Source organism: Rhinatrema bivittatum, chromosome 8, assembly GCF_901001135.1.
Source record: "Rhinatrema bivittatum chromosome 8, aRhiBiv1.1, whole genome shotgun sequence".
NCBI lineage: Eukaryota > Metazoa > Chordata > Amphibia > Gymnophiona > Rhinatrematidae > Rhinatrema > Rhinatrema bivittatum.
In genome coordinates, this window is record NC_042622.1 from 217,774,429 (window position 1) to 217,918,607 (window position 144,179).

Below are 144,179 nucleotides of genomic sequence, written 5' to 3' on the forward strand. Positions count from 1 at the left end.
GCATGCTGAGCATGCTCAGAGAGGCTCAAATTCTAGAAACTTTGACTTAAGTTTTCTGTGCCAGGTTCCACAGTATGATGTCACCCATGCAGGAGGACTGCCAGCCTGCTATCCTCAGAGAAAACATATAAACACTGGTGCAGTTGTACAATAGGAGCAAGAATGTCTTTACTTCCATTCCTCTTTCACATTAAAATCCCACAAATGTCAGATGAGTAGCAGTGCAACACCCTAGAATGGAAGTGTACACAGCTACTCTTAAGATAACTAAACTGGACCGGTCCCCCAGGTGACAGGTCAGCTTCGTCAGAACTGTATTGAGATTTAAAATAAATATTTACATGAATAAAATGCTAGCAGAATACTAGTGTGTGTACATCTAGACAAGAAAAAATAAACAAACTGGTAGTCCAATATCATTTAATTCAGTACTGTACATACCTAGAATACAAAAAGGTAAGAAATGAATAAAGCTTTTCATGAAAGAAAATCAACAACAGTTGGCATTATTCAACATTACTGTACAGCAGCAGATAGTACTGCACAAGTCCTTGCTTCTGCAAAACAAATCAGCTTCTGGTTGCTGCATGCCATTTCTGTATGGTTTCAGCATTAGAATATTCTGTATAATCTCAGCAGAAAATCCAGTGCAAGCTGCACATTGCCCATCCTAAAGACAGACATGCAGGAATTACACACTGAAAACCTTACTGTACATGGAAACCCCTGTTAAAATATTTATAGAAGAGAGATGGGAAGGCAGATTGGCACATTTAGCAGTATTAGTGCTTCTATACTACATATCACGCATTGTTTTCACGTCACACTTTCCTTAGTAACATCCACGACAAGTGATTAAGACATTTGATAGGTCTTTACCACAAATCTATAACGGAAAAGAACAGCAGGGCTATATTAAAGTAATACATTTGCAACAACTTATCATAGATATCTGTCACCCCAATACAGTTTTAGGAAACATCTTAACACGGTAATGTAAAAATACATAAGTACAATTTGTTTGGATGTTAAAAAAAAAAAATCTGAGTCATTTCTTAGCCTGGGACTGGACAATGGACAATATTATAGTTCAATTTCTTCTGCCCTACATAAGCACAGGCATGATGATATGTTTTAGCATTCTGGCATCCAAGCTTCATGAAAGGAAACACTATGTCACAAAATAAATTGTAACTAGATTATAGCTACAGTCTGCCAGCTTTCTAATACTGAAATAAACTGCTCTTTACTGCTAGGGTAGTGGGAGAGCAGAGTGATTTCTCAGGCTGGAGTCAGCCCCAGGCTCCTGCCCTGCAGGTATTCATACCACCTAGTAGATAACTCAGAGGCAGTAAAACACTGCTAGAGAGAGTGCAGGTTCATGTCCAGCAAGATGCAGAACACCACTGTCAGAGGCTTGCCAAAATACAATTTCAGTGCTAGGAAGAACCAAGAATGTGGAAGGAATACTCTGCATCTTATCTTCTATCCTCTTGTGTCATTGAGAAATAAGGCCACACTTACAGCTTTACATGGCACTAAGGCTTTAAAGAAGAAAATAAAAAAAAAAGGTGGGGTGAGGTAGAATAGAGTCAGAAATATGAGGCACTAGCTACATTTCTATAAAAAAAGACAGCAAAACAGAAAGTGAACCAGTATAAGAAAAGAAATATTTTTGGGTGACTATGCAATAGCCACAATGGAATGATATTCCAACACAAACCATGAACTACAGGGGAGCTGGGCTCTAACAGAACTGGAAAGGCTCTCGGAACCAGCTTCTCCAATACATTCTTATTGTCACACTTTCATTTTGTTCTTGCAGCATCAAAAGTTTGCTTTTTCCCCAGCATCATGCGTCTCGGTTTTTAAAATACATTGTTTTTCTGAAGCTGACTTTATGCCTTCCGAGGAAAAACTGCATCACCAATTACACACAGCAACTCCTGTAACTACCATAAAGTGGAAGCGTAATAGGTTGTGATACCTTTTAAAGGCCAAATAAAAAAATAAATCTTATAGTACCTGAGCTTTGGAGAATGTAGGGCTGCAGGAAGTGGTTTTGGTTTCATTTCTAAAAGGTTTGCTGTTTCACCCATATTGGGTGCATGGTTCTTACAGACCATATTCTCTCTCCCTGCAAATTTCACGCATGTAGGAGGGTTCCAGCTATTCTGATTTTGAGAGTTTCCATGGTAGTAGTGATGTGACGATGTATTTTTAATTATATTTCCCATTGATGGGGCTATTTTTTTTTTATTCTGGATGTTTGTCTTGTCTTGAAATTGTTTGATTTTGTTACATAAGTTGTATTAGTGCAGTTAAAACAATGTTCAGTTTTATTGCTTTTGTATACTTGACTGTGAGCCGCTATGAGAACATATTCTGGATTAGCAGAATGCAAATGTACAAAAATAAAATGTCCAGAAGACACGTGGAAGGAATTCCCACACCAGATTATGGAGATAGTGTCCAGCGAAGATTAGATTGGCATCAGTTGGAAACAGAAGTTTACACTCTGGAAGCATTAGAATTGTTGTGAATAAGGAGCTACCGTAACACCTCATCAGGAATGAGAGCAGGTGCCGATAAGTCTCCCAAGATTTAAAATATTGAGAATGAATTTAATAGACAAAAAACCCACAAAAGTAACCCTGTTCCAATTTCCTGTGCAATTTAAAAGCTGCTTTTAGAAAATGTAAAAGATAAATCAGAGGTAAATGATCCTGGTTTGGTGACGTGCTGTCGCATAGGGGGGTTGATGCTAGATGGGATATAGTGCAAGGATAGGCAACTTTGGTCCTCAAGTGCCATAACCAGGTAAGGTTTGCAGAATAACTGCAACAGGAATGGCCAACTCTGGTCTTCAAGAGTCACAAACAAGCATGATTTTCAGGATATCCTCAACCACTATCTATGAAGTAGATTTGTATGCACAGCCTCCATTGTATGCAAACTTATGTATATTCATTGTGGAGATCCTAATAAACTGGCCTGTTTGTGGCTCTCGAAGGCCGGAGTTAGCCATCCCTAATCTACCCTGACTATACATGATATAAGGCATTCACATGATGTAATGAATGGCTAATTTTATATAATATTTTATTTGATTGTAATATTATATATTTTATGTATGTTTATTTTGCTATGTTGAAATCCACAATGAACATACAATTATGGAAGTTGCAGAATACAATGGAGGCATTGTATGCAAATATCTCATGCATATTAATCATAGGTGTCCTGGAAAACAGACCTATTCACAGCACTAGAGGACCAGGAGTTGCCTAGCCCTACCCCAGTGGATACTGGTTTGGAGGGCCTATTCCAATCTTTGAGCCACAAACAGGCCAGGTTTTCAGGATCTCCATCCTAAATATACATGAGAGATTTGCACATGATGGAGGCAATGCATTCAACTCTCTCTCATGCATATTCATTGTGGAGATCCTGAAAACCTGGCCTACTTGTGCTTCTTAAGAACCAGAGATGGCCACCCCAGCCTGAGTTGGTCTCTTACATAAAATCTGTTCAGACATTTCTTGCACTGGATGAGGTGTACCATTTTGCTGGATTTGCAGGTGTATGATCCATGTACTTATAGGAGCTTATGCAACGTGGTGGGAAGGAGGGTGTGTGTATTGGTTTTGTATTTCTTACTGCACAGCAGAATTCCTACTCATCAGGAAAAAAATCTAATGAGGCAAAAGGACATCCCATTCTAAAAACCCATGGAAATACATAGATCATTCACCTACAACTCTAGCAGCATAGCACCCCTTATCTAGTGTAAGAAACGACCCAACAACTGATGCATAATACACCAAACTGGCCTTCCAAACCAGGTCACACTATATCAGGGATGGCCAATGCCAGTTCTTGAAAGCCACAGACCAGGTTTTCAGGATATCCATCATGAATATGCATGATAGATTTGCATGCACTGCCTCCATTGTATGCAAATCTACCTTATGCATATTCATGATGGATATCCTGAAAACCCAGTCTGTTTGTGTCTCTCAAGGACCAGAGCTAGCCACCTCTGCACTATATCCTATTTAGCACTAACACACCTGTGTGAGAGCACTTCTCTCAATCAGGGCAGTGTCATATCCGTGTTTGTAAGTCCTTTGAGGACTAACATAGGAAACTAAAGTAGGATTGTCTATTAGAAAAATAAAAATAATGGACTGAACACACTGGATTCATGTGATCTGACGTGTTTAGGATCTTGATGAAGTGTCACCTTAACCTTTTCACCACAAATTTACCACCACCAGACTAAGCTTTTGCTGGCTGTCTAATCACTGTTAATCCAGTCTCTGCTGGACACCATTGGCTTGTCAGCATTCTTGCCAACCCAAAGTCCCCTAGACCAGTGCTTCTCAGCCTTTTTGATGTCCGGGCTGACCTCCTAAACAGATGTGGACCAGAGCTGGCTGGTTGAGTTGAGGGAGTAGGAGTTCCCTGCTTTGGCATGAACAGCACGGTGTGTGGGGGGGGGGGGGGGGGGGGTGTTCCCTCTATTGTTAAAAGTGCAGTGGGGACTGCATGCATTTTCTCTCCCCTTTAGGAGTCTGCCCCAGTCACCCTTTAATTTTGTTTTTAAAACTACAAGGATTATTGACAAAGGAGCTGTGCTTCTTGCATCGAGAACAGGGGAAAAGAGAAAAAAAAACTCAGGTCCTCTCATTCCAGAGGATAGTGTAGGCAGGGGCTAAAAATATATATAGGGGCTGGGGGGTGGGGGGCAGATGCTATGCATTTAAGGGATCTGGTGATTCTTGCAGCCTTTGAGTTGCATAGTCAGTAACCTGTTCAACAAAAAAATATATAGCTAAAGAGTTAAGAGTGGGAGTAAGCTGAGCTTGATGTGCATGTTTGGTTTGCTGACTTGATCAGCTGTTCATGGCCAGGGGTAGTGAAGAGCCAGAGTGCCAGCAGTCTATCCCTGCACCTGGAAGAGGAAGAGTGCAGCACGGTGGGGCCTACAGCAAAGCCACTCTCAGGCCACTGACTGGACAGTTCAAGGCAGTAGAGAACATTCTACTTATAGCTGCAGCTGACTGGCTGGGTGCCATTCTCTAGGTGACTGCAGTGGGTGGCTGCTTGATCCTACAATAAACTGCCACTCCACAGACCAGTGCTTTAGAAATAATGCTCTAGCCAGAAAAGCTCCTTCTTGCAATCCTACAGTCACCGCTGAATCCTGGATCTGAGATCTCAAAAGCTCATGTACTACCATCTATTTTGCTGGACCTTTGCAGAAGTATCATTCACCAAGACTCATTTACACAGGATTGGCCCAGAATCACTAAATACAATCAGCTGCCCACATTCAGGAGAGCAGGCCCCTCTCCCCCCCAAGACACATTCAAGAGAGAAGGCTGCTCATTTGGAAAGTTTTTGTACAGCCCGCTCAGTGTAAATCTAGGGGTCAGTACTACAATGCATAAGGCAGGTTCAAACATACAATATTTCTTTCCTTTATCTTGGACTTACATTCAGTTGTTTTAATGCAGTGCTAAAATATGAAATAACTTATGCATAGCAGAAAGAAAACTGTACATTCACATGGAGAAAGGAAGAAACTATTAACAACAGTTCCCACTAAACAAGGTCACTTGGGGCCAGGATACATTATAGATTTCAGACTATTTCCTACTACCTGTGCAAAGCATTCAAATGGAAACAAAATAAAGGATTTGCTAGTACCTTAATATATTTCACATAGGTATGTCATGATAGTTTTCTTAAAAAAACAAAACAAAACAAAACAAAACAAAAAAAGCCAAACACCTGATTTCAGTCCCTGGAGAGAAAGGGTAGTTTATAGCTAGAGGAGGCTCAGCAGAGGGTACAGTAGTGTCAAAGTGGCAACTTGGGCCAGATTTCAGTTCAAGCTGATGAGGCAGAAGGCACAATTCCTGCTGAGGCAATCCAGCCCTCCCCATCAAGGCACAGCAGCAGAAACAGCTTGAGCACAAGGGTGATCGAATCTAGCCTATAAATACTGAAGGCACCCGCTTCTAAAAAGATCATCATACTAGAGGAAGCACATGATAGAGCTACAATTAGCATCAGATGGAAAGCAACAGGTGGCTGCTGGTTTGCTGCATTTCTGATGCTCTGGAATAATCAAAAACTTACCCAGCTCCAGCAAGGATAAAATATTAAAAGAAAACCAAGGAACAAGCGCAGAAGGAACCTTCTAAAATCTACATGAACAAATGAGGCTTGATATTACTACAGTGAAAATGAGTCACTTCTAGGTTTTTCTTTACATTCAAAGTTTGAAACCACTCAGTGCCCATCTTCAGCTTCCCCAGGATCTGCTTCCATCTCTAAGAGTTCACGGGATTTCTTTTCTTCTAAGATTTGCTTCTCAAATATTTCTCTTTCCCTGAACAAGATGAAAACATTAAAGTTGGGATGAATGACATCAATCCATAATATTCATCTCGCTACATTGATGTGGTGTGTTTACAATCTAAACTGCCTTCATTCTCAATGCATGACCTGGGACCTCCAGGAAACTACACAGATCTAAGGCACAGTTCTAAAATGGGACTACCACACCCAGCCCTAACCTTCATGCAATAAAGGTGAAACAGCTCTCAGTCTCCAACTGCATACCATGCCTATCAATCCAGTGTATTCCCAAATCCTAGCTGAAGTAGGGGAAGAACAGAGGCAGACTCTCATCAGCACTTGAAACAACCCCTTGCTTCTGTTTCCAGGAGAGGATACTTAGCAGAAAATGCCCCATGGTCTAGCTTGCAGGCCTGGGACATTGAGTACATGATCCTGAACACAGTCCAGAGTTCTCAGCAAAAATCACACTACAAGGTTGCAAGATTGCCTTTTTCATAAGCTAAAATACAGTACAGTATGAAATGAAAGATGGCTACTAAACATCTGCTGTACAAAACTAAGCGCTCCATTTGAATGAATCTTTAACCACCACTTTGAATTTGGAGGCTTAATTATGCGAGATAATCTCTTGTCAAACCTGGGCACAGTTTAAAGGAAAATTGGTTATCTGCTAATTTTCATTCCTGAAGTACCACAGATCAGTCCAGCCAAGTGGGTTTTGCATCCCTACCAGCAGATGAAGGCAGAGAACCAAAGACTTTGAGGCACTGCTACATAACCTAGTGTGCCACCTGCAGTCCCTCAGTATTGACCTGTACCCAAGCCAGATTAGAGATCAACCACCCCAACTCTTGTGTAAATAAGCAGAAACACTTAACCCGATATAGGAAACCCCTGAACATAGCATAATCAGCAACAGCCCAAGGGATAACAAAACCAGGTCATCTTCTGAAAGCTCTGAATATGTACAACCTGACAGCTCTTCCCAGAAAGTATGACATAAAAACAGACTTACCGCAATGTCTTGAGCACCAAATACACAGGGATGGGTCTCTGGACTGAGCTGTGGTACTTCAGGAAGCAAAATTAGCAGGTAAGAACCCAATTTTCCTTTCCTGTTCATACCCCAGATGTCCAGACAAGTGGGATGTACCAAAGCAACCCTTCATGGGGTAGGTCCACGAAAGACCCCCATGCAACACACTTTTACCAAAGGATGCCATACTTGGAGCTTTAACATCCAACCAGTAATGGTGAGAAAAAGCGTGTAAAGACAACCGTGGCACCGCTCTACAAATCTCATGCGGAGAAACCAACTGACACTCAGCCCAAAATGTGGCTTGCATCCTAGTAGAGTGCGCACACAATCCATCCAGAATTTTCCTTCCTTTGCAATTGTAGGCCGAGATAATTGTTTCCTGCAGCCAACGCGCTATTGTGCCCTTGGAGGCCTTGCAACCCTTTTTTTGCAACTCCAAATAAGACAAACAAATGATCCAATCGCCGAAAACCATTGGTGACTTTTAAATAATGCAACAGTGCCCGATGAACATCCAAAAGATGGCGCTCTCTGGACTCTTAAGGATTCATCCACCCAATTCAAGAAAGCAGGAAGCTTTACTGTTTGACTCAGGTGGAAGGAAGAAATCACCTTGGGAAGAAATGAGGGAACAGTATGCAACAACACTCCCTTGTCTGAGATGCTTAGAAAAGGCTCCCTAAAGGACAAAGCCTGCAGCTCTGAAATTCTTTGAGCTGAACAAATTGCCAGAGAACCTTCCGAATGAGGTCCTTCAAAGAGGCCATCCTCAATGGCTCAAAATGGAGGTCCACAAAGCACCACCAAGACTAAAGTTCAGATTCCACGTTGGACACAACCAATGCACCGGTGGATGCAGATGCTTGACCCCCTTGAGAAATCTCCCCACATCTGGATGCAAGGCCAATGACCTCCCTCGGAACTTGCCTCTGAGACCACCCAAGGCTGCCACCTGAACCCACAGAGAATTGTAAGCAAAGCCCTTGGAAAGGGTGTTGCAGAAAGGCTAAGAACTGCGTAATATTCACCTTTAACAGGTCAATGCCTTCCTTCACACACCAGTTGTCGAATACTCTCCACACCTGGACATACACCATACATATGGCCGGCCTCCTAGCCTGATGCAAAGTAGGAATCACTGGTTCCAAGTAACCTTTCAACTGTAAACATCTCCTCTCAAAAGCCAAGCTGTGAGACAGAAGTGATCTGCGCAATCCGATAGGACCTTGTCTTAATAGCCCCTATAGATGAGCCAACCTCAGGGGCCTATCCACTGCGAGCTGAACCAGGTCTGCGAACCACGGATAATGCGGCCACTCTGGCAAGACCAGCCTCACTCAACCAAGATGTCTCTTGATGCTTCATAACACCAGGCCTATTAGAGGCCATGTAGGGATCACATACAGAAGAATCTCTGTGGACCATGGAAGAACTAGAGTAACTATGCCCTTGGCTCAGACTTCCCTCCTGCGAATGAAGAACTTGTTACCCTTGGCATTGGTTCCTGGACACCATCAGATCCAGACCTGGACTGCCCTGATGGGATCGGATAAGATCGAAGGCTTCCCCCGATAGCTCCCATTCTCCCGGGTCCAACTGTTGTCAGATGAGATAGTTCACCTGCACATTGTCCACTCCCGACATATGAGAAGCGGCTATTCGCTTCAAATGTAACTCCACCCAGACAAAAAACTCCTGAGCCACTGCGCAACTCTCCGTCACCCCTGCCGATTGATATATGTCACTGTAGTGGCATTGTCTGAAAACACTGACCATCTGACTGTGGATCAGCAGGAGGAACTCCACCAATGCTCTTTGCACTTCCCTCGTCTACAACCTGTTGATAGACCATGCTGCTTCCGCTGGTGACCACAGTCCTTGCACTGACTGCCTCCGGCAGACCGCTCCCCAACCCTTGAGGCTGGCATCCGTGGTCACTACCATCCAGCTCGGAATCTTCAGATCCATTCCCTTTTGAAACAGTGAGCACACGAGAGTGGACCTGGAGACCCCCAGTAGCGGCAACAGTTGATGAAACTCCTTTGACAACGATTCCACCGTGAGAGCGGACGCATGTGAGAAAATGCCCAAGGTACCAAAATCCAAGGTAGATGCCATTGACTCCGGCACCTGAAGATAATCCCAAGCCCTGAAGACCAACAACTTCAGTAACCTTCCCACCTGAGCTTGCAACTTCTGAATCCTCTCAGAGGTGAGAAAAAAAACTCTCAATGCGGGTATCGAATCTCTCCCCCAAATACTCCAGCATTTAGGTGGGGCACAGGTGAGTCTTCGTCCAATTAACCACCCAGCCCAAGGATTGCAAGAGATCCAGAACCCTCACAATCGACTGTTGACACTCTTCTTCAGATTTTCCTCAAATTAACTAGTTGTCTAGGTAAGGAAGAACCAGGATTTCCTCCCTGCGTAGAGCCACCGCTACCTCTACCATCACCTTCGTGAACCTGTGCGGCGTCATTGCCAGACAAAACAGGAGAGCCAGAAACTGGAAATGCTGCCCCAGGACCACAAAACTCAGAACTTTTGATGCTCTGCTCTGATGGGAATGTGAAGATAGGCTTCGGTCAAGTCTAAAAACACCAGACATTCTCCTTGACAAACCGCCGCTATAACCATCTGCAATGTTTCCATCCAGAAACAGGGACCCCGAAGTGATACATTCATCTTCTGCAAATTGAGAATGGGACAAAAAGGACCCCTCTTTCTTTGGAAAGACAAAATAAATTGAGTACCAACTGCTGTCTTGCTCCTCCAATGGCACCAGGACTATCACACCCAGACCCTGAAGGCACTCCAAGGTAGCTCAAATTGCTTGCTGCCTTCCTCTCGATCCACAGCAAGATATCACGAATGCCTCCCGAATGGGTTGAGAAAATTCTAATGTGTAGCCGTCTTTTATTACCTCTAGGACCCATTGATCAGAGGTAATTCTGGTCCACACCCTGTAGAAAAGCGATAGAGGGCCCACCACCACTACATCGAGAGAGTGGACCCTGCAGGCCTCATTGAGAGGTCTTATCAGCCCCAGCCCCCTGGCCGGAACCCTCTCGGGGATTCCTAGATGCTCCTTGAAAGGACTGCTGCAGTCTGGAATCCTGCCTCTGCCCCACAACTGACACAGAACTCTTCAGGGAACAAAAATGGTGACCTTCTCAAAAATGGAAACGAGGTGAAAGTTTTCCATGCTGACTTCCTGTCCTCTGGCAGCTTATGGCCCTTTGATTCTCCAAGCACCCTGATTAACTGTGCCAAGTCTTCCCCAAACAGCAATTTTTCCTTTAAGGAAAGATAACAGAATTGAGATGTGGACCACATGTCCGCTGATCAATTTCACAGCCATAACAACTGTTGTGCCAAGACCACTGCAACCATACTTCTGGCTAAAGTCTGTATCAAGCTGTAAAGTGCATCCACCACATACGCAATTCTAGCCTCCACCTGGGCTGCCTGGCTGGCTATCAGCCTCAGTCACGACTGAAGACTTTTCCTGAGCCTTCTGGACCCAGCACAAACACCTCTAACATCTGCTTCAGATGAATCTCCAGCTTATGATACTGCACGTCCCTTTAAGGCCAGTGACCCTGCCATCGGGATCATTGTCTTCTTGGTGACCGCCGACACTGAAGCATACACCTTGGGCAACTCCAACAGCTGAAGAATTTCTTCAGTTAGAGGATACAACTTTGCCATCGCCCTGGCCACCTTCAGGCCCGCCTCTAGGAGATCCCATTCCCAACTTACCAGTTTCTTGACCTTCTTAGGGAGCGGAAAGGCCATAGGCGGACCCCGGAGACCATCCAAGACCGGGTCCACCCCATCACTGTCAGTCTCCTGCTGGAGCTGGGGATTAAATCAGTCCAGGAGAACATGGGGAATAAGCGGCTTCAGTTCCTCCTTAAGGAATAGTTGCACCACACTAGGATTGCTGCCTTCCGCTACCAGAACCTCTTCCAGATCCACCATGTCCTTACTTACCCCCTGGTCGGGATCCGCCGGGTCCTCAAGGTCCACAGGAGTGACCCCAGGATCAACATCCGGATCATCCAGGTCCAAGAAGCAGCAGGATCTTCCGGATGATCCAGGCCCAGGTGGCGAAGAAGTTCTCTTGACCCCCTAAGTGGAGGGGGATCTGTAGCGCCTTTGCAGCGGTATGAACCCGAGGGCCCATAGATTGCTTAGTCCCTACATTCTTCCTGGTCAGGAACACTTTATGGATAAAGATAACAAATTATGTGGAAAAATCCACATCTTCCTCATCTAACCCAGGACTGGTGTGATTCTCCACCCCCCCCCCCCCCCCCAACTCTTGTGCAGATACCAACATTGGTAACAATGGCAGAGGGGGAATCTGTGCCCTGCTTCAGCTCTCCTTCTGGCCTACGCTTTCCCCTTCACTGCAAGGCTCTCCAGATCCCCTGCTGAGTCAGCTACTGGTTCCCATTTTAGGGACACATGTTTGGGCCTGCAACTCACTGCACGGTCGCGGAGCATGGGAAAGCTAAAGCGACAAGGGCAAGCAAGGTTAAAAATGGCCATGCAGCTCAACCCCCGACCCGATCACTGAGTCGCGGTCCCCGCAACTCCACTTACCCAGCTCTGGCCTGCCCCGCCCTATAGGGAAAATGGCTGAAACTGTCGCTCAGCTTTTTTTTTTTGGTAAAACTTAAAGAGGCAGTAGCAGCCCAGCCAACAAGAAACCCACAGCAGAAAGAAAAACAACCCTTAAGGATATCTGGGAAGAAGCCTTCAGGGACGCAGAGGGAGCCAGGATCCCTGGCTATCAGCATCCTGGAACTGCTGTGGGTCAAGCTGCCCAGGAATTTCCAACCGTCCACTTGCCCAGCTCAACCTAAAGGATGGTTCACAAAGGAACCTAACACCTCAGGGAATGTCTCCTCTTCTAACCTCTACTTTTTTTTTTTTTTAAATTCCAGACTGCAGGTTTGTACCTCTACCATCTGCTGGCGACAGAGAAATACTGAGGGACTGCAGGTGGCACTCTAGGTTATGTAGCAATGCCTCAAAGGTTTTGGTTTTCTGCCTCCATCTGCTGGTAGGGATGCAAAACCTACTTCTCTGGACTGATCTGGGGTACAAACATGAATGCAGGATTCATTAGCGTGAATCAAGTCTCAGAACAATCTAAGTGCAAAGCAAAGCTTTGTTTCCTTCCTCTGTCTGCATCTTCTGGTCAAGAACCCCCCCCCCCCCCCCCCCCCCACTCATCCTCAATCCCCTTGTATTACAAGGCACATACTACCTCTTACTGACAGAGGGTCCTTTCATGTATTTTTCTTCTGCCTTCTTGTAAGTAATTTCATCCACAGCAGAGATTGCACAAATAACAGCCTTAAAATGAACACACAAAAGAATTAAAAACAAAACAAAAAAAAGACAAATGGTTCTGTTTAAAACAAAGCACCACAAACCAAACAAGGTGGCAGAGGAAGAGTCCTTGCTGCTGGTGGTAGGAAACAAATGCTACAAATGAGGTAGCCAAAGCCAAAACATACAGTTTCCACACGCAGTGATAATCCACAGCAGATATTTACATTGAAAATCTTTTGGATGGTGGAGCGCACTGTTAACCGGCATTTCAACGTGCGTTTGACGCGCTAGCTTTACCCCTTATTCAGTAAGGGGTAATAGCGCGTCGAAAACACGCGTCCAACCCCCCCCCCCCCCCCCGACTAATAGTGCCTGCAACATGCAAATGCATGTTGCAGGCGCTATTAGTTATTCCCACGCGATTCAGAAAAATAAAATGTGCAGCCAAGCCGCACATTTTACTTTAAGAAATTAGTGCCTCCCCAAAGGTCGGCGCTAATTTCTGCCGGTGCCGGGGAAGTGCAGAGAAAAGCAGTAAAAACTGCTTTTCTGTGCACCCTCCGACTTAATATCATGGAGATATTAAGTCGGAGCCCCAAAAGTTAAAAAAAAAAAAAAAAAAAAATTTATAATGGGCCCGCGGCTTGAAAACCGGACGCTCAATTTTGCCGGCGTCCAGTTTCCGAATCCGTGGCTGTCAGCGGGTTTGAGAACAGACGCCGGCAAAAATTGAGCGTCCACTGTCAAACTCGCTGACAGCTGCCGCTTCCGTCAAAAAAGAGGTGCTAGGGATGCGCTAGTGTCCCTAGCGCCTCTTGTTACCGCAGGCCCTAATTTAAATAAATTAAGTTATTGAATCGCGCGCACAGGAGAGTGGCCTATGCGCGCTCGCCCATTCTCCTGTGTGGTTTACTGAATCGGCCCGTTAGGGGGATAGATGTTTGGATTACTCCCACACTAGTACTGCTGGCTACTTAGATTATTGTAGTGCCTTGTGGTTCCTCATGGGAAAGATAGGTGCTGCAGAGAACTTGTGGGGATCTTGTATGCTTCTTCTACTCAAGATGGAAATCAGAAGAAGACAAAAGCTGTCCTGCATAAGGAGAAAGTTTCAAGTGGTCACTCTGTAGCCAACAGCTGGGATGCATCCTTAGCACTGTGGACAGAATACCTTGGCAGACTGGATGGGCGGATGTTTTGTTTCTCATCATCTACAGTACTATATTACTATGTTAAACTGAAGGGAGGCTCAGAAGAAATACTTTTTTTTTTTTTTTTACACTGAGAGGGTGGTGGATGTGGGAACAGCCACTAGCAGAGGTAGTACTAACCCAAACCATGATAAAATTCAAACAGATTGTGATAACGAGGACTGGGGGGGGTAATATGTTTCAGAATGGAAACACCTACAAAAAAGTTCCAATGAACTATCTTTTTTTATTATTTACTCAATTCAATGAAATAAATTAAGAACAAAGAGGTAAGTTTCATATTACTGGTGCATGCCTCCACGGCCTTGCTCCCTTCTTGTAGTATAATCATTAACTTGCCTCCTTCCTCCTTTTGTCCAGCGCAACTCAGGAAGAAAAGGTCTTTTGGCCCATCCGTACTTGGACAATTGGTTAATTCGGGCGAAGTTGGAGTCTTTTTGTCGTTCAACGATCAGCAGAGTCATCGACTTCTTGCAATCCCTAGGTTGGGTGATCAACTAGGACAAGAGCCACCTAGTTCCCTCACAGCCGCTGGAATTTCTGGGCGCACTGTTCGACACTCTTCGGGGGAGAGTGTTCCTTCCAGAACATCGCCTTCTCAAGCTGCAAGCGCAAATCCGAGACTTATTGTCCATTCCTATACCACGTGTACGGGATTATTTGAGAGTCCTCGGTTCAATGACATCCACTCTGGAGTTGGTTCCCTAGGCCTTTGCGCATATAAGACCTCTACAGTCTGCATTGCTTTTCCGCTGGAGCTTGGTTTTTGAACAATACCACATTCCCCTCCCCCTTACAGGGGATGCTCAATCCAGTCTGGATTGGTGGTTACGGGCGGACAATCTACGGCGTGGAGTTCCTCTAGAGGTTCCGGAGTGGACTGTAGTCACCACAGATGGCAGTCTTTCAGGCTGGGGAGCGGTGTGTCAGAAGACATCTGTTCAGGGACAGTGGTCCAGCGAAGAAGCACGGTGGTCGATCAATCGGTTAGAGACCAGAGTGGTACGATTGGCATTGCAGGCTCTTCAACCTCTCCTTTGGAGGAAGTCGGTGCAGATTCTCTCTGACAATGTGACCACGGTAGCATACATCAATCGCCAGGGAGGAACTCGAAGCCAACTGGTGGCGCAGGCGGTGCAACAGCTGATCTCCTGGGCGGAACAACATCTGTTCAGCATTGCAGCTTCTCATATCGCCAGAGTGGACAACGTCCAAGCCGATTTCCTCAGTCATCATCATCTCAACCCGGGGGGAGTGGGAACTGTGTGAAGAAGCTTTACAGCTGATATGCAACAGGTGGTCCAGAACGGTAGTGGATCTCAAGGCAACATTCCAGAATTCCAAAGCCCTTTGGTTCTTCAGCCACTGGAGGGAATGAGGAGCGGAATGTGTAGATGCTCTTGTGGTTCCTTGGCCACAGGACGTTCTTTTGTACGCGTTTCCCTCCCTGGCCTCTGATAGGCAAGGTCCAGCGGGCGGAAGTTGTTTTAGTGGTGCCGGAGTGGCCATGTCGTCCATAGTTCGTGGATTTGATCAGCCTGGCGCTGGATGGTCCTCTACGATTTCGGGATCTACCGTGCCTCTTGTCTCAGGGTCCCGTTTGTTTGGAAGACGTCGAACGCTTCTGTCTAGCGGCATGGCTTTTGAGAGGCGCCGGATAAAGAACAAAGGTTATTCTGATGCTGTGGTGGCTACTCTGTTGCATTCTCGTAAACCTTCCACATTGTTGGCCTATGTGAGAATGTGGAGAGTTTTTGAAACTTGGTGTGTGGAGCACCAGTTAGATCCGGCGCAGGCTTCCATATCGGACATTTTGTCTTTTTTGCAAGCTGTCTTAGCAAAAGGTTTGTCCTGCAGTTCCTTACGAGTTCAAGTCGCAGCCCTTGGATGCTTTCAGGGTAAGGTAAGTGGAGTGTCTTTGGCGGCGCATCCGGATGTGGCACGTTCTCTCCGAGGCGCAGTTGCTTCCGTCAGTCTCAGACGGCTTTGACCTCTGTGCCTCACCTTTCTTCCTTCTTTCTCTTCAAGCCTTAGGAAGATGTCTGCTGCCGCATCTTCAGGCCGCTCTCTCCGGCATCCCTGGAATGGCAACGGCGATCGCCATGGATTTCCTGAGGGCCTCCTAGGGTGTGTGCGCACGCCACCCACGTCTTTATCCACGTCATGGCGGGAACCTCGGGGACGTCCCCTCCGAGTGACGTCACGCCATCTGGGTATTTAGCCTGCCCTTCATTTGCTAACAAACTGAGTTAGCAAGGATTGGATACGCTCCGGTCTAAGCTGCTGGAAGCTCTCTTTGCACTTCGGGGTTAACTCTAACCTGGGTTACCTGCTCCTCGGGGGCTCTTGTGCTTTCTTTCAGGTACCATCTCTGGAGACTGGGTACTCGCTCGAGGGCCTGCTCTCCTCATCTTGGTGCCTACAGTTCAACTACTTCTGCCTGCCAGGTTTCTCATCAATACAGCTTATCTACTTCAGTGAGTAACTAACATTGTCATCTTGTCTCATCTTCAGCTGAGCGCTGCAGCCTGCATCCGGGACTCTCCCTTCTATCCTGCGCTGCCTACCATATATACGAACGTGGGACTGGTCGTCTCTCCTGAGGACCCCTGGACTGACTACTGGGTTACCTCACTGGTGCCATCCTTGGCTGTACCACCCAGCTGCATAATAAATACGAATTCTCTGTGTCTGCGTGTATAGAGTCTAGCCTAGTACTGCAGTTCCTCACAGGGCTCCTCCCCATGGGAGTGGCCATCACCGCAGTACCCAAGAATCCATTCAAACACCTCAAAACCCTAACAAATTGTTAACTCCATGGATTCGGCTCAGCTCACCGCTTTGCAGGCCATTCTGGGCCTGGCCCAGCGAATCTCCAAACAGAATTTGTTGGATAACTTGACTGTTGCCTTTAACCAGTTACACGCACAGATGAATACACCAACTACCGCAGGTAAAGACGTTACACTGCCAGAAGTGGTGGTCAAGACTACAGTGCCTCTATCTGCTCCAACATGCTTCACAGGTGAAGTTTGGAAATGTAGAGGATTTATCAACCATTGCTGCATGCACTTTTCTCTGCAACCTAACCATTTTCCTACAGCGTATGCCAAGACCACCTACATCCTTTTGTATCTGGATGGAAGAGTGCTGGCTTAGGCCTCACCGCTGTGGGAGCGCAATGACCCTATCCTGAATGATCTTGCCAGGTTTCTTGAACTGTTCAAGTCAGTATTCGATGACCCTGCCCGGTACTTGACAGCAGGATCAACTTTAGTTCATCTAAAACAAGGTAATAAACCTTTACCAGACTTTGCCATTGAATTCAAGACGTTGGCTTCTGAATTACATTGGGACCCTAGATGCTTGAAGACCCTCTTCTTTAAAGGCCTGAACTCCCGGTTGAAAGATGAGCTGGCGGCTCGAGAGATGCTTGAAACCTTAGCTGACCTGATGAAGTTGGCAACAAGGATTGATCGCCGACTTCACGACAAGGTTCAAGAGGTCAAGAGCCCCAGAAGACCACCTCAGGGAGAGACTCGCGTCAAGTCTGTACCCAGGCCTATACCTCCAGGTCCTGTTGCGGGCGAAGAACCGATGCAATTGTGCCGCAGTCATTTGACTTCTAAAGAGACGAACTCGAAAGAGGTTGGGACTATGCATGTATTATGAACAAGCTGGACATGCTGTTCAAACATGCCCTATATGTCCGGGAAACTAGCAGACCTAAGTCCTGTGGGAGGACTCTTCTTAGGTCTAACTGCACCCTCTCCTCCACTCTCTCTTCCAGTATCCTTAGTCTGCACTCCTCTAGAATACCAGACCCTTGCCCTAGTGGATTCTGGGGCAGGAGGAAATTTCATTCTGAAATGTCTAGTGGAACATTTGTGGATCCCCACCACTACCATGACGTCTCCTCTACTTTTGTCCTCTATTCATGGAGAGCCCTTACTGGGTGAAGTAACCCTGCTCACAGAACCAGTGAGTCTACATACTGGTGCTCTTCATACAGAGACTATTTCCTTCTTTGTGTTAGAGAAGGCCATGCACCCTTTGGTACTGGGGTTACCGTGGTTGCAGAAACATATGCCACAATTCAACTCTGTCACTTTGGAGCTTTCACGTTGGGGTCCAGATTGCCATGGCAAATGCTTGATGGAAGTCTCTCCAATACCATGCATGCCAACTACCCAGTTGTTGCCGCCTCAATATGCATCTTTCTAAGATGTGTTTTCAAAAGAAGCCGCTGATATCTTACCTCCACACAGATCATATAACTGCGCCATCAATTTGAAGCCTAATACGGAGACACCCAAAGGAAGGGTTTACCCCCCTCTCTGTGGTAGAGAATAAAGCAATGTCAGAGTACATCCAGGAGAATCTCCAGAAAGGCTTCATAAGACCTTTCAAGTCTCCTGCCGGCGCAGATTTCTTCTTCATGGGGAAGAAGGACGGAACATTACGTCCATGCATTGACTACAGAGGTCTGAATGAGATCACTGTAAAGGATCACTATTCCTTACCACTCATCTCGGAGCTATTAGACAGGTTACAGGGAGCCAAAATATTCTCCAAGCTTGACCTCAAAGGAGCATATAACTTAGTTCGCATCTGCTCAATTAAACTCTGGAATTTGTTGCCAGAGGATGTGGTTAGTGCAGTTAGTATAGCTGTGTTTAAAAAAGGATTGGATAAGTTCTTGGAGGAGAAATCCATTACCTGCTATTAAGTTCACTTAGAGAATAGCCACTGCCATTTAGCAATAGTAACATGGAATAGACTTAGTTTTTGGGTACTCGCCAGGTTCTTATGGCCTGGATTGGCCACTGTTGGAAACAGGATGCTGGACTTGATGGACCCTTGGTCTGACCCAGTATGGCATTTTCTTATGTTCTTATGCTCTGGCGACGAATGGAAGACGGCTTTTAATACCCAGGATGGGCACTTTGAATACCCGGAGATGCCCTTTGGCTTGTGCAACGCCCCGGCTGTCTTCCAAACATGATGAAAGACATTCTCTGTGATCTACTCTACCAATGTGTCGTTGTCTACTTAGACGACATCTTGATATTCTCCCAGGATCTGCAATCCCATCAGGAAGATGTCAAAAGAGTTCTGCAGAGACTTCGCGAGAACCGCTTATACTTAGCCAAGTTGACTAAATGCGAATTCCACAAGGAATCCGTGCCCTTCTTAGGGTACACTGTCTCAAACAAAGGTTTCCAGATGGACCCTCAGAAGCTTGAGAGTATTCAGAAATGGACACAACCCACTGGCCTAAAAGTTCTAAGACGATTTCTGGGATTTACCAACTACTACAGGACCTTCATCAAAGACTACTCTTCATTGACTGTTCCTTTAACAGCGATGACTAAGAAGGGAGCCAACGTTGCCACTTGGTCTATGGAAGCCGTGACTGCATTTCAGAAGTTAAAAAAAAAAAAAAAAAAAAAAAAAAAAAAGACGCCTTTGCCAACAAACCATGTCTCTGCCATCCGGACCCTACACGACCCTTCATGGTGGAAGTCTATGCCTCTGACGTAGGTGTAGGAGCCGTGCTAAGTCAGACCAGTGACTAACATATTGCACCCCTGTTCATTCTTTTCCCGATGCTTCTCGCCAGCGGAGAAGAACTACAGCATTGGGGTTAAAGAATTGCTGGCAATAAAAATGGCATTTGAAGAATGGCACCCTTGGCTTGAAGGTACACAATATCAGATCATTGTTTACACTGATCACAAAAATCTAGAGTACCTCTGTAATGCTCAACACCTTAACCATAGACAGGCGAGGTGGTCCCTGTTCTTCAACAGATTTGACTTTGTGCTGAAATATCGCCCTGGTGATAAGAACATCAGAGCAGATGCATTATCTCGCTCTTTTCTCTCTGAAGACATACCTGATGAACCCCAGAATATCATCTATCTGAAGAGAGTTATTCTGACAGCTACACATCCGGTTCCCCCGGGCAAGACCATTGTACCCTGCAATTTAAGAAAGAAGTTGCTAGCATGGGCTCACAATTCGAAACTGGCCGGACACCCTGGTCAACGGCGAACACTGGCTAAGCTACAGAAGTACTACTGGTGGCCCACCATGAAGGAAGACACTTTTGCATACGTAGCTTCCTGCTCCAATTGTGCCAGACAGAAACCTCCGCCCGCTTGTCCAGACGAGTGCAACGGCCTTTGGGGGTCATTTGTGCGCAACTGGGGCATTGACGGACATCATGCGAGGGGGCCTAAGCACAAAACGCAAACATTATGGACATGGTCCTAGGACACTCTGGGCATTTCCTAAACCCGGTCGCCATGCCGAAAAATGGCGGGCACATGGTCTGTGACCGATGGGCACCGACCGCAAGTATGGGAAAAATACACTTGCCGAGTGTTGGAGGGAACGGGTGCGATGGGGGACCCAGGTCAGGGATTTTTTAAGAAGTTAAACTTCAAATATTTCCATGAGGAAAGTTGTGAGAAATTTCTCACAGAGCTCCTAAACCGCAAGCCAACTGCTGCGCGGAAAAAAAGACTGAAGAGGGACCCCTGGTGACTACAGGGTTAGTGGCATGCTGGGCATGCTAAGTGTGCCAGACAAAAGTGTTTCGTGACGGGGTTCCATCTGATGTCACCCATATGTGAGGACTACCATCCTGTTTGTCCTAGGAGAATGCCTGTTACTCTAGGAAATTTATCTGGGAATCTCTCTCCTGCAGGGACCAAAGACCCTGAGTGTGGAGGCCTGCAACATGTGCTCCCCAACCTGTATGAGACATGTCTGTGGTGAGGACAATCTGGGGCTGTGGGCCCAGGGTATCCCTTGCTCCAGATTGGATAGGGTTTCCCACCACATGAGGGATTGCCAGGACACGAGCCCGAAGATCCTGGGTGGCTCAACACCTGGGAATGTAATGTCCATTGCGCTTTGCACATGTGAAACCGAGTGAATGGAGTAACATGCACTGTTGCTGCCATATGTCCCAGAAGTTGCAGAAACTGGTGTGCCGAGACATGGGGGCAACAGGAGACTACTCAATTAAGGGCAGCAAGGGTCTCTGCACTGCCTCGAGGCAGAAAGGCCTTTTTCTGGGTAGTGTCCATCCTGGCCCCGATAAAGTCCAGTTGTAGTGATGGGATTTTGGATAGCTGATCAGAAATCCCAGATCTTCCAAGGTGCGTATGGGTGGACTGTAGGGAACGCAGTGCCCCTTTCCTGGAGTCGCTCTTGATAAGCCAATCGTCGAGGTAAGGGAAGACATGTACCCCTTGCCTCCGAAGATAGGCCCCCCAATACCATCAGGCATTTGGTGAAGATGTGGGGCGCCAATGTTAGGCCAAAGGACAACACACTCTTCCTCTTCCAGGAACTGCAGATACCTCTGATCCGCTGGAGAAATGGGGATATGGGCATATGCATCTGAGTTCAAGGGAGCAGAACCAGTCCCCAGCTCTGAGGAGGGGCTCAAAGTACCCAACGAGACCATCTTGAACTTTTCCCTGACAAGAAACTGGTTTAATGCCCTCAGATCCAGAATGGGGCAAAGGCCACCAGTTTTCTTGGGAATCAGGAAATACCTGGAATAGAACACATCCCCTCGTTGGCCTGACAGGACAGGTTTGACCACTCGAGTCATTAAGAGGGTGGAGAGCTCTACTCTGAGTATCTACTGGTTCTCTATGCTTCTCCACCAGGGACACGGAGAACAGGGAAGAGTTCATTGGAAATGCAATTTGTACCCCTGCCTCATGATGGACAGGACCTAGTGATCTGGGGTAACAGAAGCCCATTGTTCTGTGAATAGCTGCAGGCGGCCCCCTAGTGGGGTGTCGGCACCCTGTGTTAGGGTTGGCTGGCTCAAACCCCCTGGCCGCAAATCAAAATCCTTCGACAGGGTTTTGCAGTGGGGGAAGAGTCTGATGGTGTGTTCGAGGTGGTCATGCCCGCTGAGGTCTCGATCTAGAGGCCAGCGGGTAGTACTTACGTGGCTGGTAAAAAGGCTGTCTTGGATATTGCCTGGGAGGCGTTTGCTGAGGGCTGGGTGTCCGAAGTGCTGGCTGTTGAAGGGTTTCTTGATAGTCCTTCAGTTGGGCCACCACCTTGTCCCTGAAAAGGTTCTTCCCTGTACAGGGAAGATCTGCCAGACTGTCCTGCACCTCAGGGCGCAGGTCGGAAGCATGCAGCCAAGCCATGCGACGAGCCCCAATGCCTGCTGCGGCAACTCTCATAGCTGTCTCAAACACATCGTACACAGAGTGGACCCTGTGTTTATCACAATTCAGGCCCTGCTGAATTATTTTCTGGAAGTCCTCCTGAAATTGTTGCGGGAGGTGTTCCTCCAACTCTTGGGCTTGTTTCCAGAGGCTAAAGGGAGTACTGCCCCATATAGAGTTGATAGCAAGCAATCCTGGCTGCTAACATTGAGCCCTGGAACACCCAGTGTCAGAGAGCATCCAGAGCTTTGTGTTCACGGCCCCGTGGAGGGGTGCCCCGAGGCATGAGTTTGAAGCCTCTTTGCCTTCTTTATGGTTGATTCCACCACCACTGACTGGTGAGAAAGTTGATGGTGTTCAAACCCAATGGTGGACTGGACCAGATAGACCACATCAATCTTCTGGTTCACAGAAGTAATGGATATGGACTTGGACGACTAGCTCCTTAAAGATGTCATGTACTAGAACAGCCACCACTTCCTTAGGAGCATCAAAAAAAATTGCAGGATCTCCAACACCTTGTGATGAGAATCCTGTTCTGTTAATAGCTGGAAAGGCAGACTCCACCATGGCCTTAACAAACCCAGCAAAAGAAAACCTCTGGAGCGGATTTCCGCCTCTCCTCTGGTGGAGAGGGTTCGGAAAGCAAGTTCTCCAATTCCTCCGTGGAGGAAAAAAGATGCCTCTCCTTCCCAAGTATCACAGGAGGCTTCCCCTTCACTTTGAATGTCCAGAGATGCGGGGGGTGGAGTTCCCACCTGAGCCCTAAGTCTCGAGCCAGAGGGCCTCGGGGGCACCGGTGGAACCGAAGATGGTACTGAGCGCACCAGTGAGATCCTGGGCCACATGGGCACTGATGGATCTGCTGACATCGGTCCCAATAGCCCTGGGAGAGCCAGAAGTTGCCAGGGTGCTGTGCGCGGGTGAGGCCCCATCAACCCTGATGAACCTTCCTCATCTGAGGGGGGGGGGGGGGGGGGGTCGCTCACCAGAACGGGGACCGGTGGCTGCAGCAGCGATGCTCTCTTCAACAGCAAAGAGGTTCGGGGCATCAGAGCTGGCTGCGTCGGTAAGACACTGAGCAGCAGGTCCAGCCGCACCAAGAGAGGCACAAGTACCAATGGAGTCTGCTCTTGCAGCGGTCCCATGGAAATCAGAGGCTTGATGCTGTGCAAGGCCTGGCCAACCGTCAACTGCATGTGCCTCTCTAACTCCTCCTCAAAAGTTGCCGAAGACAGGATAGCTTGAGGAGGTGGCAGCAATGGGATCGGAGTCACAGGGTGGAACCAAACCTTCCACCGGTATCTGTGGGGACAGCCGAGAGTGCTTGGGAGGACCGGAGGGTATCACCTCCTCTGCACGAGACTGCTTCAGGGGAGGCACAGATGCATGTGATGCCTTCACATGGTCTGACTTTGAAGAGGATGATCGGTGTCTGTTTCCTAGACTTTTCTCGGTGCTCACCATGGTCCTTTCCCAGGACCAAAAGCGACTGAGAGGAACCAGACCTGGATCGAGAGGATATTGACCTCGCTCGGTCCCCTGTCCCTACCTCAGCATTGAGGACTGGTAGCGGAGGGGGACACTGGGGGAGGGGGGGGGGGTCGATGCCAAGACTCCCTTCTCCTGCAGTGTAGAAGTCCCAGATGCTGACGATGGATCTGATTTCTTAGCGCCGAAGAGCTTTTCTATTTTGTCTAGACACGCCCGACGGCCCTTAGGGATCATCTAGGCACAAAGATGGCAAACATGGACATCATGCAACACCCCCAGGCAGAGGACACAGACCTCATTGGGGTCTGTGATGGACATGGTCCGGGGGGGGCACTGGTGAAAGCCAGACGCCATGTTGAAAAGAACACTGCGTGCAGTCGATGGCTGGAGACCACCAGGAAGAGACAGTCAGTAATCAACCGCGAAGTCCACAAAACTCACCTAAAGTGATGGGCAAAAAACCCTCGAGGAGATCATGTGACGCTGAGAGAGGGAGTGGATGTAGCCGGCCCTCTCTGACTCCCTTTTTGCCTATCCAACCCCATCCTGCGCAGATGTCTCGACCTTGGTGACTTTGGGCACAACTTCAGGTCGGCCGCAGCTATACAGAACCCGATCCTGTAAAAAAAATGTCGACGTGGACGGCACGTAGGGAGAAGGAGCAGGTGAAGGAAAAAGATGCGGCCTGCCGACGCGGCGTCCGATGAGGATGCCGGCATGGCAGACTCCCCTGTGACGGTGAACTGGGCGGATCTACGGGCGGCGGTAGTGGAAGCCCTCGAGCCCGAACTCAAAAAATTGTCCTACCAGATCAGGGAGTTGACCTCGGCGATCGCAGGCTACGAGGCACGTTTTTTGGCGCTGGAGCAGAGGATTTCGGACGGGGAAGATGGCGCGCAGACCACGAGGTCGGAGATTGCAGCGTTACAGGCCACGATCGCCCGGCACACCGAACGTCTCGAGGACCTGGAAAACAGGTCTCTGAGGTCCAATCTGTGCAGAGACCTGCCGCAATTGCTGGAGCGCTGGCTGAACTGGGAACTCTCCCTAACCAAGGAACATGGCCCCCTGCGCATCGAGAGGGCCCATTGCCTGGGACAGAAGCGCTCCCACCAAGAGAAACCGCGAGTGATGATTATAAAAATATTAAACTATTCCCATAAAACTGAAATATTGCAGGCCGCTCATAAAGGGCAGTCCCTGATGTATGAGGGGAAGATCTTGATCTTTCAGGATTTTTCGGGAGCCCTGTCAGCGCAACGGAGAGCGCTTTCTCCCCTGTGCGCTCAATTATTCAATCTGGGCCAGCGAGCAGTGATAATCTACCCTGCACGAGTTCGGGTGACCACTCCAGAAGGACCCCGTTGGTTTACAGACGTGGATGATCTTAAAAAATACATTACTACGCTGGGACAGGCTGTGGAGCAGAGACCAGGCGGGAATAGCTCTGGTTCCGACACCGGGTGATCTGTTGCAAACTATGCCTGCTTTGCTTCTACTGAATTTTTGGGGAGAACGCAGCTTGATCTTGAACCTGGCCTTTGCGACTGGGGGAGGACGGGCTCATGGTCTCTCATAAGTGTTTACTGGTTAATGAGGCTTGTAATCTCATACTGTTCACAGTTATAGCTGTAGAAGTACCTGCAATCTACACATTATGTTCTAGGTTTGTTTACTGTTCCATGGTGACAGCCAAACACAATGGAGTTGTGGGACATATATTCTTAACTTTTTGCTGCTTATTTCTGGGTTCCCACGATGCTTTTTGTTGTGCGGGGGTGGGGTTGGTGAGGGAGAGGAGGAGCCTCCAGTGTCTTTGGTAATCTCAAGGGTGTGGGTTAGCTAAGAAGAGACTTAAGGGGAAAGGGGGGTAGGGGAAAGAGAATGAGTGGGGGGTGGGGACGCGAGGGGAGGGTTGTTGGGAAGGGAGAGGGTTACAGGTCCTGGTAATATTATGAATTAGGATGTGTGGTTGGTGCACGGGGTGGGGAACTCACTGTCATAGGGAGATGGCCAGAGCTGGTATGGCCATTTTTCCCCTGGATTTGGAAATTTCTCACAGTTCAGACAATTTTACAGTGGAATGATATGGGGTAGATGGCTAGTCATGGCCTTAAATTGATTTCATGGAATGTGTGTGGTATCAGTTCGCCCATTAAAAGATCTAACATTTTACAGGCACTGAAAAGAAAATCAGATATAGTATTTTTGCAAGAAACACATCTCAATGATGTCGAACATAGGAAATTGCGTCAAACTTGGGTGGAATTGGTGCATTTTGCATCTGCAACCACATGCTCAGCAGGGGTGGCTGTATTAGAACATAAGAACATGCCATACTGGGTCAGACCAAGGGTCCATCAAGCCCAGCATCCTGTTTCCAACAGTGGCCAATCCAGGCCATAAGAACCTGGCAAGTACCCAAAAACTAAGTCTATTCCATGTTACCGTTACTAGTAATAGCAGTGGTATTAGTTCGCAAAAATATCCCGTTGCAGATTCTCTGAGCTCAAGGACCCCCCAAGGTTGCTTTCTCATCTTAGTAGCTCAGATCAATCAGACCCCTCTGGTGCTTTGTAATATATATGCTCCGAACGCTCATCAAGTGTCTTTTTTTCAGAATCTGCACAAATTATTACTCCCACATATTGATCAATTGGTGGTGGTGGGGGGTGACTTCAATGCTCTAAGGGACCCTGAGTTGGATAGGTCCTCGACTCTGCGGAGGGTAGGGGTTGCGGGGAAGGGGATCCATCTTCTCGAAGAGAACCTACATTTAGCTGATACCTGGCGCACTTTACATCCCCCTTTGAACGAGATTTCACGCATCTCTCTAGAGCGCATGCGACCCACTCACGCATAGACTATTTGTTAATCAGTACACACTCCTTTTCCAGAGTCTCCGGGGTGGGAATTGGGGACATTGCCATTTCAGACCATGCCCCCCCCCATCTGGGTTGAGTTGGCGTTACTTCCTCTGGATGTTGCCCAACGTCACTGGCGATTCCCCTATTATCTGGCAACTGATAGTGCATTTCAAGCGTTTTTACTTGAGAGATGGAAAGATTTTGCAACACTTAATGCTCAACATAGTGGGGACCCCATACTGTTTTGGGATACAGCCAAGGCTGTGATCCGGGGAGACATTTCATACATAGCCCACTGGAAAAAAGTATTGGACAGCCGGCTGACACTTACTAAGAAACTTCAGCAGGCTAAATTGGCATTATTGAGGTCTCATACGTCAGTGAACAAGGAAGCTTATCTGGCCACTCAAATTGCGCTTAACTCTCTCTTACATCAACGGGCCAAACGCAGTCTCTTATTCTATCAACATCGGCTTTACCGACATGGCAACAAAACAGGGAAACTTCTAGCCAATCTAGTCAAGTCAAGTAGGGGCTCTCACCATATCACAGCTCTCCAAAACTCAAGTGGATGTATAGTCCATGACACCCCCGATATACTGAACATCTTTAAAGATTACTATACCACTCTTTATCAGGCGGATGGCTGGAATCCTGATCAATGGGAGGCCTTCTGTGTGCATTTGAAGCTTCCCTCTCACCCTGACCCAGACTGAGTGGCTCAATAGGCCTATTTCTGAGGAGGAGGTCAGGAAGGTCATAAGGGGCTCCCCAGGATTCAAGGCTCTGGAGCCAGATGGCTATAGTTCAGAATTTTATCGCTGCCTCATTGAGCCTATCACCCCACTTCTTTCTTTAGTATTTAATGCATTGATATCGGAGGGTACTTTCCCGGTCAATGGGAATGTGGCTCATATAATCCTAATCCCCAAACCAGGGAAAGATCCCTTGCTGCCTGCTTCTTATTCTTAGTTGCTTTTAGTACCTTAGTATTTTATGAATTTTCTGTATATTTTAAGGATATATTAATGTTTTTATTATTTTATGATTTAATGGTTTTGATATAAATTGTATCTAATTATTGTATTTTATGTTTATTGGACACCGTTGTGATGGTCTTTTAGACTGATGTAATGGTATAGAAAACCTAAATAAACTATCGCCCCATTTCCCTGCTAAATGTGGACCAAAAGTTATTGGCAAAGATTTTGGCGGACAGACTAGCAGCTATTCTCCCCCAACTGATCCAACCTGGCCAGGTGGGATTTGTTAAGAAACGTTACGCTTTGACTAATATTCAATACCTGGCAGTGGTTATAGATTTATGCACTCGGCACAATGCTCCTTTTCTCATTGCTAGTTTGGATGCAGAAAAGGCTTTCGATCGAGTGGAGTGGGGATTTATGTTCTGCCTCTTGGGGGAGATGGGGTTTTTTTTTTAATCAGGCAATCCAACTCTTGTATACAACTCCGGTTGCCTCGTTACTGGTGAATGGTCAGTGCTCCCCCTCTTTCCCAGTGTTTCGAGGCACACAGCAAGGATGTCCTTTGTCCGCTCTTCTTTTCTTATTGACTCTGGAGCCCCTATTGTTGGCCATTCAGGCCTCTTCCATGATCAGAGGGCTACTATTTCACGCTCAGGGACAGAAAGAGGTCTTTAAATATGCCGCTTTTGCGGATGATATGTTGGTCTTCCTCACTAGTCCCTGTCATTCCTTGCCGGCCTTATTGGGAGTGGTTCAGGACTATGGAGCATTTTCTGGCCTGCGGACTAATTGGGATAAATCCGAGGCTCTGAGTTTCCCGTCAACTCTCCGAGAGAATTGGGGGGGCCCCCTTCCCTTTGCATTGGGCAGAAGGCGCCATCAAATAAGAACGTAAGAACATGCCATACTGGGTCAGACCAAGGGTCCATCAAGCCCAGCATCCTGTTTCCAACAGAGGCCAATCCAGGCCATAAAAACCTGGCAAGTACCCAAACACTAAGTCTATTCCATGTTACTGTTGCTAGTAATAGCAGTGGCTATTTTCTAAGTCAACTTAATTAATAGCAGGTAATGGACTTCTCCTCCAAGAACTTATCCAATCCTTTTTTAAACACAGCTATACTAACTGCACCAACCACATCCGCTGGCAACAAATTCCAGAATTTAATTGTGCGTTGAGTAAAAAAGAACTGTCTTTCCTTGGACCTGTCGGCTACGTATGATCTCAATATCCCAAGATTGCTCAAGCACACTAGGGAAAAACTCAGCCTTTGGAAAAATTTGCCAATTTCCATTGGGGGGGGGGGGGGGGGGCGTATCAATTTGTTCAAAATGACCCTTTTGCCTAAATGGTTATATGTGTTGCAGAATCTACCTTTGTCGCTCAAACGCTGTGACATTACCGCCCTGCATAAAATGATGTGATTCTTTATTTGGCAGGGAAAGAGAGCACGCATACCACTGTCTTGGCTCACCCTGCGTTGGGGTGCTGGTGGCATGGGCGTCCCCAATTTCAGTTCTTATTGTGTTGTGGCGAATCTCCGTCTTATCCGGAAATGGATACTGGGTACATCCTTTTATATAAATATCTTGGCAGAACGTACTTTGGTGGCTCTGCTAGACCTTAAATATGTATTGATGGGGCCGAGCAAAGAGTTACCGACTGCGCTCTCCTAAAACCCGCTAATCGTTCAGATTAGGAAGGCCTGGGTATACATTACAAGGCGGCTGGGTCTGCCCCAACGCTGTCCCTACCTACTTCCAGTACAAGGGAATCCAGAGTTTCTCCCTGGCTCCCAAGATGCCAGTATGCGGGAATGGGTACAGAAAGGCGTTACCCACCTGGGACATTTGTTGGATCCCGAAGGGGCTCTATCGTTCACCACCTTACAGGGGATTTATAGTTTAACCGTGGCCCAGGTTTTTGGCTATTTACAACTCAGGCATTATGTACTGTCCTTACAGCTTGATAATCAAAGCCCAGCTCACTTTTTGGCCTTAAAATCCTTTTTTCATCTGGAGAGGCAGAGTCCCCTCTCCCTTTCTATGTACTACAGGGGACTTCAGCGGGATATGTCGAAGGGCACGTATGTCATCTCAGTCGAGTGTTGGGAAAAAGATGGAGTATTCAAGGTATCAGTGGCAACTTTTTCGGCCTGTATGAGGAATTTAACCAGCACCACTGGTAATATGTATTTTCGGGAAATGCAATATAAATTCCTGCGGAGAGCCTTTATTTCCCCACAGATAGCTTGGCGAGCACACCTTATTCCGGACTCTACATGTCCTCGCTGTCAGCTTGCTATCGGTACGCTATCTCATGTTTTTTGGGACTGCCTTCTCAAACAGTTATTCTGGGGGAAAATCGTAAATTACCTGCAACACTTATTGAAAGTGCAATTTTTGGTCACGCCGCAGTTGATTTTATTTGATTGCATTCCCCAATCTGTTATTAGAAAAGTAGGTTGGCGTACTCTGGTTAAAAAGGCTTGGTTGGGGGGGAAAAAAAGTCATTTTACTCAACTGGATGGAACAGTCAGCACCCTCATACTGGTCTTGGCATATTCACTTTCATCGCATGATGCAAATGGACAGCCTCACTTCTAAAATCTCACTGTCACAGTGTAGAATTTTCTTGGGAGCTTGGGAAGTACATCTTCAAGCTTTGCCGCACCACGCTCTGAGTTTGATCCTTAATGACTGAACACTGAACGTAGACCACATATTTGGACAGGATATGGGTTCCTATGCTCCTGATTTCGCTTTGACCACCGATTCTATTGTTGTATTTTTGTGACCTCTCTGCTAGGACCTGGGAGGAGGGGATTGGAGGTACTGTGTTTCCCGTAAACATTGATCCTTAACGGTCTCGTCCTACTGCAGTTATTTAAGGAACTGGTATGGGGGATGTATCAGAGTACAGCATCCTCGAGTACCTCCCAGCAAAGGCCTCCAGGATGAGAGACCTTGTCATTTTGACCTTGTGTGGATACGGGCACACAGGATAAAATGTAATGGGTGTTTCCTATTATTCGATGAGTATCATTGCAAATATCCGTACTCTGTTCTATGTTTTCCTGTTTCGGTGTAACCCATGTTTTCCAGTTCAGTGTGCTACACTCAATAAAAATTGTTTTTTCCATGAAAACCCCCGAAAGTGCAGAGGGACCAGATGCAATGCGGAATGGAAGAAAAAACAATTTCTCACAGAAAAAGTGCGAGCTCCACAGTCACAAGGCTTCAGCTTCACGGAAAAAGAGAGACTGAAGAGGGGCCCTGTGTGGACATGTGGTTAGTGGCATGCTGGGCAGGCTTAGTGTGTCTGTCAACGTTATTAGAAACTTAGACAAACGTTTTTTGTGCCAGGCTTCATCTGATGATGTCACCCATGTGAGGACTAACATCCTGCTTGTCCTTGGAGAAACTTATTATATTAAACTTAGGTAAGACAGGATATCAGTCCCAATTCCCCATATATGTCTCAGTCTTACATATATAAAACTTTGCACCAATGCTCTCCAGTGAGCGAAAAAAACCCTCCCAAGACAGCCAAGAAGGAACTGCTCCCAAATATACCTCAGGCAGGAGTACATCCAGGGTAAAGCGGGTATGGTCCCCATTCTTTAGTGTCTCCATACTGCTGCTCATTTGATCACACACAGTCTTCAAATAAGCCACTACCTTCTCACATTGTCCTTCATCTTCCAAGTAGGTCTCAATGCAAGTCAGGCACTGGCTTGGATTAAGGAAATCTTGCAGCCAACGAGATTTTTTTTTGCCTTTCATGACAGCCAGAAGATGCTTCTCCACTTTATTGTTCTTCACAATATAATCCACCAGCTTCTCATTGGCCTTATCTCTGGCAGCCCTAGCTCGATCAGGGAGCATCTTCTTGGAGAGCTGCCTCTTGGTGGGAGTGATCATAGACTGAGATTCTTCTTTAACTTCTCTTTCAAGGACTGGAAAGGTTATTCGGAAGGGACCTTGATCAACTTCTTTCCTAACTGGTTTACCTGAAGTGGAACCAAAACAGTACTAATTAAGATGCACCATTTCAACTTTTATTTTTTTTAAAACTTGTATGAAAAAGGAGTCCAGCCCCATTGTGCACTCAGGTCCAGAGAGAGTGGAAAGATTGTTGCTTCTACCACGACAGCCCCTGATGGCTAATGAGTGGCACTGAAGTCACCTGAGCAGACTGTACAGGAATGTGGGAGGAGCTTAAAGGCAGGGAGAAAAAATATCCTCACAGCAGCACAGACTATTTATATGCGAGAATAAACCATAAAATACATCAACCTATAATTAAAACAGGTAAGTTTCTTTAGCTATGCTACAGAAAATATTATGAAAAGCATTTGCCCCCAAGCTGAATAGGAAAGGGAGGTCAGACCTGATAAAAAGTCCAATTCCCTCATAATCATTATCTATGAGCCAGTCTCCATTTTGCGCAATAGTTGGTCAAGCAAGCTTTAAATACTGATGCTCTGCATAGATCGCTGCAGTCCATCCACAGATCAAACTGTGCAAGACTATCAAAGCGTCACATCTGACTGTTTCAGCCATTTTATTTTCTCCTTTAAATGATCTGAATCTTTAAAGCAACACAAGAACTATACTTACTGATATCTGCATAACAATACTCTACAAAAGTTCCTGCAAAAGAATGACAGCCTAAACAAAAAAAGAAACAAAAAACAAAGATCACTCACATTATAAGAACATAAAAATTGCCATCCTGGGTCAGATAGAATAATGGGGTTAATGATACTTTGTTTCCAACAGTGGGCAATCCAGATTACAAGTACCTGCTAAGATCTCAAACAGTAAACAGATTTCATGCTACTATCATGTAGTGATAAGTAGTGGCTATTCCCTAAATTTACTTGGCAGATAACAGTTTATGGACTTCTCTTCCAAGACCTTGTCTAAAATCTTTTTTAAACCCAGTTACGCTAACTGCCTTAACCATATCTTCCAGCAATGAATTCCAGAGCTTTATTGTGCGTTGAGTGAAATAATTTTTTCCGATTTGTTTTGAATATGCTACTCACTAACTTCATGGAGCATCCCCTAGTCTTTGTACTTTTAGAAAGAGTGAATAACTGACATATTTACCTGTTCTATTTCATTCATGATTTTACAGACCTATCATATCTCCCCTCAGCCGACTCTTCTCTAAGCTGAACAGCCTTAACCTCTAATCTTTTCTCAAGGGGAGCCATTTCATTCTTTATCATTTTGTTCACCCTTCTCTGTACCTCTTCTAATACAACTATATCTTCAAGTTTGAAGAAGCAGTCTCCTTGTATGAATGTTAATGTTTACCTCACATGGTAGCTATACTTGAGGCACATACATATGTACAAGAACATTTAGTATGTAAAAAAAGATCGCCTTATCGTATATACAGTAGCTGAATACACAGGTTAACAGGGGCATCATTAGGATCCAAGATGGCAATGGCTACCCTTTGCCCAAGTTCTAACTGCAAGCGGTCTTCTGTTTGGTCAAACCCAAATGCCCTTCCTGATACCTATGCAGTTGTAAGAAGATAGGGAAACAAAATATTTACCCCACAGTTTTCAATCTCCAGCCCAAAACTGTCCTTGGTGGAACGTTTGTATGCACAGCATCCCCAGTGGATCTAAAGCTGTCTGAGCCCTGGTTCACAGGTTCTCCCCTGGTCTAGGACATTGCCAAGTATCCTAAATAATTGTGGCAGTCAATCTATGTGTAATGCTTTTGCACATGGCATCAGGATAGAGTGATATTAGTTGTATAGGAAAATTGATTCTTACCTGCTGATTTTCGTTCCTGTAGCACCACGGATCAGTCCAGACTCCTGGGTCTTGCCTCCCGTCCAGTAGATGGAGATAGAGGTTTTGACTGACTCTGCCACTTAACGCGAGGTGCCACTTGCAGTCCATCAGTATTGAACTGTACCCAAGCCAAATGCAAAACTCCTAAAAACCAATTTGAACCATTTTATAAAACCAAACGTTGCCTGCACAAGAACCTGAGCCATTCTTCAGAGCAAGCAAGTGATTGAGCGGACTCTCCAATTCCCATTTCCTGAACTGGGCGGGGACTCTGGACTGATCCGTAGTATTACAGGAACGAAAATTAGCAGGTTAAGAAACAAAACTTTACTTTCCTTGTTCATACCTGGATCAGTCCAGACTTCTGGGATGTATCAAAGCTTCCCTACAGTGGCTGGGGGACTGCGAGAGTCCTGCTCGGAGCACACTTTCTCCAAACCCTCCAGGCTCTGGAGCCTGGACATCCAAAATAGTAATGCCTGGCAAAAGTGTGGAAAGACTTCCAAGTAGCCGCCCTACAGATTTCTTGCAGTGAGACTTGCTGGCACTCTGCCCAGGAGGCTGCTTGCGATCGGGCAGAATGCGCCTGAAGACCCTGAACAATATATGCAGAGTTAATGGCCTCCTTCAACCACCGCGCAATAGTGGCCTTGGAGGCCTTAGGCCCCCACCTAGGGCCACTCCACAGCACAAAAAGATGATCTGACAAGCGGAAACTGTTCGTCACCTCCAAATAACGCAACAGAGCCTGCCTCACATCTAACGTCCGCAAATCTTTAGACTGAGGTGTGGAATGGTCCAAGTCTGGAAAAGATGGCAGCTCCACAGACTGATTTAAATGAAAGGACAATACCACCTTAGGTAGACAGGAGGGAACAGTTCAAGGACACTCCCATATCAGTAATTCGTAAGAAGGGCTCCCGGCACACTAAAGCCTGAAGCTCCAACACCCACCTAGCAGAAGATATTGCCACTAGGAAGATCAACTTCAAAGTAAGATCCTTCAACGTCACCCGCTTCAAGGGCTCAACCAGAGACATACACAGCTTTCAGGACATTAAGGCTCCAGGAAGGACAAGGATTCCAAACCAGAGGATGCAAATGTTTTGCTCCCTGAAGAAAACGCACTACATCTGAATGTGCCGATAAGGCAACTCCTCACACTGCCATGAAAACAACCTAGGACCGCCACCTGAACTCTCAGGGAATTAAAGGATAAACCCTTAACAAGGCCATCCTGTAAAAAAGTCAAGACATCCCCCACTGAGCCCAGAGTAGGATCTACTTTGTGCTCTGGGCACCAAGACTCAAAAATTCCCCACACTCTGACATTGCCAAAGAAGTGGAGGTCTTCCTGGACTGGAACAGGGTGGCGATCACCCCATCCGAATAACCCTTATTCTTCAAAACGCTCCCTCTCAAAAGCCAAGCCGCTAGACAAAAGCAATCTTCCTGATCAAAATAAACGGGGCCTTGATGTAAGAGTTTTGGTAGGTGCCCCAAACCGCAGGGGCTGTCCACCGCTAGGTTGATCAGATCTGCGAACCATGGACGTCTAGGCCACTCTGGAGCCACGAGAACCACCTCGCGCCTGGGTGGATTTCTATGTGGCGCATGACCTTGCCTATTAATGGCCATGGCGGGAACACATATAGGAGAATATGCAACAGCCAGGGCAGAACTAGGGCATCCACCCCTTCCGCGCCTGTCTCCCTCCGCCTGTTGAAGAACAGAGGAGCCTTGGCACTGCGAAAAGTCGCCATCAGGTCCAAATGAGGTGAAATGATTCGGACTGTTCCCACTCTCCAGGATCCAGCTGATGGCGGCTCAGAAAATCCGCCTGATAATTGTCTGCGCCTGTGATGTGGGATGTGGTATGCTGCTACTCTCTCCAGATGCAACTCTGCCCAAGTAACCAATTCCCGGGCTTCTTGGGCTACTGCTCGGCTCTTGGTCCCGTCTTGACAACTGATGTATGCCACCATTGTTCGATAACACCCTTACTGGCCTTCCCCTGACCAGGGGTAGGAGAGCCTGGAGAACCAGCTGTACTGCTCTGGTCTCTAACCGGTTGATCGACCATGAGGCCTCCTCTAGAGACCATTGGCCCTGCACCGATCTCTCCTGCCAGACCACTCCCCAACCGGAGAGACTGGCATCCATGGTAACAATCGTCCAAGACGGGATATCCAGGTCTACTCCCCTCCGCAACTTGTCTGGCAGAAGCCACCATTGCAGACTGGTCCTCGCCAACTCCGTGAGGGGAAGAGGTAGTTGAAAACGCTCAGACATCGGAACCCAATGGGATAGTAAAACAGACTGTAGAGGCCTCATATGAGCAAACGCCCATGGTACCAACTCCAAGGTGGCAGCCATAGATCTGAGCACTTGCAAGAAGTACCAAACTCGGGCAACATATTGTCTATCAGCATCCAAACCTGAGCTTGCAACTTGGCAATCCTCTCCTCGGGGAGGAAGACCTTCCCTATGCTCGTATCAAACTGAGCTCCCAGGAATGCCAATTTCTGGGAAGGAATCAAATCACTTTTGGACAGATTGATTATCCAACCTAACACCTTCAGGTGCTGAAGGACCCGATCCACCGCCTTTGCATGAATCAGCCAGTCATCCAAGTATGGGTGGACCAGGACCCCTTCCTTGCAGAGAACTGCCGCCACCATGACCATGAGCTTGGTAAAGGTCCTGGGAGCCATCGCCAATCTGAAGGGTAGGGCGCAAAATTGATAATGCCTTCCCCGAATCATGACCCTCAGATATTTCTGGTGATCACGCCATATCCTTATGTGCAGATATGCTTCTGTTACGTCCAAAGAGGAGAGATATTTTCCCCTGTGCACCGATGCAATGACTGACTGCAGGGTCTCCATACGGAAGCAGGAGATTCTCAGAGTCTTGTTTACCCTCTTTAAATCTAGAATGGGATGGAAGGTATCTTTCTTTCTTGGTACTACAAAATAGATGGAGTATTGATCCTGCCCTCGCTCCTCTGGAGGCACTGGCACGATGGCTACCAGCTCTCTGAGGCAGAAGACAGTGTTCCAAACTGCCACCCTTTTCTGCTCTTAAGAGCACGGGGAAATCAAAAAGTGATCTCTTAGAGGCTGAGTAAATTCTAAAGGGTAGTCTTTTTCTATTAAACTTAAGACCCACTGGTCCGATGTGTTTCTGGTCCACTCCTCATAGAAAAGAGCCAACTGGCCCACTATCACTGGCACAGAGGAGTGAGCTGGCCTCAGCTCATTGGGGGGATTTATCTCCGCCCTACTCCTGGGAAGAGTCATCTTGCCCAGGCTGGCGTCCACAAAAGGACTGGTTCCATGACTGCTGTCTGCTGGCGCCTTGACGTGAAGAGGACCCTGAAGATCTGGAGGACCTGAATCTCCGATTTCCTCGAAAGCAAGAGGGAAAGGTATTCCTAGCCTTTAGCTTGTCCTCTGGTAGTTTATGCAACTTATTCTCCTCGAGGGATTTAATCATCTCTAAGTCCTTTCCAAAGAGCAACTTCCCTTTAAAGGGCAGCGAGCCAAGTTGTGTCTTAGAGGAAATATCTGCCACCCAGTTCCTCAACCAGAGGAGTCTGCGAGCTGCCACCATAGCCTGCGAAGAAGTCTGGAGATCAAAGAGCGCATCCGTACTACAGGCCACTACATCTTCCAGCCGCAGGTGATACGGCTCTGTCCATTTGCAACTGCTGAACCCAGCGCAGACCTGCTCTCAGTATAAAACTGCTACAAATAGCAGCCCGGGCTCCAAGCGCCAATACTTCAAATATCTTTTTGAGGTGACCTTCCACCTTCCTATGTTGAAGATCCTTGAGAGCTGCAGTGCTGGTGATCGGAATGGTTGTTTTCTTAGTGACCGCTGAAACCGAAGCATCCACTTTAGGTACCGTCCGGAGATCCAGTGCTTCCTGCGGTAACGGATACAATTCGTACATGGCCCGCATGATCTTCAACTCTGTGTCCAGGGTATCCCACTCCCGGAAAAGCAAGGCAGTGACCGACTGATGGAATGTGAAAGACCTGGTGGGACCTCTGGGACCCACCATAACCGGATCTACTGCTCCCAATTCCGAGCTCTCCAGAGAAGTGTCAATACCCTCCAAGACTGCAGGTATGAGCGGGCTCAGCTCCAACCTGCGCAACAGCCGGACTACCTTAGGATCATCTCCTTTGACGGTAGGTGCCTGTGAGGAATCGTGGTCCAGGCTCTGAGGACCCAGCCCAGGGTCAGCCCCCGAAGGTCCTGATCCTGGGGATCGTCTTGCCACGAGACCTCTGCAGAGCTGTCTGCCACCAGTGGGAGCTGAAGAGGCCTCAGATGTCGTTTGGCCTTTGGGATCGTGGCATCGGGGAAGCAGAAAACCCACGCCGGGGGAGGGGGGGGGGGAGGGAAATGGGAGAGCCGCCACTGAGCAGGAGAAGCTAGAGCCGTGCCTGGGAACGCACCGGCAGCACAAAAAAAAAAAAGAGTTAACTTAAGAAAAAACTTCCCTGAGATGGAAGTAGTCTCAAGTGGATCCCAACAAGGTGAGTGAACCGGGACCACCCCCCCCCTGGTGTCAACCCTGAATGGCGGCTAGGCTCTGGGAGCTGAAGTAGAATCCCCAACCACCAGCTCGCCTGCCTCACATACCAACCAGGGGGAATGATCCCACCAGGATCTAGCTAGCCCCTGGGAGACTGTATGAAGAAATAGTCGTAATCTTTTCTGTTTCCTTTTTTTTTTTTTTTTGAAATCTGACTGCAGGATTTTGTACCTCCACCATCTGCTGGAGACAGAGAAATACTGATGGACTGCTGGTGGCACCTTGTGTTAAGTGGCAGAGTTAGTCAAAACTTCTGTCTCCATCTGCTGGACGGAAGGCAAGACCCAGGAGTCTTAACTGATCCAGGTACATACAGAGAATTTATGTTTTGTGATTTAATAATTATGGATGTTTATTTTGTAACCTGTCACGAAGGTCTGTGCTTAAGCCAAAAGTGACAACCATTAACTCAATTTGGAATGTGATTTCATCAGTAGTTAAGTACATGATGATCCTTTTCATGGAATGGTGGATCTTCAGAACAAATTCTCTTCTTTTGCTTTGCTTCTTGCCACCAATATTAGATCAGGCAGGTGATACAACTTTTAGCTGACTCGGGGGTTGAATTTTATTTTCTCTCTCTTTCTCCCTTTGTTTTAATGAGGAAAATGAAAAAGTGAGTCTTTCCAGAGGTTCTTCAGTCTGGCCCAAATATGGCCCATTCTTTCCTTAGGAGTTCCCTACAAATACTTGGCAAAATTTCAGAATACATTTTTTTTATCCTTTCTAGAAGGTATGAGCATTCCTCCTCTTGTAGGTGCATACTTGTGTCAGATTCACCCACAGGTTTGATAATAGGAGCAAGTCAAGTGGAGGTTACTTTTGTCTGCTCTTAATGTCAGATGGGGCACATGGCTGTTATTTTTTGTTTGTTCTTTTGACTTTTCTCTTTCCTTTGTTTGGATCCTCAGTCGTGGATTTGACACGGATTTAGTTTGTCTTTCTTAATTATATTTAACCGGAAGAAGTCTTTTCCTGTGATAATTTATGGATGTATCAATGTCCTTTTCTTCTCAACTCATGTTTGAACTGTAAATTAATAGACCTCAATAGTAAGTTAAAACGGGGCCTCTCAAAACAACTGCAGATACCTTTTTCCTGGACTAACTATACATTTGTTAAGATAATACAACAAAAAGATATTGTATACAACTTAACCTTTATTTTTACACATCTAAGTGAATGGCCATGGCTACCACATTTAAAAGGATTAAAACCCAGTTCAACAGACCAGAAAAGCCAGCAAGCAGGCTATCAGTAGTCTAAGTCTTTGATAAAAGATTTACATGGTGCACAGGACAGGGTACCAGCAGCAAGCGTTTGTTTGCTCACCTACTCGAATCCTATAGTCTGAGATGAGGGTGATGCACCAGTCAATGGCCCTGGCATAGTTCTCCCTGGCTTTATCCTAGAAGTAAAATAAGGGTCAGTATTGACAGATAGTACAAAGACCATGTGTATGTGCCTTCTTAGCAGCAGGGGACAAAGCATGCTCAATCAACTCATGCTTGAATGAATGAAGGACACAAAATCCATTAAAAGAGTGATGGGAGAAATAGTTCAGCATTTTCTTTGTTTTTATTTTATTTTTTTTAAATGTCATGCGTGCTCGAGATTAAAAACCATCAGCACAAAGTATATGAAGAGACAGTTGCAAAAAAGTGTTCCGCGATGACTTTACTGTGTATACAGCTTCACTGTGAATACGGCAGGTGGCAGCATACATTAACTCCATGGCAGGAGAACGAAACAGCAAGTGTACACTTCTCAAAGTCATGGAGAGAACAACAGCTCAGTGTATTATTAGGCTTACCATTAGTTTCTGCTTTTCTTCACAATCAAAATGCTTCAGTGCTCGAAGAGATACAGAAAAACTTAAGATGAGAAAAAAAAAACAAACAAAGAAAATATTAATGCTCATAGTATGAGAGAAAAATCTTTCTTGGCAACTCATGCCTTAAATCTGCAACAACCATGGCTTCCTCTTCATCCAGTCAGACCAATTCAGACAAATGGGTTATGCTCACAGACCAGCAGATGAAGACAGAGCAATAGGTTCCTTGTATTTGTAGTTTAGATTTATTAAAATGTCTTAATTGCTCATGCATAAGCCCCAAGCGAGTCACAAAAAAAACAAACCACATAAAATTGCAATCAAATACTCAAAACAGTGACAAACTCATAAATAATAATCACATATAAAAGAATCATCTTCTAAAGTTGAAGTCTTAGCAGGGTTCAAAACATAATATTAAGCAAAAGCTAGTCCCATCAAAAATGACTTTAGTACTATTTTAAATGTTTTGGTGCACTCCATTAGTCTTTACCCTGCAGGCATAGTGTTCCACAAGGTGGGTACAACCACTGAAAATGCACAATCTGTTGCTGATAGTTGTGCCGATCTTACTGTTGGCACCTCAAGGAGTCCTCTTTCCTGAGATCTTTAAGTTTCTGGTAGGCTGGTATATCCATAGTAAATTTGTCAAAGGCAGGGAAGAGAGTCTGAGAAGTTTTATATTCATCCATGTTTACCTCAGCCTGCCAGTATTCTCTGTCACCAGCAGATGGTAGATGTTGGGCATTTGATACGAGAAAGGCCTGCCATTTACTTCTAAGAAACACAGGAAATTCTGGGTCATTAGCCAATGAAGTGGGGAGTCGCCATTGCCCCCCATACTAGGGCCACCCATCTGTAGGGTGCCCGTTACCAGACTATGATCAGATATCACCAGCGCTTCAATGTCTGATTTAATGAATTTAGGGAAGAGAGACTCAGAAATAAGCAAGTAATCAATCCGAGACTGGGCCAAATGGGCTTTTGCTATACGTGTGAATTCTCGAGCGCCGGGATGCAATACTCGCCATAAATCCAACAGGCCTAAATGTTTACACAAAAAACTGGGTCCTTTTCGCTCACTAATCTGGTGGCCACCTCTAGCCGGTTGCCTATCCAGTGCAGGATCTATAGCGAAATTGAAGTCTCTCCCCCCATAATTATAGGGCAATCCCCTAGTTTGGCAAGGTGAGATAGTAAAGTAGTGTAAAATTTGTGGTCATACACATTTGGGGCATAAATGGAGGCTAGAAGCATAGGGGATCCCATTAGATGTCCTTTCACTAACACATAACGTCCCGATGGGTCCGCATGACATTCCGTCATTTTGAAGGAGACAGATTGGTGAATCAAAATGGCGACTCCCCTGCTCTTTGAAGTCCCAGTGGCTTAGTAAAGTTGTGAAACCCACTTTTTCTTCAGTTTGGTGATTTCATGGGAAAGCATGTGTCTCTTGTAGAAATGTTATTTTTGCATGGAGTTTTGTTAACCGGGCAAAGACCTTCTCCCGCTTTATGGGGGTACCTAGTCCCGCCACATTCCACGTGACTATGTCTACTGCCATAGTGAAATGACAAAGTTGGTTAGTGAAAGGTATGGCCCCATAAGACACAGAAAAAAGTCGCAACATAGCAAGCTGTCCCTCAAAGCAGATGCAGTGCAACATATCCAGACAATATAAGAAAAACAAAAACAATGTCATGATCCTTAACATCAACCATAATTGTAGCATTAAGTACCCGGGTTTACAGAGGTTCTCTATATAATTGCCCACCCCATTGACCTCAAATGAGGGTGACCCAGCATGAGACCTAGTAACAAGTCTCCCATGCGGAGGGTCCAACTAACCCACACCCTGATTTAGTAAAACCTGATAGAATCAGGTAGGAGAACACGTAGATGTATTAATGTGTTTTGCTCCCCCCCCCCTCCCCTTCTCCATAGTAAAGAATTATGGCTCAGCACCTAAATAAAAAATTCCCTGGTGCTTCCATGAACTCAATCTCAGAACAAATCAGAGAAACAGTGTTATTAATGATAACAGTAGAAACTTAACCAGTATCCTCAGACTAGTAGGAGCGCATCTTCTACTGCGCATTTGACCCTCAGCACGGAGTGTAGCCAGTGGGCCATGGAGACTGTGATAGGAAAGGCAACAGAAAAATAAAATAAGAAGAAGTCAGACTCCACATGTTCGCAGTACTCCTGGTAGATAAATATCCACTGTGTAACAGAAAGAAAAAGTTCTCCAATGTGAGGGAAATTTCTTGTTTGTTTAATCCAATGATGGTGCCATGCGCTCAGAGGCTCAAAGTTGTTCCTCAGCAGGATGGTGAACTGAGTTAGGAAGATTTTGCACAAAGCCCCGTGCTTTGTGCAAAGCACAAATTTTGCACAAAGCCCCGCAGAGTCAAACATTTTTATCTGTCCCTGATGAGCGATTCGGAGCCTGGCAGGAAACATAAGTGCGAATCGAATTTGCTTTTTTATCAATTCAGAACAGACGTCGTGGAAAGCTTTACGTTGCAGGGTCACTCTCGGAGAAAAATCCTGAAAGATCAAAATCTTATGGGACTCCTAGAAGAATTCTCGCACTTTCCGGTAATGTTGTAGGACAAGTGATCGATTACAAAGTGTAAGAACTGTGCAATGACTACTCGGGATTTGCGTTCGGAATCTCCATTCGGAATCTCCATCAGTTCTCCGGCCTAGCTGATGCGACCTCTCTCAAAGAGACCCCCCGACGGGGAGGCTAAGGAGGGAACCACACCAAGCAGCCATGCTTCCAGTACACGCGGGAGGTCCGCCTCAGGTAATGCTTCTGGGAACCCTACAAGTTGTTTCGGTGTGACCGATTCTCTAGGTCATCAATCTTATCTTCACTTGCCGCAGCTTGTTTAACAAGTTCTTCGACTCGTTTTTCCAAGGATCCAATATCGTCCTCAGCCAGGCCTATCCGGCTTTCGAGTCTCTCAGTACGGGCATCAAATTCAGTGAGGGAGGCCCTCACATCTGCAATCTGTTCCGATAGTTGATGTAACCGGACATCCAATGCAGATACTACAGTGTGCGAGATTTTTTCTTCTAAGGTTTCGCCGTCCGGTTGTGAAACCATGCTTGTTGTGGCGGCCATTTTGATGCTGGGAACCGGCGGTTTAACTTTTTCCTTGCGTAGAGTTCTAGTAGCCATACGGCACCTCCAAGCACTCTGAGACATAGGCGATGGAAGGCTGTATATTTCGAAAAAGGTATTTACCGAGCCAAAAACGTAGCTGGGTAAAATGGTTATGGATAAAGCCGGGGAGGCAGCCGGAGCCTGGAGGAAAGCGCCCTACCAAGCCCACCACATCACGTGATCTCTGGGCTGAAGCTTTTAAAAACAGCTTGCCCCCTATATAGTTGCTCCTTTGCAGAAAATGTACAATTTTCTAAGGACGAGGAGATCCTTAATGCCAAAGTCCAATTTGGCGGGCATTACAGTTATCACCAAACCTGGAAGAGACCCCACACTATGCAGGTCCTATAGGCACATATCGCTAATTAATGTGGATCTTAAAATATTAGCTAAAATACTAGAAACCCGGCTTAATACCCATATAGCTTTGCTTATACATCAAGACCAAGTGGGATTTATTCCTGGCCGGATGGCTGGCGACAATGTCTGAAAGCTTGTGGACATTATGTGGTGGGTACATAATGAACATAATCCAACCCTATTTCTCTATAGATGCGGAAAAGACATTTGACCTTGTGCATTGGCCTTACCTTTTTCGGGTTTTGGAGAAGATTTTTGAACCTGGATAGATAAACTATATGATTGCCCCATAGCCTGTGTGAGTCAATGGGGGTATTCCAGTGACTTTGTAGTGGGCCAGGGCACTGGGCAAGGATGCCCTTTATCACTACTCTTTGCCCTATTTCTTGAGCCCCTTGCAATTAAATTAGGAATAATGACATTATTTCAGGTCACTCAAATTGTCCTTATTTGCAGATATTATATTTACAATGAACCATCCACACCTGTCACTGCTTGCTATTGAAACAGAGCTGGATAAGTTTAGCAAGGTGTCTGGATTTAAGGTTACTTGGGAGAAATCTGAGATTCTAAACATGTCATGTGACTAAGATGGTAGACTCCCTGAAGCCTCAGAATCCATTCAGGTGGACTAAACAAAAGCTAAAATACTTGGGGATCTACCTAGGACAACATCCATCCTCCCTGTATGACTTCAATTACCCTCCCTTGATGACTAGCATTTGGAGGGACCTAGAAAAGTGGGAACGATTATCTGTATCCTGGTTGGGTAGAATCGCACTAATTAAAATGAATGTCATACCGCACCTCTTATCTTTCAGACTCTACCTATTCACATACCCAACCTCTTGCTGAAACGGTGGCAGCGCAAAATCTTCAGTTTTATCTGGAACAGGCGTCCCCCCAAGAATGATGTGCTCTACCCAGAATGCCTCTAAGCTTGATGGTGACCTGGGAGTTCCCAGTATAGAGTTGTACTATGTAGTGGCGCAGCTTAGGCAAGTAATTGATTGGCATAAGCGAAGTTGACGTCCCTTCGGGACTCGTGTGATGCTCCCAGGTAGAGGATGCAGACGTTATGCGGATCAGTGATAGACATAGTCCGCTGGCACTGGGGGCGCGTTAGCGAAAACTGGAAGTGGCCATGATGGAGCAAACCAAAAGGGCCAAAGGACAGAACAGTGGCTGCAGGAGTCAATGACCAGTGGGCAAATACCTAGTTTTGTTGCTGTCTCAAGCATGGCAGGCAGCATGTCAGCTTCTGCAGAGCCCATGCTGCAATGGATGTGGAGCCAGAAAATCTTCCTCTCCAAGCACAAAGAGGCTTTGCAGAGTTTGGAACAGAGATTTTTTTATGAAAAGGAACCACAAAAATGGAAGTAAAGAGGAGGCTGGGAACCTCGGGCCAATTAGTCTGACCTTTGTGGGGAGCAGACTAATGGAATCACTGCTAAAACTGAGAACAGTGCAATTTTTGGAATCCATTGGATTGCAAGATCTAAGGCAGCAGGGTTTTACCAGAGATAAATCTTGTCTGACGAATCTGATCAATTTCTTTGACAGAGTGAGCAGAGTTGAATCAAGGAAGAGTGCTAAACATAGTATACTTGGATTTCAGCAAGGCCCTTGACATGGTGCAGGAGTAAAACGTATGTCAAAAGGATATCTTGGAAGAGATTAAATCTGATACTAAATTCAGATTCACTTATGGGGCTGTATACATTCTAACCACCTTCAGTGGGAAGATTTAAGAATTAAATTAGGAGTTAAAAAAAGGATTGTGGCTTTTGAGGACTAGAGTTGGCCACTCCTGACATATACTGTATAAGAGTTTTAAAAATGTCTTCAGCAGGCCTTTTTCAATGGGTCAAAGTTTGGTTTCCAAATCCACACCAGGAAATCACTGGGATTAACAAGTCCAGGTGTAGAGAACCTAGAGGAACAGTCTCTGGGTCCGTAGCTTCATGGGTGGGTTTACTGATCCAAACAACACTGTCAGGAAACAGGAGCTGAAGAAAAGTGGCATTGGAACCAGCTGTGATTTATTTCAGGCATTCTGTGGTGCACAGACTATGGTCCCAGGTTCCTCGCTGGTATTTATAAAAGACTCAGAAGGTAGGACTATAGGAAGGGATACAATGTTCTTAAGATAGTCTGAAATAAGGCTCCTTCCAGGCTTAACTTCTGTAGACAGGGGCTGCTCAGCAAAGTATGGTTCAGGACCTTCCTTGAGGTGCCTCTGTCTTAATAGGTCTAGTCCTGGTGTTTTCAGGCCATACAATGCTTATGTGGTTCTGGGCACTGTATACCTGGCCTCAAGATCAAGTAGACTTTTTTTTTTTTTTTTTAAACCATACATCACAAACACAAAAGGATCGTAGCACTGCAGTGGCTTCTTCTGTATAAAGTGGTTTAGGGATCAAATGCAGTGTGTATGGATGTTCTCAAGAGCAAGCATGGGAGCTCATGTGTTGGCTACATTGCATCCTTATGATTCACAGCAAATGACAGCAGAATTCCTAGGAGGGATGGTTTGTGTTTCAGTGTCTAAACTGAAACCAGATTTCCTCTGTGGGAGAGAATAGCGAGGTTATAGGAAAATTGGTTCTTACCTAATTTTCATTCCTGTACCACCACAGATCAGTCCAGACTCCTGGGTTTTGCCTCCCTTCCAGCAGATGGAGACAGAGAAAAAGTCTAGCTGAAACTGGCATATAACCTGGGGTGCCACCTGCAGACTGTTCAGTATTGACCTGTACCTAAGCCAAGATGCTAGTAAATGCAAACATAACTTAACTTGAGATTACACATTCCCCTGACTGAGCTGTTAGATATGGAACACTCTTTAATGGAAACAATCCTTTCCAACCTTAATGCCAGGAAAAAAAAAAAAAAGCCAACTTGTGCCAGTCTTCAGTTTATTTACAATAACAGAGTGAGTGGACTCTCCAAACCCGGCGGGACTCTGGACTGATTTATGGTACTACAGGAATGAAAATTAGCATGTAAGAACCAATTTTCCTTTCCCTGTACGTACCCAGATCAATCCAGACTCCTGGAATGTACCAAAGCTTCCCTACACAGGGTGGGACTGTGAGAGTCCCTCTTGCAGCACAACTTTCACCAAAGCCCATGGCATCTGGGGCCTGAATGTCCAAACGATAATGTCTGGCAAAATGTGCAACAACTTCCAAGTAGCTGCTCTACAAATCTCTCATGGCGACACTTGCTGACTTCGGCCCAGGATGTTGCCTGTGACCGCGTATTGCCTCTTTCAACCACTGCACTATGGTGCATTTTGAAGCTTTATGCCCCTTATTTGAGCCAGAGCAGAGCACAAAAATATGATCCAAAAGTTTAAAGATATTAGTAACCTTAAGATATCTCAACAAGGCTAGTTTTACATCCAAAGACTTCAATTCATTCTCATGAGGCATTATTGTGTCTAAAGTCGGAAATGCCAGCAGCTCTACAGTATGATTCAAATGAAAAGATTATACCACTTTTGGAAGAAAGGATGGAACTGTATGCAAAGAGACTCCAGCATCCATTATCTTCAAAAAAGGATCTCCGCAAAAAAAACAAAAACAAAAAAACACAACGGACTGCAACTCTGACATTCTTCTAGTGGAACAAATTGCTACCAGAAAAATGGACCTTTAAGGTAAGGTTCTTCAGAGTCACTTTACGCTGCAGTTCGAATGGAGCCCTACACCAACCTTTGCGCACCAATTTAAGACTCCTTGTACACCAGAGGCCGCAAATGCTTCGCTCCTCAGAGAAAACACACCACATCCGGATGTGCAGCAAAGGCTGCTCCATGCACTTTACCTCTAAGACAGCCCAATGCCGCCACTTGGACTTAAGAGTTAAAGGCCAACCCTTTCATCAATCCTCATTGCAAGGAGGACAAAATATGCATCACCAATGCATGCATAGGTACAACTCTGTATTCTTTGCACCAAGCCTCAAAAATTCTCCACACTCATACATAAGCCAATGATCTTGACTACTTCCCTAGCTTGCAACAGAGTCAAAATGACATCCTCAGGATATCCCTTACACCGCAAACGTTGCCTCTCAAAAGCCAAGCCGCGAGAGAGACGTGATCTGCCTGATCTGAAAATATGGGACCTTGGTGCAACAGGTTGGGAAGATGAGCGAGGCACAGCAGCCCAGCCACTGTGACATTGATCTAATCTGCAAACCATGGCTGCAAAGGCCACTCTGGCACCACTAGAATCACCTCTCCCAGATGAATCTCTATCCGCCGCAACACCTTTCCCACCAGAGGCCACAGAGGAAATACATAGAGAATCCCTTGGGGCCAAGGAAGCACTAATGCATTGACTCCCTCCTTTCTGCGTTCCCTTCTTTGACTGAAGAATCGTGGAGCCTTAGCATTCAACTGAATTGCCATCAAGTCCATGTGAGGAACACCCCCATCTGCGACGGATTAGTTGCATCACTTCCTCCACCAGCTCCCACTCCCCGGGATGCAGTTGCTGATGACTGAGAATCTCTGTCTGGACATTTCTATTCTGTCTATGTGGGAGGGCTGCCAACAACTCCAGATTCTGCACTACCCAGAGGATCAACTCCTGGGCTTCCTGAGCCACTGCTTGACTCTTGGTACTGCCCTGACAGTTGCTGTAAGCTACCGGTGTCGCATTGTACGGCAATTCTTGAACCAGTCGCCCTTGCAAACTAGGCAGAAGGCCTGCAACGCCAGGGGCACTGTTCTGGTCTCTGACTTAGAGGCCACGAGGCTTCTTCCGGTGACCACCAACCATGTGCTGTCTAAGACTGACACACAGCACCCCAACTGGTGAGGCTCGCATTGGTTGCAACCACCAACCAATTCAGGAATTGCAGGGTTACCCCCTCCCCAATTCAAATAGCCCTGACAAAGCCACCATAAGAGACTCGACCTGGCCACATCTGTAAGAGGTAACGGTAAATGAAACTGCTCTGACCAACTGATACCACCATGAAAGCAAGGCTGTCTCCAGAGGTCTCATGTGAACAAATGCCCAAGGAACTAATTGCAACATGGAAGCCATGAAGCTGTGAATCTGCGCACTGTCCAAACCATGAACCAGATTCTGCAGCTTCTTGATCCATTCCTGGATGAGAAACACTCTCCCGATCCTGGTATCAAAATGCACCCCCAGGAATTCCAACTCCTGAGACGGAATTACATGACTCAAAAATTCACAACCCAACCTAGAGATCTCAAGCAATGCAGCATCTCCACGACCGCCTGAACACAAAGGTCCTCAGACTTTGCTCTGATAAGCCAATCATCTAGATATGGGTGAACTAGAACTCCTCCTTTCCTGAGGGCCGCCACCACCACCATCACCTTAGTGAAGATTCTCGGGGCCGTCAGACCGAAGGGCAGGGCGTGAAACTGGAAATGAGACCAGAGAATCATGAACCTCAGAAAATTTTGATGATCTGGCCAGATTGGAATGTGCAAATAAGCTTCGGTCAAACCTAAAGGCTAAAAACTCTTCTTTGCGCACCGCCATGATTACAGACTAAGGTCTCCATCCGAAAACACACCATATTCACTCTTTTCAGATCAAAGATTGGTCGTAATGTCCCTTCCTTCTTTGGGACCATACCTTACTCTTCTACAGGTACAGGCACAATGGCACCTAATGACCGTAAACGGGCGACAGTCTCTCGAACCACGTGCCATTTCTTTGCATAGGCACAAGGAGATACCATGAACAGATCCTTTAACTGTCGAGCAAACTCTAAAGCGTAACTGTGTTCTATCACGTTTAGAACCCACTGGTCCAAATTTTTTTCGCAATTGTTAACTTTTGTTCTATGGACAAAAAGTCTGGGTTTATCCAGATATTACCAGAGTAACCCAGTTGCGTCGGGGGAAAAAAAAAAAAGTTTTTCTATGCGCTCTGAAGTGCTGTCTAAGGGGGGGGGGGGGGGGGGCAATTTACCTTATACTACCCATGTAAATACCTTATTAAATATTCTAATGTTAATTATGTTTTCTTTGAAACTTCCCAACTTAGAGCGTTTCTAGACTCTCACGTCTAATTGTATTTTAGCAGTCGGACATTTAAACAAGTTTGATGTTTTTCTTCTCATTTTTACATTTTCCTTAAATTGTACTTTCATTTCTTAGTCTTATTCCCCTCTTTCTTTCTTTTTTTATTCAGGTGTGTAAAGTTATTTTTTTTTTCTTGTTGACTTATTACATTGTATACACCTCTCATTTCTGTAACAAAAGTCTTCTTGTTAAGTTGTAAAGCATAAAAAAAAAAAAAAAAAAAAAAGAAAGAAAGAACCTACTGCTCCGATGTGATCCTGGTCCACTCAAAGAAAAAGGTATGACCAGTACAGAGGAGTGGACCGGCCTTGATTCACTGGGCAGACTTGGTACCTGAAGCCCCCTGGCTGGAACCATTTCTGTTTGGCCTCAGGCCTCGAAAGGACTGATTCCAGAACTGCTCTCTTCCAGTTCCCTGCCTCTGAGTTCCAGCTGAAACTTGAGATTGTTGAAAACGCCAGCATGCCCGAAAGCATGACCATACAGATGAGGAACCTCTGCTGATCTTTGGCTTATCCTCTGGCAGCTTGTGTCCTTTATTCTCACCCAGCTTCTTGATGAGTGTCTCTAAACAAACAGTCTCCAAAAAGAAGCTTCCCTTTAATAGGTAATGCCTCCAATTGAGACTTAGACCAAACATCCACCGACCAGTTCCGCAACCAAAGGAGCCGCCTGGCTGAAACTGCAGACATCATAGTCCAGGACAACATATGGACGAGGTCAATCAATGCATCCGCTCTGTAGGCCACTACAGCTTCCAGCCCCTCGGCCTGCTTGGCCTCTGATGCTGACATCACCTTATCCAACTGCAACTGCTGCACCCAGCGTAAATGCCCAAAGCAGATACCTCAAAAATCTTTTTGATGTGGACCTCCAATTTTCTATCCTGCTTATCCTTCAGTGCAGCAGACCCTGCCACAGGGACATAAGAACATAAGAAAATGCCATACTGAGTCAGACCAAGGGTCCATCAAGCCCAGCATCCTGTTTCCAACAGTGGCCAATCCAGGCCATAAGAACCTGGCAAGTACCCAAAAACTAAGTCTATTCCATGTAACCATTGCTAATGGCAGTGGCTATTCTCTAAGTGAACTTAATAGCAGGTAATGGACTTCTCCTCCAAGAACTTATCCAATCCTTTTTTAAACACAGCTATACTAACTGCACTAGCCACATTCTCTGGCAACAAATTCCAGAGTTTAAATGTGCATTGAGTAAAAAAGAACTTTCTCCAATTAGTTTTAAATGTGCCCCATGCTAACTTCATGGAGTGCCCCCTAGTCTTTCTACTATCCGAAAGAGTAAATAACCGATTCACATCTACCCGTTCTAGACCTCTCATGATTTTAAACACCTCTATCATATCCCCACTCAGTCTTCTCTTCTCCAAGCTGAAAAGTCCTAACCTCTTTAGTCTTTCCTCATAGGGGAGCTGTTCCATTCCCCTTATCGTCACCGCCAAAGACAACGACTATCCCTGGCATCCATAATAACTCTGTCTTCTGGCAATTTTTCCATAGCTCTACCAAACTTCAAACCTGTGTCTGGAGTTTCCCACTCCTGGAGTGCCAGCTTCTTTATGGATTTGTGAAATGGAAAAGCCTTCAATGGACCTCTCAAACCCTCCATGACTGGGTCCACTTCTTCATGATCCGATTTATCTTTTGGTTCTTTGATTCCCATAGCCCCTGGGAGGCTGTTCCATACATCTACTACCCTCTCTGTAGAGAAATGTTTCCTAAAATTACTGCTGACTCTACCCACTTGCACCCTCATTCCATGATTCCTCGTTCAAGAGCATCCTTTCTGTTGAGAGGCTTGCCATCTGTGCATGGAAATCTGAGATTCTTAAATGTATATCTCCCTTATCCTCTCAGACATACAGTCTATCCTCATATGCTTTAGAACAAAGACCACAGACTATTTTAGTAGCCACCTTCTGGACTAACTTCAAAACACTTTATATCATTTTGAAGGTACAGTCTCCAGAACTGTACACAGTATTCCAAATGAGGTCTCACCAAGGATCTATACAGGGGCAATATTGCTTCTCTTTTTCTGCTGACCATTCCTCTCACTATGCAGCCAAGCGTCTTTCTGGCTTTTACCATCATTTTATCCCCTTGTTTGGCCAAGTTGGACCCTGACTGCCACGTTGGATCAGCTTCTCTTCAAGACTTGATCCTGGTTCCCATGGACCAATGGGGTCAGAGTCATTATTTGATCTGTTTGTGCTCAAAAAAGATGGAAACTTTCACCTCATTCTGAAACTGAATCAGGTCAACAAATTTTCTCTGAGTGTTTCGTTTCATACTGGACATCTTGAAGTCCATGATTTGGGCAATGAGGTAAGGGGAGTTTAGCTCCCTGAATCTCAACTCCATATACTTAGCAGAAAAGACTTCCAGTAATTCCTTCGTTTTTGCAGTGCTAACAGAGCATTTTCAGTTTCAGGCTCTTCCCTTCAGGAAGGTCTTTCTCTGGTGGAAGGAGGGTATTTTGTTCCTTCCTTGTCTGGACGATTGATTTTTAAGAGCAAAGTCAGAGGCAGACATTTTTTCCAAGAGCAGTTTAGTTCCTTCCCAGATCCTGCATTATCTGGAACCCTTTTTGACATGGAGGCAAGATGGGTCTGCCTAAGAAAGGGATTGAAAAACTGCAGCACTGAATCTTCATTGCCATCTGTACGAAGGCAGATAATGTGCAGCTAATTTCAGTTGCTCAGCTATATGGCAGCAGCACTGGAACTGGTTTTCTGGGCAAGGGCTTACATAAGGCCACGGCAGAAAGCTTTGCTGTCCAGATGGGATCTCCATCTCTGGATTATAATGTTTGGCTGGCAGTGCCAAGGATGGACTGGACCAGTTTGATTTAGGGGCAACAGTTGTAAATTGGAACCCAGGTGCACTCTACATAGACAAACAGGAAGCAGTGGAATGTCTAAGGGGAAGATTGTTGCCATATTCCAAATTTTTCTTAGAGAAAATTAGGCAGCTTGATTGCATACTCCTTAGCCACCCTGAATAGTGCAGAAAACATGGAGGAGTCTCCCAGATCAGCAGAACATCCTATTATGGTCCATCTTAGGAAATATTCCAGGGTTTCCCCCCCCCACCTTGCATCAGGCAATTCAAGACCAAATGGACCTGGAGTGCGTTCTTCAAAAGCCAACTTTAAGGAACACCACTGACTAAGTTGTATCCTCTGGCCTTACAAGAGAGGGACATGCTGGTCCTGATCAGTCATGAAGCAGACTGTTAAGGTCTTGTTATCACTTAAGAGCTAGTCTCTCGAGCTTTGGCTCTGCACAAAGTGTCTTTTTTTTTTTTTTAATCTGTTTAGTCCTCGAGTGGTTTAAAAACAAACCCACACCCAGTAAGCAGCCATTCTCTAGCAACGTGTCAGCACTTTCCAAGTCTTTGCAGAAAGCTTCTTTTTTGGCCTCAGTGCTTGTTTTCTTGACAATTTAGATAGCATCATTGCATAATACAGGGGGCGCATGTATTGGGTAGTCCCTTTCCTTGCCTCCAGCGATAGCTGCATTTTCTCCCCATATAGGAGAACACTTTTAGCCTCCAAGAAAGATCCCCATTCCTTTTGGGGTGTACCCTTTTCTAGGGGCAGTTTAACCTATTGGGGGGCCTTTTCTAGTGCTGTTTTCCTTGGAAACCCTCTTCCTTGTGGCTCTTTTACTGCAAGAGAATTGGAGATGCAGGAACAATGCAGAGACATTTTGCTAAAATATGTGCAGATCCTTCTGTCTTCCGATTGTGGTTTGGGAATTAGGTTGGTTTTTTTTGCTTCTGTTTTTTTATCGAATCTGCTTGGCTTCTCATTTGACCTGTCAGGAGACTTCCTAGTCTCCTCAAGGTTGTAAACACCCTTAGAAGGTTGGACCCTGATTTGGGTTGTGTGAGAGAGCTCAGTCACTTGTGAGCAGAGTAGCGATTTGGTTTCTTCTTAGGTGTTTTAGGAGGCAGTGTCTTGGTCTTCCTCACATTTCTTTCAAAGCATCATTGCTTGAATGGGGGTGTCAGAGGAGACTTTTTTTTTTTTTTTTTTACCTCCAAGGTGTTGAGAGTTTGCCAGTTCCCAACTTATTCAGGAGTAGCTTGGGTATATCCCATTTGTCTGTACTAGTTTGACTGGATGAAGAGGAAGAAGAAAAGGAAAATTTGTTCTTACCTGCTAATTTTCATTCTTGGAATACCCCAGATCAGTCCAGACAAGTAGGTTTTGCATCCCTACCAGCAGATGGAAGCAGAGAATAAAAACTTTTCAGGCACTGCTACTTAACCAAGAATGCCACATGCAGTCCCTCAGTATTGACCTGTACCCAAGCCACGATGATTGCTTCCCACACTCCAAGGATTTCTCCCTCTCGAGCGAGCTGAGGAATAAGTTGGAACCCCCAACAAAATTAAACCCTCAACTTAAAATAATGAAAAAAATTTCCAGTCTCAACATCACTGAGAACTATGTACAATCTCATTCCAAATTCTGCATCACTCACAGCTTCCAGAAGCAGGAAGGTTCTTTCAAAATAGTCCTAATAAAAATAAAGGGCCAGGAGTCTGGACTGATCTGAGGTATTCCAGGAACGAAAGTTAGCAGGTAAAAACCAAAATTTTCCTTTCCTGGCCATAACCCAGACAAGTGGGATATACCCAAGCCCCTCTACACTGGATGGGATCCCGAAAGACCTGCACGCAGTACACTTTCACCAAACAAGGCCTCTTTCAGGTCCCTGACATCGAAACAGTAATGTTTAGTAAAAGTGTGCAAAAAGGGCCAAGTAGCTGCTCGACAAATCTCGTACGGAGACACCAATTGAAACTCCGCTCAGAAGGCTGTCTGCGCCCTAGTCAAATGCATTTGTAATCCTTCAGCGATCGACTGACCTTTACAAATACAGGCCAAAACAATTGCCTCCTTTAACTATCTTGCAATCGTGCTCTTAGCCACTTTGCAACCCTTCGTTGGTCCACTGAACACCACAAAGAGGTGGTCCGACCTCCAAAATCCATTTGTCACCTTGAGATATTGTAAGAGCGCCTGATGTTCTGTTCCTGAACTCTGCATACTCTGCCTACTCACTATAATCAGTTTCTCTACAGCTCAGCTATCCTGGGATCACTGTTCCAGTGCCTGAGGGACTACAGCCCAGCCAGGCACTTCCAGCTCACTACTGCCACCTCTGGTGGTTCAATATACTGTTTAATAAAAGATCTAGTGTGTGTCTGTCTCCCAACTCTGAGCCTGACCGGTGGTCCCTCTCGGGATCTTCCCCCGGGGGTGTGGTCATCTGCCACCGGCCCAAGGATCCACCCACAATTATCACAAACAACAACAGGCGGTCCACGCAGTCCGTCCAACACCAGGTTTACCCCCTTGTTGTCCAAATCCTCCCTGCACCACTTTGATCCCCAGTTCTTTCAGAACTTGGTGGGGGGGGGGGGGGGGAATGAAAGGCCATAATTCGTCCTTACAGAACAATCTCACCATCCTAGGGTCATCTCCTTCCGTGAGAGGAACCTCCTCCGCATCACTACCCACTGGGCCAGTCGCAGAATCCATGGCCTGACCAGTCCCCTGGTCAACCCTCAGATCCTCCTGGGGATCATCGCCTTCAGATTCTTAAGAGTACTCCTCCTCCGCTCCCGATTGTCCCAGGCCAAGCAGGCGAAGAATACCCCCCGACCTGGGAGGTGCCTCGGCTCGAGGCTTCTGGGTGGCCGACCGCTTACCTGCCACTTCCTTCTTGGCAAGGTAGGCCTCATGCAGCAATAATACAAAATCTGTGGAAAATCCATCGCATTCCCCAATACCTATAGCTGCCATGTCCTCCCCTGGTTCCGCTGCCCCCTCTCTACCTTCTCCAGACTCCTGCTGTACTGGAAAAATGGGGGGTGGGGAAGAATCCCTGCACTCCCTCCTGGGCAGGACAGGTACATCTGCCTGTGGAGCCCCTCTGCAAGGCCCCTTTTCCTCCAGAGGCACAGCTACAGCAGACAAGGGCTGCATTGAAGGGTGATCCCCTCCCTCCCCGCAGGCTCGACAGACTTTCCAGTGCTCCACGCGAGGCGGCATCAAGAGAGACAGCCTGTGGCTAAAAATAAACCCAGAGCAGGAGAAAAGCAACTCTCACACTGCTGCCGATGCTGTCCCAGCTCGGGGTGCTGAAATCGCACGAGCTGTGTGCCTTTTTCCTCACCTCGGAGTCGAACACAGACTGTGGCTGCCGAAAGAAAAAGGTCTCCACTTAAGAAACAGCCCCCGAGCAACCCAAAGAAACAAAGGGAAGTTATACTTTCCTGCTTCTGGGTGCTCCTGGCTGTTGCAGACAGTCGGACTGGGTGAGGCGGCCTCAGGAGGAGTGAGGGAACCAGAACCCCTGGCTGTCCCGCCCCCTGGAATCAAGGGTCAAGCCTGGCCAGGGATTTCCAACTCCCTGCTCACCCAGAGAGATGGCCCACGAAGGAACCTAACACCTCTGGGAGCACATCTTCACCTCTTCTGTCTTCTTTTTTAACTCTATTCTAAATTTAACAATCAGCTTAAAAAAAAAAAAAGTCAAGTTCAGACTGCAGGTTTGCACTTCTGTTATCTGCTGGAGACAGATATACTGAAGGACTGCAGGTGGCACTCTCTGTTAAGTAGCAGTGCCTGAAAAGTTTTATTCTCTGCCTCCATCTGCTGGACTGATCTGGGGTATGAACAGGAATTATTTTTTACCTGATAATTTCCTTTTCTTGAGCCCACTCAGACTAGTCTATGACCCTCCCTGTATTGCTACTTGAACAATTTGGAATGGACTTGAGGAATCTTGATCGGAGTGGCTCAAGTTACAAGTTTGTGCAAGACTCTGCTATCAACTTGTATAAGTTGAGTGGTGTACAATAGTAGCCTAGTGATTAGAGGAGCAAGATATGAACCACGGAAACTAGGGTTAAGAACATAAGAACATGCCATACTGGGTCAGACCAAGGGTCCATCAAGCCCAGCATCCTTTTTCCAACAGTGGCCAATCCAGGCCATAAGAACCTGGCAAGTACCCAAACCCTAGGTCTATTCCATGTTACCATTGCTAGTAATAGCAGTGGCTGTTCTCTAAGTCAACTTAATTAATAGCAGGTAATGGACTTCTCCTCCAAGAACTTATCCAATCCTTTTTTAAACACAGCTATACTAACTGCACTAACCACATCCTCTGGCAACAAATTCCAGAGTTTAATTGTGCGTTGAGTAAAAAATAACTTTCTCCGATTTGTTTTAAATGTGCCACATGCTAACTTCATAGAGTGCCCCCTAGTCTCTCTATTATCCGAAAGAGTAAATAACCGATTCACATCTACCCATTCTAGACCTCTATCATATCCCCCTCAGCAGTCTCTTCTCCAAGCTGAAAAGTCCTAACCTCTTTAGTCTTTCCTCACAGGGGAGCTGTTCCATCCCCTTTATCATTTTGGTTGCCCTTTTTTGTAACTTCTCCATCACAATTATATCTTTTTTGAGATGCGGCAACCAGAATTGTACACAGTATTCAAGGTGCCATGGAGCGATATAGAGGCATTATGACAAGTAGGGCCAAGGCATAGAACAGTGAAAGAAGATCCTGACTACCCATCTTTCTTTTGCAACGCCTAACATAGATTGAAAGGCAATTTACCAGATTGAGGATTTTGACTGGAAAAATGAAAATGAGGAAAATTAGTTCTTACCTATTAATTTTCATTCCTGGAATACCTCAGATAAACCCAGATAACTGGGTTTTGCAACCCTACCAGCAGATGGAGGCAGAGAATAAAAGCTTTTCAGGCACTGCTACATAACAGAGCATCACTTGCAGTCCCTCAGTATGGACTTGTACCCAAGTCAACACAGAATGAAACTCCAAACTCCTCCCCCCTCCAGGGTGAACAGAAAACAAATTGTTGGAGCCCCCTGAACTGCAGCCCTCACATTTAACAAAGGAACCAAATGCCCTCAGTCCTTCCAGTTCGACACACACACACACACACACTCTCTCTCTCTCCAAATCCAGCCACTTCTGGTGCGCGAATATCCAACCAGTAATGTTTGGTAAGAGTGTGACGGGAAGACCATGTCACTGCCCTACAAAATTTCCTGTGGTGACACTAGCTAACACTTTGCCCAGGAGGCTGCCTGAGCCCTAGTGGAACTGATTGACCTTTACAGATACAGGCTGAAACAATAGTTTCCTTCAACCATCATGCAATCATGGCCTTAGGTGCCTTTCTTCCTTGTCTTGCTCAACGGAGCAAAGAAAACAGATGATCTGATCGCCGAAAACTGTTAGACACCTTAAGGTATCGTAATAGAGTCCAACAAACATCCAATAAGTGAAGCTCCTTCACATGTGGTGCCTCAGACGCCAAATGCAGAAATGCCAGAAGCTCTACCATCTGGTTGAAATAAAACAAGGAGACTTAACTTTGGCAAAAAGGAAGAGCTGTACTTAACAAAACCCTGTTGTCCATAATCTGTAGACAATGATCTCTAAACAAAGCTTGAAGCTCCCAAGTCCTCCTGGCTAAACAAATCATCACCAGAAAGACAGACTTCAAGGTAGGGTCCTTCAACGACATGTGTCGCAAAGGGGAGGTCCACATAAAGCCCGCAGAACCAAAATTAAGACTCCACAATGTGCACATCCTGTGAACTGGTGACTCAAATGCTTCACACCCTTCAGAAAAAGCACGATGTCTGGAAGAGAGGCCAACAGTCTCCCTGTAGCTTACCTCAGACATCCTAAGGCTGCCACCTGAACTCAGAGCAAATTGTAGGCCAGATCCTTTGCTAAGCCCCATTGCAAAAAGGCGAGGAATGTCCACGCGCAAAGTCTCCAGACCTTCCTCCAAACACCATAACTCAAACACTCTCCACACTCGGGCATAGGCAAGGGAAGTGGATGGCCTTCTAACCTGTACTAAAAGTAATAATAATAGTCTGAACGTACCCTTTCAGCTGCAACTGCCTCCTCTCAAAAGCCAAGCCATGAGACAAAGGTGATATTCCTGATCTGAGAAGATGGGCCCTTGCCAAAGTAACCCCTGCAGATGAACCAATCTGATGGGCCAACTATAGTGATGAACCAGATTATGCCACTCCAGCAGTATCAGAACTACCTTTCTTGGGTGTTGCTCTATGCGGCACAACATATTGCCAATGAGAGACCATGGAGGAAACATGTATAGCAAGATTCCTTTGGCCAAAGTAGAAACAGAGCATAGATCCTTTTGGATCAGACTTCTCACCTGTGACTGAAGAACTAGACCACCTTGGCACTGTCCCGACCCACCTGGTTCGAATGAGGTCTAAGGCCTCTGCAGCCAACTCCCATTTCCTTGGTCCAACTGCTGCCACTGAGATAATCCACCTGCATGTTATCCACTCCGGCCACGAGATGCTGCTATCCCTGTGAGATATTGTTCTGACCAGACAAACAGTTCCTGGGCCTCCTGAGCCACAAAGCGAATTTCAGTCCTGCCCTGACAATTATTATACGCTACTGGCATTGCATTGTCTGAAAAAGCTCACCATCCTGTCCCGGACATCAGGAAGGACAAAAAGCAATGCACTGTGAACAGCCCTCGTTTCCCAATGATTGATAGCCCCAGACGATTCCACTGCCAACCACAGATCTTGAACCATCGGTTCCTGACAAACTGCTCCCCAACCTTTGAGGCTGGCATCCATGGTCACCAGCACCCAAGTCCAGAGCCTTCAAATCCACCCTTTTCTCCAAACTGGGACAAGATAGCCACCACGAAAGACTAGATCTGGAACTCCCCTGAAATAGTAAAGGAGTGTGAAACTCCTATGACAGCAGATTCCAATGGGACAAAAGCAACCTCTGCAGGGGTCACGTGAGCAAATGCCCAGGGTACCAATTCTAGTGTAGATGCCATAGAACCCAGGACTTGCAAATAATTCCAGACCCTGGGCACTGCAAGCTATAGAAGATAGACCACTTGCAACTTCACCACCCTCTCCAAAGTAAGGAACACCTTGCCCATACAGGTATCGAACTGCACCCCCAGGTACTCCAATGACCGGGACGGTACTAGATAGCTCTTTGCTAGGTTTACTATCCAGCCCAGGAACTGTAACATCCCCAAGACCCGCCAAATTGACGACACTCCAATTCCAACTTCACCCAGATGAACTTGAATCTCTTCCTTTCTCAGTGCTGCAACCACTACCACCATCTTCTTTGTGAAAGTCTGTGGCACTGCCGCCAACCCGAAAGGAAGAACTCTAAACTGAAAATGCTGCCCTAGCACCATGAACTGTAGAAACCTCTGATGCTCTGAATGTATGGGGATGTGCAGATAGGTCTTCATTAAATCCAAGCAACACCAGCAACTCCCCTTTGCAGACTGCTATCACAGTCTGCCATGTCTCCATGCGAAAACACAGAACCCGCTGTGCTACACTGACCTTCTGGAGATCCGGAATGGGCCAATAGGTGCCCTTTTTGGAACCACAAAGTAAAAAAAAAAAAAAAAAAAAAAAAAAAAAAAAAAGTACCTTCCTTGGCCTTGTTCCTTCGGTGGCACTGGCACAATCACGTTCAGATGGTACAGCTGATGCAACGTATCCTGAACTTCCTCTTGTTTGATGTGCAACGGGACAACAGACTTCTCTGACCAGTCGAGAAGCAGTCTCTTGTTACCTCCAGGACCCATTGATCAGACGTGATCTTGGTCCACTCCTGGTAAGAGAGAGTTAAGTCTCCCTCAGATAGCTTCCAAGGAAAAGTGAAACAGCCTGACTTCATTATGAGAGTTTTCCTCCTCTGGTCCCTTGACTGGAGTTATCCTGTGGGATTCTACAGGAGCCTCGAAAGGACTGCTGCTTTCAAGACTTCTATTTCTGCAACAAAGCTGAAGAATTCTTGCTGGACCAAAATCTCCTCACATCCCAGAAATGGGTGCGGGATAGGTAAATCTTCTTGCCACTCTTATCCTCTGGCAACTTATTCCCCTTAGACTCCTGCAAATGCTTCTTCAGTTATTCCAGATCTTCTCTAAACTGTTTCCTTTTAAAAGGAAGATTACACAGTTGGGTCTTGGACTAAAATTGCTGACCAATTATGCAACCACAAGAGTCTGCATGCTACCACCACTGAGATCATGTTCCTGGCAGAGGTCCAGACAAAAATCACACAGCGCATCCGACAGATAGGCCACCCCGGCTTCCAACCAGGCTGCCTACTTGGAATCATCTGCAGGGGTAGCCCCCTTCTCCTGCGCCTTCTGCACCCAGTGCATACAGGCCCTTTGCATAAGGTTAGCACAGATCTCTACCTGAAGTCTCTAGGCAGAGTCCTCAAATATCCTTTTTAACTGAACCTCCAGTTTTCGGTCTTAGGCATCCTTCATTGCAGCCGACCCCACCATGGGGATGGTCGTCTTCTTAGTCACTGCTGAGACCGAAGCATTCCCCTTAGGTAGCATCAAAAACTCCAAGGTCTCCTCTGGCAAGGGATACAACTTCGCCATTACTCTGCCTAGCTTGAGGTCCAACCTCAGGTGTATCCCACTCCCAGCTTCTTCACCTTCTTGGGCAAAGAAAAAGCTTTTGGAGGTCCACGTAGCCCATCCAGACTCTTCCTGAGCGACTTTAATCCCCAGCTCTTCCAGAACATGGGGAATAAGGGGATGCAATTCCTCTTTCTAGAATAAGTGGACAACTCTAGGGTCATTCCCTTCTGTGACCAGAGCCTCCTCTGGGTCAGGCATGTCCATGTTCACATCCAGATCGATATCCATGGGGCCATCCTCAGGATCACCTCCATGATCCTCCTTGTAGCTTATCAGAATTCTCCGAACCCATGGAGATCTCTATCTCTTGAAGGGTGTCCAAAACCCTCATGGTGGAGAAGACCCCCTCGACCTCCCATGCGGATTCACCTTAGCCCTCTTAGAGAAGCAATGAGACTTCTGGGTCAGGAGTCGTTCAGCTCCCTGTTCCCCTCTTGGCCAGGTAGGCCTTGTGGAGAAGCAGAACAAAATCTGTGGAGAAGCCCTCAAATTCACTGGACCCGCTATCCACCATATCCTCAGTGGACTCCCCCACCTCTTCATGTTCCATCAGCGATAGCAGGGGAGAGGAGTCTCTAGGCTCCCTTTAGGTTGTCCGCTTCCTGCTGTGTGTATTTAACACGGCTGCTGCACCATCAGCCCTACCAGGAGCCTCTGTAACGGGTCCTGCCAACTGGGTGACTCACCTGCCGCACTCTGCCTCTGTGGAGGTCCCCCCCAGAGGGACAGTCCAAGCAGAGCGTGGTTGTATTGAGACATGCTTGTCTCATACCACATGCCCAACAGACTCTCCTGCACTCCATAGCTGGCAACATGCTTTCACACACATGTGGTGCGATCGCTCCTGCACACCCTGAATAATTGATTGAATAATAACCCGCCACTGGCACAAGTCATACCCTCCGAGCTGCCCCAGACCTTCCTCTTACCCCTGTGCAGTACCCGATAGGCCTCTTACTTTAAAAAAAAAAAAAAAATAAAAAAATGTAACACCATGTCTTATAGAACCACATGAGAAAAGTATACTTTCCTGCTTCTGGCCATCAGGTATGGGGTGAGGGAACTAGGACCCCTGGTTTTCAATCTCTCCGGATGCTGCGGGCTGAGTCAGATCAGGGATCACCAACTCCCCCACTTGCCTGGCTCTACCTGAGGGATGGCCCACGAAAGAACCTAATACTGCAGAGGAAACACATTATCTGCTTTTTCTGTCTCATTTTCTTTCTCTTTCAGACTACAGGTTTGCTCCTCCATCAACTGTTGGAGACACAAATACCGAGGGACTGCAGGTGGCACTCTTGGTTAAGTAGCAGTGCCCGAAAAGTTTTTATTCTTTGCCTCCATCTGCTGGTAGGGATGCAAAACCCACTTCTCTGGGCTGGGGTATGAACAAGAACAAAAAGCTAATCATGAAAAACACATTGGCAGTATATACCACGAAAAGAGCTATTGAAAATCTCAACTAATTTATCTGAAAATGTGAACAAACTAAAGTGGCTTGTGTGGAAGGGGGACATAACCCACTGTCTGGACTGATCTGGGTACGTATAGGGAACATTTATTTCAATCCATGTTGGTGCTGTCTAATGATATCACCCACTTGTGTGGCTGAATGCGGCTACTTGTTCATGGAGAAAGTACATTGTCCACTGAATAATCACAACTACATACATTTACAGGGACATTCTGTAAACAAGTCACAGTTTACAAACCTGAGGCCTTTAGGGTTCCTATATTTGGCTGCTCTATGACTTTTAGATCAGCCCCAGTGTAATTGGTAAAACATTTTGTACAAATTAAGTTATTACCCAGAAAATAGGCAATAAGAAGGGGTGTTAAATTTTTCATTTTGTTTGTTTTGTTTCTTTTTTTTTTATTGTTAAAAAAAGAAATAAAAATTATGAGGGAGGGAAGGAGCAATCTCTAGTCACTCCTGCCCCACCAGGGATGAGCTTAGAAATGGCACCAGCAAACAGAAGTTGGTGCCGTTGTTAACTTTTCATACAAAATGGTTCTGGCAAGCCCAGATCCAGCCTGGCACCATTTTAAATGGGAAAAATAATGAACAGTAGCAGTGGCCTTGGTCTGCTGGCACCATTCGTAAGCATCATCACTGGCAGGGCAGAAGCAACTGGGGATCATTCCTACCCAATGAAGAAAAAGAAAGATATGGTAAGGGGGCCGGGGAAGACTTCCACTCCAGCATCAGTGGCAACGAAAAGTTTTGTAAAGCATAACCAAGGAACCTGAAATTTTCTTCTCTTTCATTTTAAAAATACATTAAAACACACACCACACACCTCTCTGTTAGGAAGTACTTGTAGATCCTTCCAGGACTGCTGCATTCCACGGCCCCAGCTTAAAGAAGGGCCACTTTGACTTATGGTGCACTGCATAGCACAGTGTCACTGTCACTCAAAGGCCAACAATAAAGCCACGCAGGCCGCCACTTGTTCTTGGAATGTGTTGGGGATGGCTTACTACAGTGACTAAGTCTGCACATTTGCCAATCACTTCAATGCGATCTCCAAAAGCCTATCAAGATTGTTCCATTTCCATCGCATCATTCCTCACACAAAGTGAAATCCATACAAGCTGAACAGTGGCCCAACTTCATGACTTATATTTTACCTCTGCTTTTTCTTTGTGGGATCAGACAGGCTCTCTTCAATGAACAGAATACTTGCCTTCTTCCTTTTTCGCTTCACATTTTTCACCTGTTGGAAAAAAAAAAAAAGAAAAATGGGTTCAAGACCAGAATATAGAACACACAAGCAGAAAGTTCTGCTCCTCTGTGCTTTATAGATGGAAACGATGCAAAAACTGAACGGTAAGTCTGGGTGGCACGATGGTGGCACAGGTGCAGTCAACGCTCTGCAGCTCCGTTTCCACTTTTCACTCATTACCTGTTTCCTTATCCAAATGCCTCCAAAAACGGAAAGGGTCTATCCTCCAGAGCCTTCCCCCCGTGACTCCTATTGCAGCTTCGAGTGAACCTGAAGAATCTGGCGTGATCTGCGGCGAGGGAGAGCTGCAAGATCCTGCAGACAAGGCAACTCCGAGCCCGGACCTATGAGCCCCCCCCCCAGTGCAGAAGGTTGTCGCAAGAAGCGTCTCGGCGGTGCAAGTCAATGTGTTGGGCCTGCCTACGGTGGAGGGGTTGCTTATTAGCCCGGTACAGTTACTGCAAGAGACATCTTTCCAGCTGGAGGGAACCTGCATAAGAGGTGAGAGCGCTCCTCTTGCCCTCTCTGTGGCTGGCTTGCCAGCCTTGGAGTCGGAGGAGGGATTACCCCTTGTGGGTCTGCCCCGGGAAGGTCAGGCTGGCATGAGTAGTGAATCCTTGCATATTCCCTCCCAGCTGGAGGTGGTGACACTAGAAGCAATCTGGGATTTGGTTGCTGGTTTTGGGAAGTCCCTCAAATTGCTTAATACTAAGATGGATTGTTTTTCCTCAAATTATTTCCAAAAATCTTCTGAGTTGCAAGAGCAATGATTCTCAACTCAAAAATCTCCGAAACTGCCAACGGTTAAATATTTTCAGGAATTCAATGTTTATAACAATCAAAGATCGCAACACTCTTTCTAGACGAATCAAATATTTGGAAAATGAGACATTTAAATTTGCGGTTTTTGAATTTCCCAAAAGTGTTAGGGGGGATACCATCTGTGACCTTAGAGAGATTTTCAGGATGTCTTAGGCTTCTCTGAGTTAATACTTGCTATCTTCTCCCCAACATGTTATCTGCTTTTTCTCAAAATGCTGAAACTCAATTTCCTAGCGAATTCTACCTTGGAGATTTTTGATCATTGTACTTTGTTTCCTTTATTTCCTCTACTGATTTGAGTAATGTAATGCAAAGATATTTCAGAAATCTCTATTCTCAGTTTTATGGTCAATCTGTTAGGATTTTTCCTGACTTTGCGCAGGCTACTCAACTTAGAAGGAAAGGCTTCCTAACCTTAAGGCAGGAAACTATTTCTTTAGGTTTCTCTTTTACTTTACATTAACCCTGAGAGTGCATTAAGAGCAGATCTGATTTTTTTTTTCCTGCCTGAACTGAAAGCTTTTTGTGAAAACTACAGGACCTGTAACCTCTTCCCCAGTGTTTAAATAGTTTATGCCATATATTGCTGTAACAAATGTATTTCTTTGTTCTGATTATAATTTGAAAATCTACCTTATAAATGGGCTCTGACCGACGGCCCGCAAAGGCGCAGTAGAGAGCAGCTCTACCGTGCATGCGCGGGCGAGCACGTCAGAGCCGAGCGTGCCCGAAAAAAAAAAAAAGCGGCGGCGAGAAGCAGGAGTGGGAGGAGCAGTAGCGGCGCCACGCGCACGGGAGGGACCCCCCCCCCGGAGATCTTCCGTCTGCCGGTTGTGGATGATCTGAAAGGGGAGGGGATTGAGAGAGGGGGAGTGACTGAGGAGAGGGAGGAGAGAGTGAGGGGAAGGGGAGAGGGAGGAGGGGGAGGAAGGGAGAATGGGGAGAGGAAGAGGGAGGGAGAATGGAGGGGGAGGGGGGGAAGGGAAGAGGAGAGGGAGGGGAGAGGGAGACTAGAGGGAGGAGGGAGAATGAGGGGGGAGGGAGTGGGAAGGAAATGGACCGAAAATTTTTTTTTTTTAAATGTAGCCCGTTGTTAACGGGCTTAACGGCTAGTCTATACATAAATTAAAAAAAAAAAAAAAGGGTAAATCTTAGAACAATAAAATGGTGACCACAGTTCTTATGACATCTTTTGGACTTGACCCCTCATTTGCTATAAGAGAAGCTTCAGGATTTAATCTTCCATTATAATCACTGAATAGTATAGGAAAATTAGTTTCTTACCTGATAATTTTCGTTCCTGTAGTACCACAGATCAGTCCAGACTCCTGAGTTTTTCCCCCACTCTAGCAGATGAAGACAGAAGTTTTCAAAACAAAACTCCGCCTTATATAGGATGGTGCCACCTACAGTCCGGCAGTATTACTCAATATCAAAGCAGAATGGCTCAAAAAAACCACCATAACTATGTACAATAACTCTTCAACAAGAAAAAGAAATAACCGGTTCACTTAACCCTCCTAGGAACTGAACCTGTAGAAGCACTTGAGGACTGTTCGAAGGAAGTCCAGGTAGTACCCTTCTCGGATGATGGCTAGGACCCACTTGTCCGAAGTTATCTTGACCCATCTGTGGTAGAATAGGGTTAGTCTGCCCCCTATGGCTTCTTCCCTTGGATGGGTCGGCTGAATCTCATTGTGGGGTGTGGCTGGGGCCTGGACCCGAGCTGGTTCCCCTCCTGCTGTGTTTGTTCCGAAAGGACTGGTTCCTGCCCGTAGGGCGGGGCACTTGGTAGTTGTTCCTGTAAGGGTTGAAGTGCTGTGAGCTTCTGCCTCTGGAGGGCCTGGGAAAGGAACGCTGGTTTCTCTTCGTCTTGTCTTCTGGTAGACAAGGTACTGGAGAGTCGCCCCATCTATTAGCCAGCTTCTTTAGTTCGCTGCCGAACAGGAGGGATCCCCTGAAGGGCATTCTTGTGAGGCGTGTCTTGGAGGAGGCGTCAGCCAACCAATTTCGCAGCCAGATTTGTCTCCTGGCTGCCACTGTGGATGACACTCCTCTGGCTGCCGTGCGTACTAGGTCGGAGGCAGCGTCAGTGAGGAAGGAAAGTGCCGTTCCATGTCTTCCCCTGGGGTGTTGTTCCTGGCTTGGGATAAACAGGAACGTGTCACCACGGTACAGCAGGTCGCAATTTGTAGAGACATGGCTGCCACCTCAAAGGCCTGTTTCAGTATGGCTTCCAGGCGGTCGTGTGCATCCTTGAGGGCTGCTCCTCCCTCCACTGGTATGGTGGTGCGCTTAGCAACCGCGCAAACTATGGCGTCCACCTTGGGGCATGCCAGAAGCTCCTTGGTTGCTGGGTCCAGGGGGCACATGGCCGATAAGGCTCGACCCCCTTTGAATGAGGATTCCGGCGCATTCCACTCCAGGTCAATTAGCTGTTGTGCCGCCTGTAAGAGGGGAAAATGGTGGGACGTCTGTCGAAGGCCCTCCAGCAGGGGGTTCATTCTAGGTTCCCCCGGGGTGCCTTGGCCCGGGATAGCGAGTTCCGACAGGCATTGGGATACCAGGTCCGGAAGCTCATCCTTTGAGAAGAATCGTCTCATGGTTCGATGCGGCTCCGTCCCCGAGGGGAGTTCTCCCTCCTCGAGGGGCTCAACTTTTTCCTCGGAGAAATCCGGGTCCCCTTAGGTGGGGCTTCTGGATGGTGGGAGCCTGTGCCTAGGCCTCGAGGGTCCTGGGGCATGAGGGTCTTCCGGTGCATATGGATGGCCGGCCTGGGGTTCAGTCTGCATCTTGACAAAGGCGTGAATCCCTTTAAATAACTCCACCCAGGAGATCGATGCCGGGTCTAAGTTGAGGGGCGCCGGTTCCCTGGGGGTCCCCGTCTGTGGGCCAGCTAGGTCCGGGGTGCCCCCTGAGGAGCTAGCACTGGGATCCGGGTGGGACTGGCCCTGGCCTGGGTCTCCCAGGGCCTCCTCACAGTGTGCGCATAGGGTGTCCGCTTCCTCGCTCTGATGTGGCATGCAGGGCAGAGGCCTTGGGCTTTTATGCCTATTTCTGGAGGTGCCACTTCTGTGGACACGTAAGCTGTTATGCGCTCCATTGCGTCTGGTATATGCGCGCCGGTTTTGCTCAGAGCCGTAGGTATGCGCCTTGTACTGTGCGCGAAGCTTATGCGCAGAAGTTTTAATGTGCGCCTAAGAATGCGCGCCCAAATTTTGTGCGCCTATAATGCGCGCCCAACTATCGGCGCCTACAATACGTGCCCAAAAATTGGCGCCTATAATACACGCCCAATTATTGGGCACCTAACTTAAAATATGTGCCCAGCTATTTTCGGGCGCCTATAATATGCGCTTAGCTTAATTTGTGCGCTCGATCGGGCGGCGAAGAAGGCCAAGATGGTGATGGCGAGCGTGCGGGCAATATGGCGACCTCCTTGGAGGGTCTCCACGTGGGCAGACCCTGCTCCTCCTCGATCTTCGGAGACCGGTTAAATAGAAGATGTACCCCTTACCTTGTCTTTGGCGCTTCCTGGTTTCGTCCCGGGCGGTCTCCAGCTGCAGGGGGAGAGGGTAAATACCTTCACCGCCGCACTCGAGGGGATGCACCCGCTGCCTCTCAGCCGCGCCCGAACTCCTCTCGCTCGGGGGCTAAGTCCTAGCCGCGATTTGGCTCCGGACCGAGGCTGCCTCTATGCCGCGCCCGAACCCTTCTCACTTGGGGGCTAGGTCCCTGCCGCGATTCGGCCACCGGACCGAGGCTCTTACCTCCGAGGGACCACGGAAATCACCTCGGGAAACTCAACTGGGGGAGGGACCCGAGGGTATCACCGCAGGAGTGCGGGGCTCGTCTTCAGGTAGGGTTTTGTTCTTTAAATTTATTCTAATGCTCGGCGAGCGTGAAGATAGCTCCTAACTGCTTTGGAGACGGAAAAATACTGAGATTCTGCACTTCCTGCAGGGGTATATGTACTAGGTGCTGACGTCAGATTGAAATCGGAATCAGTCTCCAACTGCTCTCAGGAGCACACTATACCCATTGGTCCTGAGTCCATCTGCTACACGCTAGGAAAATGAGAATAGTTTTGGAATCTGGACTTATATGCACCATACACTGGTCTGAGGTCCTCAACTAAATGTCATTAAAAAAAAACAAAAAAAACCCCCCAAAACTTTGTATAGCTGCACACAGTAATTTCCAAACTGTACATCCAGACTCATTAGTAAGTCTCAAGAGTATCTGTAGAGGACATGCTACCAGGGATAGGACCAGGGAGATCTGACATAGCACTGAAGGTACTGCATCGACGCTGATATTTTGAGCTGGATCCTAAGATTTCCTCATGTGTAGCCAAGTGAAGACCAAATGAAGAAGATTGAGAAGTACTGCATTAGACATATTTAGCAACAAAGGAGCACTATGCTTTGTTGAATACAAGACTTCAAAGTAGACAGAAGCTGCTATTCTTACCACAGCTGGCCAGTAGGGGTACTTCTGGAACTTGCACCACACCAGTGTCCCAGTTTCTACAGACAATGGCTCTGAGGAAAAATAAAAATAAAAGCATCAACTAGGATACAACTTGCATGTAAAATTATAGAAGCTGATTCACTTTTTCCCCTCACAAATCAATCACAGACCCTCTTAGAAGAATTGGCAGATTCAGTACTTCAGCACAAAGGTTGTCCAACATGATTTCAGTAATGGAGACTGTATTGTTCTACACAAGTTAAACTTCTGCCCAAACCTGTGACTGAGGGACGGACGCACAAACACAAACTTATTTCCTTCTCCACACCTTGCTGCAGAAGAACACTGGGAAGCTCCTCATCTTCCTCCTTATCCTCATCCACCCAGGTGCTGCTACAAGGCGGAGTTTCTGTCATGCTAAACTCCATGGATAGATCAGAGGACAGGAATTCTGTCAATGAAGTAAGAGTTTATTTTCTTCAGCAATACTTAAATGCATTCATCTTGGTTAAAAAACAAAAGTTCAGCACCAAAACTTACCATGGGCCTTAAAAGGGAAATGCTCATGATAGTCTTATCTGCTGTGTAAGTTTTTATGTTGCTTTTAAGATGTCTAGTTGGGAGCTTTTGAGACAAGAGGATTGATCCCGCCTATAAAATTCAGCAAATATTCAAAAAATGTCTTCTAATTAAACTAAGCCACCTTGAAATATATTACTAGACAGCTGTGTGCTCAAAGACAGCAAATACTTTCCTGGATAAGGAGAAATATCCTAAAAAAGATAGTCACACTATGGCTGGCAGCTGGGAAAAGCTGGGCAGACTGGATGGGTTAGTTGGTCTTTCTGCCATCATCTAAGTTACTTTGTAAAGGGGAAGTTATATCTATATGGCCTATTACAGGACAAAATTATACTCCCAAAAGGGGAGGAAAAAAAACCCAAAACACCTACTTTCTTTACATTTAAAAGCTGAGCATGCTTAAGAGGACTACCAAACCTATGAAATTTTTATCCTTTCAACGCATTTTTTTGGGACGAAACTGAAGCCACTTGAAAGAGGAGAACGCCATCATGCCAGTTTCCACTTATCCTGATCATTTTTTTTTTACACCACTTTTCCTGCTGTGGTAAAGCTTCATGCTGTATATTATTGCGTCCCTGTGATTCTATTTCTTGCTATTACTGTAGTACATTAGTGTTCCATATATTTATAAAAAGGCAAAAAAAACCCCACCCACCCAGCATCTCTGCATTTGACTGGAGAAATTACTTACCTGATAATTTCATTTTCCTTAGTGTAGACAGATGAACTCAGGACCAATGGGTTATGTGCTCCCTTGTTAACAGATGGAGAAGGAGTCAGGTTTCAAAGCTGACCTCACTCTAGATACACCCCCTGCAGTGACCTCTGCCATTCAGTATTCTCTTCAAAAGCCACTATGGACATACTAATGAAAAACTTGATTAGAATTGGATACAACTTTGTAACTTGCTTCAAAAACTAGAGACCGCAACTGTACTCAACCAAACATAAGCGTTGGATCCCAGCAATACTACAGATGCCCTGGACTAGGGATACGGCGACGGCTTACCCATAACCACATGACGCCCTCGCCTGGGCAGTCACGGGTGGGATGCTGAGTCCATCTGTCTACACTAAGGAAAACAAAATTATCAGGCAAGTAATTTCTCCATTTCCTAGCGTGCAGCCAGATGGACTCAGGACCAAGGGGATGTACAAAAGCTACTCCCAGGAGGCTGCCCGTGGTCCGGTTAGCACTGCCCTCGCAAAGGCTGCGTTCTCTCGGGCCTGGACTTCCAGGCAATAGAACTTAGAGGAGGTGTGCAAGGAGGACCACGTCGCTGCTCGACAGATGTCGTCAGGAGACAGTAGCTTAGCTTACGCCTAGGACACTGTCTGGGCCATAGTGGAATGAGCTTTAACCTGAAGGGGGTAAAGGCTTCCCTGCCTCTACATAAGCTCCCGTGATCACTTCCTTGATCCAGCGAGCTATGGTAGCTCGCGAAGCCGCTTTGTCTTGTTTTCTTCCCCCACCCCCCGTGAAGAACAAACAAGCGGTCTGCCTTGCGTACTGGTTCTCAACGTTCCAGATACCACACTAAAAGTCTACCAATGTTTAAATGCCATAGGAGGCGGTAGACTTCCATGTCCTTGTTTCTATCCGGGGACAGTGCGAAGCTTTACTGTTCCTGGAGTTCAGAGATGCAACGAGCTGAGCTCATTGCCACCAAGAATACAGTCTTTAGTGTTAACAGGCGTAGTGACAAGACTGCGCAGCAAGACTAACCCAAGTGAGGGAAAGGGCCTTATCATTAGCAGGACCCACAATTTGGAACACAATGCCTCCAGAGATCAGATTACAAAGTGATCTCAAGGCATTTAAGAAAAGTTTAAAAACATGGCTTTTTAAACAGGCATTTTACAAGGAGACGGGAGAATAGAAATTACTCAGGAAAAAGCAGATAAGCACCAACACACAGTACCTTAGGATGATACAGCAGAGTAGTCTATGAACCCCACATCACAACTAGCATATTGATAACACTATGTATGATAAATTACCCGTAAAAGTACTTTCAGTACACTCGGTCATGACCCACTTCTCTAAAAATTATTTTGCCTAATGATTTATTGTAACCGAACCTTTGACGGCACCTGTTAGAATGTACTATAGTACACTTTTACCTACATTAAATTTGTGCCTACATGTAAACCGTTGCGATGGTATATAACTTAGCGACGGTATAGAAAAGATTTTAAATAAAAATAAATAAAGGCCCTGCTAGGAGTCCAATATTAGATTGAGGCTCCATAGGGGGACCGGCTACTTTAAGGGTGGTCGGAGGTGTTTAACCCCTGTTAGGAAACGGGCCAAGTCCGGATGAGTCGAAAGGCGGGTTCCATTCACCTCGGTCCTGAAGCAGGAGAGGGCCGCCACCTGGACCTTCAAGGAGTTTGAGGGACAATCCTTTGGCTCAGACCATCATATAAAAATTCCAGAATCATGGGGATCTTGGCCATTCGGAGGCAACCCGCATTCCTCTCACCAGGCCTCAAATATTCTCCAGATCTGTACGTACGCCAGAGATGTTGAGAACGTCTGCGTATGGAGCAAGGCAGCGATTAAGATCTCCGAATATCCACACTTCGTCAGGTGAACCCTCTCAAGGGCCAGACCGTAAGACAGAATAGAGTTGGGTCCTTGTGAAGAACTGGACCTTGCTGGAGAAGGTCCCTGTGCGGGCGGAGACAAAGGGGACTCTCCTCGAGAAGCCTCCGCATGTCTGCATTCCATGGGTGTCTGGGCCAATCCAGGGCCACCAGAAGGACTAATCCTCTGTGGTGTTCGATCTTGCCCAGTAGAAGCCATGGAGGGAAGGCATAAAATAAGTCCTCCTCTGGCCAGGTCTGGATGAGGGCGTCGATCCTTTGGGAGTGCTGATCTTGTCTGCAACTGAAGAATCAGGGGACGTCACAGTACATCAATGGATGGGGGCCCCATCGATCTACTAGGAGTTGGAAGGCTCTGATCAACAACGTCCATTCCCCTGGATCCAGGCTCTCCCTGCTCTGACATTGTCTTTTCCCGCGATGTGGGAGGCCGAAATCCCTTGTAGGTTTAACTCCACCCACTCTATAAGGAGGAGATCTATTTTCAGAGACACTTGGTGGCTTTTGGTTCCTCCCTGGCAGTTGATATAGGCTACCGTTGTTGCGTTGTCCAACATTACGCAGATTGCCTGTCCTTGGAGCCTATAGCTGAACTACATGCATGCTAATCTGACTGCTCGCGCTTCCAGGCGGTTTATGTTCCAGCACGCCTCTTCCTCAGTCCATTGCCCCTAGGTTGTTAATTCTTGACAGTGAGCTCCCCACCCTTGGAGGCTCGTGTCCATCGTGAGGACAGGCTTACACCCTTACTTAGGTGAACTTCCTGTAGCCACCACTGGAGCAGAGAACATACTTCCATCGGTAATTGGAGACGAATTAAGTGGTCTTGAGACAGTGGGTTCCAACATGACAACAGGGAGCGTTGGAGATGCCGCATGTATCCCCTCGCCCACGGTACTACTTCCAGGGTTAACGCCATGAGGCAGAGGACCTGGAGATAGTTCCACACCCTGGGGCACATTGTGTTCGTCAACAGAGGCACTTTGTACATCAGTTTCCTTCTCCTCGAGGGAGGGAGGAAGGAAGGGAGAAAAACCTTGTCCTTCTTGGTTTCAAACCAGACTCCCAGGTACTCTAAGGGCTGGGAGGGCTTGAGGCTGCTCTTGTCCATGTCCACGACCCGAGTTCCTGTAGGAGGGACCTGATCCTGCTGGTCACCTGGAGGCTCTCTTCCAACAACTTCGCCCAGATCAGTCGCCCAAGTAAGGGCGCACCAGGATCCCTTCTTTCCTCATTACCACCACCACAACCACCATAATTTTGGAGAATGTCCTGGGGGGCAGTTGCCAGGTTGAAGGGCAATGCCTGGAACTGGTAATGGCAGCCCAGTACCACAAAGCATAGGAAACGCTGGTGGTCTTGACGATTGGAATACGAAGGTAGGCCTCCGAGAGGTCCAGGGAGGTTAAGAACTCTCCCAGTTGCACAGCCATTATGGAGCAAAGAGTTTCCATGCAGAAGTGAATTATCCGCCGATGACTGTTGACGCTCTTGAGATACAGGATGGGTCGGAATGAAACCTCTTTCTTGGGTATGATGAAATAGATGGAATAATGCCCTGTATTTACTTGGGGTGAATGTACCGGGATTATAGCCCTCAGACTGAGGAGCCTTAGCGTTGATTCTATTGCCAATTTTTGTGCTGGGAGTGGCAGGGTGACATCCTGAACCTGTCCAGAGGGATGCTGTGATATTCCAGAGCGTATCCTTCTTATATGATGTCTAGTACCCATTTGTCCCACATGATCTATGAGCAGTGGGTTGAGAAGAGGGATAGTCTGCTCTCTATCTCCTCGTCTCGTGGATGGGTCGGCCAAACTTCATTGGGAAGTTCGGATTAAACCTGAACATGTTGCGTCTGGTCTTCGACGGCTTCACCCTGCTTGCCCCACCTTATTCTCGGCTCCTCCCGCTTACCTGGGCAAGATGGCTACTGCCACGTCTACAAGCCGACCTCTCTGGCATCCCCGGAACAGCTATGGTGCAGCCCTCCCGCCATTGCTCCTCCCAGGTACCTACTAGGGAGCACGCGCGCAACCCATGTCTTTGTACCCACCCTTGGCGCGAACTTCGAGGGCGTTCCCTCATGCTGACGTCACACCATCCGGGTATATTACCTTCACTCATTTGCTAGCTCCCCGAGTTAGCAAGGACTCAAATCAGTTCCTGTCTACACTACTCTGCCGCTTCCATGCTGCCACAGGAAGCTCTCTCTCTGCCCTTCAGGGTTATTGCTAACCTGGGTACCCGCTCCTCGGGGGCCCTATGCTTTATTTCAGGTGCCTTGCAGGGAACAGGTACTCGCTCCTCGAGGGCCTGCTCTCCCTGCCTGTACTATCTACTTCATACCTGGTGGAATTGCATATCAACAGCAACACCTAGTGAGTACTCTAACTCTCAGTCTATCTCATCCACAGTATCTCCTCACTGGGAGACCTGCTGCGGAACCTCCTGATGTCATCTAGGAGAGAAGGGCTCCCTCTGCCGAGGGTCCCTGAGACTGCAACTACTGACTGCCTCACTACTGCCACCTGCTGGCTATCATCAAGCTGTCTAAATAAAGAATCTTCCTGTGTGTTTGTGTTGTACGAGTCTAGCCCAGTGCTGTGGCTCCTCACGGTGTTCCTCCCCGTGGGCGTGGTCATCTCCACAGCACCCAAGGATCCACCAAAACACACATTACAACAGAACCCAAACCTGTTCCTCTTTTTGGTTGTCTGTTCTGAAAGGACTGAGACCTTTCCAAGGACCAAGATATCTGAAATGAGGAGTTTCTGTAGGGCCGGAAGTACTGGGAACCCCTGGCCCAACCCCTCACGGGTGACGGGCTCTGCGACTTCTCTTTCTTCTCTTCCTGTAGCTGAGGCACTGGAGATTCATCCCGCTTACTGGCTAGCTTCTCCAATTCGCTTCCGAATAGGAGGGATCCCTTAAACGGCATCTTCGTGAGGTTCACCTTAGAGGTTGTGTCCACTGACCAATTTCACAACCTTAGCCATTGTCTGGCCACCATTGAGGCAACTCCTCTGGCCGAGGTACACACTAGGTCAGAGCTTGCATCCACTAGGAAGGCCGCGGAGGGCTCAATCACCTCTCTGGTATGCGCCCTGAGCTATCTACCTCTCTCTTGAGAAGCAGACACGAATGAGCCACCAACGCACAACAGGAAATGATCTGCAGTTCATCACTGTTTTGTCAAAGGCTTAAGGATGGATTCCAACCACTTGTTGTGAGCATCCTTCAAGGCCGCTCCTCCTTCTATTGGGATAGTAGTTCGCTTCGAGACAGCGCAGACCAGGGTGTCCACTTTCGAGAAACGCAGGTGTTGACCATTGGGACCAGAGAGTACAAGGCCTTCAAGGCCCAATCTCCTTTAAAACTTGCTTCCGGGGCGTCCCATTCCACGTCCGTCAACTCCTGGATGGCTTCCAGCATCGGGAAAAAGCGAGAGGCTTTCCGTAGACACATCAGGAAGGGGTTCTTCTTTGGTTCCGACATAAGGTCCGTGCCCAGAACTCCCAGAGTCTTCAGGATCTGGGAAATTAGGGCTTGTAATTCATCTCTGTGGAAAAATTGAAGCATGGTCCAGTATGGTTTCAGGCCTGGAGGGATTTCCCCGTCCTCCATCCCGCATCCCATTCGTCATCCGTGGTGTCTGGGTCCCTGTCAGGGATACCTTTGGTGAGGCGAGGCGAGGCATGCTGATAGGGCTGGGTGAGGCCTTCCCAGCTGGGGCTCGGCCCAGGCAGGGGCAGTAGCCGACTGTGCCTGAACAAAGGCTTGTAGGTCCTGAAAGAATTCCAGCCAAGAAAAGACCGCCAGGTCCACATTTAGCCCAGGAGGAACCGGGGTAGGGGCCGCTGAATTGCCATTTCCTGGGGAGGACGCAGCCCCGGAATTGTTCAGGTCCAGGGTGCTACCAGATAAGGTCGTGGCTGACCTATCCTCCAACTGGGAGGGGCTGGAGTCGGAAAACTTCTGAGAGTCCAGGCCTCCTCGCAGTGCTGACACAGGAAGGATTCCAGGTCAGACTGTGCAGCCCTAATATGGCTGGCAGCACAAAGGGAATGACGCTTGAGCTTTTTTGCTGCCAGGGCCATAATACTCTGTAGCTTGTGCATTCAGCCGGCTAGTGCCTCGAGCACACACAGACCCGCCTCGGTGCGTGTAAATCTAAGTGACCAATTGTGTGCGCGGTTATGTGCTCGTTAGGCAAAGGGCCAGCCTGCACCAACAGACAATGGCGTTGCACCAAACCATGCACAAGATGACGCCGCCATGGCTAGCTGCATGGAGTGCCCATCTAGCCTGAAGCAAGGCTTAGCCCATCGGGGGGCCACTCAACCTGCTCAGAAACCCCCTTCCCTTGCCCCAACAGGATCGATGTCGGTAAGGAACGCCGAGCAAGGAGACCGGAGGAAAGACTTACTGAATCCCCTCCAAATCTCTTAACAGGAGAAGCCCTTCGCTACTTACCTGGGCTCAGCACTTACCAGCTGAGTACAGAAATGGTCTCCAGCTGCGGGGCGAGAAGGCTTTGGCTGTCACCGCCGTCCTTGGCTTCCTGCACCCGCTGCCTTTCAACTGCTTCAGCAGCAAAGTCCACGCCGGAAACTGGCTACCAGACCAAGGCTCACCTCTGAGGGATCTCAGAGAGGACCTCAGGAATTCTCAATTGGAGGAGGAACCCTTAGGTATCACTGCAGGAGAGCGGGGCTCGATCTTTCTCCCAATTTAGAGATAAGTTTAAATTTCTTCTTCAAACTAGTGCTGCATTCCCGCTAAACACCGCTGCTGGTGTGGGGATAGCGCATCTATATCTGTTAGGAGACAGATACTGAATGGCTGAGGTCACTGCAGGGGTGTATCTAGGGTGACGTCAGCTTTGAAACCAGACTGTCTCCATCTGCTAGCAGGGGAGCACATAACCCATTGGTTCTGAGTCAATCTGGCTACACACTAGGAAACTGGAAATTCAGGAGGTTGCTGAGATCTTTATATAAAAAAAAAAAAAATGATAAGATATATTGCCTGGCCCAAATGAGTTATACGAAGCACTGCTTTACGTTACAGACAAGGTTTCACCCACTCAACATAGGCCTGATTCACTAAGGATTTTTTCCCCCCTTCCACTGTGTCTATGGGGAAAACGCTTACTGAATCAAGCCCTATATCTTATCAATGCACGGTTTTCCCCCTTTATTATATTCTATAAGTTTCATCCAATTAGTAATGAAGTTTAAAATAAAATTATGAACCTGCATCACAGATGACAAAAATAATTTCAATATCAAGACTATTTTGTATTAAAACATGTCTAGTTTTCAATATGGAGAAGTTACAAAATATTAACGTAAATGAACACAGAAGGCAATTTTCCAAAGCCATTTACCCACATAAAAAAGGGCTTTTTGAAACAAGCATGTTGTTCCGCAATGCATGGACTTTTAGCTACATTCAGCCATGGTGTTCCCAGGGGTATGGAGGGAATGCACCGCACCTAGTTTAGAATTTTCAAAACTAGGTGCATTGTTTCTGAAAGAAAAAAAAAAAAGTATCCACCGGAAAAAAGAGAAAAAAAAAAAAGAAAGGTGCAGATCTGTGGGTAATTTTTCCCTTAATTTTCAAAAGGGAAAGTACATGCATCTTTCCCTTGGAATACAAGAACATGCCATACTGTGTCAGACCAAAGGTCCAGCAAGCTCGACATCCTGTTTCCAACAGTGGCCAATCCAAATCACAGGTACCTGGCAAGTACCCAAATATTAAATAGATTCCATGCTACTAATGCCTGCAACAAGCAGTGTAGCCTGTGTTTATAAAAGGATTGGATAAGTTCTTGGAGGAGAAGTCCATTACCTGCTATTAATTAAGCTGACTTAGAAAATAGCCACTGCTATTACTAGCAACAGTAGCATGGGATCTTCTTAGTGTTTGGGTACTTGCCAGGTTCTTGTGGCCTGGATTGGCCACTGTTGGAAACAGGATGCTGGGCTTGATGGACCCTTGATCTGACCCAGTATGGCATGCTACGGAAGCTTGCATAGGAACACCACCTTGCTCCGTGGACCAATCCTCAAACACCTTCCAGACCCTCACATACGCTAAGGAGGTGGAAGACTTCCTAGCTTGCAAAAAAAAAAAAAAAAAAAAAAAAAAAAAGAGTATAAATAACATCCCTTAAGCTTTTCCTCTAAAGCCAAGCCATGAGACAGAAGTGAGCTGCCTGATCCAAAAATATGGGACCTTGATGCAGAAGGTTCGGGAGATGAATGAGCCTCAACGAGCCGCCTATCGCTAGGATTAACTAGGTCTGCAAACCAAAGCCTCTGAGGCCACTCCAGAGCCACATCTCCTGGGTGGACCTCCACGCACCGCAATATCTTGCCCACCTGTGGCCACGGCAGAAACACATACAGCAGAACATCCCTCGGCCAAGGAAGAACCAAAGCGTTGACTCCCTCTTCTCTGTGCTCTCTTCTACAACTGAAGAAGCAGGCCGCCTTGGCATTTTGCTGAGTTGCCAGTAAGTCCATGCAGGGATTGCCCCACCTTATTTATTATTTTTATATACCGACATTCAATCAGAGATCTCACATCGGTTTACAGTCTAAGTTTTGTACCTGAGGCAATGGAGGGTAAAGTGACTTGCCCAAGGTCACAAGGAGCAACACCGGGACTCGAACCCTGGTCTCCTGGTTCATAGCCCACTGCTATTCCTGTTCCCTTGGAACCTAAAGAGTCCAGAAGAATTCTTCGCCCCTTTAGGCCTGTCTTCAGATAACTTGTGAACCTTGTCTCCCAGATGCTTTATCAGCTCCTCCAAAAAGCAGCTTTCCCTTAAAAGGTAATGCTCCTGAGACTTGGATGAAGCATCTGCAGACCAATTCCTTAACCAAAGTAGCCTCCTCGCTGAGACCGCCCTCATCACAGCCCTAGAGGACGTCCTGATGAGGTCATACAGCACATCAGCGCCATAGGCTACCACAGCTTCCAACCACTCAGACTGCTTCGCCTTCTGGGAGCACAGAGACTTATCAGACTGCAGCTGCTGCACCCAATGCAGCCCAGGTCAAAGCACGAAACTGCTGCACACCCCAGCCTGTATGCCGAGTGCTGACACCTCAAAGATCTTCTTCAAATGGAATCCAAGCTTCCTATCCTGCAGATCCTTTAAAGCCGCCGCACCAACCACCAGAACAGTCGTCGTCTTAGTCACAGCTGACACTGAGGCATCCACCTTCGGGACTTTCAAAAGTTCCAGCATGTCCTCGGATAAGGGATATAATTTATCTATTGCCCGGCCAACCTTCAGGCTGGACTCCCAGAGCATCCCACTCCCTGACCACCAACGTCTTGACAGACTTATGAAAAGGAAAAGCCTTCACTGGACCCTGTAAGCCAGCCTTGACCAGGTCCACATCCTCCTGATCAGACTTCTTCTGGAATCTTTATTCGTAGTTCCACCAAAACATAGGGGTTCAGGGGTCCCAACTCTTCCCTATGGAAGAGACGCACCACCTTGCAATCATCCCTGTCCATAGGTGGGCCTTCTCCCTGCCCCTCCCCCCAGGGAAGGAGCCACGTGGGGAGGATCCGAATGCACCAGAACGCCAATATCTGATTCCTCAGACAGATCGTCCACCATGATGCTCTGCGAGGGTTCCCCAAAAGCTCACCAAACCCTAGTAGCCCCCAGCCTCCCTGTGGTTGTGGATTTCTTTTTGGGGTGTAGCCCAGAGGAAGCCTCCAGCTTGGGCCCCTGCCGCCTCGTGGCTTTTCGGGCCAGATAAGCCTTGCGCATTAAAAGCACAAAATCTGTTGGAAACAAGGAAGACCTAATTGAATCCTCTCCCAGGAGGTCATCTTCCACCCCCGCCTAGTTCCCCCGGCTCCCCAGGGCTGCACGGGGCTCAGATTGGCTGGGGACAGTGGAGGAAGGAAAGCCCCCTACACCCCACAGCCGCTGTAGCAGTTATGAATGTGGCCAATATGACCACCGCTCCTGCACTGCCTGGGAATACGTCCAACTCTTCCCGTGGTGCCAGCAAGAGCCTCCAAGACCCACGTTGCTGCTCAGACACCCCCCCAGCAAACAATCCTGAACTGCCCTCTCCGTCCGGGAGGCAGCGAAAACAGAGGTCGTTTCGCGAGAGCCGCCCTTGAGAGTACCTACACTCAGCGCATTTGCTGCTGTGCAGCATGCCTTTGAACTGCCCGACTGCGGGAGGCCCTCGCCCGAGGGAAAATTCTAGAAGCAGAGCCCACCCCGACTGGCGTCAGCCTGGCACTGTCAGCAGGTCGCAGAGTCTCTCTCTCACCTGAAAGTTCCTCTTTTTTTAAACTTAAACAACCAAAGAATTAGTTATTTACACTTTCGAATAATAGAAGGACTAGGGGGCATTCCATGAAGTTAGCAAGTGGCACATTTAAGACTAATCGGAGAAAATTCTTTTTCACTCACGCACAATGAAGCTCTAGAATTTGTTGCCAGAGGATATGGTTAGAGCAGCTAGCATAGCTGGGTTCAAAAAAGGCTTGGATAAGTTCTTGGAGGAGAAGTCCATTAATGGCTATTAATCAAGTTTACTTAGGGAATAGCCACTGCTATTAATTGCATCAGTAGCATGGGATCCTCTTAGTGTTTGGGTAATTGCCTGGTTTGGCCTCTGTTGGAAACAGGATGCTGGGCTTGATGGACCCTTGGTCTGACCCAGCATGGCAAGTTCTTATGTTCTTAGGAAGCCTTCCCTACACTGAAGAGTGGCAGCATGCTCCACTGTCCCTTCTGGAGGAGAGGGAGCTGGGTCCACCAGCTTTCGACCTCCAGTGACTAAGGACCGAGCAAACTAAGGGTCCCCAACTCCCTGCTTGTCCACCTCAAAACTAGGAGGGATGGCCACACCAGGACCTACAAACCTCCTGGGAGGAATCAGCAATTTATCTTTTTTTTTTTTAAACTAAGTACAGACTGCTGGTTTTGCACATCCATCTACTGGAGACAGAAATACTGAGGGACTGCAGGTGGCACACTAGGTTCTATGGCAGCGTTAGTAAAACTGTCTCCATCTGCTAGAAGGGAGGCAAAATCCAGGAGTCTGGGCTGATCTGGGTACGTACAGGGAATGAAAATCATCATGCCTCCAGACCAAACCACCACTTAAGCAGTTTTCCAGATACGTGTTAAAGGATGATGCAGCTTCTAAAACCAACCACCTATGGGCCCTTATTTTAAACAAGTGTTGTGCCATGGTCAAAGAGCAAAGTGAGTTTGTTTTTCCTCCAAGAACTTCAGGCTCTGCAGCCCAGGCTCTAGAAGTGAAACTGGAAATGAAATTCTGAAAAAATGATCTATGCTTCTCTCGCGATTCAAATGGGGATATTAAAAGAACCCAGCTGATCTCCAGAGAATAATCACATGGATTTAAATTTAAAAAGTAAAAATCCCCAAATAACTGCATAACGGAACTTTAAAGCCTTTTTTTTTTAAATGAATTCACACTGAGGCAACTTCCATGCCTCTCATCCTATTATGAATATGCAGGGTCCTAGTGTCCAGCTTTACCTCCCATCTCTTCAAAGTCTGGTAGCTGGTGCTTTCTTGCTATATTCCTGGAGTAGCTTTTCCCCTCCATATCACTCTCACTGTGTGGCTCAAGAGATGATATACTGGTGTTCTCATGATAGTCAGAGGCAAAAAGCTTCAGACCCTTCTGGCATCTCTCTGGTTTTCTGTCTTGTAACCTGACCAAACTTTCTTCTGTTTCAACACAATTAACACATTCGGATGCTGCTGACTTATTAACCACAGCAAAGTCTTTTTTACAGGACCATGCCCTGACGCTGTTTGCTGACCGCAAGTCACAGGCTAACTCCACAGATGCATTTCCTGGGAAAAAATCCAATAGCTTCTCAGGTGGGCACCTGCCAGATCTTTCCCTGGCAGGAGTTGATGTGGCAGTATAACAGAATTCAGAGACTGGCACTTTCTCCTCCATCATATTCTGTGCTATGCACCCAAGGGATGGTTCGGGAAAGCGTGCTGCACTGCAACAATCCTGAAGCTTTTTGCTACCAATTCTTTCCTGTGTGACAGATGCTGAGGGCAGCCTTTCTTCCATCATGGATCTTACCTTGCATAGTGCTGGAAGACAAGCTGCATTGGATTTCAGAGATTTTGCTAGTTTTCTGTTGGTTTTAACTTTTCTCTTTACCAAAATGTGATCCGCTGCTTGGGTTTCTGTTTGACAGGCTGCCAGTCTGGATGACCTCCTTTTCTTTTTTTCCTCCTCTGGTTCAGATTCTGGTAGTTCACTGTCCTGCAGGGCCGACGTGTGTGAACACAACTGGCTCTTCTGATCTGTGTTACGCTTTGTCCCCTTGGCAGGTATCCGCACAATTTGCTCTGAGGAGTTCATGTCTGGTGGGGTGTCCCGATTCAAAATGTTCATTGCTATCCGCAGTGCATTGCGATAAGTCAGCTCTTCTTTTACTGCCGAATCTGACATCTTGCTCTTGGACTCTGCAAAGCAAAAATGGATACATCTGTTGGGAACACAGTATACTGCAGGAAATCACCAGGCAAATGAAGTCTTTATCAAAAAGAAATAGGGAGCTCCCTCACTAAACCTCATCTATTTAACTATGCAATCTTTCACATGGTCATTTTTGCTACTCTGTTTTTACAGTTTCCCAATGCTGAAATTAAAGCAGACTTGCTTATCTGTAACAGGTGTTCTCCGAGGACAGCAGGATGTTAGTCCTCAAAACATGGGTGACATCAGATGGAGCCCAATGCAGAAAACATATCAAAGTTTCTAGAAACTTTGACTAGGCACACTGAGCATGCCCAGCATGCCCTATACCATGTGTCCACATGGGGTCCCTCTTCAGACTCATAACACTGAATTACGATAAAGATAAAACAAAAAATAGGAGAAACCCAACTCCGCGGGGTGATGGGCAGGTTTCATGAGGACTAACATCCTACTGTCCTTGCAGAACATCTGTTACAAGTAAGCAACTTTGCTTTCTGAGGACAAGCAGGATGGTAGTCCTCACACAGACAAACCCTAGCTACAGGCTGCTTCCCAACAGAAAGGGGACCAACAGACACCCAACCAGGTGCCAATGGGCACAATACCACCGGTGCTGTTGGTAACAGAGGGGGAGACAGCCTGAACCCAAACAACAGGTCCTAGGTTGGGAAAGTTGGGTTCTACACCTTGAACAAGTTCCTGAGGACAGACTGGCCGAACCTACCTGTCGCGTCAGCCATCCCTATCCAGACAGTAATGTGATGTGAATGTTTAGAGAGACCACCACATCACAGCTTTGCAGATCTCTTCCAAGGGAGCTGCTTGCAAGTGGGCCACCGACATTGCCATGGCTCTGACAGAATGAGCCTTGACATGAACTCCAAGATGCAGTCCTGCCTGGGCATAAATGAAGGCGATGCAATCTGCTAGCCAACTGGATAGTATATGTTTGACAACAGCAGCACCCAACCTATTCCTATCAAAAGAAATAAAAAGTTGGATGGGCATCTCTGGGTTTCAGTCCACTCCAGATAGAAGGCTAAGGCTCGCTTGCAGTCCAAACTGTGCAGTGCTCGTTCGCCTTGGTGCGAATGGGGCCTAGGAAAGAAAATTGGTAGGACGACTGACTGGTTAAGATGGAAATCCGTCACCAACTTAAGCAGGAATTTAGGGTGGATACGAAAGATCACCCTGTTGTGAAAGAATTTAGTATAAAGGTGGATAAGTCGCTAAGGCCCAGAGCTTGCTGACCCTACATGCCGAAATGACTGCTACCAAAAACATGACCTTCCAAAGTCAGGTACTTCAAGTCACATGTGTGCAGCGGCTCAAAAGAAGCTTTCATTGGCTGAGCCAATACCACGTTAAGGTCCCAAGACACAGCAGGAGGCCTTAGGGGACGCTTCAACTGAAGCAAGCCCCGCATGAAGCGTACAACTATAGGATATACAGAGATGGGCATACCATCTACACCATTGTAATATGCGCCAATTGTACTAAGATGAACTCTGAAGGAGTTGGTTTTTACACCAGTCTCCAAAAGGTGTAGAACTTATTCAAGCAGTTTTTGGGTGGGGCAGGATGGATCTAGGGCCTTCTGTTCACACCACACAAAAGACCTCATCCACATCAGTCTATTTGACTTTCTAGTGGAAAGCTTTCTGGAAGCCACAAGGACCTGAGACACATCCATAGAAAGATCAAGTGGCTGCAGGATTAACCTCTCAACAGCCAGGCTATGAGCGACAGGGCCTGGAGGTTAGGATACTGCAGCCTACCCTGATCTTCGTGATGAGATCTGGGAAAGTCCCCAGACTGATCTGTCTCCGGATGGACACCTCCCGAAGGAGTGGAAACCAGACCTGTCTTGGCCAATGAGGGTCTATGAGAATCATAGTCCCTCTGTCCTTGCAAAGCTTCAAGAGTGTCTTTGCCACTAAGGGAATAGGAGGACACACATACAGAAGACACCTGGCCTGGTGACAGGCAAGGGCGTCCAAGGCTGGTTTGCCATCTGACCTGGACAGTGAGCAAAAACGAGGCATTTTTCAGTTGAAGGGAACAGGGAGAGACAAACAGATCTACATCTGGGCTCCCCCAGAGATGGAAAATCTGATTTGCTACCCCCTGTTCCAGAGATGACTTGTAGAGTCTGAAGGTTCAGCAAAGCCTGTCCACCAGCCCATTCTCCATTCTGGCCAGATACATGGCCCTGAGCACCATCCCGTGTGCCAGGGCCCAGGACCAGATATGGACTGCTTCCTGACACAGGAAGTAAGACCCTGTGCTTCCTTGTTTGACAACAAACCATGGCTACTTAGTTGTCTGTCTAAATCAGGACAATTTTGTTGGACATCAGATATCTGAAAGCCCATAGATTGTACCTGATCGCCCAAAGCACCAGGAAGTTGATTTGACAATAACGTTCCTGAGCAGATCAAAGCTCCATGGTAGATGCATCCATGGTTAGAACAATTTGAGTAGGGAGACTCAAAAAGGAAACCCCCCTTTCCAGATTGGAGAGTACCCACCACCAGGATAAAGAGTCCCAGAGAGATGGGGTGTCGGATGCAATCCTGGAGGTTCCGAGTGGCCTGGTGCCACTGTGACCTCAGGGTCCACTGGGCTCTGCGCATGTGTTATCGTACCAAGGGAGTAACATGGTCTGGTGTGGCCGTATGATCCAACATCCTGAACATGTGCCAGGCTGATACCCATTGGCTCTGTTGCACTTATGTCGCAATGGTCACCAGAGTGATGGTCTTCTGGCATGGCACAAAGGCCTTGGCTTAAGCCATATCTAGCAGGGCTCCGATGAAGTCCAATTGAGGTGACAGACTAAGATGGGTCTTTGGGTAGGTGAGATAGAACCCTAATGACTCCACACCCAAATGGTCAAGCGCATGGACCAGATGGCACCTGCCTGAGACATGCTCTTGACCAGCCAATTGTCCAGATACGGGAAAATATGCACTCCCAGCCTGCAGAGGTGCACTGCCACCATGGCTAGGCATTCTGAGAAGACTCGTGGGGTGGACATGAGCCCAAACAGCAACACTGGGTATTGAAAGTGCTGTTTTCCCACCACAAATCAAAGATACTTCCTGTGACCAGGGAAGATCTCGATATGGGTGTATGCATCCTTTAAGTCGAGGGAGCATAGCCAGTCCCCTTTTTTGCAAGAGGGGGGGGGGGGGGGGGGGATCAAGTTGCCCAGGGAAAATATCTTGAACTTTTCTTAGAAAAACTTGTTCAAGGCCCTTCGTTCTAGGATGGTACAGAGTCATCCACTTCTCTTTGGAATCAATAAGTACCTGGAGTAGAATCCCTGCCCTCTTTGCCCTGGTGGTAAGAGCTCAACTGCTCTGGCCATTAAGAGGAAGGAGAACTCTATTTGTAGCATCTCCTGTTGCACTACTGGCTCCCAAGACAAGCACGGAGAGCAGTTTGGCAAGACACCCAATAGGTTTAATTGGTACCCCTGGCAAATGATGGCTAGAACTCCCTGATCTGAGGTTACACTGAGCCACTGGTTTGCAAAGAACCACAGCCTGCCCCCGACAGGAGGGTATGGGCAACTGGCTTATGTTCCCTATGGTCCTGTCAAAGCCCTGTTCCCAGAGTTGACTGAGGAGCTGGCTGGAGCTTTGGTGCTCTCTGCTGCTGGAACGGCCGCGGGAGCTCTGATGGTGTGTACGGGATTGAGGAGACAGAGGATAGTACTTCCTCTGGTGAAAGAAAGACTCCTGGGCCCCTGTCTCGACAGCCTCCTGGATGAGGAGGATGGGTCCAGAGTGCTGGTGGAGGGTTTCATGGTAGGCCCAGAGTTGGCCAAACATCCTTCAATCTATCTCTGAAGCGATTCTCTCCAGTGCACAGCACATCAGCAAGTTATTCTTGCATCTCAGATCAGATCCGAGGCCCGCAGCCATGCCAGTCTGTAAGCACAGATTCCTACTGCAGAGACCCTCTATGCCATTTCATAAACATTGGTCGCGCAACCTCGTGTTTTCCGCACTCCAAACCCTTCTGCACCATTGACATGAGGGCGTCCTGCTGCTGATGAGCCAGCTGCTCGGCCACCTCCTGCACCTGCTTCCAGATGTCCAGCGAGTACTGATCCACGTAGAACTGGTAGGCAGTGATGCAGGCAATAAGCATGGTGCCTTGGAATACCTTCCTCCCAAGAGCATCCAACGCTCTGTGGTCCTTCCCTGGGGGTGCCGAGGAGTCCAAGAGCACTCGGCCCTCTTGAGGGTGGATTCAACCATCACTGATTGGTGGAGCAGCTGACACTTATCGAATCTGGCACCCTTCTGGACGAGTTAAACCCAGTCCACCTTCATGCTCATGGGAGGCTCTGTGAGGGGGTGTTCTCACATCTTCAGCAGCAAATCCATAAGGATCTTGTGTACCAGGACTGCCATGATCTCCTTAGGAGGCTCCATGAACTGAAGAACCTCAAGCATTTTGAAGAAAACTTTCAGTCAAAAGCTGGAATGATATGGCCTCCACCATCAACCAGAAGAACCCTGCAAAGGTCAAGTCCTCAGACAGGGAACTCCTGTCAGACCCTTCTCCAGAGGAGCAAAGGAGACCATCTGAATCCTCTGGGGAAGTCATCTGATCATCTCCCCCAGGGGTCATAGGAACCTTCATCCTTACTGTATATCACAGGGGGTGGGGCCCTAGATGCTCGGCAGACATCCAGAGTTGCAGGTACCAATGGAACTGCACGGGGGACTACCAGCCCCAGTGTCTGTCAGCCTCGGCGGAGCTTCCTCCTTGGAGGAACCAGCAACGACCACTATATCGGTAGGGGGAGGCCTCAATGCCCCGCCGGGCACCAGTGCCACCCCAGGAACTGATGCCAGCTGGGTCGGTAAAGCACAGATGAGCACATTGAGCTTCTCCAGAAGTGGTACAAGCACAGGTGTCATCAGCTCTGGTGCAGTCAGAGCCACGGGACCGAAGCCCTACAGCACCAGCTTCACTGCTAGCTGGACGTGATGTTCCAGCTACTCCTCAAACATTGCCGATACAAACTCCGACTGGGAGGAAGGAGGGGCGGCCAGAACTTCCTCGGACCCATGAGGGGAATCTGTGACTGGCACCAGGACCAGAGGAGACCATCACGGACCCTGGGCATTGATGGAGGTTTGGCACTCCTTGCCATAGGGTCACTTCGGGGGCATCATGGCAAAAGCCAGTGCATCCTTGTGCAGCGGTTACCGGTGCTGATGCGTCTTGGTCTTCCCACAATGCTCGGCCTGGTCCTTCCTGGTGCTGAGGTTGAGGACAGTGAACCTGATGTTATCGGTCAAGAGGAGATAGACAGGCAATGGTCTGTCTCCGGTGCCCCTATCTACAGATGACCTAGACAGAACCGATGGTCCCGCCTTTGTCGATGGCATGGTATCCAAAAGTGCGGCTCTAAGGTCCTCTGATGCCGATAGCTTGGACTTCTTTGACCCGAAGAGGGTGTCCATTTTGTTGAGTTGAAGTCTATGTCCCTTTGGGGGTCATCTGGTTGCACAAGCGGCAATCCTGGACGTCATGCAATGCACCTAGGCAGAGGATATAAACCTCTTAAGAATCTGCGATAAACATTGTCCTCAGGCACTGGATGCATAGGCAGATGCCAGATGTGGCCACAATGAGGCGAAACAAATGGGAAAAATTACGGAACGATGGCAGCAGGCAGCAATGGAGAATGGGCACCAAAACACCATCATCATGGGGGGGAACCAACTGCGAAAGGAAACTTACCTGAACACCGAAAACAGACTGGGGACACTACTGGGAGATAGTGAAAAACCACAAAAAAAAAAAAAAAAGTTTTCCACGAGGCAAAAAAGCCAAAATGTTTTAGAGCTCAATCCAACCGCAATGCTGACAGCTCCACAGAAAAAAAAAAAAAAAAAAAAAAGACTGAAGAGGAACCCCGCGTGAATGCGTGGTATAGGGCATGCTGGGTATACTCAGTGTGACTAGTCAAAGTTCTAGAAACTGTGAGGACTACCATCCTGCTTGCCCTCTGAGAAATATTTGTTTGTAAAAGGTCAAACATTACAATTCTACATGAATCTGAGCTGCCCAATATTATCACTAAGAGAAAGCTTTGGACATCTAGGAAGAAAAAAAATGTTCAACTTCTATTCAAGCCACATATATATAGTTTGAGATAAAAATGTTCACCTAATTCATTGGCAATGTTTTCTACTTGCGATTTGTCCAAGGGCTTGATATCTGTGTTCTTTACATTGATCCTGCAAAAAGAACCAGAAAATCTGCCATGATATCCCCATACCACAGCTAGCAGTTAGTTAATACAACCAAAAAAATGTTTTCAGAGTCTTCTGATTTAGTTCAGTGTTCAAGTTACTATATAGTATACAATACTTTTGCAAATAATTTGAATGGACTACATCTCCCTTCTGCCATGACAACCAATGGAGATGGGGAGGCCAATATCACTTACATGCTTGCTTCTACACAGCCCTGGGAGACCCAAGCTTGTGCTGAAAGCTGGGCATCTGACATGGAGCCTGGAAAAGCTACCCCTGATCCACCAGCCTTCCCCTAAAAGCTAGAGCAAACTAAGAATTTGTGAGATAAGTTCCCAGTGAGGGTGCAAACAAAATGGAGGCTTTTGTTAAAAGATCTGTTTTAAAGTGCTATGCAGAACTTTTGAGAGCCCTTGCGTAGAATAAAACAGATTCTCACATCATTCAGTTTGATACCAACTGGAAACTTGCTGCCCTTGCTCCAGATGTAGCTCATGCACCTGTCGCAGTCGTCAGTTCAGTGTGCTGTGGGAGTCTGCTGCCTTGACTCCCAACACAGCTCCACATAATTATAAGCCTCATTCTCTTATAGAACAGGGTATTTAGCTTGCAAGAAAAATATCTGCCGAAGGCTCCACATTCCCCATCCTCTTTACTTCTACAGCTTAGCTGTCCCTTGTTCCAGCACACAGGTTTAAGCAGGATTTCCCAGACCTGACATGAGGACCTCACAGTTAGTCGGGTTTTGAGAATACCCACAATGAATATGCATCTACTGGGTTTCCAATGTATGCAAATTTCTCATGCATATTCCTTGTGGGTAATCTGAAAACCTGATTGGCTGTGGGGTCCCAGGACAAGTATGGGAAATCAAAGTAAAGTCCTCTCTCTCAGACCCAGGGTCCTTTAGGATTATAAGCCAGGTTCTCCTTTCCAGACAGCCTTCAGTCTTTTAAAGCTTCCTTGCTGACTCCACCTCCCTCTTTACTGGAGCCCCACCTTCAGGCATCTTCTATCCTCGTTGTAGTGCAGGGCTGGCATGCTCTATCACAGGACTACATTTTAGCCAAGGATATGCAACATGTTTTTGTTTATAGGCAATAGAAAATAAGCAGGTTATACAGTTAAATTTCAGAAATCATTTAGTCTGAACTTTTATAGGGCACAGCGGGACTGGTGTGTTTGCTAAGCAGTGGATAAAGACTGATAAATGGCACCACCTTCAATAGGGCCTCCATTTGTCCTCCTACCTCTTTCCTGCTCTCAAACAATATTCTCCTCTCTAGCTAACATGAGAAAAGGATGGGTACTGGATAGAAAACTTCATGGGGGAATCCAGCAATATAGTTCCAACAGCTTACAGATGGCACCCATAAGAAGTGTCATCATTCCCTTTCCTAGGTAACAATGTTGCTTGATAGTATCCCTCAATCCAGTCAAAAAGAGCAGCAGAAATACTGGTAAAATCATTAAGGTCTCAAGATGAATACAACTTAACTGTTCTTCCGCAACGAGAATCTCCACATTCAGGGAGCCCAAGTCCCTGTTTCGCAATGTTCCTCTGGATCCTCCAGTTCTGCATAAGATCTGATTTAGAAAGAGTATAAATTGTGCCCTGAGTACAGAATCTGCTAAGTTGAAAGACCTCTCAGTTGGTAAGGACACTATACAAACAATTCCTATTTCATTTATATGTTCACTACATTCCCCTGGTAAAAGCAAAAACACAATTGCAGCTTACTTGTTTCTTGGTATTTCTTTATCCCATTTTTTTTTATGAGTTAAGACTGTCATCTCTCTCTCTCTATATATATATATTTTATTTTTTTTTTGCAATTAAAAGGCTACAGTAAATATCTAGGAATTTGCTTAACCATAGACTTAAAAGAAGAAGCCAGTACGGCAGCATCTGAGGTCTGGTAGGGTTTCTATTTTGGGGCATTATGGTAAAGTGCACAAAATCCTTCAAGAAGAAATACTTGGAGTCTCCTAAAATCAGCTTTGACAAACTTCAAAGCGTATATGAAATTTACCTTTTGTGCCATCTGAGCAGTCCATTGCCACTAGCATGGGAGCAGCTGGTGGCTAAAAGCCAATTTCATTGCATCCCTAAGGCTGTACTAGCACCTCCAGCTCGAGAGGCAGTTTCTTGGCCACAGATTGCAGTATCTATGACTTTGGGAGAAGCACTGCTTGTAACATGTGAGGGCCCATCAGATGCCGACTCCTGCAAGGAAAGAGGAGGCCAGGCAAGAGATAGGAGAGCTGGGAGTTAGGAGGAAGTGGAGCACAGGAACTTGGTTCCTGCCTCTCCAAGGCGAGCACAGTGGCTGTGGGGAGTTCCAGGTCATTGAGTGGAGGGGAGTTCTAGTTGTTCCATGGAGGTGAATGCAGCCATTTTGGGTTTGAAGATTAGAGCCCTTTTAGTTAAGCCTCTTAAGCTCATTTTGCAGAGCGTTTGGAATGCCATGGCATCCGCACAGCGCATGGTTTCCTCACTTGCATTAACTGTTGATATAGAGTATATTCCAGGATATTCAAGCTCAATTCTTATTTACCTTGATTACTATGTAATTTAAATTGTATATTTAGTTTTTCTTCTCATTGACTATTACTTAAAGTTGCTTAAATGTTCATTGTTCCATGTAAGGCCGTCTGGCAAGTTTTTGTTATTTGTAAACCGGTTTGATTTGCATCTAATGTAGGAAGATAGTTATAAAAAAACAAAAAATAAATAAATAAATAAGAGGCCAGCTTAACATCTCAGGCTAAGTGCATTGGGAAATTGGAGACTTGCACATAACAGATGTTGGTTCAGATAAGTCTCCTACAAGATAAGAATAACATGCACTGAAGACTGGAATACCTGGAAAATATGGCCAGATATGTAACTTGTAGGCACCAAATTTTAGTGTTATCCTTCTCATCTCACCATAGGAACTTTAAGAACTATCTTAAGGAAGTTTCAGAGGGAGGACTACCCAGCCGTTAGAGAGATCTTGTATCTTCCTACGATGAAATCTGAGGAAAGGGCAGTAGGTGGTGAAGGTGGAAAACAACCTAACTAGCTTTCTTCAGGAATCTATAAAGGTACCTGTATTTCCAGAATAGGAAAATTGGTTCTTACCTGCTAATTTTCGTTCCTGTACAACCACGGATCAGTCCAGACTCCTGGGTTTATGCATCCCTGCCAGCAGACAGAGAAAGCTTCACTGACATTGATGAGCCCTGGTGCCACCTGCAGTTCCTCAGTATTGACCTGTACCAAGACAAAAAACACTTGCAAAACACGTAAAAACTGGAAACAAAAACTTTACCAACAAGTCTGTATTCCATACACTGAAAAATTTGCAAATTCAAAAAATTACAACCGAGTGGAAGATTCTCCCAGTTCCTAGATTGGGCGGATTCTGGATTGATCTGTAGTATTACAGGAACGAAAATTAGCAGGTAAGAACCAATTTTCCTTTCCCTGTATGTACCCAGATCAGTCCAGACTCCTGGGATGTACCAAATCTCCCTATGAGGGTGGGACCTGGAGAGTCCCGCTCACAAGACGCTTTCGCCAAACGACAGACTCCAGATCCCCTACATGTAGCAACTTTCAAGTTGCTGCTCTACAAATTTCCCGTGGTGAAACCAACTGGGCCTCTGCCCATGAAGCCGCCTGAGACAGAGTAGAGCAAGCCCTCAAACTTCCAGTACCTGACGGCCTTTGAGAATATATGCAGACGCAATAGCCTCTTTAAGCCACCACACAAATGGTAGTCTTGGAAGCCTGGGTACCTTTCTTCAAACCCAGATCTCCTAAATTCATTCGTGACCCTGAGATACCTCAGCAAAGCCCTATGGATGTCCAGCAACCTAAGCTCCCACACATGAGGCGTAGAAACTTCCAAATCTGATAAGGCCGGAAGCTCCACCGCCTGATAAACATGAAAAGCCGATATCACCTTTGGAAGAAATGAGGGTACCGTCTGCAAGGGCACTCCTGAGTCAGAGATCTGAAGGAATGGACCGTGGCAAGATAAAGCCTGCAATGCAGATTCTCCTCGAAGAGCAAATAGCTACCAAGAAGATGACCTTTAAAGTCAACTCCTTAAGTGTCACTCTGCAGAGAGGTTCAAAAGGAGCCTCACACAAACCTTGGAGAACGAGATTAAGATTCCAGGATGGACAAACTGTCCTCAGAGGGCATACATTTTTAAGCCCCCTAAGTAACCTAACCACATCAGGATGAGAGGACGATGGGCAACCTTCAACTTTACCCCGCAGAAAAGCCAGAGCTGCTTCCTGAATGCTGAGAGAATTGAAAGTCAGGCCTTAGATTTTATCTTTCCTTCAAGGAGGTTTGATCAGAGACACCGAAAACCAAAAGGCCTGTACACCTTTAGATATACACAATGCCTCAAAAACCTTCCAGAGTCGGACAAACGACAACGAAGCAGATGTCAGTCTAGCTCGTAGGAGAGTAGTAATTACTTCCTCTGGGAACCTTCTTTGTCTCAAACACCGCTTCTCAAAAGCCAAACTGTCATGTTGATGAGATCCACGAACCATAGCCGACATGGTCACTGCAGGGCTACCAACACTTCTCCCGGGTGCCTCTCTACCCGATGCAACACCTTGCCTGCCCGAGGCCAAGTGAGAAATATGTAAAGCAGAACCCCCCCCCCCCCCCCCCCCGAGGCCAGGGTAGGACCAAAGCGTCAACTCCCCCGGGCTGGTATTCTCGCCTTTGGCTGAAAAAGCGAGATGCCTTTGCGTTGAGATGAGTCGCCATTAGATCCACACGGGGACAGCCCCACCTCTCTCGGATGAACTGCATCACCAATTCGGACATCTCCCACTCCCCTGGATCTAGCATCCTGCAACTTAGAAAATCCACTTGGACGTTCAACACCTGCAATGTGTTCGGCCCAAAGAATTAACTCCTGAGCCTTCCTGGGCCACCGATCGACTCTTGGTTTCTCCCTGTCGATTGATGTATGCTACGGTCGTCGCATTGTCTGACAAGACTCTCACCGATCAGCCTCGAACCAAAGGCAGAAAAGCAAGCAATGCTAACCTTACTGCTCTGGTCTCTAAATGATTGATAGACCAAGAGGCTTCTTCCTGTGACCAAGAGCCCTGGGCCAAGTGACTGGCATACTGCTCCCTATCCAGAAAGGCTGGCATCGGTAGTAAGAATTACTCAATCCGGAACCTCCAGGTGGACACCACGAATTAGAGTGGACATCAGGAGCCATCAAGACAAACTGGCCCGTGAATAACCCTTGAGTGAGATAGGCATATGAAACTCCTTCGACAACGGATTTCACTGTGCCAACAGAGCTCTCTGTAGCATCTCATATGTGCAAAGGCCCATGGTACCAACTCCAGCATTGAGGCCATTGAGCCAAGAACCTGCAAAAAGTCCCAGGCTCTGGGGACTTGCAAAGCCAACAGATGCCGGATTTGCATCTGTAATTTACAGACTCTCTCCTCTGAGAGAAACACCTTGCTTTTCAGCGTGTTGAATCAAGCCTCCAAGTAGTCTAGGGTCCGAGATGGGATCAGATGGCTCTTCGCCAAATTCACTACCCAGTCTAGAGATTCCAGGGTGCTGGTTACCTTCTGCACCGCCACACGACAAGCAACTTCTGGTTTCGCTCTGATGAGTCCATCATCTAGGTAAGAGTGCACCAGCACTCCCTCGCGCTGCAATGCCGCCACCACCACCACCATTACCTTGGTGAATGTGCGGGGCACATTCACCAAGAATGCTTATCCAGTATCATGAACCTCAAAAACCACTGGGGATCCCAATTAAATGGGGATATATAAGTAGGCCTCTGTCAGATCCAAAGCAGCCAGGAACTCGTCCTTGTGCACCACTGCAATTACGGACTATAGAGTTTCCATCCAGAAATACTCTATAGACCTTTAGCACCCCATTTACCCATTTTAAATCCAGAATGGGGTGAAAAGAGCCTTCTTTCTTTGGAACTACAGAGTGGATGGAATACCTTTGCCACATGCGTTCTGAGGAACCAGAACCACCGCTCCTAAGTCTTGTAACCTAATGTCACCCAAACCGCCTGATGCTTTTCCAACAACCTGCAGGGGGAAACTAGAAACAAGTCGCGAAAGGACTGAGCAAAATCTAATGCAAAATGTCTCTTATCACGCTGAGGACCCACTGATCCTAAGTGATCTTGGTCCACTCCCCGTAAAGATCGCACTAGACGCCCTATAAAAGGATTAGCAGTGTGGACCGGCCTCACCTCATTGTAAGGATTTGGCTCTGGACTTCCCCTCCCAGACTGACCTCACGAAGAGAACTGCTTTTGTGAAGCTGGGGCTCCCCTCGCCCGACACGACCTCCTAATATATCTAACATATATATAACTTATGCACCTTATTCTCATCCAGATCCTTCATCAAGTGTTCCAGATCCTCTCCAAACAAAAAGCATCCCTTAAAAGTCAGAGAGCCTAAACGAGACTTCGACAAAAAACATGCGCTGACCAGTTACGTAGCCACAGACACCTGGCTGACAACGCGGATCCCATAATACAGAAGGACGTTCTCATCAAGCCATAAAAGGCATCCGCCATGTAAGCAACTGATGGCTCCAAGCGTTGTTTTATCTGCCTTAACACCAGATTTTGCCTGCCCATCCTGAAGCTGTTGAACCCAGCGCAGGTTAAGTCCTTTGCATGAAGCTGGAGCCACATAGCCACCTGCAGACTCAGGGCAGATACCTCAAAAATCCTTTTGAGGTGAATTTCCAACTTCCGATCTTGAACATCCTTCAACGCCGTGGAACCCGAAACAGGGATAGTCATAGTCTTCTTTGTGATCGCCGAAACCGCAGTGTCCCATCTTTGGAAGGGAAAATAGCACCAATGTCTATTCCGGCAAGGGATAAAGCTTAGCTATCACCTTTCCCACTCTCAAGCTAGAGTTGGTCACTCCCCATTCTCAATCCACCAACTTTTTCACAGATTTATGATAGGGAAAAGATTTCGGGAGGGGGGGGGGGGGGGGAGGGGGCCAGAACCAGATCCACTCCTTCCATATCCGAGTCTTCCTGCAGGACTTTCAGTCCCAGTTCCTCCAAGACCTGAGGAATCAAAGGGCCTAATTCCTCCTTCTGGAACAAGTGGAGTACTTTGGGGTCATCACCCTCCAAGACTGGAACATGATCTAGATCATCTCCCTGAGACAAGCCAGCGTCAACTAGATAAATACCCTGATCCCGTGACAAGGTTTCCTGCGTCCCCAGGTCCTCTCGTGACCCAAATGAGTCATCCAAGTCTTCACTCGCAAACCCAGGACATCTCGAATGCTGTCCCAGTGGAGGGTTCCTACCATGGGACTGCTCAGGCCCCGGAGCACCTCTTAGACCCCCTAGAGATTGCACTGGCTACCCAGACCTGTCTGAACTAAATAAGCCTCATCCAGCAGGAGAACAAAATCCGCAGAGAAGGCACAAGGAGCCTGCAGGAGCTGAGATGGTGCATCATCAGCAGATGCAGGCACTGGCTGATCTAATCATACTTCCTCATCTGCCCTCCCACTCCCATCCCTTCTACCGTGGCCGGGTGGGCCGGAGAAAGACATGGAGGCAAATCTCCCCCTTCTCCTGTCTGAATAGGCTGCACGGCTGGGGCAGCCAGGATGGCCACTGTTCCTGCATCTGAGGAAATCTGAGGCCTGCCGTGGTCCACACTTCGACGCTTCAAAAGGAACCCTTGGTGGAGAGCCCGATCATTTCCTGCCTCTCGCGGTCGCTGAGGACTCACTGTCCCTCTCTCCCCCCCCCCCCCCCCCCCCCAAACGCAGGCTGCACATAAACTGAAGCGGCTGAGCCGCATCGATCTTGCGCCACACGCGCGGTAAACGGAGCTGCAAACCCTGCTTTCATTGGCAGAAAAATCCCCCTGCTGAGCCCAGAGCAAACATGTGAACAGGAGCAACAAAGGAGCCTGCCCACCCGCTACTAGCAGGGACCGGAGGGAGAGGCTGTCTGCGAGACTGCCTTACCTTTATTTTATTTTATTAAAACAACTTCAGAACTCTGGTCAGGCTCTCCAGCTCAGGTTCAGCAAAAGGCAAAAATAAATAAGTAGAGAAAAACTGAAAACCAGAATTTTAAAGGAAGAAAGGCAAGCTGATGATAGAAAAAATTTACCAGCCGCCTGAGCAGCCTCATAAAGGGAAGGGATCTGGACCACCAGATTTACACCCCATGGACTAACGGTGTGAGCATACAAAAAGGCCACCGACCTCCAGCTTGTTACCTCAACCAAACATGGAAGGAGCCACCAGGAGGAAAGGGCTCACAACAAAAAAGAAAAAATTTGCCAGACTGCAGGTGAATGCTCGAGCCACCATCTGCTGGAGACAGAAATATTGAGGAACTGCAGGTGGCAGCAGGGATTATGAAGCAGTGTCTGTGAAACTCTGTCTCCATCTGCTGGCAGGGATGCATAAAGCCAGGAGTCTGGACTGATCTGGGTATGTACAGGGAACAAACATTTATGGGCCAAAAAATATTGATGTTCTCTGACCTGACTAGGTTGACACAAGAGCATAGGAGGAAGTTTCTGCCCATGTAGTAAGAAGTGCTGGCTTTGGCACAACTTTTGTTATTCGATTTCCCTGTAAATGTATTTTGTTGCTGGCTAACATTAAGCATATTGTTTTTTGAGCCATCCCAGTTAAGACTTTGCTTGGACTAAAAGTTGCACGAGCAAGTACAAATGATAGCTAGGTATGTTTATGCAGCTCATTGATGGAAAGGTAAATAGCGCCCAGACAACAGATTACTTTTTGCCTTTTCCTTAGTAAATGCATTGTGCCAAGGGTTTTCCTGGCTTCTCACCATCTTTGCGGTTTCTTTGGAAGTATGCATGGTTTCATGTTTTTATTTCTTTGTGGTTCTAGAGTATATGTACTCTCTACTTTTCAGGAATACTTGATTTTAAGAATCTAAGTGGAAATAAAAAGAAAGCTACCAACTTGACCACTGTTAATCACTCTACCCCAAACTAAGGTACAGCAGTTGGGCAGCACCAGTTTAAGAAATTTTTTTTTGAGTCAATGCAACAAACTTGGAGGTTCCCTCCTTATTTCACATTTTGTGGCAAAGAAATATATAATTGCACCCCATGCCTGTCTCATTACTTTTAGGTATTGTAAGTATTTCCCTGTCCCTAAATGGCTTACAATCTAACATCTGGATGCATTAAACGCTGATGTTTTTTCACAGGAAGGGTCCCACTATCGCAGGGGGAGGGGAGTCACTGCAATAGTGGGATCCCTCCCACAAAAAAAAGAAGTTGCAGTTCTGTGGCACGTTCTTTTATCTCGCGGTCAAACACCGTGGGAAAAAAAAAGAATGTGGCTAGCGGCCCTTTAGGCATGATGGTGGCCCCAAACTCAAAGGACTACTATTGCCTTAAAGGGTCGGCCACTTAAATGAGCCAGCAAAAAGAGAAGTTGAGCAGGGGACAGGGCTGACCCCGGCTCAACCTGGAGTTGCCACTCAAGGAAGCTCCAACTCCTCAAAATAAAAAAAACCCCAAAACCCCCCACCTTTCCAGTTCACGCATACCCCCCCCAAAGGTTATAATAAAATGCATTAGGATTCAGGGTGACCCACCCCACCTCAATAGTAAAAAAGTCATTGAGGTATAGTGCCCCCTCGGTACACCCTTCCTTCCAAAGATATCAATCATTGGGAGTTCTCTCCCTCCTCCCCCAAATGTTTAAAAAACAGAGATCCAAGAGCCCCCCCCACCCCAAACCTTTAAAATTAGAAGAAAAGTCCTACAATGAGGCCAGGGGCACCCCCTAGTGCCCAGCCCGGTCAATACCCTTTTTCAAAATGGAGTGCCCCAGGTCCCATCGCGGGACCACCTTCTAATTTTAAAGGTTCAGGGGATGCCGGGGAGGGGCCTCCCTGAACCCTAATTTTTTTTTTTTTTGAGGGAGTACCCCCACTCAACCCCAATGATTGTAAAAACTGCTTTTCTGTGCACCCTCCGACTTAATATCATGGTGATATTAAGTCAGAGGTCCCGAAGGGTAAAAAAAGTAAAAGAAAAAAAAAATTGAAGTCGGCCCGCAGCTGTTGGGTCGAAAACCGGACACTCAATTTTGTCGGCGTCCGGTTTCTGAGCCCGTGGCTGTCAGCGGGTTTGAGAACCGACGCCGGCAAAATTAAGCATCTGCTGTCAAACCCGCTGACAGCCGCCGCTCCGGGCCAAAAGGAGGTGCTAGGGACGCGCTAGTGTCCCTAGCACCTCCTTTTGCTTGTTTCTACCGCTGGGCCTCATTTAAATACAGAATCATGCGCACAGGCGAATGGCCTGTTCGCCTGCTCTCCCGCGGACTTTACTGAATCGGCCCGCTAGTGACTCGCTTTAAGATCCCTAGGGATCCTAGAACTTGTTTACTTATTATGTTCCCTGATCAGGGTTCCTGCTCTTCTCATCGCCGGGCTCAACAGGTGGTCTTCTCTGCTAGATGCAAAACCTGCTCTATAGTGGCGGAGGCCAGAAGTTCCATCCATTAGTGCTGTACAGTCTAGATTAGATAGGGTATACTATATGAGCAAACTTACAGCCATACGTAATGATAAATTAGCATAGCATGAAAAGATCTGGATGCCTTACTTGCAGTGGAAATCGGGATAATATATTGTACTTTTGGTGGTAATCCTTACTCACTTGAATGGAGTATTTCTAGTGCTGGTCCAATGACCACTACTTTATTCTCAGACACGTTTAGTCTTTTCTTAGGAATACTACAAAAATATCCCAATTATTTGATTATTTCCTAATAGTTATGCAGATTTTTTGACCAAGTGGGAATTTGCCTTGGCTATGTTATATTCTGTTCTGTATGCTACACCTCATGCTCTCCATCTACTCCTTAGAGCTACCTTTATTATATTTATAGTTACACACTACACTTAGCTAGATAACCAGACGTGTGTGGGGGGGGGGAGGGGGGGAAGGAGAGAAACTAAGAACTAAGAATAACTCATGCAGAATTATGATTCTTTTATTTTATTGAAATGCAATTGGCTGATGTCTCTTAACTTTGTTACAGTTGGGCAATCATTGTAGCCTATTTTGTATTTCTATGTTGAATAACAACATTTAAATTTAAAAAAAAAGACACAAGATAAGTTTTGTACCCCCCTGATGCAGGGCAGACCGAAACATCAGCTGATGTCAGGGTTTGTTTCATTTAAGGCACTGCAGCACATGCATTTGGTTATAGTACAGGGGACAGATATGTGAACAGTGTGGTTCTGTTCTTGAAAAAATTTTAAATTGCAAAACAAAAATATACAAAAAGAACATTTCTTCACTTTCTCTTTTCACCTTTCCTTTGGGGTGGATGATTGAGTAGACCAGGCAATCACCTCAAAAGGTGGTCTTACACTGGCTTCCCAGCTTGCTGTCATCCCCATGGGAGAGATATATTGAACACAATTTAATACTGCTCTTTTCTAGTTATCTCCTATCCTGTTTGCTTTTGAGAAGTGAAATACCAACATGAGGTGTGCCTTCTCCAATGTATCCAAACCCTACTTATATCTAAAAAAAAACAAAAAAAACCACACAACAAAAAACCCCAAAAAACAACCCCCCCCCCAAAAAATAACAAAAAAAAAAAATACAACACACCATGAATCTAACTGGAAGCATATAACCCAAATTAGCCCATACCAGGACAACAAAATAAATCCCTCAACAACAAACTAGGGTAAGCAAGTCAATAGGCAATAATCAGTTCAGTATGCCTCAGATTGTATGGTATGGCTGCATCAGAGGACAAACACTAGGCCCAGATTTAGGAACAGGCAACTAACTAGGGCACCAAATTTTGAAGGCACCAAATATCCAGGCCAAAGCAGAACATGCATCTGCTTGCTTTAAGGCCATGTGCTAGCAAAGCTTCAAATGGGCACCACCACCGCACTTTACCTATTGGCACCAAAATATTAAATCCAGCCCTGAAAAACAATTCTCTTCAGGCTATATGCTATGGCTGCTTCTTGGGGCTGAAAACAGGTTTTGTTCCAGAACATGAAGGCTTCTGATGTCTGAGAATTTTTTTCCTGAAAAGGAAACTATACAACATTGCTATAGTTATTATATTCCATTAAAAAAAATGCCCTGTTCTTTACAGTGGAAAGAATTTGAGCCCTGCAGTAAGACCCCAATATGTTTTACCTTTGCTGGCCAAAATCTCTTCTTCCATCTACACAGAATATAATTTGGATCGGTCATGCTTGCTTCATAGAAGGCTTGATCCTATGTATAAAGCTGCTGAGACTTGACGTGTTCTGCAGCACAGGAAGAGAAGTTTTCCCTTATTCAAGTTGGCCTACTTGAGGTACTGGAAGAAAGGGAATTTCTATTTTAGAAAAACCAATCTCTAGCAGAATACATCAGTGTGGAACTGATGCTTGTAGCCAAGTTTGTAAAACACGTGTCAGCTTGATGAGTGCAGTGAGTACTAAAGCAGGCACCCCTAACATTGAGGAAGCTCCTTCATTATGTCCAGACAGAGGCAATGGGTGTTGGGTTTAGCACCCACCCCCCCCAAATCATTTTGGGAAATTAGTTCCTATGCGTGAAATGCCATTTACTATACATCACTAAACACACACCGGAAAAGGAATTGAGAGCTCCGAACTCTACATAAAGGCAACAGAGAATCAGAGAACGAATACTGAGAATTTATGGATGGGGAATCTCTGCTCCCCTGCCTCATGCGCCTCCCCATGCACAGCACCATCCAATCGCCCGATCCTTATTAGCCCCTGGCTAAAGATTATAACATACACAACCCCCCACCCCCCTTCGTCTAGCAAGACACACACACACACAATGCAACCGCTTCCAGGCCGCAAAGCCCGGGACACTTCAGTGATCAACAGCAGCCACTGGAAGTGAAACTTTTCAATCCAGGAAACAAAACACGGGCGAAGGGAAACCAGCCTTTCCTATCTCTTCTCCATCTTCCCGCAGGCGCAGAGCCATAGCCCAGGCGGGGTGCGCCGGGACACTATCACAAAACAGGAACCGCAGCCCGGGCAAGAAGGACAAGGAAAGCCCCCAACAGCACTGAACCAGTTCGCCGCGTTACTGACCACTGATCCCGCCTCCAGGGTTTCCCCCTGATGGTCCACACCACTGACCACTAACCCTCCCCCCGCCTTCCCCAAGCCTCTTCCAGCTCCGGTTATTTCAGCTTAGAGATTCCCGCTCTTCCGTCGGAAGTTCAGGAAGCTCCGCGCAAACCCCGCCCACCTCTGGCGCTGCCGCCGGGCACCCGCCCCGCGCGCTCGCTCGCTGCCTGAGTGGGGCGCGGCAGGACGGCGTGCGTGGGCTTGTGTCGTCCTCAACGTCTTCCCTAACTTGCGCCGATTTCTGGCGCGAGGCGGGCCGTGATTAGCGTGGCTAATGGGGGAGAGGCGGTCGCGCGTCTCTCATTATGTCCCAAACTCCCGATAGCTCTCACGCTTAGAACGGCCTTTACTTACCATTGAGGTTTAATATATTAATGGCTTCACACTAATTGGGAAGGGATGTCGTATAAATGTCGGAATATCTGTTAAATAGGAACGTGTAAGAATAAGCAATAAAACATTTTTATACTTGGATTACACTTAAAGAAAGTATTTCCTAATTGTGACCCCCATCCCCGTGCGTGTACAACGCCTCCTTTATTGTCGCCATAACTAGCAGTCCAAAAAGATCCCTGAGAAGCACCAAATAATACCTCAGGTCACAACCGGTGCTTCCACTAGGCAAACTGTCTAGAGCACCAAATTTATTTTTTTTTTTGGGGGGGGGGCAGCAAAATCCTTCCAGTGTGTAATATAGAGGGGGTGCTGTGCCAGATCTAATACTACCAAAGAAGGGAGCACTGTGCTGAAGCCAGTGCTGCTGGTAGGAGGGAACACTGCTGGAGCCAGGCCTGGTGCTACAGGGTGTGCATACCGTGCAGTTGCATGGGGCGGCACACCCTGGGGGGAGGCAGGCCAGCAACAGCAAGAGAATCCACGGGACTGCCCGCAGAGCCTAATCCATCAGCAGCTGAAGCAGGCGAGACGCTGCCAGCCCTCAGCCCGCTGATGGCTGAAAATGAGAGGCTCAGGTCTTCAGCTTCCATTCCCCTGCCCCCCCCCCCCCCAAGCAAGAAGGTAAGTAGGCCATGGTGGAGCTCATCCCACCTCGGCCCGAAGACAACAGAAGGCCTACAGGGCCATGGTGGGATAAGCTCCACCACGGCCTACTTACCTTCTTGCTTGGGGGGGGGGGGGGGGGCCAGGGGAATGGAAGCTGTTGTCACTGCTTGATGACAACAGGAGGCCATGTGTGTGTGAATGAGTGAGAGCGTGTGTATGTGTGCCCATAAATTTGTCTTTGTGAGAGCCAGTGTGTATGTTTTGTGTGCCTAACAGAGCCCATGTGTCATACACATACATACAATGTATCTGTGAGGGAGAGAGAGCCTGTGTGAGAGAATGAATGTGGGTGAGAGAGAAGATAAAATTTGTGCGGCCCTACCTCCTGCAATCCACCACAATCTCAGGGGGACTGGAAATCAGAAGATCACAAGGAGGGAGAGCAGGAGATTTTTAAATCCTTATTAGTTCTAATTATTGGGTGTAATCTGATGATTCTGCTCTTTCAAAATATTCAATTTTTTTTGGGGGGGGAATAGAACATTTTTTAATTATTGGATTTTTTATTCATCAGATGTTTTGAAATATGTTATTGGAGTTTGGGAAATTTTGGATATTCTGTTAACTGGTTTGAAATATTCTTGTTATGAATATGATTTTACTCTTATGATTATTGTTTCATATTTTATTATTTAATGTTTTATGAAGAATGGTAATGCTTCTGTTTTTCCATTGTTGCTGTGCATGTAGAGGCTGGCTTGTTGTGTGTGCCAGTTCATTTCTTCTCAACACTTTTCTTTTTATACTTTCTGATCTCTTTATTCTATATTTGGTGAGGGTCTGTCTGTGATCTGCTTCTATGACCAAGATGAGGTATTAGGTATTTTGCTGGCATGTAATTTCTGTGTAAAGATCTCTAGCAGCCTGGTTGCCTAATAAGAGTTTTATCAATGTTCTAGGGCCTGGTGTAATATGTGCAGTGTTGCCTTTTCATAGATAAGATTGTTAGGGTTGATTTTTGTATGGAAGGTTTATGGTAATTCCTCTTTGTCCCGTTAGACCAGTCTTCACAGTGAGTTTTGGCCCCCTACCAGCAGATGGAGGCAGAGTTCCACACCACTTCCGTGAGGCCCTCTTCTATATAGGCTGGTTCAGCAGGGAAGGAGTCACTAGTTCTCTGCCTCCAGGAAGAGCTGGTTTGGCAGGAGGAAATGGCAGGGACAACGGCCTCTCTGAGGTTGCTTTCCCCAGGGAAGTGCCTGAGCCTTGTTCGAAACCCCGTCTCACTGTGTCAAAGCTGGAGAGCAGCAGCAATTCAGTGCTGTGGTGCTTTCTGAACATGAATTGGTATTGGTTAGGGTATTGTTCGTGTCAATGTGGTTGCAAAGTTCGAAGCTTTCTCAGGTTAGGCCATCTAAATATGGTTCATTGACCTCTTCTGTATGGGAGTTATTAAAGGTTCTGTTTACCTAGGCTGTCTTATTGGTAAAATGAGTGGCAAAGGTTTCTTCAATGTTCATCCCTGAGAGAGAGGGTGGAAGAGTTGAGGTGGCCGAGCTGCGGTTAATTAATTTCTTAACTGTTGCATATAATTCTCTAGGGTTGTTTAGTGTGGCTGACAATTTTGTATAGATGAATGATTTCTTTGTGGAGATGATCGTCTCTTCGTATAATGAAAGTTTATTAGTGTGGGTGGGGTCTTACCGCCATTTTCTTTCATATGTCCTTAGCTCCTCACCACTTAGCCTTCAATCCCGGATCTATCTCACTCAGCGCAGCTCCTCCTAGAAGTGGAATCGCTTCTCAAGTAGCGGACGATAAAACCAGTTTCTCCACATCTCCATGGCTAGGAGGTTTTACTCCAACTATTTCCTCATTCACAGAAAACCAGGGGGACTGAGACCAATCTTGGATGTAAGAAGCCCTAATAAGCATATATTCCAGGAGAAATTCAAAATGAATTCCCTCCACACAATCCTTGCCTTTAACCAGAAAGAGGAGTGGATGTATGCTCATATCCCCATCCACCCCCTCCCATTGGCAATACCTGTGTTTTATGGTGGATCATTCTCATTATCAAGACAAGGTGCTTCCCTTTGGCCTCTCAGCTGCACCGAGAGTCTTCACCAAATGCCTACCTATAGTAGTAGCGCATCAATGCCATCAGGGAATCCAGGTCTTCCCTTATCTGGACAACTGGCTTGTGACAGTGAATTCCCGGAGTTCTATGTCTTACAGTTGTTGGCTCCCTTGTGAATTTCAAGAAATAGGCTTGGATTCCATCGCAGAAAATCAAGTCCATTGGGGGCGTGGAAAGATTCTCTACAGGAGAGCTTTCCTTCCTTCAGATCAAGCTCAAATTCTCTGGGCATTGGCTTACAGACTGTTGAACACAGATCAATCAGTTGCCAGAGAAGTGATGGTTATTCTTGGTCACATGGTGGCAGCAATCAATGTAGTCTCACTGACCCGCCTGCACATTTGTCGCCTACAGTGGGGCCTTCATATCCAATGGAACCAACTTTCTCACCCCTTAATAACCAAAGTGGAAATTTTAACAGAAATGAAGCAGGAATTTAGTTGGTGGCTAGATCTCTTCATTTTACAGGAAGGAGCACTGCTACATCAAGCTCCTCACCAAATAACCTTAGAAACAGATGCCTTCACAAAAGGTTGGGAGGCCCACATAGACCCTTTTTGAACTCAAGGGATGTGGTCATTCCTGGGGAAAGAATTTCAAATCATTCAGTGTCCTTGAGTTGAGAGTGATAAGGTATGCTCTAATGACTTTCACTTGCCTCCTTCAAGGAAGAACATTATCCAATTGAGTCACAATGTTCTATGTGAACAAACAAGGAGGCATGGGATCTTGGACTCTCTGTCAAGAAGCAATAACAATATGGGAATGGGCATGCATACAATAAACTGTGCTGCAAGAGACCTATCTTCCCGGAACCTCCAACATGTGGAAGGTCTGTGGTACTGACATGCAGACATAAGGAAAAAAAACACAGGACGGCTTCTATGGTCCCAAAGCAAAGAACATCAAGCAGCATTGTCTGAATTATCAAGAAGGCTCATCATCCTGTGAAAATGTTGCTAGCAGTAATTTGTTATGGGTTTCACAGTTGCTTGGTTTTCATTGTATCCTTATCATAAGACTTGGGGATAACTGCATGGTGCGTCAGTTACTTCCCTTAAAGAGAAACATGGGGGTATTCTGCATGAAGCAGCAGATAATACCATAAGAAGCTTGTTGGGCAGACTAGATGGACCATCTGGTCCTTTTCTGCTGTCATTACAATGTTATAGGTTGAATTAGTATTCAGTGCTTACTAGCACCTCCTACAGGTAGATCGCCTTAGCAGAATATTTTATCGACATAAATGGTTCCTTCAACAATCAACAGCCATCAGAGTGTTCAGTCTCTGGGGATTACAAGCAAATGACCTATTTGAACATAAGAAATTGCCATGCTGGGTCTGACCAAGGGTCCATTAAGCCTAGCATCCTGTTTCCAACAGAGGCCAAAACCAGGCCACAAGAATCTGGCAATTACCCAAACACTAAGAAGATCCCATGCCACTGATGCAATTAATACCAGTGGCTATTTCCTAAGTAAATTTCATTAATAGCCGTTAATGGACTTCTCCTCCAAGAACTTATCTAAACCTTTTTTGAACCCAGCTACACTAACTGCACTAACCACATCCTCTGGCAACAAATTCCAGAGCTTTATTGTGTGTTGAGTGAAAAAGAATTTTCTCCGATTAGTCTTAAATGTGCTACTTGCTAACTTCATGGAATGCCCCTTAGTCCTTCTATTATTCGAAAGTGTAAATAACCGATTCACATCTACTCGTTCAAGACCTCTATCATATCCCCCTCAGCCGTCTCTTCTCCAAGCTGAACAGCCCTAACCTCTTCAGCCTTTCCTCATAGGGGAGCTGTTCCATCCCCTTTATCATTTTGGTCGCCCTTCTTTGTACTTTCTCTATCGCAACTATATCTTTTTTGAGATGCGGCGACCAGAATTGTACACAGTATTCCAGGTGCGGTCTAACCATGGAGCGATTTAGAGGCATTATGACATTTTCCGTTTTATTAACCATTCCCTTCCTAATAATTCCTAACATTCTGTTTGCTTTTTTGACTGCTGCAGCACACTGAGCCGACGATTTTAAAGTATTATCCACTATGATGCCTAGATCTTTTTCCTGGGTGGTAGCGCCTAATATGGAACCTAACATCGTGTAACTACAGCAAGGGATATTTTTCCCTATATGCAACATCTTGCACTTGTCCACATTAAATTTCATCTGCCATTTGGATGCCCAATCTTCCAGTCTTGCAAGGTCTTCCTGTAATGTATCACAATCCGCTTGTGATTTAACTACTCTGAATAATTTTGTATCATCCGCAAATTTGATAACCTCACTCATCGTATTCCTTTCCAGATCATTTATATATATATTGAAAAGCATCGGTCCAAGTACAGATCCCTGAGGCACTCCACTGTTTACCCTTTTCCACTATGAAAATTGACCATTTAATCCTACTCTCTGTTTCCTGTCTTTTAACCAGTTTGTAATCCACGAAAGGACATCGCCTCCTATCCCATGACTTTTTAGTTTTCTTAGAAGCCTCTCATGAGGGACTTTGTCAAACACCTTCTGAAAATCCAAATACACTATATCTACCTGTTCACCTTTATCCACATGTTTATTAACCCCTTCAAAAAAATGAAGCAGATTTGTTAGGCAAGACTTCCCTTGGGTAAATCAATGTTGACTGTGTTCCATTAAATCATGTCTTTCTCTATGCTCTATTTGCCTCAGAACAGAAAGAAAACTAAAAAAGTTTTGCTCCATTTTTCCCCAGCAAATTCAAATGCGCTCAGGATGTTTTTTGGCTCAGCTGGAATAAACTAATCCATGATGAAAAGGCGGACTGGCTTAACACAGCACTTTGTGCAAATGTACCACACAGAAATCTGAGATCAGCTAATAAGGCACTACTGACTGTTCCATCTGTTCAATCAGCACGCCTCACTCAAGTAAGGGAGAGAGGGCTGTCGCTGGCTGGACCCTTACTGTGGAACTCCATGTCACTAGAAATAAGACTGCAGAGAAATTTGAAACTATTCAAAGCAAGTCTAAAAACCTGGCTTTTTAAACAGGCTTTTTATAAAGAGAAGGAGGAAAACAAATGAAAGCTAAGTAAGCACCAAGTAATCAGTTTTTTCTTTAATAATCCCCAATTGCATACTAGAGTATTAACGTTAGATTTGAACCATATAGCAGTTTTCCAACCAACATATAAGCTTTAATTAACACATAGTTCTCTTATCGAAAATATGTTACCGTTCAATGATGTTACATGTATAATTTGTTATCTATACCAATTAACTTTAATTTCTTTTTTGTGCCTTTTTGTAAACCGTTGTGATGGTGATCTAACTTAACGACAGTATAGAAGAGTTTTTAAATAAATAAATGTATGCTTTTCTGCCGATTCCCCTAATAGCCAGAACAGGCAAAAAGTACTGAATGACAGGGTCTGTCTGATCTTCATAGCTCCAGCTTGGCCCCGGCAAGTCTGATTTGCTTATTTTTTATCTGATATATATTACGCTTTTTGACACTTCAAAATGGATTGCATTCAGATACCGTAGCTATTTCTCTGTCCCCAGAGGACTCACAATCTTAACACTTAGATGCACTAAGCTGCAACTTGTTTTTGCAGGAAGAGTCCCACTATCATGGGGTGGTGTCGCCACGATAGTAGGCCCGTTACCAGAAGAAACATCATGGCTATATGGTGCATTGTTTTGTCTTGCGGCAAAACACAGTGGGGCAAAATAACATGGCAGTGGCCCTTTAGGTGAGATGGTGGCCCCAATTTCATGGGAACACCATTCCCTTAAAGAGCTGACTGTAAAAAAAAAAAAAATTTCTGCCTGAAAAAAGACAGAGTTGAGTGGGGATCAAGGCGGACCCTATTCATCCTGGGAGTGCCATTCAAGGTGGCCCCAACCACCAAAAGTTAAGAAATTTCTAAAGTAACTTGCACAATGACAACCCCTTCCATCCCTTTCGTTGTTAACTAAAATGTCCTCCTACCCCCCTTTCTAAAGAAAATAAGGGCTGCCATGGTTCTCCCCCTCCTCCCACCTTCCCACCCAGTGCTTAAACCAAATCATTGGGGGTATAGTGACCCCCCCCCCCAAAATCCTCCCCCTCCCTTTCCCATAACCTAAATGTACAAAGAAGGCATTGGTGTCCAGTGGCACACACTGAATACCCCTCCCTCATGCTGCACTTTTCTTGACTGGGGCAAGGTCAGTTAGGTGCCATTTTGAAAATGGCACCACCCGACGCTAGGCGGTTGCCCGGGCCCCATTGCAGGATCCTGTTCAACTTGTTGAAATTTGGGCTGCAGGAGGGGGTTTGAGGAGATGGGAGAGTGGGTGCCACTGGACACTAATACCTTTCTTTGTACATTTGGAGGAGAAGGGGAGGTATCGAGGGGGTCACTATACCCCCAATGATTTTGTTTGAGCATTAGGGTGGGGGGTGGGAGGAAGGGGGACTACCTTATTTCTTTCGAAATGGGAGTTGGGGCACATTTTATTTAATGAAGACAGGGTTGGGAAGGGGCATCATCACGTGAGTTACTTTAGTAATTTTTAAACGTTTGGTGATTAAGGTCGCCTCGAGTGGTGACCTCGGGGTGAGTAGAGAGTCAGCTTTGACTCCCTGCTCAACAATTTCTTATTGGCGCGAGACTTTTCTTTTCAGCATAGCCCTTTAAATCTAATGTGGGAGTCTCGATACCCATGTTAGAGTCCCAAGGCTCCCATGTTAGATTACCATTTCCCAGGAAGGTGTTGTTAATTTATCACAGCTGACAACTTTCTAAGTCGGCAGCGATAAATTATTAATATGAAATTGCCTATTAATGAGCTGCTTTGCATGGATTTACAAAATTCATGCATGCAAATTGCATTAAAGCAGCTCATTGTAATATGGGAGGGAATCTGGGCAGGGCCATGCAAATAATCTCATATATCAAGCAATATCGCGCTTTGGAGCCATATCTTGGCTTGATGCATCTTCCAGTAAGTTTGTACCTGAAGGACATTTATTTCATCCAAATCTTCCCTCCCTCAGTTTAACAGTTTGGATGTTGAACGCTTAATGATAAAAGACTTGTTCTTACCTAAAGCAGTGGGGGAGATATTAGTGTCCTCAAGAAAGCCTTCAACTAGGAGAGCTTGCGGTTTCAAATGGAAAAGGTTTTCCACATGGTGTCAACGCAACAATTTGGATCCATTCATATGCAAACCAAAAGAGTTTGTAAATTATCTGCTCTTACTTTCTGAATCTGGCCTTGTCATCTCATCAGTGAGAGTACATGTCAGGGTCATAGCGCTTATCATGTTCAGACCAAAGGTAAGCTTATTTCAATTCATCCATTAGTGTCAAAATGTATGAAAGACTTGGTTATAAAATCTCCCTTTCCATAGGATCTAAATGTGATCCTGGAACAACTTCAGAAGCTGCACTTTGAACCGTTGGAGACGGCCTCACTCAAATATTTATAATTCCTGGTCGCAGTAATCCCAGCCAGAAGAGTCAGTGATCTTCAGGCTTTAGTTCCTTATCCTCCTTATATGCAATTCTTTCACAAAAGAGTAGTGATCCACACTCAGCTGAAGTTTCTTCCAAAGATTGTGTCAGCTTTCCTTATTAATCAGCCATCATTCTACCCATGTTCTTCCCAAAACCTCATGCACATGAAGATGAGAGAGCCCTTTATAACTTAGACTATAAATAGGCCTTGGCTTACTACAAGAGAAGAAATCAACCTCATAATCAGTCTTCTCAACTATTCATCTCTTACAATCACAATAGCTTGGGGGGATAGCAGTGATACATTGTCCAACTGGTTAGCAGATTGCATCATGCATTGTTATAGGCAAGCAGGCCTACAAATTACAGACACCATCAAGTTAGAGCCATGGCTGCATCAGTGGCTCATCTTGGATGAATGAAATAAGCGAAGAGGTTCTTATTTCTTACAATGAAACGAGTTAACCACATAGAACAAACATATAACATGGGTAACTTAGTAACTTGGCAACTATGTACAACGTGGGGTTTACATGGGATGCTTGGACAGGTTATAATGCTATGGGAAGTGTGGGGCATTCATGCGAGAAGGGGGGAAGCAGGAAACCCGGGGGGAAGGAGGTGGGGAGAGTGAGGAGGGAATGGGGGAGGATTTCAGGGGAGGCTGAAAGTGCGTTGAGGGACCTTGAGCTGTGGAAGGGAGCGGTTGGGACTAAAGAAAATGAAACCACAAAAATGTAAATGTACAGGGGCCTGTGTTTGAAATTTTTTTTTTTTTTAATAGTCCCATGAAATTCAGTTGCTGAAGCAGTTGAGTGTGGCCTGCTGAGTTGTATGAGAGCACACTGACAGATAAATAGGAGGGGGGAAGTGACGTCAGCTGCCCGATATGGCTGCTTGAGTCTTCAGCTCCGCATGGCGCGTGGCTTTTTTATTTGCCCACATACTCTCTGTGCCCTGATTTTTGGGTGCCCTTGCTCCCTACATTATGGCGGCTCGGTGCAAAACTGTAGACCTGAAAGAATTCTTTACTGGCACTGCAGCGCACTTGAAGTCGATCTCACCGAGGCTGGTGAGCCAACATGCGAAATGGAAGTGGGCACCGCAAACGCTGAGATAAACAACGGCTCAATGGGACCATCAAGAGCCAAATTTTTGGCCTGGTTTAAAAATTTAAAAAATGATATTGTGGTCATCAAGAAGGTAATTCATGAAGCGGTTGGGGAGTTGCGCCGCAATGTTGATTTGGGCGTGAGAGTAGTGGAACTTGATCACTTGATGGAGGAGCATTCGGAGGCTGTGACGCAACATTGTAAAAGCAACTTTCGGAGGAGCTCACCAATAAAATAGAAGATCTGGAAAATAGATCACGCAGGAATAACATTCGAGTCAGGGGGGTCCCTGAAGAAGAGGGAACTGATTATAGAATTCTTGTGCAGGACATTTGCAAGGCTATTTTGAACTTTGATTCAGCTACTTCGCCTGTGATTGAAGTTAAGATAGTCCGAGCTCACATACCTTTGGGCAGAGTGGCCAATAATAAAGATATTATTGCCTGCTTACATGACTTCCTCATCAAGGAACGGTAATGCAAAAAGCAAGGAATATGGGGACCATTTCCTGGAAAGGGGCAAAGCTCCAAATATTCAATGATGTCTCTGTCATCACTTTGCAACATCGTCGGCATATGAAATATATCACTGACTCTTTTCGAGCTGGTAACATCAATATAAATAAATAAAATATAAGTGGCTATATCCTTTTGGAATTTCGTTCACTATTAACGGCCAATCTTTTACAGCTCGTACATCGGAGGCAGTGGAGAAGCTTTTGCGCCAGAAGAATATCGAAATTAAGGACTCTAAAGTGGACAAATGCTCTGGCCTCCAAAGAGAGGTTGCAAAGTGGCAGCATATTGGCAAAGGAGGCAAGCAATTACAGAGGAATTCCAGTGGTGACATACCTGCCAATGTTATGGGAACTTGACGCTTTCTCTGGTTTTTGAGCTCAGTTATTTTTCTCTGTCTTCTCATAGGTGCCATTTAAGAGAGGGGGTTTTTTTTCTGTCTCTCCACAGGTGCCTTTTAAGAGTGTTTCTCTGTTCTAGTGTATACATATTTTTTCTGTTAGCATAGCCACTGCATAAAGTTGTGTCATTAAGCCTTAATAGGGGGCGTCATTCCTCTTAGATTGTGTGATGCTTTTGGTATTGCACGTTTTTTTTGTTTATGGGATGGGGGTTTCTCTTGATTGGGGGGGGTGAGAGGGGAGGGGGGAAAGGGCTCCATGAGTGGTGCAAGTTCAGGAGTTGTGATTATTTGTCAAGCGAGATTGGCTGAATCATTATTATGGTCTTTTTTTGTTACTAATGGCTGACATTACTGTTGTATCTTTAAATGTGAAAGGGCTCAATGTACCCCAGAAGCGGCAGCTTTTATTTGAAGAGGCAAAAGCCAGGCGAGCTTCTCTCTTTTTTTTTTTTTTAATACAGGATGCACATTTTCTTAAAAAGGATGAGCGAGGGAGTCACGTGATGTAGTGAGCTGCGAAGGACGCTTCTTCCTGAGCTCCAGGTGCCGTGCTCCTTCACCTTCAGGCAATCACTTGAACCCTCTCTTTTTATGGGCAGTGTATCTCAACAATTACAGAGCAGATGTCGATTGTGCCGTATATGAACAAATCTTCTCCAGGGATGCCCCCACGGAGCGGAAAAAAAGATAGAGAGACCACGCAGCTCTGCATTCAAAAAGGCAGTGGCGGCAGCAGAGCATGAACCTGTAACGGAACAGACTCAGCTGGCTACGATCATTTGTGAAATCAAAGTGGTCGTCCTGGGCGCCCTAGATGAAAAGTTGGCCGGCATATCCTCTCAGTTGGAAGAAGTTAAAACCGCGATCACAGACTTCGGCCCCAGGATTAATCAGGTCGAAGGCCACGTTTCGTTGCTCGAAGTTCATACACTAGCCACTACGTCTAGCTGCCCTAGAAAGAGCCGTGACAGAACAGGCGTCAAAACTGGACAATTTAGAAAATTGCTCGAGACATTTAAACCTAAGACCTTACCTGAATCTATAGAAGACTGGGCGAAATTTTGGAAACATGGCTCCCAGATGTCCTGGGCCTTGAAGACATTAAAGCTTATTTCCGTATTGAAAGGGCGCATTGCATCGGGGTGAAAAAAGATGGTGATTCCTGACCATGAGTTGTCATTGCAAAGCTCCTAAACTATGTGCATAAAGTATTAATTATGCAGGCTTTCCGCAAGTGTTCAGAACTGACTTACAGAAACCACAGGGTCTGGATTTTTCAAGATTATTTGGCCAATGTGGCCTCTCTGCATCACAGTTTTTCCCCGATCTGCTCATCACTTTTTGCACGCCACATCCAATTCTTGCTGCAATTTCCAGCCTGGTATGAAGGCAAGATCAGGGTGTTTGATAGCCCTGAAGAGGTCCAGTCCTTTCTTAATACATTTCCAGAAAGAATGAGTGACTGATCTCTGTAACCAACAGCTCTCCAGGGAAGATGGGAGACTTGACCCAGTCAAACGGGCCTGAGTCTATGGACCTTGCTGTTTTTCACTTTGCCTCTTTATCTTTGTTCCTACTACTTCATGGCAAGGATCCAACCACCTTACTAGACGAAAATTACTTCCATTGATAGCAAAGAGATAGTGTTCACTTCTGAGTGGAAAGACAGCTGGCGACACACATCTTAGATTCATTCTGCATGATTTAACAATCCCAACAAATAACTCTTAGTAATTCTGGAGAATTTAAAATGGTTACTTCCCTTTGTAAAATTCATACTGGACAAGAGTAAATCTGTTGTTGGTTTATTGGGAACAGGTTAGTGGCATTTATTCTTAAGCTATATTTGTTTCTTTTTATGTTTCTATCTTTTGGGGGAATTGGGTCACTCCCCTCTTGCAGTAAGTTGGGGTGTGGCACCCGAACACGAAGATCGCATGGCTCCAACCCCCTATTCTATTTGGGGGACAATTTTGCTTTGTTGCATGTTGTGGGGAAAGGAAAAGTTCGGGGGAAGGGGTGGGAGGGGTACCAGATAAAGGGGAACTTCAGAACACTATTTTATTATGTGATCTAGATCATTTTAGAACCAAGCCAAGTCTCAGTTGGGGATAATGAGGGTCACCTATGGCAATTTTCTTATCAGACACCATTCAAGGGGCATCAGATTCTTTTGGATACACTACCACCCTTTATTTGGGTCCCACATGTATGTCCTTGCAAAATTTGTGGCGGGTGGGGCCTGGCTGGAATTCCCGCACGCTACTGTACGCTCATTGATATTCCATAAGACCTTGCGGTCAATACTTCCCTTTTTGATGTAATGCACGGTAATTTCATGGAATGTAAATGGCCTGGGTTCCCCTATCAAGAGGAAGAAGGTACTACAGCATTTGAGGGGATGTAAAGCGTCTGTAGCTTGTTTCCAGGAAATCCATTTGTTGAAAACTGAGAGTGAGAAACTGTTAGATAATGGGTGGGCTCGTGCTACTTTGCCCCAGCCAAAGATAAGAAAACTGACGTAGTTATTTTGATTAATAAAAACACCTCCTTTACAGTAACAAAATCCCTGCAGACCCTAATGGAAGATACATTTTCCTTATGGGATGCTTGAATGGTAAAGACCTTACGATTTGCAACATTTATGCTCCCGACTACTCACACTCTTTCTTTGTTACCTTTTATAATATGATAACACTGCACTCCCAGGGAGCTCTCTTCTTTGTAGGAGATTTTAATACGGTACGCAATCCCTCTCTCGATAAATGTCCATCTCATCCTCAAGGAGGGACAATCAGGAGAAGAGGAGTAGCTTACCTTTGCCAGAGACTTGGGGTATTGGATATCTGAGGATCTTTACACCCGGGAGAAAGAGACTATACCGTAGCATATCTCTAGGGCCCATGCATTTCTCTCACAAATAGACTACTTTTTGGTCTCTAGCGAATTTTTCCCCCACATCATCAAAGCCGAGATTGGTTCCCCAAGTAATTTCGGACCATGCCCCCATCTGGGCAGATTTTGTCCTCTCAGGTACAGAGGTACAGGACCGCATCTGGAAATTTCCCATCTTCTTGAGCTCAGACCTGGAGTTTCTGTCTTTTTTAAAGAAACGATGGGAGGAGTACGCATTTCATAACCAACAGCATGTAATAATTCCTCAACTATTCTGGGAGGCGGGCAAGGCGGTGATCAGGGAAGAAATCATTGGGGCGGATTTTAAAAGGGTTACGCGCGTAACCCTTTAAAACCCCTCCTGTGCGTGCCGAGCCTATTTTGCATAGGTCCAGCGACGAGTGTATGTCCGGGGCTTGAAAAAGGGGGCGGGGTGTGGGCGGGGCAGGGCCAGAGCCTCCAGGCACAGCAGCCATTTGCTGCTGTGCCCAGGATCACGGGCCGGCCATCGGCCGGTGAGTGCAACCTATGCCTGCCCAGAGGCAGGCGCAACTTCTAAGTTAAAGGTAAGGGGGGGGTTTAGGTAGGGCTGGGGGGCGGGTTAGGTAGGGAAAGGGAGGGGAAGGTGGGGGCGGGCGGAGGGAATGGAGGAAGGCTGCGCGGCTTGGCGCAAGCAAGGTGTACAAGTGTGCACCCCGTTGCCCGCACAGACCCCAGATTTTATAACATGCGCGTGACTGCACGCACATGTTATAAAATCGGGGGTAGATTTTAGCGTGCCGGGTTGCATGCACAAATCTACGCCCGCGCCTAAATCTTAAAATCCAGCCCATTGTGTTTATGAGCTCTAGAAAGAAACGACTAAGCCAAACCATCCTTCAGTTAGAAGATAAGTTAAAGTTAGCTAAAGAGCAGTTGAGTCAAACCCCCACTAAAGAGAACAAAAATACCTGTTATTCTATCTTAGAATGCTTGAATGTACACCTTCATCAAAGGGCTCAGCAGAGCCTACAGGTTGCCGAACACTTCAGATTTGGGAATAAGACGGGGAAACACATGACGAACTTAGTTCAGATCTCACGGGGAAAAACAGTTATTGAGCGGATTCAAACAGCACACGGGAGAACTGTATCCTCCAAATCAGAGATATGTGAGGTATTCAGACTCTTTTATGAATCCCTCTATACTGATGATACCCCGGGTGGGAAATCAGAGGAAGAAAACTTCTTCTCCAATTTGAATTTACCGAGGTTAACATCAGCCCAATTAGAGTTTCTGAACAGGCCAGTCCAGTCCTTTGAGGTCCTCAATGCTATCTCCACTACTGAAACCGGCAAATCTCCCGGCCCGGATAGTCTCTTCTATGACTTTTACAAAGGGTTAAAAGCGCAGCTGGCAGCCCCCTTAACTGCCTTCTACACAGATGACCTGGGAAAAGGTTCTTTTCCAAAAGATTTTAATACTGCACACATTACGATACTGGCAAAGTCGGGTAAAGACCTCTTGCTGCCTTCTTCATATCACCCCATCTCATTACTTAACTGCAATTTTAAGATTCTGGCAAAGGTTCTGGTAGATAGACTTTGTTTGGTAATACCCTCACTTATTTCAGAACAACAAGTGGGTTTCTTCAAGGGTTGAATGGCTAGTACACATAGGGGCCGATTTTAAATCCTACGCACGTGGGGTACATTTGTGCACGCTACCCAGCGCATGGACTGGGAGGGAACATCCCTAACCTTCCTCCCTCTTTCCCTCTCCTCCCTGACCCCTAAACTAACCCTACCTGTCCCCATTTTTTTTAATTTTGTACTTACTGCTCCTCTAGAGCAGGAGTAAACTCCGCACGCTGGCCGAATGCCGGCATGCGCTTCCCCAGGACAGCGTCTAATGGCGTTGTCCCGGCCCGCCTCCCACACTGCCCCTTTCAGCAGGCCCAATACTTGTGTGCATATAGGGGGTTACTTGCGTGTCCAGGCCTGTAAGCCAATATGCTGGGTTTGATAGAACTTTGGTCTGACCTAGTATGGCATTTCTTGTATTCTTACATTAAGATTGCTTGAAAAAAATGAAGAAGAAATGTTTTTATTTTACCATCGCCGAGCTGCAGCTGCGTGCCAGTAAAGGCAGCCACTGAGAAAGCACAGGCCTTGTGCAACTTGGTGGTTGCTGGAGAGGAGTGAACTTGGCAGCCAGCTTTGGGATGCAGAGAGTGGATCCATTTGGGTGCCTAGCGGCCAGAGGTTTTTTTTTTTTAAGGAGGAGTAGGGTCAGACAGCGCTGTGAGGGGGCAGAGGCGGGGCATGTCTCTAGAGCAGCCAGCTCCTTCTGCTCTGCTTGTAATGGAGCTGTGATCAAAGCTGCAGGAGAACTGTTGCGGCACTCGGTGTCCTCTCCTGTGTGCGAGAAAACCACCGAGAAGGGGGAACAGGCTGTTCCCATGGCCATGGGGGATCCATTGCAAGGTGGGAACAGCCACCATTTTAGATCCCCTGTGTGACTCAACTCTGGGATATCATCTTTGGAGGTCTCTCAGTTAGGGATGTTAAGACCAAAAGGCTACAACTCAGAAACCAACTCGATTGATGTCAGCAAGTTGTTAATGGCTGGATACCATGCAGCAAGGCCATGGGGACCTAGACATCCATATGTTCAGTTAACAGCCTCGCTGATTTCGGTTGCTGTTTTTACTGTTGCAACTGGCTTTTCTGTTAACTAGCTGGGCAGACTGGGTGGGCCTTACGGTTCTTCTCGGCTGTCATATTCTGTTTCTATGTAGCTGTTAAAAATATTTTTAATTGCAAGGGTATGTCTCCATTTCGGATAAATTTTGGTCCTGCTGATTAAATCCTTCAAGTGTTGAAGTCCTGAAGTGGATCCTTGGGCCGACCGACGAAGAGAGACGGTCGGGAGGCAGACGCGCACAGCCGGAGACGAATCTTCACCTGGAAACCTGTGACCCCCCCAGAGGAGCTGTTGGGGCCCGGGTCGCTAGGGCTTAGGTGGCTTCGCCCTGGAAGCCTGCGGTCCCCCCAGGAGGAGCCCGTAGGGACCCAGACCGCTGGGACTTAGGAGAGCGGCTGGCGGTGGAAGAAGACCCGGAGCGGACCAGGATCTGGACAGGCCACAGAAGTCAGAAGCGCGGAGATGGACCGAGGTCAGGACAGGCAGCAGAGTCAGAAGCGTGGAGACGGACCGAGGTCAGGACACTGGATCAGGCAAGCAAGCAGGAAAGCTCAGGAATAGGCAAACGGAAGCAGGGCAACCAGTACCGGCAGGCAGGTTCAGGAACGCTGGGACAGGCAGGCAGGATCAGGAACACTGGAACAGGCAGACAGGATCAGGAGCGTCGGGACAGGCAAACAGGAACGGCAACTTAGACTCAAAGAGTGACCGCGTTGCAAGGCAAGGCAGGAAGGGCTGGTGCCGGTTTAAATCCCCCGCCGGCGTCTGACGTCAGAAAGAGGGCGGTTCAGCACATCCGGGTGCTGGACCTACAAAAGGTCGGGCCTCGCACGCGCGCGTTCCCCTGCAGGGGGAGGAGTCATCCTCGGGTCTCAGCGGCGTCTCCCTCGTGGAGACGCCGCTGCCATGCGGCCTGAAAGGCCTTGGATTCCGCGGCTCGCGATACGGCAGAGGGGCCTGGAGAGCAGGTAAGGACCCGGTCGCGGACCGCAACATCAAGTGCAAAAAAAACCAGATGAACCACCAAAGCTATTATAAGCTATTATATTATTACTTCAAGAGAGATTTTGATATTGTGTAACAAGCAGTGGCATGCAGTGACATTTATAGCAGGGGATTCAGTCTCACCTCCCCCCAACCCCAAGTCACCAGCAGTCTTGCTCATTCAGTGCCCTTTCCCTTCCCACACCCCCTCCCCCGGGTCTCCTGCAGGCTCACTCCCTGAACCCCTTCTCCCCAAAACACAGAAGATATTTGTAACCCATATGGCATTAGGCTCATTTTAACATGTATTGAGCGTGGGCTTAGCTCTCTAAAAAGGCATGAATAAAGAATTACAATATAGTAAACCTCCCATACCAAAACAGTGTTCAAGCAACAGCAACCCTATCTATGAAAAGGCAACAGTGTAAATATTATACTAGGCCCTAAATACCAATATACCTCCTATTAGGAAAACAGAACATCAGGCTGCCTAAAAAAAATCTGTAAAATAAAAATACATGTATCTAAAAATATTGTACAAAAGTTTTTAAAACTACATAGCTCCCTCCTTCAGATGTCAGTATCAGAGACATTCACAAGACAGGTCCTACACTGTCTCAATAGCTCACATGCAATATTTTTGGATAATTAAACACAGGCCAATAAAAGTTATCACAGCCTGCCAAGACTGGCAGGCTGTGATAACTTTTACCCCAAGAAACATATCTGCCATATCAAAACAATAATAACTCTCAAGACTCATACAGTTACCACCATACCTAGAAAAGAGCAGCACTGCAAATATTACAACCAATACATCTCCTATTGAAAACAGAACATGCAAGTCTGCTATAGACCCCTACTCAAAAGCTACTCACTATCAGAATCTTTCCATTTGTTACACTGGAAGACTAAACAACAACAAAATCAAGAAATATAAAACATCAATCATAATAGTAAAACTATACTAATAAAAAAAACATATTTCAAGACAGCTTATGAATATAACATTCAATAATTTAAGCCTCATAAGTGTTTATAAATTTCCAAAAACACCAATATAATATATCAAAATTGCAGACACGTCAAACATCCTATAATGAAACTTATAAGAATTAAAAAATGTTCTCTCCATACGTTGGATTTTTTGATTCCCAGTCACCCTGATTGTCATGGATCAAGGGAAAGGGGCTACACAAACTTTATCTTCTCTCACACATGCACACTCACATGATTTCACTTACACTCCCTCTCTTTCTGTCTTGCATATAAATGCTCATACAGCGCACCCCCCTCCTCAACTCCCATACATTTGCTCCCCACCCAGTCCCCAGCAGTCTTCCTCCCCAGCCCCCCCCCCCAGTTCCCCAGCAGTTTTGCTTTCCAGTTCCCAGTCCCCTCTCCCCACCCAGAATCCCCCAGCAGTTGTCCTCAGGCCCCTCTCCTCACCCAGCCACCAACAGTCATGCTCCTCAGTCCCCTCTCCCCATCCAGACCCCCACAATTTCCAGCAGCCATGCTCCCAAGTCCCCTCTCCTTACCCAGCCTCCCAGTTCCCCAGTAGCCTTATTCCAGAGCCCCTCCCCTCTCCCCCAGTTTTGTTCCCCAATCCCCTCTCCCCACCAAGACCCCCAGTAGTCATGTTCCCTAGCCCCTTCTCCCCTCAGCCACCAGCAGTCATGCTCCTCAGTCCCATCTCTTGATCCAGACCCTACAGTCCCCAGCAGTCATGTTCCCCAGTCTCCTCTCTTCACCCAGCCTCCCAGTCCCCAGCAGTGTTGTTCCATAGCCCATCCCACAGGCATGCTCCCCAGTCCCCTCACCCTTTCCCCCAGAAGTAGTGCTCCCGAATTCCCTCTCCCCTTCCAGACCCCCAATAGTCATGTTCCCTAGCCCCCTCTCCCCTTCTTCCCTCAGCCACCAGCAGTCATGCTCCTCAGTCCCATCTCTCAATCCAGATCATACAGTCCCCAGCAGTCATGCTCTCCATTCTCCTCTCTTCACCCAGCCTCCCAGTCCCCAGTAGTGTTGTTCCATAGCCCCTCCCACAGGCATGCTCTCCAGTCCCCTCGCCCCTTCCCCAGAAGTAGTGCTCCCCAATCCCCTCTCCTCTCCCAGCCCCCCAGACTCCATCTATTGTGTTCCACAGTCCCACCCCTCCAAGACCTCCCCAGTCATGCTTTCTAGTCCCATCTCTCCACCTAGATCCCCCAGTATTCATGTTCCCTAGCCGCTTCTCCCCAACTAGATCCCTCCCCAGTCCCCAGGAGTCTTGTTCTCCAGCCCCCTCTCCCCCAGTCCCCAATAATCTTGCTTCCCAGCCTCTCCTCCTTCTTATTCTCCAGTTGTCTTGTTCTTCAGCCTCCCCTCCTCGCTCACGTCACTCATAGTTCACTGAACTTTTTCTCAGTTCAGCCTAAACACTGACACTGAGATCCTAGAAGAAAATTAGCACCACAGCATTTACTTTTTTCAAGTAGATAAGCAGCTGAATTAGCCATGCTGTCTGGGTACGTCTTCCGTGCTACTAGGTGGCGGAGCTCTCTAAGTCTAGTAAAGTCTTTCAGCTAGGTACTCCCTTTTGTATCTTCCCGGGTTTGCCTGAGGCTCCTCAGGCTTCTGTTAGATCATCTTCAGGGCCTGAGAGGAAAAAGAAGGCAGCATCCCATAGAAGGGCTTCTTCTGTTGAACCCCTTAGGGTACAAAACCCATACCTGATGCCCCTTCAAGAACAAGGGCAGGGCTCGGGGGATGCGTCAATGGCGTCGCGGCCACGCGCCTCACCGATGCCAACGGCTTTCCGAAGAAAAGATAAGGAACCGCGTCCGAAGCTCCGACGCACCTCGGGAACATCGAAGCATCAAGGCTCCGGTGCATTGAAGCACTGAACGCACAGTGCAAAGTGAGTCGCAGTTGCGTCGAGTCGACGCTCCACCGACACACGTCGACGCAGGTTCGCAAGGGCAAAAACAGCCAACACCGCACCCAAAGCATCTTGCGCCCAAGAAACATATCTCTGGTCATAAAAGGCCTAAGGAGCCTTCTCCATTACTTGTGGTCGCCTCTGATGCAGATATGTCTCCACCTCAGCTTTCAGACAGCCTTTCATCCTCCCCTGGGGTCATACCAGATCCACCAGTGCATCCAAAAGGCCCATTGACTACTGTACCTCCTACACTACCATCACCAATACAGCCTCTGCCGTCTACACCATCAACATCTAGGCTAGCTTCACAAGCTATGACCCCTATAACAGACATCCTAACGCAATTTTTGAAGTTGATAGAGCAACAACAACAAATCCCGCCTTCACCACATCCTCCAGTGGAAGTTCCTTCTGTGCCGAAAGACCCATCTATTCCAGAAGAAGTGGCGAAGACGAAAACAGTCAAGGAATTCAAAGGGGCATGGGATAAACATTGTGGATCCCTAAAGGCTAGAGGTTAGAAATAAAGAAAAGAGCCCGACATGATATCATGTTTCGCAATGGCTGCCTCAGGGGCTCACAATTAATTCTTGCCATGCTTCTTATTTTAAGTTTTTGTTTTACAGAGAATTGTTATATTGCATACAAGATACATACTCTCCCTGCCAGACAAGAATTAATTGGGATTAATTAATTGTTGTTGCTCCTTGTGACGTTGGGCAAGTCACTTTACCCTCCATTGCCTCAGGTGCAAAATGAGATTGAAAGCCCTGTGGGGATAGGGAAATACCTACAGTACCTGAATGTAATCCACTTTGATGTACACTTTGATGTGCCAAAAAGTGGCATATAAATATCTAAATAAAACATTTACTTTTGAAGCCATAGGCCCCAGTAGTGTCAGGCAATTTCTTGCTGTTATCCATTTCTTCCCTTTTACTTTCTTCTCGAGAGCTATTAGTTTGTCCTCTGTAGAGGGAGAAATGCCTTTTGTTGGAGCATGTCTAATTCCATTCCTATGAACTCCAGCTTTTGCTTTGGAATAAATGAAGATTTTTCGTAGTTTTCTAGATAGCCCAAGTAGTACATTGAAGGAGGGTTAAATCTTTGATCAAATTTTCATAAGATGTACTCAATATTAGCCAATCCATGTATTACTAAGACATGGACTGGCTAAACACCATAAGATGTTTACTTATTAAAACATTAAAACATAAGATGAACTGGCTAAACACCGCCATCCGCCCATACTCCTCCCATAGAAACCTTAGATCCTCTGACACTGGCCTACTCATCGTTCCCAGCGCAAAAAATGCACACCTCTCCTCCACCCGAAAACGAGCCATATCTGTAGCCGGCCCCTCCCTCTGGAACTCCCTCCCACCCCTCCTCAGAAACGAACCCTCCACCCAAGCCTTCAAAAAACAACTCAAAACCTGGCTCTTCAGAAAAGCATTCCCCCCTGACACATAACCCTCATGGATCCACCTGGTCTCCTTCCCGATACCCTTCACTCGTCCTAACTATTATGATCTTCAACCGAAATGTTCCTGATACATCCGTTTGATAAAGTGCCTCATTTTAATTATTACTGATTTTTACTAAATTGTCTCATCACGAACAAATGCATCTTCTCATGTATTTCCCGTAATGTATAATTTCTACCTACAACGTTTCCTCTCATTATACACCCTATTCCTCAATCATTATCAGGTCGATACAGTAAAGTGTGCTCCGTCGGAGCGCACTGTCAGCCTGCTCTGGACGCATGTTTTCCCTTACCCCTTATTCAGTAAGGGGAGGAAAACACGCGGCCCACCCGCGGCACCTAATAGGGCCCTCAACATGCAAATGCATGTTGAGGGCCCTATTAGGTATGCGCGCGGGATCCAGTAAGTAAAATGTGCAGCCAAGCCGCACATTTTACTCTAAGAAATTAGCGCCGACCCAAAGGTCGGCGCTAATTTCTTCCGGCGCCAGGAAAGTGCACAGAAAAGCAGTAAAAACTGCTTTTCTGTGCACCCTCCGACTTAATATCATGGCGATATTAAATCGGAGGTCCCGAAAAGTAAAAAAAAGTAAAAAAAAAAAATAAAAAATTTGAATTCGGCCTTCGGCTGTCGGGCCGAAAACCGGACGCTCAATTTTGCCGGCGTCCGGTTTTCCGAGCCCGTGGCTGTCAGCGGGCTCGAGAACCGACGCCGGCAAAATTGAGCGTCGGCTGTCAAACCCGCTGACAGCCGCCGCTCCTGACAAAAAGGAGGTGCTAGGGATGCGCTAGTGTCCCTAGCGCCTCCTTTTCCCCGTTTTTCCCGCGTCACCTCATTTAAATACTGAATCGCCCGCACCGGCGAAGGGCTGGTGCGCGCGCCGGGAGAGCGGGCGTTCGTCCGCTCTCCCGCGGTCTTACAGTATCGACCTGTATGTAAGTCACCATGTACAATGTAAATTACCTAGATACCTAGTAAGTTACCTAGTTACCATGTAAGTTGCCATGTTATAATGTAAGTTACCTAGTTTCAATGTAAAATAAGCAGTCCTCCTGCCTTATTAGTTTATTGTTCCATGTGAACCGATATGATATCTCGATCGAATGTCGGTATATAAAAACAGTTAAATAAATAAATAATTAAACATTTTATTTTCTTACATAAGCAGTTACTACTGTTAGGCATTTCTGAATACTTTAGGGGCCTGAGGCAGGCTGAATAGTAGAAGTCTGTACTGATAATGATTTTCTTGAAGGGTGAACCTAAGGTACTTGCGATGGGATCTCTGAATGGGAATGTGTGAATAAGTGTCTTTCATGTCCAGAGATGTTAGCCAGTCTCTTTTTTTTTTTTTGCAAGAGAGGCAGTATTGTTCCTATTGAATTCATTTTTTAACTTCTCTTTTTTCAGAAAATTGTTCAGATTCCTGAGGTCCAGTATAGGATGTAGACCACCTGTTTTTTTGGGGACTAGGAAATATCTTGGCTACAATCCTGTTCCTTGTTGACATTTTGGAACTATTTGAATTGCTTTGGATTGGAGGAAAGATTGCAGCTCTTTTTGAAGGACTGTCAAATGGTCCTGTCAATGCTGGTGGTATACTGGAGGATTCGAGTATGGTAATTGAAATTTAGAAAGTAGCCCATTCTTTTTATTTTTAGGACCCATTTGTCTTGTGATTTGAGCCCAGTGCTTCCTGAGGAATTGTAGTCTCCCTCCTATTTGTATTTCTGGGAATGAATTGTGACAGTGATAAGGATCAAAGTCAAAAGGACTGAGTAGTCCTTTGAAATGGTTGTTGGCCGTCTTTGCTGATTTCTATGCCGATTTTGGGGTCGGTCTTGTAATTGTTGCCCTTGAATGTGAGGTTGCTGCTGCTGCTGCTGAATTATGATAGGGCATTGCTTGCCCTGGTAGTATTGATTGTATTTTCTGTAGTGTCTCATGTAGTGATCTTATTTGAATCTTTATATGTGTAAAACCCAGATTTAAGCATGTATATCTTTTTGAAAATTACCCCCTATGGGATGGATTTTAAAAGGGCTACGTGCGTAACCCTTAAACCCCCCCCCCCCGCACGCGCCGAGCCTATATTGCATAGGCTTGGTGGCGCGTGCAAGCCCCGGGACGCGTGTATGTCCCGGGGTTTGCAAAAATTGGTGGGGCGGGGGCCGCGGTCCGGGGGCGTGTCCGGGGGCATGGCGGTGGCCTGTGTCAGGGCCTGCCGCACTGGCAGACAGCCGGCGCGCGCAAGTTACGCCTGCTAGAGGCAGGTGTAACTCAACAAAATAAGGTAGGGGGATTTAGGTAGGGCTGGGGGGTGGGTTAGATAGGGGAAGGGAGGGAAAGGTGGGGGGAAACAAAAAAAAAGTTCCCTCCAAGGCCGCTCTGATTTAGGAGCAGCCTTGGAGGGAACGGGGAAAGCCATCGGGCCTCCCCTAGGGCTCAGCGCGCGCAAGATGCACATGTGTGCACCCCCTTGCGTGCGCCGACCCTGGATTTTATAACATGCGCACGGCAGCGTGCGCATGTTATAAAATCGGGCGTACATTTGTGCACGCCAGGTAGCGCGCACAAATGTACCCCCCCCCGCGCGTAATTTTAAAAATCTGCCCCTATGTGTTTTGCAAAGTTTTTGTTAGTTCCATTATTTCACTGAAGGATTGATGTTCTTCTGGCAGTTTTGAAGCACGTTGTTGGAGGCTTTCTAGGTACTGTACCATCCTGATTTGATGGGCTGCAATTCTGGCTATCAATGTCACTTCTTGAAAAGAATGCTTTCTTGGTGAAGTTATACTATCTGAGGATTGTATGTGTTTTATCTTTTTGTAATCCATAGTTCTACAGAATTACTGGATGGTGTAGATTGTGCTCCTGTTCCCTGATGATATTTTCTGGATTTAGAGCTTGAAGTCATCTCATATGTGTGTGATATTGGTGACTGTGTGCACCTGTGTCGTGGTGCTGATGATTCAGAGCAATAATATTTTTGCTGCAATGGACTGGAGTGCTGATGCTTGGGTGCCGGTGAACGGGTGCGCTGCTGTTTTCGTAGGTGAGTGATTGCGGTGAGGTTTCTGTGTCATTGGCTGTTCATGTTGAGGCTTCAGTGTCCATGAATGAATGACCATGATGATTTTTGGGCACTGAAGGACTTTGACACCGCCGTTTCTTCATTGGGGAGTGGCTACGTCAGTTGCCCGATGCAGGTGATCTTCTACACTGATATTCTGGTGCTAGCTCTTTTCTGCTTTGATGCGTCAATACAGAGGACTCTTGGCTTTGATGAGATCCTGATTTTTCTAACACCGAAGAAAATAAAGTGCGGGCCTGGCCCGAAGACGATTGTTCGCTGATCTTTTTATGAGCCAGCTTTGATGAGCTTGCTTCCTCATACTTTAAGCAGAGTTGTCTATAAATGAGCGCCTTCAGAGACATCCGTCCACAGGGAGCCACAGTTTGAGGAATCATGATTTGAACCTAAACAAGTTAAACAAACAGAGTTTAGTTCGAAAGTGGATATTTTTGTGTCCACATTGCTAGCACTTTTTAAACAGACTCTTCCCTTTTTTATCCAATGATATTTCTAAAAAAGAATGCAGTGTCACAAGGCGAGATTCCCAACCATTTGCTGAGACGGTCAAAATAAGACTGAGAGAATCGCGCAAGAATACCTGTGCATGCTCAGAAAGGAGGACTAGAACTTTCTGAGCTTGGAGAGACAAACAACCTGAATCGGTGCCATCGGTTGATGTCATCCATATTGTGTGGCTGTGTGAGATGCCTGTCCACAGAGAACTTGGTTAATAGTGAATAAAGGCTTCTGACACCACAGCCCAGAAGAAACCAGTTCTGATTGAACTGGAAACCCAAAGGAACAAGAGGAAACTGTCAGGCCAAATATGTATCTTAACTGTGATTTACTGAATATGGTGTTTAATAACATGACTGGTATGCTAGTATCTGATAGACACTGAAGGTGTGCTGTGTATGTATATTTTAGGGGTATACTGCCCAACACAGGAAATAAAAAATTATCACAAAAATATTTTTATCAATATTTTTTGTGCTTCAGACTACTTCAGAGCCAGCCCGTTTTCTCTTTCCATCTTCTAATATGAATACACATGCCAGTATCGTGCTGCATCCAATCTCTCCAACTCTGCTTGTCATTTTTTTTATCTCTTTCTATTAATTTACACTAAAGAGCTGAATAAAATTCACAAGCTGAATCTGACAGTGAGAAAGCCGGTCGCGTCCAGGGCCAGAAAGGCCTAATACATTCTGTTTCATGCCATCCAAACAAGCTCACTAAAACTGTAGACCATTTTTTTCTGCATTATTATTTTAAAAGACAGACAATTTTGTGCATAAATTGCAGACTTTTAACAGATCTGCCAAAGCAATGAATTCAGAACGCTGCATGCTTCCCAAATCCCTCCAAACTCTGTAATGAAATTCTCCTTAAATCGAAATGACATTCTGAAAAACTTCAAAGGCAATGAAATGAGGTCAGGGCTATGCTGACAAAGAGGGAGAGAAGTCAAACAAAGGCCCAAAGACATACAACTGTGTGACAGGTGTACCCGGTGTACTTAACATTCATCCCATGAATTTACTTGTTAAAAGCGAGGCTGCTTTGTTGTAGGAACTTATCCTTCTGTACTTTTTTTTTTTCCCTCTTCGAGACATTTGTATGGTTAGAGGCCGGAGTGCATCGGGATAGTGAATCCTAGCCAGTGTTTTCTCACTGCTCTAGGGCAGTCTTTCGTATGCATTTCTTTGTCAGCAATCTATGGGAAATGGGTGAAGATACCCAGAATTTTCCACAGATACCCAGAATCTGCAGTTAGTACAGATACCAAGAGAACGCTACAGAAACCCAGAAATCTCGTGGTATGGAAAACAGAGCTGCATAATAAACCAAATTAAAGTAAACCTAGTTTATGTATAAGGAGAAAAACAGGGATTAAGTCCATGCTGTAAAATGACATGAAGTGCGATTAAAATAAAGTTACTCCCCAAAATGTTCATCGAGTAGAGAAGCCAGAATCCTTGTTGAGTAACTGTAAGTGCTCAGGATCATCCTCAAGTAAACAGGGTGGCAAAAGAATGCATGGCTCAGAAGCTGACCAGTTTGCCACAGACACAGTCAGTGGTCACCTGACCGCATTGAGAGGCTTCCAGACTTTTCTGGAAAGAAGGAAAAGGTCATGCATGGTGGTTCCTGTGCTGCCAAGACCCCCACGGCTCCCATCATTTTCTTTTTTCCAGCAGACCTGTCAAATGTGTCTTTAACACTGAAGACCCACTCTCTCTTCTAGCCATATAATCCCTAAGTGTTTTTCCCCCCTAGTTAGGGTTTGTTTTTTTTGTTATTAATATTTTATTGAGTTTGTACAGAACATGATAAGAAAACAACCGGTCTGTAACTTGTAAGCATAACAGATAAACTTGTACATTAAAGCATTTCTACGAGATGCATTTTTAATACAGTGGTATCTGTTCACATAAGCGATAGATATGTTCCAAAGTTATTCCAAAATTGTGTTCTCCCCCCTCTCCCTCCCCTTTTCCCAGTACATTTCACCCTTTGTTAATATGAGATGCGGAAAACTGTCAGAACACAATCATATAGTAGACAAATGAAACCCCAGACCGTCTTCCAGACGGGCTGGAAACACTCTGGAGGGGGGCTTTCAGTGTGAGGTGAGAGTGGGGTGGTGTAAGTCTAGGCCTCGTTGTTATAAAGAGGGCATAATAATGAACTATTTATTTATTTATTTAACATTTTTATATACCGAAATTCATGTAGCAAAGTTACATATCATTTCGGTTTACATTATAACAGAAACAAGCATGTAAGAATGCGATTACATCAAACCGGGAGAATAAACTTGGATCAAGGAACTGGGGAGTAACTTACAAAGATTACGATTAGGTAGTGAGATTCTATAACTGAAACCTGGCTGATAATACCAATATCAATAGTAATATGACAATACCAATATGACAGTAATATGACAATACCAATATCAATAGTAATATGCATTATAGAAGAGGAGAATAAGAGAAGTGCTGGAAATGTGAAGGGCACCCGCCCAATCGAGAATTACTAGGTAGCCAAAAGTCTAAGTTGCTGGGGGGTAGCTCCATGTTTTCCGAAAGGAGGTGAGAAGATTACGAAGAACTGCTGTTAGGTAGTCAAGGCGCCTGTGGTGCCTTAAAAGGGTAACAACTTCCTCCACCGTGGGCAAACGGTCGCTTTTCCAATGCTTAGCTATCAAGAGCCTAGAGGCTATCCACACTTGTCGGCTGAACCTCTGTTGGACTTTGTCAAGTCCCATAATTTGTCCATTTAAAAGAACTTCTTTAGCGGTCAGCCTGATAGACGTATGAAGTAACTGGGAGAGCCAATGTTCCATCTCCGTCCAGAACCGCGCCACGTGTGGACACGACCACCAGATGTGTAAGAACGTTCCCACTGATCCGCAATCTCGTCAGCAAAGGGGAGAGTATTGAGTAGAGATGACATGCAGTCACTCCGGGACCAAGTGCCACCTATAAAGCATCTTGTAGCAATTCTCTTGAAGTCTTGCCGAAATGGAGCATCTACTCGCCATTTGGAAAATAAGTCCCCACTCTTTGGGTGTTAAAGATTCTCCCAGGTCTTTTTCCCATTTAAGAATATGTGGCAGGGGAGATTGGTCAAAATTATTTAGCAGGCCGTATATCTGTGAGGCTGCCTTGGTAAGCTTGTCTGCTCCTGCGCAATAATTTTCAAAAAGAGACCAAGTGGGCCTCAGTTCTTGCCTTCTAATTAGAGTGTGAATAAAGTGGTGGATCTGTGCATAAGGGAGATAGTTGGTCTCTGACACACTGTATTGAAGACTAATCTGTGTTAAAGGCATTAATTGTCCCCCTTGATAAATATGCCCAATAGTCATAATATCAGCTTGTAACCATGATTTAAAGGTTGAAGAACAGTATCCTGCTGGAAATTGGGAGGTATAAATTTAACCCTAAAGTTCTTTTCTCCTATGTCACCAGCCTCACCACCCCTATCTCTCCTACCATCCCAGATTCTGAGGCAGCAGCGAAATGTGAAGAACTCGCAAATTACTTCCAAAGTAAAATCTCCAACCTGCTCTCCAGATTTCCCCCCACCAATCCCTGTCCCCCCACCAACCCACCTTCGCTTCCCCCCCCCTCCCACCCTTCAATGGCCACCATTGACCTTACCTCCTCTAAAGAAATCGTAAGCCTCCTTCGAAAACTCAAGCCAGCCTCTCACCCCAACGACACCATCCCCACCAAAGCTCTAATAGCCATCCCCAACAGCATAGCCAGCACTATAGCAGATATTATCAACTGCTCCCTCAGCCATGGGATAGTCCCAGACCCCCTCAAACACGCTGTTGTCAAACCCCTCCTTAAGAAACCCTCCCTAGACCCAAAAGACCCATCCAACTTCCGCCCCATTTCCAACCTCCCTTTTATCTCCAAACTAATGGAAAAGGTGGTTAACTCACAACTCATGGACTACATTGAAAACCATGATATCCTCCATACTTCCCAATTTGGATTCAGGAAACACTTTAATACTGAATCTTTACTCCTCTCCCTTACTGACCATCTTCTTAGAGGTCTGGGACAAGGCCACAGCTACCTCCTCGCCCTTCTCGATATTTCAGCGGCCTTCGACACCATCAGCCACCACTACATCCTGACACGGCTAGAAAGCATTGGCATCTCAGGAATAGCTCTCGCCTGGTTCAAATCATACCTCTCCAACAGAAAGTTCTCTGTTAAAATTGGAAATAACCTATCTGCCTCATACCCCCTACAACAAGGAGTCCCGCAAGGTTCATCACTCTCTTCGACCCTTTTCAATGTTTACCTCACACCTCTCTGCCACCTCCTCTCTGACCTTAAACTCAAATTCTACCTGTATGCTGATGATGTACAGATCATCATTCCCATTCACAACTCCATATCAGACGCTCTGGAGCACTGGGAAAATTGCCTAGCAGCTATCAACACCCTCCTCACCAACCTTCAGCTTGCACTCAACACAAATAAAACGGAACTCCTCTACATCTCCTCGCATCCCCCTGACCTCCCGCCTAACGACCCTAAACTTAACCTCCTTACAGCCCAACCCTCCGTTAGGGACCTCGGAGTCCTTCTCGATCCTAACCTCAGCATGAAACCTCACATCAACTCTATCCTCAAAGCTGGTTTCTTCAAACTCAATGTTCTAAAGAAACTCAGACCCCTGCTTTACACCCATGACCTCCGTACAGTGATTCAAGCCACCCTCACCTCCAAACTTGATTACTGTAATGCCCTCCTCTTAGGGCTCCCCCTATCTTTTATAAAACCCCTTCAACTATTGCAAAATGCAACTGCAAGACTCATCACAAACACACACAAACACGACCATATCACCCCCATCCTCAAGGACCTACATTGGCTCCCTATCCTGTCACGTATACACTACAAAACCTTGACCATAATACACAAGTCCATCCACACTCACAATTCCAACTGGCTCGACCTCCCGTTCACCGCCTCCCTTTCCACCCGAGCCACTAGATCTACCAACAAAGGCACCCTTCATGTTCATTCCCTAAAAACAGCTCATCTCTCCTCCACCCGTGACCGTGCCATCTCCATTGCCGGTCCGACCCTCTGGAACTCCCTACCTGTCCACATGCGCCTTGAACCTTGCGCAATCAAATTCAAAAAGAAACTAAAAACACTTCTGTTCAACCATGCCTACACAGAATAGCATTCCCTTCTTCTCCTTAGCCCGCCCCCCCCCCCCTTCCAGGTGACTGCCCGCTCCTTACATTAAGGAGTTATTCAATGTAAATTGTTAATTTGTTAAATTGTTAATTGTTATTCTCCGGTTATGATTTCCTTGTTTTCTATCCTTCATACTGCCTTTTGGTTACCCCCGCGCCCAGTTACTCTCCCTGTTGAAATGTACTTTCCAAACTTGCAGTTATTATGTGAACCGGTATGATGTCCCCACTAATACCGGTATATAAAAGTTCCTAAATAAATAAATAAATAAATAAATAATATAAGGAGGATTGGTAAAAATAGGAAAAGTGCTCAAGTAGTTTAGTCTTCCAATTGTTCCAGACCTTTAAAGTCGTTTGGAGGGCCCAGGGTATGCACGAAGTTGGACATGTGGCGCGGCTGCCAAAATAAGGCGTTGATAGCCATTGCCCCATCATAGCTTGTTCTGCTTGGGCCCATTGTTTGGGTGCTTCTCTTTTGGCAATGTCTATAATAGCTTTCAGCTGGGAGGCAGCATAATAGTGGAGAAGATTCAGTACACCTAGGCCACCAGCCAATTTCAGCAAGAACATATTACGGGGAGCAACTCGAGGGGGCCAGCGCCTCCAGATGAAGTCGAAGATTTTTTTTTGTAATTTTTTCAGCAATGAAGTAGTCAAATAGATTGGCAGAGTGGAAAATAAGTAGAAAAGATGAGGTAAAATATTCATCTTTATGATGGCTATCCTTCCCAGCCAAGAAAACGGTTTTTGATGCCATTGAAGGAGGTCTCGGTCAATAGCTTTAAGGAAAGGGACATAATTGAGTTGGTAAAGGTCCTCTAGGGAGGAGTTTAGATAAACACCTAGGTATTTTAAGGCTTTCTTTGCCCATTTGAAAGGGAAAGTGCGTTTGATAATAGCTACGTCTGTGGGGTGGAGGTTGATGTTGAGAAGTTCAGACTTTTCAAGATTCACCTTGAATCCGGAGACACGGCTAAAGGCTGTCATCTCCTGCCTCACCGCCTCCAGGGAGTTTATGGGATCAGCCAGGGTGAACATTATATCATCCGCAAATAGGGAAATGTTATATTTGCGGCCCTGTAGTTCGATTCCCTTGATGTAATTTGAACGCTGTACGCGGGTGGCGAAAGGCTCCAAAAAGATGGCAAAGAGCAGTGGTGACAGGGGGCAGCCCTGTCTGGTACCTCTCCCAATTTCGAAACATGGGCCATATCTCCCATTAACCTTTACTGTTGCTTTCGGAGAGGTGTAAAGCTGGCGTAGCCACTGGAGAAAGGAGTCCCGAAAATTCATAGCCGCTAGTGTCTGGAATAAGAAAGGCCAGTGCACGAGGTCAAATGCCTTTTCTGCATCGACGGCTAGTAAGACTGCGGGAATATGTTCTCGCTTTACCCACCACATGAGGTCTAAAATCTTACGTACACTGTCCGCTGCCATTCGCTGGGGAATAAAACTCACCTGATCGGAGTAGGGTAGATACCGATTAAGCCTTAGTGCCAAGACTCATGGCAAAATTTTTAGATCTTGATTGATGAGTGATGTTATGAAAGTGGACCCTTGTGTCGAGGTAGTTGGCTACCGTCGAAGGGCGAGGCCTCTTGGACTGTAGAGACTTGCTAGAAGACTTCACCCTGGAAGCACGCGACCCCCCCAGGAGGAGCCTGTAGGGGTCCGGCTGCTGGGACTTAGGCGACTCCTCTGAAGACTGTAAAAGGTCTGGATGCAGGCTCCTCCTGCAGGTCGTGGGTTCCAGACGGCTGGCGCCTCCAGCGGGTCGAGACAGTCTGAGGATGGAATCGAGGAAGAGTCCAAAGCCAGTCCGGGAATCAATATACCAGCGGGATCCGAGTCCAGTCCAGGGTCAAAGCAGGAGAAGGGTCCAAAGCCATACCGGGGTCAAGCCAGGAGAAGGGTCCGTAGCCATACCGGGGTCAAGCCAGAGAAGGGTCCAGAGCCGTACCAGGGTCAAGCCAGAGAAGGGTCCAAATCCGTACCAGGATCAAGCCAGGAGAAGACACGTCCACCACTCCAGAAGTCAGCAGCCAAGAATTAATCCACGGAGCAGGGGAGAAGAGCGGGATGAAGAACCAAGAACCAGGAGCCAGGAACACACTCAGGCAGGAACCTCAATACTAAGGCAAGGACTGAATGCTCAGCCCTTGCCTTAAGTACAGGAAACCAGGGGAGGAGCTTCAGGGGGAGCCATGACACTTCCTGTCATGGCTCCTTTAAGAATTCTCTTCAGCCGCGCGCGCAGCCCTAAGGGGCAGAGGAGGAGGAGCTGGATGGTCGGAGCACGCTGCCGATAAGGCGATGGCAGCGGCCAAGAGAGGGAAAAGAAGAAGAGCTGCCTGCCTCCGCAGGCACCCTCAACCATACCCGGCGATCCGGGTGAGTTCATTTAGCTGCGCCGTCGGCCTTGCCTCAGTCGCGGCCGGCCGGCGGCCATGACACCCGGTCGCGGCCTGCCGCAGCCGACGCCACTAACAGTACCCCCTCCTTTAGGCCTCCCCCTAGAAGGTTTGGGTTTACCAGGGTGTTTTGAATGAAAGTCTTTGAGCAACAATTTATCCAGTATATTCTTTGCCAGTTCCCAAGAGTTTTCCTCAGGGCCAAATCCCTCCCAAGCCAGGAGATACTCCCAAATGGTGCCTTGTTTCCGGACATCCAACACCTCACGCACTTGATAAATAGTCTCATCCACAGCCTGATGGTGCGCAGGCTCAGGCGGTTTCCAACTGGGCCACCTGAGGATCAATGGTTTTAGAAGAGACACATGGAAAGAATTGTGAATGCGCAATGAAGCAGGTAATCGAAGTTGGTAGGTTACTGGACCTAATTGTCTCAATACCGGAAATGGACCAATATACCGAGGAGCCAGTCTCATGGAAGGGACCCTCAGACGGATATGCCGGGTGCTGAGCCACACCTTCTCTCCAGGATGAAACTGAGGAGCCTGGCGACGATGCGGATCAGTGAATTTCTTAGCGGAGAGGGCTGCCTTCTGTAGCATCTTTTGAGTATGGGCCCAAAGTTGTTTCAGATGTGTAGCTGTCAACTGAGCTGCTGGCGAAGGCACAGGTAAGGGTACCGGCAAGGGCGGGCGGGGTTGACGACCGAAGACAATTTGAAAGGGGGATGCTCCCGTAGAGGTCCCAGCATGCGAATTATGCGAAAACTCCGCCCAGGAGAGAAGTGATGCCCAGTCATTTTGTCGAGAGTTGACGTAAAAACGTAGGAACTGTTTTAGTGTTCGATTAGTGCGCTCTGCCTGACAATTAGCCTGAGGGTCGAAGGCCTTAGTGAAATCCAATGAAATCTGGAATTTCTTGCAGAGGTTGAGCCAATATCGAGCCGTGAACTGCGGGCCCCGGTCCGAGGTGATGTGTTGAGGCAGTCCATGTAGACGGAAGATGTGCAGCATGAATAATTGAGCCAGTCGTGGAGCAGACGGAAGGGAGGGGAGTGGAATAAAGTGAGCCATTTTAGAAAAGCGATCTACCACTATCCATATCACTGTATTGCCATCGGATGGAGGAAGTTCCACTATAAAATCTGTGGAGATGTGTGTCCATGGTCTAGTGGGAATGGGTAAAGGTTGTAACAGGCCCCAAGGTTTCCCGGTGAGGACTTTATGTTGTGCGCAGACTGAACAGAAATCTACATAAGCTCGTATATCTTTATGCATCTCTGGCCACCAATAATACTGCTGTAAGAGCGCCTGTGTTCGCAGTCGTCTGGGGTGTCCTGCCAATCTGGAATCATGACCCCAAGCCAAAACTTTATTGCGAAGCCGCTTAGGCACCACCGTCTTCCCAGGTGGTACCGTGAAGGTAGCGGACAGGATGATACGGGCCGGATCAATGATGTGTTGTTCTGGATCCTCAATATCTTCTGTGGAGAATGAACAAGATAAGGCGTCAGCCTTAATGTTCTTGTCGGCAGGGCGATATCGTAATTCAAAGTCGAAACGAGTGAAAAAGAGGGTCCAACCAAGAGGGCTTGACGTGGGTTTAACCGTTGAGCTTGTTGTAAATATGTTAAATTTTTGTGGTCAGTAAAGATGGTTATGCGATATTGGGCTCCCTCCAACCACTGTCGCCATTCTTCTAGTGCCATCTTGATAGGAAGAAGCTCCTTATCTCCAATGGAGTAGTTACGTTCTGCTGCTGAGAATTTCTTGGAAAAATATGAACAAGGATGCGCTGCTCCCGATGTGGTCGTCTGACTCAGAACAGCTCCAACTCCCTCAGCCGATGCATCAACTTCAATAACAAATGGACGCTTGGGGTCGGGATGCCGAAGACAGGGTTGTCGAAGAAAGGAGTCTTTCAGGGCTTGAAATGCTTCCTCGGCCTCCACAGGCCATGCCTTGATGTTAGCTCCTTTTCGAGTCAGAGCAGTCAGAGGTGCGGCTAGTTTAGAAAAATTCTGGATAAAACTGCGATAATAATTCGCGAAACCCAGAAAACGCTGAAGCGCACGCAGTCCATTAGGCTGAGGCCATTCCTTAATGCATTTCAGCTTAGCGGGATCCATTTGAAATCCTTGTTTAGATATAATGTAACCCAGGAAGGGTAAAGATTCTTTTTCAAAAATACATTTTTCAAGCTTAGCATACAGTCTGTTCTCCCTAAGCCGCTGTAATACCTGAATGACGTGTTGTCTGTGTGCTTGCAAATTGGCCGAAAAAATAAGAATGTCATCCAAATAGACCACAACGCAGATGTAAAGCAAGTCTCGGAATATTTCATTAACAAAGTGTTGGAATACTGCAGGGGCATTAGTTAGTCCAAACGGCATAACCAAGTACTCATAGTGTCCATCTCTAGTGTTAAAAGCAGTTTTCCATTCATCACCTTCACAAATTCTGATTAGATTGTAGGCCCCTCGGAGATCTAATTTGGAAAATATCTGGGCCCCCTGTAAACGATCAAACAGTTCAGCGATCAGAGGCAATGGGTAGCGATCTTTGATGGTGATAGTATTGAGTCCGCGGAAATCAATACATGGTCTCAGAGTTCCATCCTTTTTTCCTACAAAGAAGAAACCAGCTCCGGCTGGCGAAGTAGAGCGTCAAATGAACCCCTTTTGTAGATTTTCCTGAATATAGCTGGTCATCGCCTGAGTCTCTGAAGCGGATAATGCGTAGACCTTCCCTCGGGGAGGCGAGGCTACTGGAGCTAAGTTAATGGCACAGTCGAACTCTCGATGTGGAGGAAAGATATCAGCAGCCTTTTTAGAAAAGACATCTGCAAATTGGCTATACGGTGCGGGTAGACCCTCAAGTCGTGCAATGCAGACGTAGCTGTCGGTAGGTATGGATCCCCGTAGACAGGTCTCCTGACAAGCAGATCCCCATTGCAGAAGTTTCAGGGTTGTCCAATCAAACTGGGGATTATGACTTTGTAACCAGGGAATACCCAAAACCACAGGGTGTATGGCTCTCTGGATGACATAAAACGAAATTTGTTCGCAATGTTTGGGGCCGATGTGACACTCCAGCGGAACAGTCTGATGGGTTATCCTCCCTGGTAGGGGGTCTCCATGAATAGAGGATATGATCAATGGCGTGGGGCAAAGTTGAAGAGGAATATGGAGTTTCTCCACGATATCTTGAAGGATGAAACTCCCACCTGCACCGGAGTCTACTAAGGCCATGGTGGAGAATTGGAGGTCCTTCAGTGCCAAAGAGATCCGAAGAGTGAGTGGGGGAGCTGGAGAGGTACTGCCTAGGGTTACTCCCCCGCCGGAGCCTAGGCTTTGAAGTTTCCCGGACGGATTGGGCAATGGGCTATGAGGTGACCCGTTCCTCCACAGTACATGCAGAGGCCTGCACGACGGCATCTCTGTCATTCCCGGAAGACAGAGGACCATGCCCCAGTTGCATAGGTTCTTCTATACTTCCTCCAGAAGCAGATGTAGGTTGTGAGGCAGCCGGTACTAGACGAGGAGAGTTCCAAGAACTGGTTCTTCTGGAGTTAGCTCCCTCACGAGCTCTTTCTTGCAGACGACGGTCTATTCGGTTTACTAAGTCTATGATAGCATCTAAGGACCTCGGTAGTTCACGAGCCGCCATCTCGTCCTTGATCTTCGACGACAGACCCTCCAGGTATATGGAACGCAAGCAGTTCTCCTCTCAGTGAAGTTCCGAAGCCAGTGTTCTGAACTCGATGGTGTAGTCTGCGAGGGCTCGGTTTCCTTGTCGCAGTTGCAACAGTTTAGAACCGACTACTACCTGCTTCCCAGGATCATCGAAAACCGAGAGGAAAAGTTCCAGGAACCTTTGAAGATCTTGCAGGATAGGGTCCGATCGTCGCCAGTAGGGAGAAGCCCATGCCAGGGCCTTCCCCTCCAAGAGTGACAAAATGTAAGTTGTCTTAGTGATGTCGTCTGGAAATGATGAGGCTTGGAGTTGAAAATGCATATTGCACTGATCGATGAATCCTTGACACAACTAAGGATCCCCTGCATAGCATGGAGGTATGGGTAGCAGAATCGTAGTTCGGGCGGAGCTTGACGCCAACGCAGGCACGGCGACAGAAGCAGCCTGGGCAGCTGCCATGGAGTCCAGACGAGCATTAAGTCGTTCTAGAGATGAAGCCATGGATTCCAAAATACGTTGTTGTTCCATGACCTTCTGAGCCAGTCCTGGAATGGCTTGTTGAGCCGAGGCCTCTGCCGGGTCCATGGCCTTGGTATTCTGTTATGAAAGTGGATCCTTGTGTCGAGGTAGTTGGCTACCGTCGAAGGGCGAGGCCTCTTGGACTGTAGAGACTTGCTAGAAGACTTCACCCTGGAAGCACGCGACCCCCCTAGGAGGAGCCCGTAGGGGTCCGTCCACTGGGACTTAGGCGACTCCTCTGAAGACTGTAAAAGGTCTGGATGCAGGCGCCTCCTGCAGGTCATGGGTTTCAGACGGCTGGCGCCTCCAGCGGGTCGAGACAGTCTGAGGATGGAATCGAGTAAGAGTCCAAAGCCAGTCCGGGAATCAATATACCAGCGGGATCCGAGTCCAGTCCAGGGTCAAAGCAGGAGAAGGGTCCAAAGCCGTACCGTGGTCGAGCCAGGAGAAGGGTCCAAAGCCATACCGGGGTCAAGCCAGAGAAGGGTCCAGAGCCGTACCAGGGTCAAGCCAGAGAAGGGTCCAAAGCCGTACCCAGGATCAAGCCAGGAGAAGACACGTCCACCAGTCCAGAAGTCAGCAGCCAAGAATCAATCCGCGGAGCAGGGGAGAAGAGCGGGATGAAGAACCAAGAACCAGGAGCCAGGAACACACTCAGGCAGGAACCTCAATACCAAGGCAAGGACTGAATGCTCAGCCCTTGCCTTAAGTACAGGAAACCTGGGGGAGGAGCTTCAGGGGGAGCCATGACACTTCCTGTCATGGCTCCTTTAAGAATTCTCTTCAGCCGCGCGTGCAGCCCTAAGGGGCAGAGGAGGAGGAGCCGGATCGTCGGAGCACGCTGCCGATAAGGCGATGGCAGCAGCCAAGAGAGGGAAAAGAAGAAGGGCTGCCTGCCTCCGCAGGCACCCTCAACCATACCCGGCGATCCGGGTGAGTTCGTTTAGCTGCGCCGTCTGCCTTGCCTCAGTCGCGGCCGACCACAGCCGGCGGCCATGACACCCGGTCCCGGTTGTGGCCTGCCGCGGCCGACGCCACTAACAAGTGAGATAGGTCGATATGACCCACAGATGGTGGGGTCTTTTCCCAGCTTGGGAATGATGGTTATGCCGGCTGTGTTGGAATGTGCATGAAAAGAGCCACCCTCTCGAATAAAATTAAAGAGGGATACCAGATGACCCGCTAGCTAATTTGAGAGCGCTCGATAATATTCACTAGAAAGGCCATCCAGATCTGGTGATTTTCCATTTTGTAGATTTTTGATGACTTCTCTTACTTCCACTTCAGTGATTGGGGAATCAAGGCATTCTTTCTGTTCCGCAGATAGAAGTGGGAGTGCCACCTCCGCCAGGTAAGAATGTATATGAGAGTCTTGTATATTCCCATCTCTGCTATATAGTTGAGCATAGAAATCTACAAAGCTCTTCCTGATCTCCGTCGGATCAGTGGTAAGATTCCCTTTAGAGTCTCTTATCTTCAGGATCATGCTTTGTAGTGTTCGATTCTTCAGCTGGCGGGCTAGCAGCTTGCCAGCTTTGTCACTACTCTCGAAGTAAATTTGTTTGGTTCTTTCCAATTGAAAAGCTGTCTTGTCTGCATGCAATTGCAACAGTCGGTTACGAGCATCAGTGAGTTTAGCGTAAGTTTTAGCTGATAAATTATGCATATGTAATTTAGCCAGTTGATCGATCTCAACCTGCAAAGATTTACTCTTTGCTTCGCGTTCCTTTTTGATAGCCACCGCCCTTGAGATGCATAAGCTGCGTACCACAGCTTTCGAGCACTCCCAAACAGTGCTAAATGGTACTGCGGGATTGCTGTTAAATTGGAAATACTCTCACACATGCGATGTAAGCTGGTCCTTGAAAGTGTTGTCTTTTAGAAGGGAGGAGCTTAGCTTCCAATACGCCTGGCCCCCCATTGCCTCTCCATCTGCTAAGTCCAGTGTTACTGCTCCATGATCGGACCAGGTGATGGGGTGTATTTCCATGCCAGTAACTCTGGGCAAGAGGCAATGATCCAACAGGAAGAGTAGAACGTGAACGTCTTTGCTGTCGGGTTGTGGTGCCTCCAGATATCTGACAACTTCCAGTGGCGTATGATAGAGCGGAGGATAGTTCTCGCTTTTTGTCCCGCTCGCTGAGGATGTTGACTCTGGTGATGGGAGTTGTCTTTCTCCGGGCATATAGTAAGGTTAAAGTCTCCTCCAATTATTAAAAAACCTTCCACCTCAGTGACCAACAAGGATTGGAGCTGCTTCCAAAATACCGTTTGCTCCTGGACTGGCGCATAAATGGAGAGCAATGTAAATATGGTATTACCCATCTTAAGCTTAATAAGGACATATCTCCCCATAGCATCTTGCTTCTGGACTAGTAATTCAAAAGTTATGGAGGCCGATATCAAGAGCCCTGTTCCAGCATATCTAGAGGACTTGTTTGCCGCGGCCAAAAAAGCCTGTGGGTATTCCTTATATCTCAGCAAGTGTTCATGTCTCTTGTGGATGTGGGTTTCTTGTAATAGAGCAAAGGAAGCTTTCCTGGCTACTAGTTCCCGGATTAACATATCCCTTTTTCTGCGGGTGTTCAGGCCCTTCACATTAAGAGTGATAAATCTAATCATATTGGTCTCGTATGTGGAAGAGTGTATCTCTGCCCTCCAAAACATACAGAGATAACAGCGTGCAGTATAGCCTGGACTGGAGACCGTGAGAAACATCTCTGACCCGTGGACACATGTTCCCACTCAGAGTGTGAGAGTGTAACAGAGCCGCAAGATAAGTGTTTGACCGGGAAAATTGACCCCAAATTCCGAATCCGTACATCCTCCCTTTCGGATTCCCTCCTAGGGGGTATGAAAACCGCGTGCCAAGAGGCCACATGACACCCCCCCCCCTTGTAAGCAACCCAAACAGTAATATACAGTAACATTCATATCAGGCTGTAGCCAAGCAGGCTCAGCTGCCGGAGCTACAAACAAATTGCAAGAATAGCATAACATATAATTACATTCATATATCACCCCCTATGGTAAATAACTGGGTAAGAGAGATCCTGGCCGTCAAGTCCAGCAAAGTCACCCCTGATCTGAAAGGGCATCGGTGAGAGGCGCTGTTTGAGTGCGATGCCTGCGTCTCGTCTTTCCAGCCTGTTGCCATTTTTTCTTATTGTCCAGTTGAGAGGACCTCGATGGTTGCGGGGAGGTGGGAAGATGGAGTTTCAGACCAGCTTGAGCGAAAATCTTTACCGCTTCCTCCACCGTCTTCAGCCGATGGGTAACTCCTTGATGTTGGAAAGATAGAGCAAAGGGGAACTGCCATCGGTATTGAACGTCGGCGTTGCGGAGGGCCTGGGTGACCGCCCTGAGCTCATATCTCTTCTTCAAGGTGCTGGGGGCTAGATCCTGGTAGAGTGCGATCTCCAGGCCCTTCCACGCCCAGGATCGTTTATTCCTGGCAATCGCCATTATCTTTTCTTTTTGAGAGAAGCACTGGAAATTAATAATAATGTCCCGGGAGCCACTAGGTCGGCGCGGTCCAAGAGATCTATGCACCCGTTCTATTTGAATGTCTGGCTCCTCAGTTCCACGAGCTGAAGTTTCTTTTGCCACATCTTGAGCTATCATGAAGACACAGATTTCTTTAGCGGTGACCATGCAGTCAGCATAGTCGGCAGTCTCCAGAATTCCTTTTATCCTAATATTTAATCTCTGATTACGATTCTCTAAGTCCTCTATTTTGTCATTCAGAATGTTAAGGTCTCTCTGTACCTCATGACTAGATTGGGACAAATCTTGAGTAGCTATCGCATGTCCCTCCACCGTGGTGTCTATATCGTCCACTCTTTGTCCTAGTGCTCTCACTTCTTCCCTGTTCTCTGCGAAAGATTTGAGTAACTCTTCCTTGTGTTGTTTCATTTTGGCCCTAATTTCCATGAACCATTCTCTTAATAGGGCTTTTGTAGGGAGTTCAGAGTCTTTTGGCGGTTTTTCAGTGGTGTGGGGCAGCGATAAAATTGGGGCCTCTGGCTCTGATCCATCAGTCTCGTCCGCCATGCTGTCTGCCCGAGTAGGCCCCGTCTCCTGCAGCTCCTGCGCTGCTTTGACGAATGAGAACCGCTGTAACTTGCCGGTTTTTTCTTTGGCTGCCATCCAGTTCCTGTAAGCGCTGTTAGGGGGTGAAACGAGTGTTGAAACCGTATATTTTTTAGCTATCGGGAGGAGGGTTGTCCGGGAGCTCTAGACGCGCACAGCCATCTTGGATCGTGGCAAGACCACACCCCCCTAGTTAGGGTTTTAATACTTGGAGTGCAGCAAAGAGGAAAGCTGATCACAGAAATAACCTGCACACAACAGTTGCCAACCATTGTTATCAGAGTCGGCACGCGAGGATGAACGGCTGTAGAACTGTAGCTAGAGCGGGTTATAAATGTTTAAATAAGTAAAAATAAATATGTATACATCACAAAATATGAAGGCTATTTTGGCCACAATTTTAACAGAATAGTTTCTGTGTACACAAGGCTCATTTCTGGAAGAGCAAGGGTAGAGCAAAAGTTATTGCCCTAGGGTGTGAGTCAGTCAATAGGCAAAGATCTGAAAAACATAATAGCTCAGTTCCACCGGTTAGATGCATTGCGTATTTCCCATGTAGAGCATATTTAATTGCCAGAAAAGGCTTTTAATAAAGCAATATGATTGGCCAGTGCAAACATGTTTGCCATACTAACAAGTGAATTTTAAAAGCCCTGCACATGCCAAAACCGAGAGCTACGCGGGTATCTCGGGCCGGTGCGCACTGACGGGTACATTTTTAGTCGGCCACGCACATAACTCCCGTTACGCGCAGAAGTGCCGGGCCGAAGGAAAGGGA

General features: G+C 46.7%; 1 protein-coding gene across 3 annotated transcripts; it reads right to left on the reverse strand.

The window, feature by feature from the left end:
- Positions 1-403: 403 nt before the first annotated feature.
- PWWP3A (PWWP domain containing 3A, DNA repair factor) lies at positions 404-102,501 on the reverse strand. Of its 3 annotated transcripts, none has more exons than XM_029613229.1 (14): positions 102,347-102,501; positions 101,264-101,429; positions 90,523-90,611; positions 88,936-89,006; positions 81,765-82,721; positions 69,333-69,455; positions 69,005-69,075; positions 63,615-63,700; positions 39,776-39,836; positions 39,295-39,370; positions 32,155-32,205; positions 31,108-31,544; positions 12,696-12,784; positions 404-6,403 (listed from the first exon to the last, which is right to left on the reverse strand). In XM_029613229.1, exons 2-14 carry the CDS (start codon positions 101,318-101,320, stop codon positions 6,304-6,306), a joined length of 2,268 nt encoding a protein of 755 aa, XP_029469089.1. In that variant the 5' UTR covers positions 101,321-101,429; positions 102,347-102,501; the 3' UTR covers positions 404-6,303. The 3 variants fall into 3 exon arrangements, with proteins under 3 accessions (XP_029469089.1, XP_029469088.1, XP_029469090.1); XM_029613228.1 differs by lacking the exon at positions 102,347-102,501 and adding an exon at positions 102,187-102,311; XM_029613230.1 differs by lacking the exon at positions 102,347-102,501 and adding an exon at positions 102,187-102,255 and having other exon boundaries at positions 101,264-101,376.
- Between the last annotated feature and the right edge of the window lie 41,678 nt (positions 102,502-144,179).

Bases quoted from the DNA above. Each gene is read 5' to 3' on its own strand.
- PWWP3A (XM_029613229.1), bottom strand. From the start codon at position 101,320: ATGACCGATCCAAATTATATTCTGTGTAGATGGAAGAAGAGATTTTGG. The intron at 90,612-101,263 runs GTAAAACATATT...TTTCTAAATCAG, and splicing joins AGAGATTTTGGCCAGCAAAG to ATCTTATGCAGAACTGGAGG. The intron at 31,545-32,154 runs GTAAGTATAGTT...GTTCCACTTCAG, and splicing joins GTATTGTTATGCAGATATCA to GTAAACCAGTTAGGAAAGAA.